This window comes from Pleurodeles waltl, chromosome 8 (assembly GCF_031143425.1).
Source record: "Pleurodeles waltl isolate 20211129_DDA chromosome 8, aPleWal1.hap1.20221129, whole genome shotgun sequence".
Taxonomy (NCBI): domain Eukaryota; kingdom Metazoa; phylum Chordata; class Amphibia; order Caudata; family Salamandridae; genus Pleurodeles; species Pleurodeles waltl.
Window position 1 is genome coordinate 1,000,227,780 of NC_090447.1, and position 144,179 is coordinate 1,000,371,958.

A 144,179-nucleotide genomic window follows, 5' to 3' on the forward strand; every position below is an offset into this window, starting at 1 on the left:
GTGAGACAGAGATACTCAGGATATCCCTAAATTAGTGCCAAAACACCATTGTTGGTGGCGCCATGTCGTATTTGGTCTCTTGCTCCTAAGCAAGACTGCTGATTTAGGGAGGACAGTACTTTTGTTTGTGGGCAACTAAGTCACTCCTACAAGTTGCAACTGTCAGCCCAAACCTCCTGGCTCACAAGCAGTACCTCACCAAAACTCAGAAAGCAAAGGTGAATTCAGGCAGCCATATGAATGGACTCTAGATTAGACCTCTCAGGGAAGTGGTGGTAGAACGGAAGTACCTTTTTCTCTCATTAGCAACAAGTTTCATACATGCAAAGGTGATGAAGAAGATGCCGGAGAGTTTTCTATATATTAATTGAAAAGACTGCAATCTGCGATAAAATGCATGTGCTGCAATGATTAGGATAATGATCAGTAACAGAAGCAGAATTGTGAAGATGAGAATTGTGAATGTAAAAAACCCCACCATCCAACAATAAACATGAGATATAAAATTCCTAACCAAGAAAACCTGATCTCTACCCTAAAGAGTATTAGGTGTGATAAACCTAATTTGCCAGTACTTTGTCCATGAGAAGTGCCTCCCAACCCTTGTTACCTTTGAATGAGGTCTCTAGGTCAGATTCCGTGGAGACACAAAGCCTGAGTTCTGCAGCAAGGTGACATGCAGCATAGATGGCATCTGGAATGACCTTGTCTGTGGGAGGTGTATTTATACAGATCATGTAGTACCCCTGAAGCAGGTATGTTCCTAAACAACTGATAATGTGGCAGACTTGTTGTCGACAATTGCATAAACAATCCCTAACAAGTGCGCATGATGTTCCCATCACACACAAGTGGGAAAGTGACATGATGACAATACCTACGTGTATAACTGATAGTGACGCCGATAATGATGCCTTCTCAGAATGGCACTGATAATGAAAATCAAAACGTTTCTTATAATGTCTTATAATGGCGATAGCTAAAAGAAATAATAAAATAAATGAAATAAAACAGAGCATTCTAAGTAAGGAAAAGGTCACTAGTTGATGGGGACACAGACCTGCATGCCAAAAGCTAAACTAACTCCTGTGTCCCAAAAAGAAACTAAAATGGATTCACCACAAGGGACATTCAATCAGTGACCCAGCGCATTACCCGTATTGGGCAGATCTTGACGAGTCATGGTCAAGGCACCTGACTCCCATCGTAGCAAATGCTGAGCCTCATCCTCTCCTCATCCTCTCCTCAAAAGGCTTCCAAACATTCAAAAATCCGTTCCTCGAATCATGTTCCTGCAAAACAACAAGAGTAGCGTGTCCCTGGCCGCCTCCCGGGGGTCGCAGACCTGAAACTTCTTGAATACGAGGAGAGGGGGCTGCTGGGAGGGGTAGGGATTATGTAAGTGACCTTCACAGCCCCATGCGACGCGCAGGGATACACTCACTGCCGCGTCTGATCTGTTGGTCAGATCACACAAGGCCTCCCACACACTGTCTGGGGCAGCAATAGGCCTGATCCCAGTCATTGGCTCAGCAAAATCATACAGGTGTTATGGAGCACCTCTCTCACCCCCTCCAGCATTCCAATTAAACACCACCACATGGAGATCTAGGGAAACGCCCAGCAACCCAAAAAAAGAAGCCAAAAAGGAAGCCCCAAATTAAGTTTCCAGAAAAGAGGTGTAGACAAAAACACCTAATTCCATTAGGGAGAACTTCATTGCATGCCACGTGCAGGGACTAGAGGGGCATATACGTGTCCTCGGAGCACGTTGCAAACATCCTCAACCCCCAAATTGTGACACGCCCTCTTCTTTTCACATTGCTCCACACACATATGGGTCAACAGGTTGTACCTGCATCAATAAAACACACATGCGAACACATGTTTCGGAAGATAACTAAGGAATAACCCCATGAAGATGTCTCCATAGAAACACTTTCCACTGCCAAGGTGAGAGGAGAGGACCAGATGACCCACAAAAAAAAAAAGGAGACCCATGATTTAAAACACTCTCTAAAATAGTTGCCCCAACAGGAGCCAGCTCTGAAATAAATACACAGGACATATGTAAGAAGAAAGGAGCAGGAATCTTCTGAGATTAAAAGATGATGTAAGTTTTTGTAGGCTAACCTATAACCCACAGCTCTTATCCAATAGGTCTGTGACAAAACCACAAGAGCATCATCTTATGAAAGGGCCGTCACCTCCTCAGCAACAACTTCCAGAACCCTGACAAGACCAAGGCGTGCAAAGACAGAGACTGCAGACTGTTTTTAGACTGGTTTTTATGGACATTCTACTACAAACTCTCTTACCCAAGTAAGACACCCCTGGTACCACAGTGCTTGACCAGGGCAAAAGACATCCCAGATCACCAGAAGACTGCAGCTATTCTCCAAAAAGCCATCCCAAGACTTGGAAAATTCTAAAAATCATGTATCATTATAATAACCTTGTACAACTTCATTTTTTTGTGGGCATGGCCGCATCCATCCATAGCCAGAAATCTGCCTACTCACACGGAGCCTACCTCGATAGTGTTTCAACACTTTTGTCTGTTCGCTGATACCACACACTGTAGGTGCTGATAGGCTTTATATATCCCAGGAGGTAGCCCCAGAGAAAGCAAAATGTCTCATCCACCTGTACCTTTGTAAAATCAGGGCCAAGATACATACCAGTAGGGTAGAACGTCACAGAATAGTAGTAGACATCACTCGATATGAGACTAATTCCACCACACTGTACCTATATACTCAGCCTAGTGACATTCAAACCAAGCTAGACAGGATGCATAGGTGGGGAATTTCAGGGGAAGATAATGTTTGGCCCTGAGACTTTGTAGAAGAGAGGTTTTTGGAAGTAGAAAAACCCCTGCACCAGTGCACAAACACGTCCATTCCTGTCTCCATCTGTGGTCTCAGGGTGGCCCCTAGCATGTCTGGGACAGCCTTCTTTAACCCCTTCTGTGCCGCGGACGTAGTGGTTACGTCCCGCGGCACAGTGCTGCTGTGCCGAGGACGTAACCACTACGTCCTCGGCACACAGCCCAGAGGGAGCGCTCTCGCTCCCTCTGTGTGCTTCCCCCCACCCCCCCAAAGTCAGGGATGGAAGGGGAAGCCCTTCCCCTTCCACCCCCGACCCCCCCACCCCCCCATAATGACGTCAGCGCGCGATCGCGCGCTGACTTCATTATGGGGATTTCGCCGCACAGGAAGCCATTTGCTTCCTGTGCGGCGAACGGAGAAGAGGTGAGTTCCTCTTCCCGGTTGGTGGGGGGTTTGGGCTAAAGAGGCACCGGGGGAAAGGAAAGGCTTTTCCTTTCCCCCGGTGTCTCTTTGAGCATTCCTGCTGCCCGATCGCATTGCGATCGGGCAGCAGGAATGGCCACTAGACACTAGGGATTTTTTTTTTTTTTTGTACTTTCTGTTTCTTGTTGGCGGGGAGCGGCCCCTTGGGCAAGGGTCGCTCCCCTTGTGGGGGCAATTTGTTACGGCCATTTCTGCCCCCCTTGGGGGCAGATTGGCCTACTTTTTAGGCGGATCTGCCCCCAAGGGGGGCAGAAACCACTGGATCACCAGGGATTTTTATTTTCTGTGCATTTATGTTGGGGGGGGGGTGCCCCCTTGGGCAAGGGGCGCCCCCCCAAGGGGGCAGAGAACTGTTGGCCTTTTCTGCCCCCCTTGGGGGCAGATCGGCCTATTTTTTTTAGGTCCATCTGCCCCCAAGGGGGGCAGAAGCCACTTAGGCACCAGGGATTGTGTGTGTAGTGAATGGGGGGGCGCCCCCTTGGGCAAGGGTCGCTCCCCTGTGGGGGGCATGTCCTTTAGGGCCATTTCTGCCCCCCTTGAGGGCAGATTGGCTACTTTTTAGCCAGATCTGCCCCCAAGGGGGGCAGAAAACACTAGATCACCAGGGTTTTTTATTTTTATGTGTATTTATGTGGGGGGGGTGCCCCCTTGGGCAAGGGGCGCCCCCCCAAGGGGGCAGAGAACTGTTGGCCTTTTCTGCCCCCCTTGGGGGCAGATCGGCCTATTTTTTTTAGGTCCATCTGCCCCCAAGGGGGGCAGAAGCCACTTAGGCACCAGGGATTGTGTGTGTAGTGAATGGGGGGGCGCCCCCTTGGGCAAGGGTCGCTCCCCTGTGGGGGGCATGTCCTTTAGGGCCATTTCTGCCCCCCTTGAGGGCAGATTGGCTACTTTTTAGCCAGATCTGCCCCCAAGGGGGGCAGAAAACACTAGATCACCAGGGTTTTTTATTTTTATGTGTATTTATGTGGGGGGGGGTGCCCCCTTGGGCAAGGGGCGCCCCCCCCAAGGGGGCAGAGAACTGTTGGCCTTTTCTACCCCCCTTGGGGGCAAATCGGCCTATTTTTTTTAGGTCCATCTGCCCCCAAGGGGGGCAGAAGCCACTTAGGCACCAGGGATTGTGTGTGTAGTGGATGGGGGGGCGCCCCCTTGGGCAAGGGTCGCTCCCCTTTGGGGGGCATGTCTTTTAGGGCCATTTCTGCCCCCCTTGAGGGCAGATCAGCCTATTATTTTTAGGCTGATCTGCCCCCAAGGGGGGCAGAAACCACTAGAACGCCAGGGATGTTTTTTTATGTGTTTATTTCTGTGGGGGGGCGTCTCCTTGGGCACGGGGCGCCCCCCCAAGGGGGGCATTGACCTGTTGGCCATTTCTGCCCCCCCTGGGGGCAGATGGGCCTATTTTTCTAGACCCACCTGCCCCCAAGGGGGGCAGAAGCCACGTAGACACCAGGGATAGTGTGTGTGTGTGTGTGTGTTAGTGGATGGGGGGGGGGTTTGGGCAAGGGTCGCCCCCCACTTTGGGGGCACATGTACCCAGGCCATTTCTGCACCCCTGGGAGACAGATCAGCCTATTATTTTTAGGCTGATCTGCCCCCAAGGGGGGCAGAAACCACTAGAACGCCAGGGATGTTTTTTTATGTGTTTATTTTTGTGGGGGGGCGTCCCCTTGGGCACGGGGCGCCCCCCCAAGGGGGGCATTGACCTGTTGGCCATTTCTGCCCCCCCTGGGGGCAGATGGGCCTATTTTTCTAGACCCACCTGCCCCCAAGGGGGGCAGAAGCCACGTAGACACCAGGGATAGTGTGTGTGTGTGTGTGTGTTAGTGGATGGGGGGGGGGCTTGGGCAAGGGTCGCCCCCCACTTTGGGGGCACATGTACCCAGGCCATTTCTGCACCCCTTGGAGACAGATCAGCCTATTATTTTTAGGCTGATCTGCCCCCAAGGGGGGCAGAAACCACTAGAACGCCAGGGATTTTTTTTTATGTGTTTATTTTTGTGTGGGGGCGTCCCCTTGTGCACGGGCGCCCCCCCAAGGGGGGCATTGACCTGTTGGCCATTTCTGCCCCCCCTGGGGGCAGATGGGCCTATTTTTCTAGAACCACCTGCCCCCAAGGGGGCAGAAGCCACTTAGGCACCAGGGATAGTGTTGTGTGTGTTTTTTTTGTTTGAGGGCTGTCCCCTTTGGCAAGGGTCGCTCTCCATGGGGACACAGTACTAAAGGTATTTTTTGGCTTCCTTGGGGCAGACAGGCCTATTTCTTTAGTAGGCCCATCTGCCCCTATGGCAGAATCCACTTAGGCACCAATTTCTAAAATGTTTGATGGTGGGGTGTTTGTCAACTGAAGAAGTCTTTGCATTTGTGATAAAAAATGTTTTCCTCCTTTTTGTTCTAGTTCAAAGCTTTTGCTTTATTTGCTGTGGCTCCTTGCGGTTTTGGCGGTGGTTGACCTGCAGTTTGCACAGTTGCATGTTTTAGGTAAGTAAAAACAATTTACTCCAAAGGAGTATTGTTGCCATGCATGAATGACATGTTTGTAGGGGGTGTACTAAATGCAGGATTGTGTGTGAAATTGTCCTTAGGTTTGTGCACAATGATATTTGTTTTGTCTTATTTCTAATTTGCCTTTCTTTCTTTCTTTTTAGTGGGATATCATTGGTGATTGCTGTGTAGTTGCTGGTGAATCAAGCTTTTTCAGGCAAGTGAGCGGTATAGTTTTTGAGTTTGTAACTCTTACTAACAAAGCTACACTTTGTTACTTGTCTTACACAGTGCTGGTTGTTGGTGGTGAATTTGTCCAGTTAATTTTAGCAGGAGAGATCATGGCTAGCCGCAGGATGACCGCTCAGCAGGTGGTTGGTATGCTTTTTGAGTCACAGTCTGATCATGACTATGAGACGGACTCTGCATCTGAGGCAGAGGAGGAAGTCAGAGATTCTGGCAGTGATGTTTCTGTTGGAGGGGAATCTTCTGATGATGAAGCCACACTCAGTGCAGATGAAGGTTCTGTTTTAGAGGAGGACATTGATGTGCCAATAGTGCAGCAACCTGGGGCTGAAAGGTTTCCCGTTAGAAGACCTGATGTCTGGGTTGCCCCAAACATGGAGCAGCCAGAGTTGCCTGCCTTTACTGGTCTCCCGGGGTGTAACGCCAATACAGAGAACTTTATGCCTATCAATTTCTTTGAGTTATTCATGGATGATGTGTTTTTGGAAGAGATTGTTGAGCAGACTAATTTGTATGCGGAGCAGCATTTGAGGGACAACGCTGCTAGACTTAGGCCACACTCTAGAGCTGCCCAGTGGATTCCCACAAATTTGGAGGAGCTAAAAAAGTTTTTGGGTTTGACTTTTTTGATGGGGTTGATAAGGAAGCCGTCACTGGCTTCTTATTGGTCTACTAGTCCCTTGATGGCAACAGCTATATTTCCAGCTACCATGAGTCGTAATCGGTATTTGCTTCTTCTTAGGATGCTGCATTTTGTTGACAATGCATTAGCCTTGCCACGAGATCACCCAGATTCTGACCGTCTTTTTAAGATTAGGCCTGTCCTTGATCATTTTGTAGATCGGTTTTCGGAGGTCTATGTTCCAGGCAAAGAGATAAGTGTGGACGAGTCTTTGGTCCTCTTCAAGGGTCGTTTGGTTTTTAGGCAGTACATTCCTAGCAAAAGGGCACGATATGGAATTAAATTGTATATGCTGTCTGAAAGTAGGACAGGATATGTGTATAGTTTCCGTGTGTACACTGGTAGGGATTCCAATATTGACCCCCCTGGTTGTCCTCCCACTTTTGGAGTTACTGAGAAAATAGTGTGGGATCTTGGTAGACGACTGTTCAACAAAGGTCACCATTTGTATGTAGATAACTTCTACACTGGTGTGCAGTTGTTCAAGGAATTGTTTAGAGTGGACACAGTTGCTTGTGGCACAATCCGTTCTAACCGGAAAGGCTATCCAAGGGAGCTTGTCTGTAAAAAACTTGAGAGGGGACAGTGCTGTGCCTTGCGGAACGAGGAGCTGCTAGCTTTGAAATTTTCAGACAAGAGGGATGTCTACATGCTAAGTACCATCCATGATGAGAGTACTTCCCCTGTGACTGTTTGGGGCCAGGTTGCTGAAGTGCGCAAACCTGTGTGCATTTTAGATTATAATAAGCACATGGGAGGTGTAGATAGAGTTGACCAGAGGTTGGAACCTTATACTGCTATTCGTAAGTCTTATGTTTGGTATAAGAAGTTAGCACTTCACCTCTTCCACTTAGCAACCTTCAATGCTTTTATTGTGTTTACGGATAGGTCTCCAGACTCAAAGATGACATTTGTGAAATTTCAGGAGTCAGTGATAGAGAGCCTTATTGTGGTGGAACAGGCCAGAGTTCCTAGAGAAGCAGTGGTGGAGGATGTGGCTAGATTGAAAGATCGCCACTTTGCTGAGCACATTCCTCCCACACCCAAAAAAGACTTTCCAGCTAAGAAATGTAGAGTGTGTTTTCGAAGAGGTATCCGGAGGGAGTCTCGAATGTACTGCCCAGATTGTCCTTCAAAGCCTGGGCTGTGTGTCGGTGCTTGTTTTAAGAATTACCACACCCAGAAGAATTTCTGGGAACAACCATGAGTGTAAACTCATGTCTGTTTTGTATTTTCATGTGTTTAGTTTCATGGTTAGCATTTCTGTCATGTTGTTAGTTAGAGCTTTTGTGTTTGTTGTTTTGTAATTCTTTCTACTTAGTTAGGGGTTCCTCTGTTTAAAAAAAAAAAAATATATATGATGCCATTGTGTGTGGAGTGGGGCTTGGCTGAGACTGTACATATTGACTTGATGTTGGCTACTGCAACACACTGCCAGCCAAACACCAGTCCACACACTCCCATCAGCTGGTGTGATTGTTGTATCAGGCATGTGGGCGTATGTAAGTGATGGGCCCTTGAGTGGCGCTGTCTGTCGATGTGAGTGTTGTAATGTGCTGGGCCCGTGGCTGGCGGTGTGAATGGCCTTGTGTGTGTCATGTATGAAAGTTGTGTGAATGGACTGTAAAGCGGTTGGTGCCTTGTCGCGGCTTTACAGCTCACGAGCTGTGAGTCATTGGTTCAGTTTTTTGCCTTTCAGTTACTAACAGTGCTTTTCATTTTTGTGAAAGCTCTTGTTAGTAAAATTTGATCCACTGAACCATCACTCACCCTCGTGCCAAATCCAACCAGTATGTGTGGTAAAAATGACCAAACCTGCTCCGCTGTAATCAGGCGTCGCAGCACACCTATGACACGCTAGGTGCCTCAGGTGGGACCCCGATGATGAAGCATGCCACCAACTTGGTTGGCGGGTGAGGGGTCTTTTTCACATAACCTAAGTGTGTTTCTTTTCAAAATTTTAGTGTTTGGCACATCACGGACGTATGTGGGCACATCAAAACGATATATTACAAAACTACCTGTGTTTGGGGGGGGAGAGGGCACCTATGTTTTTGGTCCTGTGTGCGGCCTTCATCTAGGGAAACCTACCAAACCCAGACATTTTTTAAAACTAGACACCCCAAGGAGTCTAGGGAGGAGTGGCTTGCGTGGATCCCCCAACATTTTCTTACCCAGACTCCTCTGTAAACCTCAAAATGTGCTTAAAAAAAGCATATTTTCCTGACTTTTCTTCGTACGATCACCACTCCAGCACAAAATTCCTACTCCCCAGTGTTCCCCTCAGTCTCCCAAATAAAATGACACCTCACGTATGTGGGTCCCCAAAGCAGAGTCAGTCTAAAGATGTATAAAAGAATATGTCCTTATAAACTCGCAGTACTATCCCCTGTATCTCTACAAGTTTTGGGCCTTATTCTGTTGGAGGCACCTGGCCCACCCACACAACTGAGGTATCATTTTTATCGGGAGACTTGGGGGAACGCTGGGTGGAAGGAAATTTGTGGCTCCACTCAGATTCCAGAACTTTCTGTCACCGAAATGTGTGAAAAATGCGTTTTTTTAGCCAATATTTGAGGTTTGGAAAGGATTCTGGGTAACAGAACCTGGTCAGAGCCCCTCAAGTCACCCCATCTTGGATTCCCCTAGGTCTCTAGTTTTCAGAAATGCACAGGTTTGGTAGGTTTCCCTAGGTGCCGGCTGAGCTAGAGGCCAAAATCTACAGGTAGTCACTTCGCAAAAAACACCTCTGTTTTCTTCCAAAATTTTGGTGGTGTCCACGTTGCGCTTTGGGGCGTTTCCTGTCGCGGGCGCTAGGCCTACCCACACAAGTGAGGTATAATTTTTATCGGGAGACGTGGGGGAACGCTGGGTGGAAGGAAATTTGTGGCCCCTCTCAGATTCCAGAACTTTCTGCCACAGAAATGTGAGGAACATGTGTTTTTTTAGCCAAATTTTGAGGTTTGCAAAGGATTCTGGGTAACAGAACCTGGTCCGAGCCACACAAATCACCCCATCTTGGATTCCCCTAGGTCTCTAGTTTTCAGAAATGCACAGGTTTGGTAGGTTTCCCTAGGTGGCGGCTGAGCTACAGGCCAAAATCTACAGGTAGGCACTTTGCTAAAAACAGGTCTGTTTTCTGTGATGTGTCCACGTTGCGCTTTGGGGCGTTTCCTGTCGCGGGCGCTAGGCCTACCCACACAAGTGAGGTATCATTTTTATCGGGAGACATGGGGGAACGCTGGGTGGAAGGAAATTTGTGGCTCCACTCAGATTCCAGAACTTTCTGTCACCGAAATGTGTGAAAAATGCGTTTTTTTAGCCAATATTTGAGGTTTGGAAAGGATTCTGGGTAACAGAACCTGGTCAGAGCCCCTCAAGTCACCCCATCTTGGATTCCCCTAGGTCTCTAGTTTTCAGAAATGCACAGGTTTGGTAGGTTTCCCTAGGTGCCGGCTGAGCTAGAGGCCAAAATCTACAGGTAGTCACTTCGCAAAAAACACCTCTGTTTTCTTCCAAAATTTTGGTGGTGTCCACGTTGCGCTTTGGGGCGTTTCCTGTCGCGGGCGCTAGGCCTACCCACACAAGTGAGGTATAATTTTTATCGGGAGATGTGGGGGAACGCTGGGTGGAAGGAAATTTGTGGCCCCTCTCAGATTCCAGAACTTTCTGCCACAGAAATGTGAGGAACATGTGTTTTTTTAGCCAAATTTTGAGGTTTGCAAAGGATTCTGGGTAACAGAACCTGGTCCGAGCCACACAAATCACCCCATCTTGGATTCCCCTAGGTCTCTAGTTTTCAGAAATGCACAGGTTTGGTAGGTTTCCCTAGGTGGCGGCTGAGCTACAGGCCAAAATCTACAGGTAGGCACTTTGCTAAAAACAGGTCTGTTTTCTGTGATGTGTCCACGTTGCGCTTTGGGGCGTTTCCTGTCGCGGGCGCTAGGCCTACCCACACAAGTGAGGTATCATTTTTATCGGGAGACATGGGGGAACGCTGGGTGGAAGGAAATTTGTGGCTCCTCTCAGATTCCAGAACTTTCTGCCACAGAAATGTGAGGAACATGTGTTTTTTTAGCCAATTTTTGAGCTTTGCAAAGGATTCTGGGTAACAGAACCTGGTCCGAGCCCCGCCAGTCACCCCTCCTTGGATTCCCCTAGGTCTCTAGTTTTCAGAAATGTACAGGTTTGGTAGGTTTCCCTAGGTGCCGGCTGAGCTAGAGGCCAAAATCTACAGGTAGTCACTTCGCAAAAAACACCTCTGTTTTCTTCCAAAATTTTGGTGGTGTCCACGTTGCGCTTTGGGGCGTTTCCTGTCGCGGGCGCTAGGCCTACCCACGCAAGTGAGGTATCATTTTTATCGGGAGACTTGGGGGAACGCTGGGTGGAAGGAAATTTGTGGCTCCTCCCAGATTCCAGAACTTTCTGCCACAGAAATGTGAGGAACATGTGTTTTTTTAGCCAATTTTTGAGCTTTGCAAAGGATTCTGGGTAACAGAACCTGGTCCGAGCCCCGCCAGTCACCCCTCCTTGGATTCCCCTAGGTCTCTAGTTTTCAGAAATGCACAGGTTTGGTAGGTTTCCCTAGGTGGCGGCTGAGCTAGAGGCCAAAATCTACAGGTAGGCACTTTGCTAAAAACAGGTCTTTTTTCTGTGATGTGTCCATGTTGCGCTTTGGGGCGTTTCCTGTCGCGGGCGCTAGGCCTACCCACACAAGTGAGGTATCATTTTTATCGGGAGACGTGGGGAAACGCTGGGTGGAAGGAAATTTGTGGCTCCTCTCGGATTCCAGAACTTTCTGCCACAGAAATGTGAGGAACATGTGTTTTTTTAGCCAATTTTTGAGCTTTGCAAAGGATTCTGGGTAACAGAACCTGGTCCGAGCCCCGCCAGTCACCCCTCCTTGGATTCCCCTAGGTCTCTAGTTTTCAGAAATGTACAGGTTTGGTAGGTTTCCCTAGGTGCCGGCTGAGCTAGAGGCCAAAATCTACAGGTAGTCACTTCGCAAAAAACACCTCTGTTTTCTTCCAAAATTTTGGTGGTGTCCACGTTGCGCTTTGGGGCGTTTCCTGTCGCGGGCGCTAGGCCTACCCACGCAAGTGAGGTATCATTTTTATCGGGAGACTTGGGGGAACGCTGGGTGGAAGGAAATTTGTGGCTCCTCCCAGATTCCAGAACTTTCTGCCACAGAAATGTGAGGAACATGTGTTTTTTTAGCCAATTTTTGAGCTTTGCAAAGGATTCTGGGTAACAGAACCTGGTCCGAGCCCCGCCAGTCACCCCTCCTTGGATTCCCCTAGGTCTCTAGTTTTCAGAAATGCACAGGTTTGGTAGGTTTCCCTAGGTGGCGGCTGAGCTAGAGGCCAAAATCTACAGGTTGGCACTTTGCTAAAAACAGGTCTGTTTTCTGTGATGTGTCCACGTTGCGCTTTGGGGCGTTTCCTGTCGCGGGCGCTAGGCCTACCCACACAAGTGAGGTATCATTTTTATCGGGAGACGTGGGGGAACGCTGGGTGGAAGGAAATTTGTGGCTCCTCTCGGATTCCAGAACTTTCTGCCACAGAAATGTGAGGAACATGTGTTTTTTTAGCCAATTTTTGAGCTTTGCAAAGGATTCTGGGTAACAGAACCTATTCCGAGCCCCGCCAGTCACCCCTCCTTGGATTCCCCTAGGTCTCTAGTTTTCAGAAATGTACAGGTTTGGTAGGTTTCCCTAGGTGCCGGCTGAGCTAGAGGCCAAAATCTACAGGTAGTCACTTCGCAAAAAACACCTCTGTTTTCTTCCAAAATTTTGGTGGTGTCCACATTGCGCTTTGGGGCGTTTCCTGTCGCGGGCGCTAGGCCTACCCACGCAAGTGAGGTATCATTTTTATCGGGAGACTTGGGGGAACGCTGGGTGGTAGGAAATTTGTGGCTCCTCCCAGATTCCAGAACTTTCTGCCACAGAAATGTGAGGAACATGTGTTTTTTTAGCCAATTTTTGAGCTTTGCAAAGGATTCTGGGTAACAGAACCTGGTCCGAGCCCCGCCAGTCACCCCTCCTTGGATTCCCCTAGGTCTCTAGTTTTCAGAAATGCACAGGTTTGGTAGGTTTCCCTAGGTGGCGGCTGAGCTAGAGGCCAAAATCTACAGGTAGGCACTTTGCTAAAAACAGGTCTGTTTTCTGTGATGTGTCCACGTTGCGCTTTGGGGCGTTTCCTGTCGCGGGCGCTAGGCCTACCCACACAAGTGAGGTATCATTTTTATCGGGAGACATGGGGGAACGCTGGGTGGAAGGAAATTTGTGGCTCCTCTCGGATTCCAGAACTTTCTGCCACAGAAATGTGAGGAACATGTGTTTTTTTAGCCAATTTTTGAGCTTTGCAAAGGATTCTGGGTAACAGAACCTGGTCCGAGCCCCGCCAGTCACCCCTCCTTGGATTCCCCTAGGTCTCTAGTTTTCAGAAATGCACAGGTTTGGTAGGTTTCCCTAGGTGGCGGCTGAGCTAGAGGCCAAAATCTACAGATAGGCACTTTGCTAAAAACAGGTCTTTTTTCTGTGATGTGTCCATGTTGCGCTTTGGGGCGTTTCCTGTCGCGGGCGCTAGGCCTACCCACACAAGTGAGGTATCATTTTTATCGGGAGACGTGGGGGAACGCTGGGTGGAAGGAAATTTGTGGCTCCTCTCAGATTCCAGAACTTTCTGCCACAGAAATGTGAGGAACATGTGTTTTTTTAGCCAATTTTTGAGCTTTGCAAAGGATTCTGGGTAACAGAACCTGGTCCGAGCCCCGCCAGTCACCCCTCCTTGGATTCCCCTAGGTCTCTAGTTTTCAGAAATGTACAGGTTTGGTAGGTTTCCCTAGGTGCCGGCTGAGCTAGAGGCCAAAATCTACAGGTAGTCACTTCGCAAAAAACACCTCTGTTTTCTTCCAAAATTTTGGTGGTGTCCACGTTGCGCTTTGGGGCGTTTCCTGTCGCGGGCGCTAGGCCTACCCACGCAAGTGAGGTATCATTTTTATCGGGAGACTTGGGGGAACGCTGGGTGGAAGGAAATTTGTGGCTCCTCCCAGATTCCAGAACTTTCTGCCACAGAAATGTGAGGAACATGTGTTTTTTTAGCCAATTTTTGAGCTTTGCAAAGGATTCTGGGTAACAGAACCTGGTCCGAGCCCCGCCAGTCACCCCTCCTTGGATTCCCCTAGGTCTCTAGTTTTCAGAAATGCACAGGTTTGGTAGGTTTCCCTAGGTGGCGGCTGAGCTAGAGGCCAAAATCTACAGGTAGGCACTTTGCTAAAAACAGGTCTGTTTTCTGTGATGTGTCCACGTTGCGCTTTGGGGCGTTTCCTGTCGCGGGCGCTAGGCCTACCCACACAAGTGAGGTATCATTTTTATCGGGAGATGTGGGGGAACGCTGGGTGGAAGGACATTTGTGGCTCCTCTCAGATTCCAGCACTTTCTGCCACAGAAATATGAGGAACATGTGTTTTTTTAGCCAATTTTTGAGCTTTGCAAAGGATTCTGGGTAACAGAACCTGGTCCGAGCCCCGCCAGTCACCCCTCCTTGGATTCCCCTAGGTCTCTAGTTTTCAGAAATGTACAGGTTTGGTAGGTTTCCCTTGGTGCCGGCTGAGCTAGAGGCCAAAATCTACAGGTAGTCACTTCGCAAAAAACACCTCTGTTTTCTTCCAAAATTTTGGTGGTGTCCACGTTGCGCTTTGGGGCGTTTCCTGTCGCGGGCGCTAGGCCTACCCACACAAGTGAGGTATCATTTTTATCGGGAGACGTGGGGGAACGCTGGGTGGAAGGAAATTTGTGGCTCCTCTCAGATTCCAGAACTTTCTGCCACAGAAATGTGAGGAACATGTGTTTTTTTAGCCAATTTTTGAGCTTTGCAAAGGATTCTGGGTAACAGAACCTGGTCCGAGCCACACAAATCACCCCATCTTGGATTCCCCTAGGTCTCTAGTTTTCAGAAATGCACAGGTTTGGTAGGTTTCCCTAGGTGGCGGCTGAGCTAGAGGCCAAAATCTACAGGTAGGCACTTTGCTAAAAACAGGTCTGTTTTCTGTGATGTGTCCACGTTGCACTTTGGGGCGTTTCCTGTCGCGGGCGCTAGGCCTACCCACACAAGTGAGGTATCATTTTTATCGGGAGACGTGGGGGAACGCTGGGTGGAAGGACATTTGTGGCTCCTCTCAGATTCCAGCACTTTCTGCCACAGAAATGTGAGGAACATGTGTTTTTTTAGCCAATTTTTGAGCTTTGCAAAGGATTCTGGGTAACAGAACCTGGTCCGAGCCACACAAATCACCCCATCTTGGATTCCCCTAGGTCTCTAGTTTTCAGAAATGCACAGGTTTGGTAGGTTTCCCTAGGTGGCGGCTGAGCTAGAGGCCAAAATCTACAGGTAGGCACTTTGCTAAAAACAGGTCTGTTTTCTGTGATGTGTCCACATTGCGCTTTGGGGTGTTTCCTGTTGCGGGCGCTAGGCCTACCCACACAAGTGAGGTATCATTTTTATCGGGAGACGTGGGGGAACGCTGGGTGGAAGGAAATTTGTGGCTCCTCTCAGATTCCAGAACTTTCTGCCACAGAAATGTGAGGAACATGTGTTTTTTTAGCCAAATTTTGAGGTGTGCAAAGGATTCTGGGTAACAGAACCTGGTCCGAGCCACACAAATCACCCCATCTTGGATTCCCACAGGTCTCTAGTTTTCAGAAATGCACAGGTTTGGTAGGTTTCCCTAGGTGGCGGCTGAGCTAGAGGCCAAAATCTACAGGTAGGCACTTTGCTAAAAACAGGTCTGTTTTCTGTGATGTGTCCACGTTGCGCTTTGGGGCGTTTCCTGTCGCGGGCGCTAGGCCTACCCACACAAGTGAGGTATCATTTTTATCGGGAGACTTGGGGGAACATAGAATAGCAAAACAAGTGTTATTGCCCCTTGTCTTTCTCTACATTTTTCCCTTCCAAATGTAAGACAGTGTGTAAAAAAGACGTCTATTTGAGAAATGCCCTGTAATTCACATGCTAGTATGGGCACCCCGGAATTCAGAGATGTGCAAATAACCACTGCTTCTCAACACCTTATCTTGTGCCCATTTTGGAAATACAAAGGTTTTCTTGATAGCTATTTTTTACTCTTTATATTTCAGCAAATGAATTGCTGTATACCCGGCATAGAATGAAAACCCACTGCAGGGTGCAGGTCATTTATTGGCTCTGGGTACCTAGAGTTCTTGATGAACCTACAAGCCCTATATATCCCCACAACTAGAAGAGTCCAGCAGACGTAACGGTATATTGCTTTCGAAAATCTGACATTGCAGGAAAAAGTTACAGAGTAAAACTTAGAGAAAAATTGATGTTTTTTTCACCTCAATTTCAATATTTTTCTTTTTCAGTTGCTATTTTCTGTAGGAAACCCTTGTAGGATCTACACAAATTACCCCTTGCTGAATTCAGAATTTTGTCTACTTTTCAGAAATGTTGCGGTTTATGGGATCCAGCGTTGGTTTCATGCCCATTTCTGTCACTGACTGGAAGGAGGCTGAAAGCACAAAAAATCGTAAAAATGGGGTATGTCCCAGTAAAATGCCAAAATTGGGTTGAAAAATTGGGTTTTCTGATTCAAGTCTGCCTGTTCCTGAAAGCTGGGAAGCTGGTGATTTTATCACCGCGAACCCTTTGTTGATGCCCTTTTCAGGGAAAAAACCACAAGCCTTCTTCTGCAGCCCATTTTTCCAATTTTTTTTAAAAAAATGAAATTTTCACTGTTTTTTGGCTAATTTCTTGGCCTCCTTCTGGGGAACCCACAAAGTCTGGGTACCTCTAGAATCCCTAGGATGTTGGAAAAAAAGGACGCAAATTTGACATGGGTAGCTTATGTGAACAAAAAGTTATGAGGGCCTAAGCGCGAACTGCTCCAAATAGCCAAAAAAAGGCTCGGCACAGGAGGGGGAAAAGGCCTGGCAGCGAAGGGGTTAACATCAATTGGACCCCAGAGGTGAAGTTCCTGTGTAGGGCCATCTACCTCAATGACCCAAGGGGAAATGAGTATCATGGGGGAGGGTTATATGCCAGCATAGATACCCCATGCCATGAAATCTGGGACACTGAAATAGATAGGTACACGTGGTTGCAAGGAAAGGGGCAACCTCTAATTGTATGGAAACTTATACCGTATTCATTATGTTTCAGAGGCAAAGAGATGATCACTTTCAGCTCAAATTTTGAAGCAATACTGCACGTACCAGACATGCACAGGGGCACCTCCACGCTGACAGATTACTACTGGTAGTACAGAGAACTTGCTTACTGTCAGCTTGTCCACAGATGGCGGGGCCTCTGCTCCCTTGTGACTGTGCACACCCTGATCCTGGTCTTCCCTGGAGAAGACCTGTCTGAGTATTTCCAACATCTGCTACAGAAGAAAACAACTCTGTTGCATCAGGCTCGAAAGAAAAGAACTGCTGATTATGTTGGTTGGGCTCAGTTCAAGGACATTCCGGAAGAATTCAGACAGTTCGCTGACACTCAAGTAAACACGGAGGGTCCATACCCTTCTTCACACTACAGGCAAAATTGAACGGACGCTGGTTGCAGATAGCCTAGGGGGGAAATGTTAAAGATGATTAACAGTACTGAGCTCAGCCTAAACGCTATGAGTGAAGAATTGAGACCCATCCGCCTCATGGTGATTCAACATTGGTATGTGTTGGACCTGATGACTGCAATGGAGGGTGCGGTATGCACCAAGGTTGGTGCATGCTGTTGCACATTTATACCTGGTAACGACTTAGACAAAGGCACACTGACTTTCGCCATCCATGAACTGCATCATCTGCAAGGCGACATGAAGAAGGAGGGAGATGCCCTAAGCAAGACTGGTTGTTTGAATGGTTGTCCTCGCTCCCCCGATGGGTGGTCAGACTGTGCATATTATTGCTGCTGATTCTCATTTCTGTGCTATTTCTGTGTTGTTTCCTACAAATGGGGGTTTCCCACTGTAAAAACACAGTCCTCAAATTGGGTAGAGTTCAGGTAGGTAGGAAAAGGGTAGTAGACTCAACAGAAACACATCAAACCTCGAATAATGTGACTGCTCGAAATATGGGGTGTATAAAGTTGTTGCAAATTCAACTAGAGGGAGGAATGTTGATATGCATAAAACAATGTCATTGTACGCCATGATGATGAATTTGCTTTGCTATTGTCAGTGCCACCCAACATGACCTCCCAGTCAACCCTGCGACCCAGGCCTGAAGCAACTGATTGACAGATCACAGGTGGGGTGACACATAGCACATAGACAAATGCCACAAACAGGAAAGACTCAGATTGATACCTCAGATAGGCAGCAACTCCACAAAGGTCCTAGGAAATTAGTCCCCAAATAAAACACATTTGTCCAGAGTGCTACGCATTCCTAAAATACTATTTAGTTAGATGCCAAGTGAGGTTAGAAACACACAGTCAATCAAAACACAGCACACACATCATACACAGTGATCATGCGCTCACAATGCCAGACATCTGGGCATGCTACCTACTGGTCCACACTATGTCCACATAAGGTTGAGACCCCCACTGCACACTTTATCAGATGGTCAGATTTATGGCCTTGTGACTAGGCCCAAATTCCTTTTTTCAAAGAATGTACTCATTCATTTTATTGCACCTCAAGACAATGTATAAAAATACACTCAAAACTGTAACTTTGAGAGACAGTCATCAGACCCCGGCTCTGTACTGCGCTCTCCCAGCCATTGTTTTTAATTAAACAGACTGTTTCTGCTGCGCCAGATGCCTCTTGTCTTTCATTTATTTAAGGTAAATGCCCCTCAGTGACATCACTGATTGCTTCATTCAAAATACTGCTCCTCATATTACTCTATAAACTGTTAGATCATTTTAGAAAACAAAATAGTATTAAAGGACCCACTAACATCTACAGTACAGATTGTCTATATGTACATGGGTACATGTACGAAATCAAAATGCTGTAGTACGGGAGGCAAGCCTAGTCCAGTAAGGTAAAATGTATATGGGTGTCTATGGTGCTCAGCTTAACCACTAGTAAAGTTTTCAGTGCAAACAGTACTTCATTTAAGAAGCAGAGACTGAAACCAACTAGTGCAAATTGCAGATGTGCATTAATAGGTTGAGCTTAAATCAAAGCTGTGTTCCCAAAAAATGTGAGAAAAACTAAAGCCTGTCATTATGATACATGATTCATCTGTGGATTTCTGTGCACATGCTGTCATTAAAGAGTTGTGTGGTAATGCTGTAGTAGATAGGTAGAATGTAGGAATGTAGAACGTAGAGACTAGATAAGTAGGAGAATGTAGAAACGTAGAATGCATAGTTTAGGAATGTAGAATGCGGTTTGTAGGGAAACGGGAATCGTATGAGGAGTGTGGATGCCGTTGCTCCTTGTAAGTGCGATCTTACACAATAAATCATACAGAGAACTTACTGTGGTGCACATCCTCATTTCAACATGTTATCATTTAGAACTATCAACAATTTCTATATAAACTGGAGGTTTATAAGGTGCTGATATTCATTTCCAGAAGTTTAAAGAAACTCCTGAAACATTATACATTGTTGAAGAATATATAATTTATGAGGAGGGAAGCTGGCTGAGACTGCTGGGACCTTGAGGCTCCCCCGTGGTCCCTTAGATCAATAGCAGAGAAATATGCACTCGCTTCTATAACGTACAAATCATGCAAGTGTATTTTCTCTGCAGTTTCTCCTTGGAAAGTTATCTGATGAAGACGTTCGAGGAACAATCACATTGGCAAAGTTACGTACACACAAGGAAACACATTACCTCAGCATTCTTTATGCAGCTGTTGTGTAGGAAATGCACTATACATTTACCCAATGAGATAGCACTTAATAATTAGACTTTAGAAAGTACTCCAGTTGGATAGACATTCTAGAGAAAACTCTGGCCTCTTCTTGAAATAAATATACAGGGCAGAATTCATGCAGGCACGATGCTCATTTCACAAAAAGTAAACCTCAACACGAAGCATTTACAGATATAAACAAAGCAGGTGCTCAAGTTGAAGCTCCACTCCTGTAGAGTACTAATCAACATAACTTTGTGTGCATGGCCAAGGCAAAGCCAGTGTGTTTTTTCTGCATCTCCATCATTAAAAGTTATCCGTAAACTTTGAAGGAGGTGTTTGCATCCTTGCTTTTTTTTAGCGCAATATCTCATGTAGTGATTGTGACGAGTAGGTTCTCATCTGCTGCCAAGACAAAATATTGCGTTATCCTTTTTCTGAGGAAGAGGGACAGCTTACGAAAAGGACCCCCCCAAGCATGTTTTTCACCGATTTCGGAAATGCGTTATTGATGAGCATGGATCTGGGATGAAAAAAGGGAGCATATGGGATGAAAAAAGGGAGCATATGTATTGCAATGTAGCCATCACTTGTTAATACCTGCTTTATATATGATTCAGGTAGAAAATGACTTGCAGGAACAGACTCAACTTCATCTTGAATTGGGAACTCCAAGTAGTAATCCTTGGAGAGACCACCATCTTGGAAAGACCACCTGATAAGGCTTTGCCATGCCCCTTCCTTTCAACATGTAAAGTTGACAAGGCATGCAAAGAAGAAACCTATGTTTGATATCCGGTTTCTAATACAGATCTCTACAGCCCAACTGCGCAGTTCATCGTCAACTCTCCATGCAAGTCAGGGAGCAACCCTCAATGTGCCCCCCACTGTGGAGCACCAGCGAGGTCTATGCTACCAGAATACCCAGCTACTCTCTAAGCAGGGAGTCCAGACATACGCTACCTAACAGCACAATAAGAACATCATCTTCTTCTTAGCACTTGCAACCTCAGATGTGCTCCCCGCATGGATAAAGAAGCAAAGAAGAAAGAAAAGAGTATACCTTTCTAAGTGAATAAATGAAGGCATCAGCCATAAGAAGAATATATGCTAAGATTTCCAGGAAGTTTTGGATCAATAAGCCATGAAAAAATAAAAACAAGACTAAGGCTCTACAGACAATGTTCAGCTGACTCCACTTCCACTCACATCCCATATGTACTCATCCTCAATAGCTATATCTTACAACAGCTCAATCGAACACACATAGCAGGTAATAGCTGTCTCTATCGATAACTGTGTCCTTTCACCAGGTTGGATATAGTCACCAATATCTCATTTAAAATCATACACTACCATTTCTCTCCTCATGCAAACAAATTGGCATCCTGTCCCAGAGATATTGGCCATGTGAATTGTATAAAGCCTTTGTCAACAATGTCTTCAAGCTCCTGACCACCATATCACAAACATGTTCTAGCAACAGTTACTGCATGACTTCAAACTTCAAGAAGGAATCACTAAAACCAAAAAGTCTCTTCACCTCATCACTTCTTCCCCTCCAATATCTCATGACAATACAATAGGACTGGATAATCATGCAATCACTGCCACAATTCACCATGCTCCACAGAAAGCTTAAATCAAATTGTGATCATACACCGCACATAGCACCCTGTCAACCTAGCATTCTATTATCCCATCCCAGCCCAAAACAGATGTCCCGCCATCCTCCAAGTCAATCTGGGAAACATGTATCATCAGAATTAAAATCCAGTAACCCCAAATCATGCCCTACAGTAAAAGTACCAACTACATAATAACAAAATGCCACTCCACAGATATGAAAAACTCTTGCCACATTAAATTTGGGCACCAAATTCATACCAATGATTCATAAAGAGAAGCAAAATAATCTGGGTTACAGTTGTCTCCTAACAGCATGTGAGTGCTCAAGCAGTAGAAAATAAGTTCAGACCTCTTTCAGATGTATGGCACTAAATTCCCCCTACAGAAAAGCCATACAACAAATACATTCTTACTGAACAAAATTTAGGAAAATTCACATTTATAATGAACAAAACCAAACACCTAATCCACATCTCACCACACAGCACATGTAAATGGATCTCATTGGAAACTCTGACACCAAACAATCTTACTGACATCCTCTGTTTGCTAAAACAACAACCTATAAGGATCACATTATGCCTTTGTAACTATTTAGGAAAATTATAGGCTATATCTGTCTACTTATTCTATCAACTTTCCGTGGTACCGCGATAGGGAGAGCCCCATCATCCCTCAAAACCATCTAATTCTTTCCAGAATTCAAGAACACTACATGAACTTCTGTTTAATCACACTGTTCCAAATTGAATCATGAGTCATTTCAGTAGATATGGAAAGCAATGACAGCATGCTACTGGATAAAGGGTGAGTTTGTCATAATATTGAGTGACAAAATATCATCCTTTCAAAATATAGAGTGGAGAAAATCTACTACCATAATATCATGAAGGTGAGTATACACAGGTAAATTTGGATTTATTACTCTGAACTTCACAGCTACAAATCATGAAGATATATATAGATGTGGAATTGAGAATAGTAAATCTATACTTACCTATATATACTTATATTCTGACATTATGGCAGTAGATACCCTTTTGGGCATAATGATATTTAAAGCTTGATATTGCGGTAGAACAGTGGCCAAAGGGCCTGTTCTTGCTAGGATATGCAGTTGGCAATAAAGAGGTAAGCATGGCCATTCTATCACAGGATGACATTTTTTAATCTGTTATATTTTTTTCATCAAGCAGTCAAATTAATTGAGGATAGAGATGGACCTGCAAATGGTATATGTTCTTTTGAACAGCAATCCTTCTGGAAGACTGAGTTGAATGAAGTCATCTCACTGGTAAGCACTGAGAACTTTCTGCCTTCAGTAGATATGTCTGATGCTTATTGAAACATTTCTTTACATATCCTGAGTTAGCCACATAAGCAGGTCATTTTGTTGATAGTGCTACATCAACATTCTCATTTCTATGTCTGCCCCTTGGAATTTCAAAGGTGTGTGCTCAGGTGGGTGGCACTCTTTCTTCTAAGTTCTAGAAGTTCATAATGTCCAGGTAGTGTCTGCATACATCATGGCATGTTAGGGAGCAGCTTAATAGCATTTTCATTGATGGCATTTGTAATGTGACAAATTGGACTACACCACAAACATATTTGTGCAGCACTGAAGACCTCTTGAGGCGGTAATTACTTAAACGCATTTGGTTTCGCTGCACTGGAGGGAGGTTGTGGTTGAGCCCTGTTGATGTATGATAATAATAAAGAGAGACGTTGCAGTTTTTTCGCCCCTTATCAGGTTTCTCACTGGTCAGGGGCCTTGAAGGTCACTGTTTCTAGAAAGTGAAAATGGGAAAAAAGCAGGATGAGGTACTAATGGCCATGTTACTTATCTTAATGTTTGTTACTTGGAGCCCAGCATAATATAATATTAGTCTTATACTTCACTCATCCTGAAACATAGATCAGTGAGAGGATGAAGTATTTCTTCTATTTTCAGTTAAGTTTAGTGGTATGTCTGCGGGCATGACCTCACACTCAGACTCTTAGTAATATGTAAGGACAAATATCACGTGTTCAATTATGCCACCTTTTGGCCCATTGTGGGTTTTCACTTTGATTTTATCTTCTCTGACCTAACCTTTTCAATGCCACTTGTGGACTTAACTAACATTTTTCATTATTTCCAATACTCCACCCTGTTGAACTCATTGTTTTGGGGGGGAGGTCTCCCAATATGTATTTTTCACTTTAAAATGATAAAATCTCCTCTTTCCAATGGAGAGACAAATGTTTGTTCACTATGGTTCGATAGTTTTGACCACATGCTAAGTCACCTGCACTCATCTGAGAAGGGCCTACTGTTTTGATCAGTAAAATCTGATTTAATATAACTATACCTATGATGTTTCCCCTCCCCCTGAGTGTATGGCATACTAATTCATGTGCTCATGAGTGACATTCTAGCTTATACAGGATGGTGTGTTCCCCAAGATGGTCAGTCTCTTCTGATGCCGACTAGCAACTGCAGGTAGAATTCTCTAGTATTTTCAGTGAATTACTCTGGAAAATCCTCTTGTTGTTTTGTAGCTGGATGGCTTGGGTCTCCAGTTAACATCTACCCAGTCCTTATCAGTTCCTTTCAGCTTGTCCTCCAGCTTTGAATAAAAAGCCTAGGATGCAGCCTGCAAAAGTGATCACTACTCTGGTTGGCTAAAGGCATTAATTTTTATCAAAGAATGGTTCATGATTGTCCCCTCAGGTCATGCCAGTGTGCATCAGTTTGAATAAGAACTGGCTGCTTAAATCCAGTGCCTTGAGGAATTTCCCATCTGCTTTGTTGAGAAGATTAAAAGGTAGAAGCCTCTTTACCTCACCCCTTAATATTGCAGTATGACTGTAGAAAATTGGTTACTGGTTAAGAAGGATGGAACCCTTCTCAAGCAGCAACCACAATTTCTATCAGAGTGAAGTCACAAGCAACCCCAAATTAACCTGTGCTCAACCCTCTGGTAGTTTGGCACAAAGGCAGTAAGGGTTAACTTAGAAGGCATGTGTAAAGTATATATAGATTATTACAAACAATAATGAAGTGAAAATGCAGCTCAAGTAAACGTTCTCAATAATTTAGAAAAAGAGTAACATTTAATAAATTATTTGACACCAAAACAAAAAGAATTGAATCAGTAGAACTGGAGATATGCAGTTTTAAAGATGTAAGTGAAATTAGTGTCTAAAAGCAGAAAGAGCCAACTGTGGACATCTCACCACGCAGGACCAGGACAAGTTCAGGCCAAATGAGATGGAGCGGGGACCAGATACAGGGACCATGTTAGGCCTACTGAACAAAGTACCTTAAATCCTGGTGCGGAGCATTATGAGATCCCGTGTTTAGGATGCTTTGGACAGTAGGGGTCCCATCATGCTGTGGGGTTGTGATGTGGAGTCCTGCATTGCCATCAAGGGTGATATCAATGGGGGGGTTTGTGATGCGAAGTCCTGTGCCGAGGATGCATGGCACAGCAATGGATCTAAGGAGCTGTGTGCTCAATGTGATGTTCTGTGTTGTTGTCAAAGAGGCTGTTGACAGGGGCTTGCAATGTAGAGTCCGGCATTGAGGATGTGACGTGCAGAGGCACTTACGAAAAGCTGCAGACTGTGATGTTATGTTGGGGACGTCTTGTGCAACAGTGGTTTCGATGCAGAGCTGCGAGGATATGCGTCATACTGCCCAAAGGACCCCAGCTGGATTGGCAGAGCACCTTAAGGTCCAGTTCCATGGGTCCAGGACTTGTGTGGCAACACTTGGGAGATAGCACTCACTGTAGAGAGGGTTCACATGCTGGATTCAAGGTGGTTGGAGGCATTTCTGTTCATGAGACTCTGATCGATCAGGAGGCCAGCCAACTAGCCCTTGGAGTCACTCTGGTGGTCCAGGGCTCAAGCTGCAGGTCCAGTCCTTCTTACTCAGGCAAAAGGGCAGCAAGGCAGCAGAGTAGCAATCCTTCTTACAGCAGAGCAGCACAGCAGTCCTTCTGAATCCTCCACAGGTCCAGAGGTGTACTGAAGAGTTGCATCTGAGGGTCCAATATGTAGACTTTGTGCCTGATTTAAAGTAGGAAAAGGTTCTTGAGGTCCCCCGAGATCTGCTTGGAATTTTCTGCCTCCCTGTCCTGGCTGCTGCTTCTCAGGGGCCACAAAAGTCTAGTGGCAAACCCTCTGTGAGTGTGCTCAGGCAGAGGCTTTGTGATGTGCAAGTGTGGTAGGTGATAGCTCCTCCTCCATATCAAATCAGAGATGGCCCATCCTGGCAACACCTATTCTCTCTTTGTCTCACTGTCTGGGAGCAATACACAAAGACCAACTTTTACCTATACCTAATCACATGCCCCATGATAGATGCTGCAGGCACCAAATGGCTGGGCCAAAACACAAACTTTCTACTAGTGGCATTTTCAGAATTGTGACTTAAAATCTGACATTTCCATTAAAAAACATTTTATAATACAATTCTTTATACACCATACTCTACATTCCACTTTGCTGCCAATTGAAAATTAGCACTTATTAAATGTAATAAGGTAACCAAATGTTATCTTATGGGAGAGGTAAGCTTTGCAGTAGTGAAAACAAATGTAAGAGTGTTTCACTACTAGGACGTGTAAAACTTAAAGTACCTATCCAATGTTTTAAATACACTGCACTCTGCCCTCTGGGCTGCTTAGGACCTACCGTAGGGTGACTTATTTCTATTAAAAGGGATGTTTAGGTCTGGCTAAAGGTTTATTTTGCCAGATCAAAATGGCAATTTAATACAGCACACCCAGGCAGCAATGGCAGGCCTGAGATATGCTGTAAAAGGCTATTGAAGTAGATGGCACAATAAGTGCTGGAGGCTCACTAGTAGCTTTTCATTTACATGCCTGGGTACATGCAGTACCACTGTACCACAAGCTTACAAGTAAATTAAATGTTGCAATATGGTATAAGCCAATGTTACCATGTTTAAAGGAGAGAGCACACTGACTTTAGCACTGGTTAGCAGTGCTAAAGTACACAAAGTTAGCAGAAACAGGAAGACAGAAAGCAAACGTTTGGGGGAAATCTATGCTATGGATGTCAGGTCTAACAATGACAAGACATGGAAAAAAAGCTATGGTCAGTTGAATCTCCTTAAAGAAGTCACCACTGCAGAACTGAATAAAACCATTACAACTAAATAGTCTTCATAATTCATTGAGGCCATTGTCGCAATGTTTCTTAATTAAATTGGCCACAAACTTAACTCCATATTTATATGTTGACGCTAGACTAGTCTAACGTCAAAATATTGGAGTTAAAGTCATTTGTTGGAAGCGTGGACCCACCTTATGCCAATGAGATGCTGCTTGGGCCTTCCCATCCAAAAAATTACTGTAAGGCCCTAGAGCCTTATTCATCCTCCCGTGCAAAAATGTTGCACGGGAGGGTGGCGGGCCTAAATAATGGTGCCAAGCCTGTTTAGTGCCATTATTTAACATCTGGGTCAGGGCAGGCGTTAAGGGACCTGTGGACTAATTTCCATGGTCAAAGACCATGGAAAGAGCCCACAGGTGCCCTCCCCAAGCCACAGGAACACCCCCAACCACTTCAGAGGGACACCACAGGATGAAGGACCCCATCCCAGGTAAGTATAGGTAAGTAGAGGTAAGTATTTTTTTTTTAAGTGCCTTAGGGGACCCTGAAATGGGCCACCCTACATGGCACTGGGTGCAATGGCCATGCCCAGGGGACCCATGCCCCCTGTGCTGGCCATTGGGGTGTTGGGCATAACTCCTGTCTTTTCTAAGACAGGAGTCATGTGGTATGGATGGTTTTGCATCAAGAAATGATGCTAGGCTGGTTAGAGTCATCTTTTTTTTACGCTACCCAACCTAACGTCATTTTTTGGTGCAAACCCCCTTCTCCCATACAACCACCCCCACCCAGCTAACGTAAAACAAATTTACGCTAGCCCACTCTTTGCTCCTGATTGCGCCATTCCATTAATATGGTGCCCGGCTGGCATCCTGGAATGGCGCAAGCCGGCGCTATACTTTTTCATGCAAAACTGCGCAAAGGCAGTTTTGCGTCAAAAAGTATAATCCTGGGCCTAAAGGTTTTGATGAGCCTGATGGGGTTGTTGATTCAAGAAGTTGGGCATGTGTGCTCTCTTCGGTCAGACTAGAGAAAGGCAAGTCTGCTGTAGTGCTAGAGGTGCAAGTGGACTCTGAAGATAAGGCCTCTGTTTATTTCCGGGGGGCTGGATTTCCCAAGACCAGAGGGAGTTTGTCATTGGTGCCAATTGTTTTCAAGGACAATACATTTGTGTTTTTGCATGGGGCACAGGTTGTAGTCTTGACTCTATCAATAAGCGTGCAAAGTATTTCGAGCAGAGAGCTTAGTTTGTCAATCAGCGGAGAGCACAAGCAGGATTGGTCCACCCCTGCCCACCCACGAATATTTTTCAAGAGCTTAATCTAAGACCTAAGTCCACTAAGGCTGAGGCAATAGATTGAGTTCAGTCTATCGAAAGCTCCATCTTTTGTGTTTGCCATAAAAGAGACTTGGTAATTGTGTCTTGCTTAATACTGATGGAGGGCAGAGAGGCCAAAGAGAGGATGTTGGGGTCCTGTTTAGGGAGAGACTGATGCTCCTGATTGTGTAGGACCGAAGGACCTGCGATTGTGCTAATTTCTAAATACTAGAGTTTGTGCCAGTGATGCTTCAATGTGGGCTTCATTCTGGGCTTCCAGTGTTGCAAGGAAGCAGTCTGATTTCCTGGTTTTTGGTCCAATATACTTTCCAGCCTAGACTTTTTTATGGGAGATTGAGTAGAATTGACCTCTAGTGTGTGTTTTAATTGCTCAATTTCCAGTGGCATTGGCTGGAACAAAGGGGCAGTCACACTGCAGTGTATTTGTGCAGTCACCATGACCACGCACAACCGCTGTTTGCTAGACGGGACTATGTCTATGTCCGGCTGATTCAGGGGGTAATTGTCCCTCTTCACTGCTGTTGTCTCCAGGGCGTTTCCCTGGAAACCAGGTAGAGGGTCGGATAGAAGGATCCCCTCACTGCACTGGATCTCCCCTTGTAGCTTTGGACAGGAGCTTGATCTACAGGGTTTTTGCCCTGTAACCAGTGGCCCTTCGAGACATTCACTGCACGAGGACACTGATGGCTTGTTAGACTCCCATGAGCCCAGTCAGGTGGGCGAGTAAGGATCCTTATTGGGGGCCTTGTGGAAATATTAATTGATATATTCCTTGTGATGGCGTTTGGGCACCTTGGGCCAGGTTCTTTTTAAGGCGTACACTAGGCAGCCCCTGGGATTTCTTTGTAGACGTTGATAGAGCCATGGAAGTGCCTCCTTGACTGTACTCCTCTATACCTTGTTTCCTTAACTTATTAAGTGAACTAAGGCTGTGTTCCTTACTAGGTATGCTAAAGCCCAACTCAAACTCAATCTTCTGAGAGGGTAGTGCCAGGGGTGGAGTCATCTGCAGAGTCATTAGCTTTTTTTCCAGGGATGGACTTTCCTTTTGGGCATGATGCCAAGACTTTAAGTGGATACTTGATTGCAACACCCTTGGAATGCTTGGAAAACTGTTCTATGCGTCTTTAATTGAGTTTTGTGGGAGACGAATAGATAGCGTTGCCTTACCTCCCAATCGGCAAACTGCCCTGCGGGTCACTGATAAAGATGAGGGAAGAGGCACAAGCATTCTACTCACAGAGGCACTTCCCAGTGTGTCCCACACTGGATGGTTGTTGCAGGAGAGCTCAGGCACAATGAAGGTGAGGCTAGTTGTAGTGGTGGGAGGCAGAATGATAATGGTAGATGTGGTATTGAAATCTGCTGTGATTGCTCACTTTAGGAGGCCAGTTGAAATGCGGAGCAAAATGGCAGTCTATTCTCCTGAAAGCTCCTGATATCCTCCTATGTGCCACCTTTATGCCTACTTGGCTCCTTAGCTCACCCGTATGAAAGCGGCTAAACACTGTTCACCTTAAAAGTTACCCGCTTTAGCAGAGCTTTCTTAAGCTTTTTCCTCGGTTGCCACCTACAACCTCCAGTGCCCTCTTGAGACCTCCTGCGATAAGACCAGCACTGGGAGGGCTATAGGGCAGGGCTAACAGTGTGGTTGGGCAAAGCGATAGCCTGCTATTCGCTGCTTCCCCACTGTTACCAATATCCTACAAGTGAGCTTCGAGTAGGCTTTGAGTGAGCCAAATTACAATGATGACAGCAATGACAGTGACTGGTTCTGTAGAAAGTATCAGTGGCAAGTAGCGGCTGCACACAAGGCTGAAGTGAAGCAAAAGTCTGAGGATGATAGGGGGTAATAATTAATGCAGAGTCAATGCAGAGAATAAATAAATCTGGTATTTAAATCTTGTAAGATCTGATTCTGTGTTAAGCAGGGCAAGGCGGTGAGCTGAGTTGAGCCAAGAGGGGAGAGGAAAAGAGTAGAGAAAGGAGAACTCTTACCCCTCTAAGGTCACTCTGGCATAATTCTGGCATTTTCAGCCACCATCGTTATTCAAGCTGCCATCGGACACAGGCCCACTCCAAAAGGGCCCCTCCAAAAGCGCTTTGGGACACTTCAGGGCTTTTCAACGGTAGAACAGGCGTCTTTGCAGGCACCTGTCTAATGCCAGCTGCCTCTGTGCAACGCTAGGCACCTTAGGAAATGTGTAAAGTATTTGTACCAACACACACAGTAACACCGTGAAAACACCACAAAAGTGACACAATGTCAGTTTAGAAAAATAGCCAATATTTATCTAAATCAAACAAGACCAAAACAACACCAGCGGGTTGGAGACTGCATTGTGTGAGGAGAGGCACAGCCCTTTCAGGTGTGTCAGCACTTCCCTCCCCACTCTAGCCCAGGAGACTCATCAGGATATGAAGGCTACACCCCAGCTACCTTTGTGTCACTGTCTAGTGGTAATTCACAACAGTCTGACTCTGACATGGAATACACAAGCAGGCAGAGATACAGAATGGCTAAGCAAGAAAATTCCTCCTTTCTAAAAGTGGCATTTTCAAACTGACAATCTTAAAACCAACTTTACCAAAAGGTATATTTTAAATTGTGAGTCCAGAGACCCCAAACTCCATAACTGCATCTGCTCCCAATGGGAAACTGACTTAACAGATATTTAAAGGCAGTCTCCGTGTTAACCTATGAAAGATAGACATTGCAACAGTAAAAAACGAATTTGGCAGTATTTCACTGTCAGGACATATAAAACACATCAGTACATGTCCTACCTTTCACATACTCTGCACCCTGCCCATGGGGCTACCTAGGCCTACTTTAGGGGTGCCTTACATGTACAAAAAAGGATGGTTTGGGCCTGGCAAGAGGGTACACTTGCCAGGTTGGACTGGAAGTGCAGGACTGCACACACAGACACTGCAGTGGCAGGTCTGAGTCAGGTTTACAGGATTACTCATGTGGTTCGTACAATCAGTGCTGCAGGCCTACTAGTAGCATTTGATTTACAGGCCCTGGGCACCTATACTGCACTTTACTAGGGGCTTACTGTGAGAAAGTAGCCTCTTTTTAGCATGGTTACCCCCACTTTTGGCCTGTTTGTGAGTGTGTGTCAGTGTGTTTTTACTGTGTCACTGGGATCCTGCTAGCCAGGACCCCAGTGCTCATAGATGAAAACCTATATGTCAGTGTGTTTTGCCTGTCTCACTGGGATCCTGCTAGTCAGGATCCCAGTGCTCATAGTTTGTGGCCTAATGTGTATGCCTGTGTAGTGCCTAACTGTGTCACTGAGGCTCTGCTAACCAGAACCTCAGTGCTTATCCTCTCTCTGCTTTTAAATTTGTCACTGTAGGCCAGTGACTTCATTTACCAATTACCCCCTTATAAGTCCCTAGTATATGGTACCTAGGTACCTAGGACATTGGGGTTCCAGGAGATCCATATGGGCTGCAGCATTTCTTTTGGCACCCATAAGGAGCTCAGACAAACCCTTACACAGGACTGCCACTGCAGCCTGCGTAAAATAGTACACACTATTTCACAACCATTTTCACTGCACTTAAGTAACTCATAAGTCACCTAAATGCCTAACCTTCACTTGCTGAAGGTTAGGTGCAAAGTTCCTAAGTGTGAGGGCACCCTTGCACTAGCAAAGGTACCCCCACATAGTTCAGGGCCATTTCCCTGGACTTTGAGAGTGTGGGGACACCATTACACGCGTGCACTACATATAGGTCAATATCTATATGTAGCTTCACAATGGTAACTCCGAATATGGACATGTAACATGTCTAAGATCATGGAATTGTCCCCTCATTCCAAATCTGGTATTGGGGAGCCAATTCCATGCATCCTGGGGGCTCCACCATGGACCCCCAGTACTGCCAAACCAGCTCTCTAAGGCTTGCACTGCAGCTACAGCTGCTGCCACCTGACAGGCAGGGTTCTGCCCTCCTGGGGTCTGGGCAGCCCAGTCCCAGGAAGGCAGAACAAAGCATTTCCTCTGAAAGCAGGGTATTACACTCTCTCCCTTTGGAAACAGATGTTTCAGGCTGGGGAAGGGTAGCCTCCCACAGCCTCTGGAAATGCTTTGAAGGGCACAGATGATGCCCTCCTTGCATAAACCAGTCTACACTGGTTCAGAGACCCTTTCTCCCCTGCTCTGGTGGGAAACTGGACAAAGGAAAGGGGAGTGACCACCCCCCTGTCCATCACCACCCCATGGGTGGTGCCCAGAGCTCTTCCAGTGTGTACCAGACTTCAGCCATCTTGCTTTGCAAGGTGTTGGGGCACTCTGGAGGGCTCTGAGTGGCAGTGCCAGCAGGTGACGTCAGAGACCCCTCCTGATAGGTCCATACCTGATAAGGTAGCCAATCCCCCTCTCAGGGCTATTTAGAGTCTTTCCTGTGGGTTCTCTTCAGAATCTGCTTGCAAGCTTCCATCAGGAATCCTCTGCAACAACTTCAGACTCTTCTGACCTCGGATCAACCGCAGCCTGCTCCAAGAAATGTTGTAACTGCAACAAAGTGTCTACAAGAGACACTTTTCTTCAGCAACCTCAAGTCCAAGTCAGCAACTGCAACAGTTTCCATGGTGTGCACACTCGGGTGACTCCCTGTCTTCATCCTGCACCAGAACAACCAAAGAAATCTCCAGTGGAGTGACAGAGTCACTCCCCTGCTTCAAGCAGGCACCTTCCAAGATGACAACCAGTACACCTAAGGACACAGAGGGTGGACATCATCAACATAGACTGTCCTGAGGTCCTGCTGATGCAATTTGGAGGAGGTAAGACCTTGCCTTCCCCGAGAACGACGGTACCCCTGTGTACTGTGTCTTCTTCACCTCTGCCTCTGTGCACTCTTTGCAACATTCCTTCGTGCAAAGCCTGGCCCAGGTCCCCAGACCTCCACCCTGTGATGCTCAAGTCGCTGAGTTGTTCTCCGGTGGCGTGGGACCTTTGTGCTGCATCAACGGCGTTTTGCACCCCCTTTGAACCCAGATCCTGTGGCTTCTGGGGGTGCTGGCAGGTATCCTGAGAGCTCTCTAAAGTGCTGAGAGCCCCCTCTTCCTCCTCACACAGAGGTGAGGCCCCCTGGCCCCTCCTGGGGCCATCCAGTGCCATTTCGATGCAAAATGTAGTTTTGTCATAGCCAAGGATTGTTGGTTCCTTCCAACACAAAATCTCATCTGCAACGATCTTCACACCGTGGAACATCTCTTGCATCATGCAGGAACCTGCTGGCATCTTCCTAGGGTGCATTTCTGCAGTCTTAGACTAACCAGGGACTCTTATTTTGCACCCTCATCTGAGTTGGCAGGGGCTCCTGTCCTTCCTGGAACTTCTTTTGGCTTCTGGACTTGGTCCCCTTCCTTTGCACGTCTTCCGATCCAATAATCCAGCAGTTTTTCTTTGTAGACTTGGTTGGCGGCTGCAAAATCCCCAAAACAAGGTGTAGTGTGTCCTAAGGAAACTTGCAGTACCTGTTTTCTGGGCTCTGGGGTGGGGTAATTTACTGACCTTTACTGTATTCTTACTCTCCCAGCGATTCTGCACACAATACACTTGTCTAGGGGGGAATTTGTGATTCACATTCAACTTTTTTAGTATATGGGTTATGTTGCCCCAGACCTATTTTTTCCCATTGTATTCTATAGGATTTCCTACTGTTTGCATTGTTCTATGACTATTTACTTGTCTAATTTTGGTGTCTAGTGTTCATATTGTGTATAATACTTACCTCCAGAAGGAGTACTGTCTCTAAGATATTTTTGGCACTGTGTCACCCAAATAAATACCTTTATTTTTGGTGACACTGGGTATTGTCTTTACTTTGTATAAGTACTGTGTAACTATAAGTGGTATTGCATGAGCTTTGCATGTCTTCTAGCTCAGCCTAAGCTGCTCTGCTATAGCTACGTCCATGAGCCTAAGCTGCTAGAACACTATAGCATTCACTAACAAGGGTCAACTTGACCTGGTGTAAGGTGTAAGTACCAAAGGTACCCACCACAACCCAGGCCAGCTTCCTCCACTTACTAGTAAATCAGGTATGCCAATCAGGGATAAACCAATCACCAATACAATTCAGACAGAGAGCATATGCACTTTATCACCGGTTAGCAGTGGCAAAGTGCCCAGAGTCCTAAATTCAACAAAAACCGGTCAGAAAAAATAGAAGGAAGGAGGCAAAAGGTTTAGGGATGACCATGCAAAAAGGGCCAGGTGCAACACCGCCACAAAGTTTTCAGGAGCGCTTGGAGCCTTCGGAGCTTTTCCCTTTCAGAGCATTTTGGGCACATTGCAGGATTCGCAGGTTTCGCAGTCTTGCAGGCACAGTAACTGAGGGTTAGAGCCCTGCTATGATGCTCAGCCTGCTTGTCCTGCCTTCCTGATCAGCCTTGGCCCGCAACCTGCTCCTCAATCTGCTCCTCCAGCACCTCAGCGCCTCTAGCTCCTCCAGTCATGGACCACCTCACGTTTCTCATGTCTCTGCGTATGCGTTGAACCAAAAGGATTGTGGTTATCTTACAGTCACATCTTTTTTTTCCATCAAAGTGGCTGTGACCATAGAGGCAGGTGTCATATGAGGGGAGTAAAAAACACAGCCACAAAGAAAACTTTAAATGCGGTGAGCGAGGTAGAGGTGAGTTAACAGAGATGATGCCTCTGCACCTCACTCATTTGGCCCACCGAGATAAATGAGCCCCTTAGTGAGTTTTAAAGAATGATCACCAAATAGGCAAGATATTTATTGTGTGTGATTAGTGAGTCATTGTGCTTGGACGCAATCATAGACTACCACCTAAAGCGAGTGTTCAACCAACTTACTGATGAAAATGAAATGTATAAAGTGAGCCTCGCAGAGCCTTTTGCAGATTAATAGTAGTCTTGGTCCAAGGGCACCATTAATAAATGAAAACAGCAACTAAAGATTCTGCCTTTGATAGGACCTGAAAACAAGACCTGTCAGACTGCTATGAGAGTGAACTAAGGGCCATATGTACGAACACTTTTTCCCATAGACACGGAATGGGTAAAAACCTTTGCTACATCTGGCCCTAAATGTGGTGTAATTAATACAGAACATTAAGGGCCAGCTTTATACTTTTTGATGCAAAACTGCGGCAAGGCAGTTTTGCATCAAAAAGTTTAGCGCTGGCTAGCGCCATTTCCTAACGCCACCCAGGCATCATATTTAAACTTTGACGCTGGGTGGTGCTAAGAAGAGGTTAGAGCAACGGTACTCAAAGTACGGCCCGCGGGCCGCCAGCGGCCCCACGGACCTAGCTTGGCGGCCCGCGAGACGCACACCAAACGCCACATCATAATGGCAGCAGTATGTAAACATAGAGGAGGGCCGCGGGAGCATGCCCTCCTCTATGTTTACATACGGCGGCCATTGTTTATGGCGTTGCCCTGACGATCCTGGAAGCCAAAGCCCCATAAAAGTCAGCGCTTGCAGCTAACTTTTATGGGGCTTTGGTCGTCTGCTTCCTGTCACCGGCTCCACGTCTGCTGCCCGCCTGCCTGCCTGCTGTTCCACATTTGTGGCATCTTTACAGTGCTTTGAGTCAGGTAAGGCTCTTTGGTTATTTATTTATTTGTTTTTAATGTAATGTGTGTTACTGGGGTAGGCGTGAGAGCAGATTGCGCTGTGTGTGTGCGCTGTGTGTTACTGGGGTAGGGGTGAGAGCAGATGGCGCTGTGTGTGTGCGCGCTGTGTGTGTTACTGGGGTAGGGGTGAGAGCAGATGGCGCTGTGTGTGTGCGCGCTGTGTGTGTTACTGGGGTAGGGGTGAGAGCAGATGGCGCTGTGTGTGTGCGCTGTGTGTGTGTGTTACTGGGGTGGGGTGAGAGCAGATGGCGCTGTGTGCAGATGGCGCAGTGTGTGTTACTGGGGTAGGGGTGAGAGCAGATGGCGCTGTGTGTGTTACTGGGGTAGGGGTGAGAGCAGATGGCGCTGTGTGTGTTACTGGGGTAGGGGTGAGAGCAGATGGCGCTGTGTGTGTTACTGGGGTAGGGGTGGGAGCAGATGGCGCTGTGTGCAGATGGCGCAGTGTGTGTTACTGGGGTAGGGGTGAGAGCAGATGGCGCTGTGTGCAGATGGCGCAGTGTGTGTTACTGGGGTAGGGGTGAGAGCAGATGGCGCTGTATGTGTGCGCGCTGTGTGTGTTACTGGGGTAGGGGCATTGTTTTGAAAAAGGGGGTGGGGTGGTTGTTCCCCCTCTAAGCCCCGCCCCCTCTAAGCCCCGCCCCCCGCTGTCACTTCAGTGCGGCCCTCGGCCGCAAACCATACTGCAATTTTGGCCCCCGAGAAAAAGTTTGTGAGTACCCATGGGTTAGAGTCATTTTTTCTGATGCTAACCATTGCGCCTTGTCATAAGGCAAAGTTACGTTAACGCAGGAAAAATTACTCAAATCCGGTTTATGACATGCAAACACGTTGCAAAACAGATATGCAACATTGTTCCCCACAATAGCGTTAAAAAGCAACGCAAACAGAGCAAACAGTGCAAAGGAGCCCCAAAGCCAGGAGAGACCCCAGGGAGACCCCAGACAACCAGGAACCAGCCAGAAGGACACAGACAAGACCCAGGGGAGAGACAAGAAGAAGAGGAAGTGTCGCTTCAGCACAGAGGAGCATGAAATACTGGTGAGAGAGGTGACGGAGCATCAGCATCAACTCTTCCTCACCTCTAAATTGCCAATTGGGAGGAGAGAAGCAATTTGGCAACAGGCTGTGGAAAAGATTAACAGTGTGGCAGAGGTCAGGATAACTGTCACTGAGTGTAAGAAACGCTGGCATGACGGCAAGCGGAGGACAAAGGAAAAAATGGCAAGGAACAGGAAGGCAGCACTGCAGACCGAAGGTGGGAGTCCAGCACTGCAAGAGGACTTGGATGAGATGGAGGAGATGGTCGCAGCCATCATCCCGGACAAAATCTTCACTGGTATTGCAGGACAGCGCAGACTACCAGGAAACAACACATATGCAGGGTAAGTTGCATGGGGGACCAAAATGCCTAAATGTCAAGTTGAAGAAGGGGTAGGCACATACCTTCTGCACAATGCATATCAGCCCTGCAAATCAGGCACTGGAAAGCGCAAAGAGGTACGGCATGGGACTCCCTGCTCTGCCCATGCCAGGTGCATGGGCTGTGCATGGGCATCCAGGGGCACAGCACAACACAACACCAACAACCTTTGCATGGGGATACACCCCCATGCCAAGGCTGCTGAAAATGCTGAAGCAGACCAGGAGGGTAAGGTAGAACGTAAAACTGGTCTGGTATCACAGGACAGCTGGTATTGTCAGAATGTAAACTAGAGGACAATGCCCAGTTTCAGGCCATTGGCTCAAGCGGCATTCCTCATTGACAACATTTGCCACAACTACCTGTGCTGTGTGCACTGGTCAATTAGGAAATGCCAGTTAGGTGCCCATGGAACAAACACACTTGAAATGAGGGATCAGTATGACTACGTGATCAATCCCCATCAATCCCTATCCAAGTGCAACTCCTGTCAACTGGTCATGTCCATAGACTCAATAACCATCAGGCATTGTCACATACATAACGATGTACACAGCAGTAATCTCATACCCATACTGCCCATTCCTGGGTTTAACCCTGTGCCTGTGTCATAATAGCTGCAATGCCACCATGCAAAATCTCAGGTATCATAGTGCTATGACAACTGCATTGAGGGGGAGGACATATGTGTTTAGGATGGCAAACACACCCACACAGCCACAAGAGGAAATGAAACTCTGTCAGGTCCATCAGTGCAATGCAATGTAGCACACATACGCAAACATCAACATGAGAAACTTCCAATGGAAACACATGCATTCTCTCATGGAAATGCCATGCGTGGTGTGGTGCTAGGTCTCAGCACCGCATAGGCGTATGTGAAACATGATAGACTGGGACAGGGACATATTGTTATGTGTGGTGCTGTGGCATTGGCACACCAACAATCATTGCAAGGCCCCACAATGCAAATGGAAGCAGAGGGAGGGTTGATGAGGACAAGAAGGTGGCAAGCCTCAATTTGGGCAGAACCCACACATAGAAGGTGTGACGCAGACAATTGCCCAATCTGTCCACACTATGGGCCTGATTTTGACCCTGGCGGACGGCGGAGGCCGTCCGCCAAGGTACCGCCGCTGAATGACCGCACCGCGGTCAAAAGACCGCGGCGGCCATTTAGACATTTCCTCTGGGCCGGCGGGCGCTCTCCAAAAGAGCGCCCGCCGGCCCAGAGGAAATGCCCCTGCAACGAGGACGCCGGCTCAGAATTGAGCCGGTGTAGTTGCAGGGGTGCGACGGGTGCAGTTTGCACCCGTCGCGTATTTCACTGTCTGCTTAGCAGACACTGAAATACTTTGCGGGGCCCTCTTACGGGGGCCCCTGCCGTGCCCATGCCATTGGCATGGGCACGGCAGGGGCCCCCAGGGGCCCCGCGGCACCCCCTACCGCCATCCTGTTCCTGGCGGGCGAACCGCCAGGAACAGGATGGCGGTAGGGGGTGTCAGAATCCCCCATGGCGGCGCAGCAAGCTGCGCCACCATGGGGGATTCTAAGGGCAGCGGTAAACCGGCGGGAGACCGCCGGTTTGCCTCTTCTGACCGCGGCTGAACCGCCGCGGTCAGAATGCCCTGCAGGGCACCGCCGGCCTGTCGGCGGTGCTCCCGCCGACCCTGGCCCCGGCGGTCTTAGACCGCCGGGGTCAGAATCACCCCCTATATGTGACATACAGGTGGGGCATAGGGCTGAGAGACTGCAAACATTAATGACAGGAACAGTGCAGGGGAACCAAAATGACAATTTACCACCAATAGGAAGTCAGTGACGTCACATTACAACTGGCACAACACAGACACACTAATTGTACAATATCTCATTGCAGAGGACGATGGCTCTCCTGTGGATCTGCCTGTCCTGGGCTACCCTGATGACCTGGATGACCAGCTGACAACCATCAGCCAGGAAACGCCCCAAGATGTCCTGGGAACCCTCCAGACACCACCTCCAGTTGCAAGGAGGAGCATTCATGTAGCAGCCATCCCAGAGAACTCAATCACCACTCCAATAGTAGGACCTGCCAGCTCAAACACAGCTGAGGACTCTGATGACATAGGGACCCCCTTTTAGAGGACAGTAGTGGAGCTGGCCAAGGAGGTGCAGGTGGGGATGCAAACTTTGGCAGCCAGCCTTGAGGGGATGCTCATGTGCATGATGACATCCGCAGAACAGACAGCAGCCAAACAAGTCACAAAATCCCTACTGCATGGAGTAGTGTGTGAGGGACCTAACCACTGCCGTGAGGGAGTTGCCACAACACCTACCCCCCCAATCTTTCTGCTGCATGCATGGCAACAAGCAGGACTCCATGCACCGGGAACTGGCCTCCCTCAGGGCAGACATGGCTGCCTACCACAGGGATGTTGCTTGCATACTCAATAATCAGCAGCTCCTCCTTGCTGCAGTGATGCCATGTGTAGTTCTACAGATGGCAGCTGCCGGGAATTTGGTGTCCACTTCTCCAACCACTGAAGTGTGTGTGGCCCCCTCAAACCAACCACCACCACCATCAAAGGCAGAGGAGACCACACACATATCAGAGGATGAAGATGTGGAACAGATCATCTTCACCCGTAGGGGTACCCAGTGGCACCAGCCCATGCCAAACGGGCAGTGATTTCCCTTTGTCCTGTGCTTGACAACATGCCAGTGTTGCTACAGTTGGTGACATACACTCTTCACCAACACACTTTTCACTATAGGCTGCAATTGTCTCTTACTACTCTATTGGCAATTCATGTTCCCCTGCACTGAACGACACTTCACCTCAGCATGTCCAATGACATGTCCCTTAACCTTGCACTTGTGTTGCGTCACAATAGAATACTTTACACTTATGGGGTCTGTTAGAAATGGGGTTTCTGGTTGGCTAGGGTCTGCACCTCAGCCAGGCAGAACTTACCCACTTTAGTCAGTGCAAGGGAGTTACACGTCCAAGATAACCCCTGCTCACCCCCTTGGTAGCTTGGCACGAGCAGTCAGGCTTAACCCAGAGGCAATGTGTAAAGCGTTTGCACAACACACACAACACACGTGACGCAATATCCCCACCACAAAGGAAACACAACACCAGATTATATAAAAATATACTGTATTGTACACAAGGCAATTATCAGACCAAACATCACATATCAGTACTATCCTGCTACCTTAGCAGTTGTCAGAACGTTACACATTAGTTACCCTGCAACCTAGCAGTAGTCACACATAACACACAGGTTACTCAGTATTCTGCAACATAAGCAGTAGTCAGGAAAACACGTTATTACATCACAGCACTTGTCATGAGAATATCATAAAATGCCCATAGTAGGAACATTAGAAAACATATGGCAAGTTAGAAAAACATATTAGCAAGCATGTCCATAAAAGGAACATTTGCATACACATATGTAAAAACATCAAACGCAGGTAGGTAATATATGAATCAAACAAAAGTCTGTAGAAAGAACTTTGGATTGGAACTATATTGGTCCTTTAAACAGTACCTGGTTGGATGAAGGCACCTCCAGTGCCTAGAAGGCGAACAATGGGGCCCTCAGCGCTCCTATGTCCAAAACAGGGGCCTCCCTTATACTCTGGGGTCAGAGGAGGGCGACATGCACCTCCTCTCTTTTATAGACAGGCCCCTACGGGGACCGTGATTACTGGGGGCCCCCCAGGGCCTCAACCGGCCCTCATGAGGGGGGCCAAAGCCAGCAAAAACAACTTAGGGCAGGAGGGGGGCACCACGCACACCCTCCGGTTTAATGACAGGCCCCTCCTGGGACCCGCGATCTCTGGGGGCACCCCCAGGCCTCCACTGGCCCTTCCACCAAGGGGGGAAGCCCACAATAATGCCCGTTTTACCTAACAGCAGAAAAGGAGCATCCTGCTCCTAATGCAGAGGCCAGGGGGAAGGGGGCACTCGCCGCGCCTTCCCCTGGTCCTGCCGTGAAGCCACAAGAAGATCGGACCCCTCCTGGGGCCCGAGCAGACACTCGCCTGCACCCGATGTGGTGTGCGAGTGTTCTTCCAGCTTCCTGAGCCGCTGCGGTGATCTTATTTAAAGGGGCACAATGCAGCAAGGAGCCTATGAGCTCCCAAGGCTCCATAAGCACTCTGCAATAAGCGCTATGGCAGCCGCAACCACGGACAAGCACCCCTCATGAAGAAATGGATGCAGGGGTCAGGGGCCACAGCACCCTGCCCCTGGGGAGCAGAATCTTAAGACAAGGTCCTCAGGTGGAGGGCCCAGCTACAGGCCAGCACAAGGGAAAGACAGCAGGTGGCAAGTCCTTCACAGTGACCAGGCAGGTCACAGGTCAGCACAGCAGCAGCAGTCCATGGCGGTTCCTGGTGAGTCCTTTCAGCCTTTGGTGTCCAGTTCCAAGAGTCTCCAAATTGTGGGGAAAATGCCCCTGTACTTATAGTCAGTTCTTACAGTGTTTTACAATGGTAGGGAGAGGAGGTTCCAGCCAGTTACAACTGGTTCTGGGAGTGCCCCCTCTCTCCTTTCAGCACAGGCTCCAAACATCAGTGGGGGGTTAACTACCCTATTGTGTGAGGCCAGGGCACAGTCTTGCAGGTGTGCCCCGCCTCTCCCTTCTCTCAGCCCAGGAAGACTATTCAGTATGCAGATGCACCTCTGTGACACCTCCACCCTCCCTGTGTACAGGCTGTCTGAAAAGTATGCACAAAGCCCCAACTGTCACTCTGCCCAGATGTGGATTGGAGTCAAGCTGCAAAACACCAGAGTCATAAGCACAGATAAATGCGCACTTTCTAGAAGTGGCATTTCTGTGATAGTAATAAAAAACACACCCACACCAGTAAGCAGCATTTATTATCACCATAACAACCATACCAAACACGCCTACGCTACCTCTCATAAATCAGACAATACCCCTTACACATAAGGCAGGGCATTTCTAATGCAATCCTATGAGAAGGCAGCACTCACAGCAGTGAGACACCAGTTAGGCTGTTTGTCACTACCAGGACAGGCCACGCAACTTGGCACATGTCCTGCCTTTCTACATACATGGCACCCTGCCCATAGGGCTAGCTAGGGCGTACCCTAGGGGTGACTTACATGTAGTAAAAGGGGAGTTCTGGGCCTGGCAAGTAAGTTTAGATGCCAGGTCCCTGTGGCCGAAAACTGCGCACACAGGCCCTGCGCTAGCAGGCCTGAGACAGGTTTAAAAGTCTACTTCAGTGGGTGGCACAAGCAGCGCTGCAGGCCCACTAGTAGTATTTAATTTACAGGCCCTGGGTATAGAGATACCACTGTACAAGGGACTTATAGGTAAATTAAATATGCCAATTAGGTATAAGCCAATCATACCAACTTTAGATGGGAGAGCACCTGCACTTTAGCACTGGTCAGCAGTGATAAAGTGCTCAGAGTCCTAGAGCCAACAGCGAGAGGTCAGAAAAACCAGGAGGAAGGAGGCAAAAAGACTGGGGATGACCCACGTAAGGCAAAAAGTCCAACAGGGTCACAGACCTGAACTATGTAAATATTGCACTACAGCACTTTAAAATAAACAGTACCTACACAACCACTTTGTCTCTGTGTAATGTGACACATCTACTTTGCTGGAGATTTGTGATGCGTGTAACATGTGTATGGTCACAGAGTGTCAATACTATAGTGCAGAAGTAATGTGGGCAGATATCTACACACAAGATATCTACAAGATGAACGTCAATGCTAGCCACATCCCCTACAAGCAAATCACTGTGTATGTGACATTTGCTTTAAAACATACATGCCTCACCCCAACATACAGCAGGAATGGCTGTGTAAGAGTGCCCGGCCAATAACTTCAGCTGGGAGTACAAGTAACACACATTGGCTTGAAATTTGTATACTTGGCACTGATCAGTTTAGCAGTGTTGACATGAAATTCAGGCTGTAGGCAGATGTCCCACAGTGCCCAACATCATAACACTGGATCAAAACAATTACAGCTTAAAAGGCACACCTACCTGTCCAATATATGTGAGCCATAGTCACGTTGAGTGGTGGGTACAATGTATGGAAGATGCATTGAGATTTAGATTTGTTGTAGCTGCCAATGTGACAGCTCAGTTGGAAGTGGGAATTAACATGTCAAGAGAGGGATGTGGATGCAGGAGAGAATTCACAGGTCAACAGAGAATTGGCACTGTCCACTCATGCAAAGACCCTGAGCCCCAAGCATATGGCACATGCAATAAGGGAGTACCTACATTTTTAATAACTATGTAATGAACAGAACTTAAAACTATGTAACACACATATACTAACCTAATCTATACTAACTATACATTACCCACAACTGGCCCTAACTACCCTATGCTAAGCTTACCTATCACATTTAACAACACACTCTAAACATTTGCCCCCCACCCCCCTTATATGACGAGAGACATGCAGGACAACATATAATAACCTAAACATATACTACCTAATACTAAACAAACATATATATATATATATATATATATTTTTTTTTTTAAAAAAATACACCAAAACCCCCACCCACCCACTGACTAACATGTAATAATATGAAAAACCACCCCCAAACCTACTTATCCTATCAAACAACTACACTACTCTAACCTATCACTAAACCCCTTAAACCCACTACAAAACAGCACGAGGAATGAGGAGGGAGGGGACTGTACTAGGGGAGAGGGGAGGCAAGAGTTCACAGGTTGGCCCTCCTCAGTGTCTTTTTAATTGCTTTCAGTCTCTGTGTGTTTTTGTCCAAATCCTTCTGAATGCTGTCCAGCTTTTTTAGCACCTTCTTCATGTCCCTCTGGAGCTCCACAATTGCAGCCCTGTCCATTGCAGCAGGTGTGGTGGTCTGTGTTGCAGAGGTTGATGGTGCAGCAGGTGTGGTGGTCTGTGGTGCAGAGGTTGATGGTGGAACAGGTGGGGCAGATGTGATGGTGGTGGCTGTTGTACTGTGTGTATTTGTGGTGGTGGCTACATCCTTTGTGGCCAATGCTGGTCCCTCTTGGATGAAAGCCTGACATTCCCCTGTGGCTCGCTCTCTTTGATAGCATTGTGCCAATTTTCGGTACCCAGACTCCACATCCAAGATGTGTCGGTGTCGCACTGCCCGCTTCTGGAAAGCCCTGATTTCCACAACATCCATGTTGGCAGCTGTAAAAATGAGACAGGCAACCATCAGTGTCATCATTGTGTGAGGCATGTACAGATGATAATCTAACACTCTGCCTCGATTTGCAAATGAAGTCCAAATCACAGTCCAGATAATACAATATCCGTGATGAATGTAATGGCAACTTTGCCTACCCATCGTGTCTTTTACACCAAAGCAAAGCACAAGAAGAGTTGGACCAAATAAAGTGATCTGTGCATTGATGTAATGCAATGTGTCACAATGAAAAGGCAGCAACTACTTCACATGGGCCAGGCTGACTAATCTTTATCATCTGAGTCAACTTCAAAGCACACAAGACCAGTGACTTGTAGATGGAATTGGCAGAATGGTATGCAGTAGCGAATCATAAGGGGTCAGTGTTGTTTGGGACACATTGGGACACATGCATGCTTGAATGAGATGACTGACATCTACTGTACACATTTGTCAATGTGATACTCACCAACAGATCTTGCTCTCTGGCCACCAGGTCATCCGAGCGATGCTTCAGCTGGTGCTCATTCCTTTTCGTATGGTAGACTCTTTTGAGGTGGTAGAGCACCTTGCCCCAACCACAGCCGCTTCACCTCTGTGTGATACACCTGTATCACCCGCCCACTCAACTCCAGCATCAAGGGAAGGATGTGGCACACCAGCCACACAAAGCCCCCAAGCTCCTTTTCCCCCATGCGGATCAGCCTCGCTCTTCCCGACATGTCCCTGAACAACAAATCAAAACTGAGAATGTGTAAAAAAAAAAAAAAAGGAAAATAAATGAAAAAAAGGAAACTTATAGCCCAAACCTAAGAACCCCAACTAACCCAACTAATCTAACTCCCGGACAGACACCCGACAGTACAAATAATACAATCTGAAAGACACTGAACTACACAAAATCACATACACAGGTACAATAAACGAATAGAATTCACAAGAGAGACACCACAAGATACAAGAAACGTAATAGAGACACCAGCAACACCGAGACACAGCCACACAGTCAAGAAATAGCACAGACTGTAGAGTGAAAGTGAAAGCACACCGACTGTACCATGCCTGTAAACAGGATTTCCTATTACATCACTTCCTGTCCCCTTTGCAGCCTGTTTTCTGACATGCGTGTATTTTTTGACACATAGGATGTTTGCGTGAATATTTTCAATGCATAACCTACATGTGCAGCAAAATACCACGCATTACCTGTAGACTCCAATTTTTATTGGATATCCGCATGTGTGTGGTGTGCAGGTGGAATTCACGCTAAGGGCCCATGTATGGTTAGTTTGCGTTTGCGTGATTTTTCAATGCATTTGTGTCAAAATTTTTGACTTAATCTGTGATTATGTGATTTTCTAATATTTAACATGCATGCACCCTGTATCAACATGAAGATAGGATGGTATGGCCTGCAGTGTGTGTAGTATAGTGGTTGGCCACATGTGGTAGAGCATGCAACTGTGTGTTCCGAGTGTGAATGATCTGTAACAACAATATGTGTGTTTCTGAAGGAACGGCATGCAAAACATTGGACGTCATTCAAGTATATGAATATGTTCCAATGGGTATCTACATCTGTTGGCAATCAGTGATCTACAACAGTCATGATATGTGTTTGTAATATGTGTTGACTCATGTGATGTGTGTAGTTGTTTGACTTTGGGGACATTACATTTCACACGATAAACAAGACTCAGGGATGATTGAGTATGGTTGATGAGTGCTATGTAGGATATGTTACCCCTCACATGTCATTAATTGTTGGTTACGACTTCATGGTGACTTGTGTGTGAACTACACAAATGCCTGACATGTGTACATGTTTGGTACGTACTGTGTCTTAATTCCACCCATAAAATGTTTGGTACATGTCAGTTTGACACATTACAATTACCTATGTTACTTGTGTTTCTGTGGTGGTCCTGCTGCCCTGGCTGCATGTGTTCACATATTTTCAGATGTGCATTCCACAGAAGTGTCCAGTTCAAGTGTGTGAGTATATGTACTCTGTGTCAGGATCGGGCTACATGGTGTCACGGTTTCGGGGGAGTCTAGTCAGGACTCTGTTAGGGGGACCCCTTGAGTTCACAGAGTATCTCCCAAGGAGGAAGCAGAAGAGCAGCTAAAGGCATACAAGGGGAAAGGCCAGCTATGGTAAGGCAGAGAAAACAGAAATGTGAAGGCAGAGCAACCTTAGTGTGAACAAATATGGAACAGGTCAGTGATGGACAAACACGCTGGGGCTATCACTAAGGTTGTACCCAGAGTAGGGCTCAGAGCTTTCCACAGCAGCAGGGAACGTCAATGCCTCTGTGCAGATTAATCTTACAGATAGTCACCACACAAGCCCCATAGAAATGAGGCAGCAGAAGTGATTCTGTGTCTGTACCCTTAGGGCACAAACAAGGATTGTACTTACATACACAAGACTAGCCCTTTGGGGTCCGGCTGGAGACACAGTGGCAATTCCTGGAATACAACCATAGCACACTTCCACTGTTAGGCACTAAAGACTACATGCAACACTAGACAAAGGGTAGGGGCTGGATTTGCCTCCTGGAAACCAGGTGACAAACCAAGTACAAAGGAAAACACTTCTACACAGGTGAGGACTGATAGGACACTTACAAGACACGATAACCCAAGAGGAAACAGAAAGCCAAGGAACCGACTAGGAGGAAAAGCTAGGAACAGGGAGCAGGCGCAGGCTGATGCAAAGGCTGGAAAAGGTCCGGGAAACACAAAGCAGGCTCTGGCAGAAACAAACATGAATAAAGCCTAGAAACAGGGAGCAGACTCTAACTGGAACAAGCAGGAACAGGACTGGGTAAACAGAGGGCAGGTTCAGGCTGAATCAGGACTGTAACACAGTCCAACAAGGGGTCTGGAACACAAAGGAATTGTATTCCAATGCACGATGAGGAGCTTCAGGGAATGGCAGTTTATAAGCAGTTCCAGGCAGCAGCAAGGCCAGGGCAGAGTCACCTGGCTAGGCTGCACAAGAGAGGTCACAGGTGTGTGCAGCTTCAGTCTCTCACTAGTCCTGGATGAGAGAATCCAGTATAAAGGGACAACCAGACTTTTCCCATAGGAAGCAATGGACAGAAGATTACAGGTTTTACTGACTACCAGGCAGTGCATTATGGGACCTGCAGTCCTTGCAAGCTTATGTAGTTCTTCTATAGCATGCCATATGGAAAATGGAAGCAAACAGGAGTCAGAAAGGAACTCTGGGCGAGTGTTAATGATGATTCCCGGGGTGCAGATAGTCCGTTTAGAGTGCCTCCTCGAGATGGGAGGGCAGAGACGTAACACATGGCAGTGGCAGGACTTATTTCCAGGGATGGACTGCACAGCGCATGTGTAGTGAACAATGCTTGTCAGACCTGGGACACTCATGCTGTCCATTTTCACAAATGATGCACCCCTTGTCTGTCACACAAGCTCCTTGCAGAGATTGCAAAGTCACACTTACTAATGTCAGGAGTCTGTTCATACATTCCTGTTCCCACTGATATTTCACATACACTGCCTCATGTATGGAACACTTATATACCTTATGATTGGAGATGTCATAGTTGTGTGTCATGTGCTACAGTAGACCATGTTGGGAACGTGGATGTGAGTCCTATGCTGTGGTCCACTGATTTTGTCCTTCATATGTGAAATTCAAGAGATGAGTATTTTTTATATGTGTGAGGCTTGCTGTACAATCATCTGCTTCACATGTGATGTTGGATCAGAAGTAGTAAGATTTGGCTTTGTAACATGCTCCCTGAGGTAATACTCACATTCCTAAGGAACATGTGATGGAGAATGGAGAAACCGGAGCAGGATTGTGTGATCAAGTAAGGTGTTTATTTACATATCTTAACAAGGTGTGTAGAGTGACTCTATTGAGTGAAAAAGCTTTGTACAGTTTGCTGTCTGTGGCGCGTTCCGGCAACTGTGTTCTGCTGTTCCCCCTCTTTTTCCCTGCCACCGTCCTTCTCCTCCTCTTCCTTCTTAGGCAGTTCTTGCTCTGGCTCATAAAGCAGGATGTTCCTCCTCACACAAATGTTGTGCAGGATAGCACAGGTAGGTATCATTTTACACACAATGTTTGGGGCATATAGGAGGCTGCCTCCTGTGATGTTCAGGCACCTGAATCTGGACTTCAGGATGCCAAATGTCCTTTCCACAATGGTGTGTGTCCTCCGATGTGCCTAATTATAGGTACGCTCTGCTGCTCTGCTTGGGTTGGGGAAGGGGGTCATGATCCATGGCTGGATCCCGTAACCCTGATCCGCTGCAAAAGATAATAGGAGTGAGTATTTTGTTAGTGCTTGCAACAGGAATGTTATGTAGCATGGCAGTTGATGTCTTGTGTCATCTGTGACTCATATGTGTTTGTGGTATTGTGTGAGATCATGGGCTTCTGTGAGGTTTTTTCTGCTGTGGGTTGTTTGACTTGACAACTTGTGTTTGGCTCATTGACCTGGGATCTATGATTTTTTTCCAAACTGTTGGTCAGTATGTATGTACCATGCATTGTGTAGTGTCCATCATATTTTAGTGTGCTTTCACTGGAGGAGAAATGAACAATAGATTCCGATGTGGTGGTAACATGGTTGCACTACCTGGCCTGGACATCCCATCCATTTAGACATATGTCATTACAGATGAAATGCAACAGTGAGGCCATTTGATTTGGCTAGGTGACAATGCACAACACATCTCCGTAAGTTGGCAGCACTGAGGTGTTCAGTATTGACAATGCACAACTGTCCCATGTGCGACTTGGTTCTAGGCAAAACTTTGTTGTTCCCTCTGCCAGTAGCTCATGTGTAACCGTGCACCTACACTACCAAACTTGCTCCAGGGAACCTGGCTAACTGCCTTGTGGAGGTGGATGTATCTATGCAGGAAGGGCCATCTCCCTGTACATATGCTATTTTGATGGACAATTGGCTCTTTCAGTGTGGGCAGCAGGGTGCAGTTTGCATTCGTGCCACATTAATATGTGTTCATAGCACAGTCCACTTCCTCATAGCAACCTGGCAACAGCACCCCAGGAGGGATGTATGATGTTGGTATTGCCTCAGTAATTTCGTGTCACCTACATGTGAGTCAGCATCATCATGCTATGTGTCTCATGGTGTTAGACCTGCTGCAACACACATTGCACACCCCTTCCACGCTACATACTGCTTGGGAGGGCGTCCGATTGACTATGTGGCATAATGTAATTGTAAATGGTTCATCTTCCAAGTTGTACTTCCAGTGCAGGCCATGTCATTGTCACTGTGGGCTTTGACATTGGTCCCTTGTTGCTCTAGAGTGGCAGATAATGTTTGTGGCAGCCGTCATTTGTCCAGAGGTGTGTATCCCACTGTGTCAAGGTGTACAACATAACTAACAGTGTCACACCTCAGTGTCATCCTGCTCACGTGTCAATGTAGTGATGTATGTTTTGTGTGTCGAACAGGGTTGTTGTGCTGTCTGTATATTGCTAGGTTTATTGACTTACCGAGAAGAAGGACATTGCCATATTGTCCGTCCTGGAAGTGCTGATTGATCCTGCTGTGGTGGAATATGAATGAATCATAGACGCTCCCAGGATACTTGGCCAAGATGTTAGTGAACAATCCCTGGTGGTCAACTATGGCCTGCACATTGATGGAATGCACGTGATTTCTGTTCTGGAATAGGTGCTCTGTTACTGCAGGTGGGATGATCTGGACATGGGTGCAGTCAATTGTACCAAGCACATGCGGGAAGCAATTGATTTGGTAGAAGCCCTGTTTTATCTCCTGCTGCTTCTGCTGGGTGTTGAGGAAGCTGATGTGGCGGGGTGTGAGGGAGATTATGGCATCTAACACCTTGGGCAGGAAGGCTGAGAATGAGGGCTGTGATACCCCAGCGACTAGGGCACCTGTTGTCTGGAAGGAGCCACTTGTCAACATATGCTGGACAGCTAGCAGCTTGGTCACCGGTGGTGTAGTGTGTGGTGTCTGCAGGTTAGCTGGTAGTTGTGGCTCAATATGGAGCAGCAGCTGCTGTATGGCTTGCCAGTTCAATCGATACCTCCGGATGATGTCCTGTTCTCTGAGGCCACAGAGTGTTGTCCTGTTCCTGAAGACCCTCTCTTGCCTTCTGCGTTGCCTTTGTGGGCCGCGTTGGGGTGGTGGTGGCTGCTGCCGTTTGTTCTGTGCTCGTCATCATCTTGCAAGCTGGATCAGTAGCACCTCCATATTGTCCTGTTGGTCTGTGATGTTGCTTGTGTATGTTTTCCTTAAGTAGTGGTGTGTTTGCCTCATTTTAACGCCTGCCCTGACCCAGGCGTACAATTTTGACGCAAATCGAGTTTAGCATCATTATTCGAGTCCGCCTCCCACCCGTGTGTCATTTTTGCCCTGTTGGATAAATATGGCGCTAGGGTGTTTGAGTCATTTTTTGAGTGGGAACGCCTACGTTGTATCTCATTGATGCAAGGCGGTTTCACGCATCCTTAAAATGACGTTAACTCCATATTTTTTATGCTACACAGGTCTAGCGTCAAAAAATAAAAATGGAGTTAAGTTTGTGCTGGATTTGCTTGAAAAAAATGACGCAAATCCGGAGCAAACCGAGTATAAATATGGGCCTAAGTATTACCAACATTAAAGCCCCTACCCCTTCCACGTATATCAAACCTATGTTTATGTATTGGATTGTGTAATATGTAAGAGCAACCAAGCACTATGAAGTGGCTGCAAAGCAATATGTTTACACTTTTGCCACCCATAAAGACGTCTGGCTAGTTTTGATCCCAGACAGCGCTGTAAAATTCCAGTGTGACAATCGCCAAACTAGGCTGTTGGGTTACTCCTGAAATTCATGAGTAAAGCAGCACTATTTTATACACCGGCTTTGCGAATCAGACTCAGAGATATTTGCGGTCAAGGAAATGCAAAGTTTTTAGATAATTGATTTTCAAGATATTTTAGTAAGATTGTTTGTTTTTCCATTTAATACAAATCAGCCAAGTAATTCTGAAGTATAGGAATACTCCAACTCTTACTGTACTTTACATTTTATTTGAAGAAATGTGGGTATTTGATTTATAGAGGATGCAATCCAAAACATACATGGTGTGTGAGTACGGGTGACTTATTTTTGTTCATTGGCACAAAGACTTTGCGATGATGTGTTGTCTGGTTTCCCATGGAAACCGTTTTCTACAGCAGGAGATATAGAAAACCTTCGAATATCAGAAAAGCATAGATTGCTGGTGAAATGCGACCTGAGCTGAAAATTTGCTTTCTTGCCTTCGGCACCTGACCCTGCGACCTTGTGTTTCCCTGAACTCGTACCCATGGGCCTTCATTTCATGTTTCACCCTCGACAGCCCCCAGCACAGCGCAACTGGAGCAGACCCTCCCATTAGCTGCATGCAGCCAGGGTATCCATGACAACCATGTCTCCCACCCCAGGGAGAAGGCAGTGGAACTGAAAGGCTTCTTTCTGTTTCTGCGGCTCGGCGCGAGGACGGCCTCGCGGTTTCCTTAGCAGCACTAGATTATCCTGCCCTCCCTTTATCATTCCCCTCTTTCCCCTTATGCGCTTTCACGGGTCTTGGAATCTCTAGCACCATTTCCAGAGACTGAAAGCCTCTTTTTGATTCACTTCCATGAATTCATTAGCTTAAATCTAAATTATTTTTGAGGTGAGAAGGGGGTTTGGCTGAGTTGATAGTAATGCGTTAAGTATCGGTCGAGCAGAAACCAAAAAAATGACAAACTAACTGGCAACTTTTATGCACTTGAACTCTCATAAAACAATCAAATACATCTGTTTTATAGCGCCATAAAATGTAGCATAAAGGAACTATACTTGATTATATCTAATTGGGTTTTTACGTGACAGAAATATAAACGGAGGGGCAGACTGTGTGTGCCAGAGCAGACTGAACTAGGCCTCTCTATAAATATGTATATATTCCTATATAAATGGCTATCTATATATAACGTTCCTGTGGTAGGCAGTTTGCAAGTGAGTCAGTTTTACATGATCGTTTGCACTGACTAACCGTTTGCACTGACCAACAGAAGTAAAATCTAGTTTTTGAAATGATCAGGAGTTGAATATTTTAATTTAAGAACCGAGAGTTCCAAGGGCGGTGCAAAACTACAGAGACCATAACATCGATCACACCTAGAAGCTTTGCAGTCCTTCCCCACTTGTGTGCCGCAGCCAACTAGAACAAGCATTTGCAATGCAATAGGTCTCGCGTTTGTGAGAGTTTGAGCTATTGGCGTTGTAAATGACAATGTCTTTTACCCATGGGTTTTGGTTTGGAGTGGAATGGATGTATGTGATGTGGAGTGGAATTATGTGGGTTGGATTGGAATTGTTAGTTGTGGAATTGTACAGGGTGGAATTGTGTGGTGTGGAGTGGATTTGTGTAATGGAATTATGTGGCAGGGTGTGCCATGGAATTTTGTGAATCGTAATTATATGGTGTTGAGTGTACGGGAATTATGTGGAGTAGGATTGTCTGTCATGGAGTGTAACTATGTGGAATGGCGTTTTGTATTGTGGCGTGGAGTGGTATGTAGTGGAGCTTAATTATGTGTCGTGCTGTTGAACTTTGTGGCATGATGTGGAGTTCTGTGGTGTGGATTTGATGTATGTGGTGTGTTTTGTAATTATGTTGTTGAGTTGAATTATGTGGTTTATTGTCGAATTATGTGGTGTGCCTGTGTGAATGCAGAGTAAACAGTTGCTTGTGTGAGAGGAGAGTGAGATGAGTGCAAGGTGATAGGTGTATTGAGAGAGCATGGAGATAGGTTTGTCTGTGTGAGTGCAGGTGAATGCAGGGTGAGAGGAGAACCTGTGTGAATGCCGGAGGAAAAGTGTGACTGTGTGAATGCATGGTGAGAGGTGTGCCTGGGTGAGTGCATGGTGAGCAGTGTGCAAGGTGAGAGGTGTGCCTGTGTGCCTGCAGGGAGAGAGATGAGCCTGTGTGCCTGCAGGGAGAGAGGTGCGCCCTTGTGCTTGCAGGGAGAGAGGTGAACCCATGCGACTGCAGGGAGAGAGGTGAGCCCATGCACCTGCAAGGAGAGAAGTGAGCCCATGCATCTACAGGGAGAGAGGTGAGCTCATGTGTCTGCAGGGAAAGAAGTGAGTCCATACTCTTACAGGGAGAGAGGTGACCCATGCCCCTGCAGGGAGAGAGGTGAGCCCCTGTGAGTGCAGGACAAGAAGTGTGCTTGGGTATATGCAATGTGAGAGGTGCGCTTGTTTGTAGAGTGTGAGCAGTGTGCCTTTTAGTGCAGAGGGCGCCTATTTTCAATTATGAGATATTGTCCAGTTTGAGGGCAAGGTTATGTTGTATACATATATATATGTTATATGTATGTTCTATATTATGTGCATTTGTATAGCATGCAATTCATGGAGGAGTGAATTCTGGCCTTGAGATGAATGCCTTTGTGAGTACAGAGTGAGAGGTGAGCCCTTGTGAGCTCATGGGAGGTGAGCCCATGTCAGTATAGGGGGGGGGCAATGTGCCTGTTTGAGTCCAAAGGTGAGCCTGTGTGGTTGCAGTGTGCAGCACAATAAAGCCAGGCCTACTGGCATTGCCAATTCCTGTTTATTTTTTAAAGCCTCAGTATGTTTTAAATCCAATAAGGTAAGTGATACACCCACCAATGGTATTATGCAATAATGCAGTGTGTCTCCAAGACCAGAATAGTTAGTCACACACCCACACCACGAAAAGTGTTGCTCATTCCTCAGAGCACACTCTTTACTTCATCTACAGTATTTCATTGGAGTCCAAGAACAATCTGCTCTTCGCTACCGTTCTAACTTTTGTACAATCATAAGGATCTTCTTGTTTACTGAGTGCTTAGCAAACGTTGCTTTGAGAAGGGACAAAACCCTTTTTCCTCCTATGCCTAGCAGTAACACACTCACTAGTCATTTCTAATGCAACATTCATTATATTGTAAAATTAGTTTTCATTTTTTTTCAGTTTCAGGCACGCATTTAGTTTTCCTTTAAATTCAACGTTTACTTTTGTTAATATACACTGAATTAAGCATTAGGCCTTTGCCGTAAGTTAACATGAATGGCGTTCACCTGTTTCCATACAGCTAATTACTAGCTGGCGATTGGAGGTATCACTTTCCACTTCCACACCTACTTATTATTAACCGAGTCTTGGAGGTAAAACTTTCCTTGCTATTTCCTGGCGAGGTCTCCAGTTTTCGCTCTGCCAGCCTCAACTGCAACAAAGACTAACGCTTCAGATGAAAGCACTGTATCCAGCAAATCCTGCAATTCACACCTCGCCCAACATGGATTTTAGAGAGGATGGGGTCTCCCGCAAGATTAAATATGGTGCTTAGGGTAAATAAGCTCACCTTAATTAGGGAGGCGGGAAAGGGAGAGGAGATGTACGAAGATATTGATATGCAAACATAAGCACCCTGAAAACATGCAAATGACACTCAAATTCTAAATGAAAACTAGGTGCCTATGAAAACTGAGGGAATCTCCCACAAACAAAACACAAAACATGAGATTGCTCTGCAACTAAAATCATCGAATAGGCCAGAAATATAAGAATGACAAGTGAGCTTTCCAACACCTTGTATAGTACTAAGTTAAATTAATTAAATTAAATTAATGATGAATTAAATTCGGTGCTTGATTAGCAGATAATGGAATGGTATTAAAGCTGTAATAATGTTAACAAAGCCTAAATAGGGCACCTCCAAAGGTGCCCGAAAGACACATTACAGCACACGTCTGGGCAATGATGTGGTCAGAGAGCATTAAAATGAACTGCAGCTTGGCCAGCTTTGGGAACTCCTGCTCTTCAGCGGAGACCGACAGAGAGAAGACAGCTCTGCCACCATGATACAGCTGGCAGAAGGAGGAGGCGAAAATGGGTTGATTTGGACCAGCACATCACCCGTACAAAGTCACCCTAAGACGCCATATTGGGATGCGCCATCTATGTTAACGGCTCGCAAACTTAATACTCCGGCAGCAAGACAAAACAAGCAATGGCGAATTAAATGAGAAGGTCTTGTCATGATGCTAATGATGTCACCACACATTACCTGCAGCCTCCTTCTTAAACTGGGGTAGTATTCTTTAAAAACTGTAACAATAGCGGTTTTCTCTGGGTACTGGCAGCGCACACCTGGAAATAAATGTAAATAGTTGTGGTCATACTTCTGTTTGCATAGCGGAGTGTTGGGTCAGCTCGACCTTAAAAAGCAGGAGGCCTGCATGGAGCACCTGGTATTGGATGGCGGGGGCCAAGTTTCCCCACAACTACCAGTGCCTAAAATGACCTTTTACTTTTCCTTCAGTGTCAGCTGATGTGCATATGATTGATCCATGCCTATTATGCCACAGGGATTGCTTAACTTGTAAAAAAAAAAAAAAAAAAAAAAAAAAAGTGAAGGGGAACAAAGGGCCAGATGTACATAGATGCAATTTTACATTTCCTAAGTAGCGACTTCATAGAGTTTGCAAAATGCTATGTACCAAGATACCGATTTCCTAATAGCGATTCCTACGAAGTAGGAATCGCCATTAGGAATTTGCAAATAAGAAATCCCATGTCATTTGTGACAATGGGACAGTTTTCATTTCCCAAACAATGATTTCCTATTAGGAAATCGCTATTTTGGAAATGAAAAACCAATGATGGCTATGGGCAAAAGGCCCCTGGAAATGCACCCCAAAAATAGAGATGCACATGTGGAGCACACATGTTCAAGAGGCATGAGTGTGCTCTATTGCATTTTGAAAAAAAAGCAATGTGGGGTGCTTTTTTTAAATGGCACATGGTTACCATCGACTTTGAAGTCTATGGTAATTGCATTTCCTAAATGCCCAATTCGCATTTAGGAAATACTTTGTACATTGCTATTTGCTATTTTCTATTTAGAGGATCGAAAATTGTGATTTCTACTGGGTAGAAATTGCAAGTAATTTCCTCAATGGCTTTGTACATCTGAAAAGCCATTTTGCATTTCTTAAAGTCCCGAACCAAGCTACCTCTGGATAATGAGCCCTAACTAGGGCAAAACTGATACTGGTTTGCTTTTGTTCTGGTTCAGAAAGAACCTGACCTACCCATTCAGGATGGGCTGTTCCCGTTGGAGCAGGGTCTAGACTGATTTGCATATGGCTGGGTCCAAACTTAGGTGGCATGGTGTGCAAAATAACAAGTGACTGGGATGTAGCCCAGAGTAATTGCCAAGTGACTGAGTTTAATTCAGCATTTCATCCATCTCTTTCTTGTATGCCCTACAAGCCCAGCACACGTTTGAGCCTTTTTCAAGATGGCGCCATAATAAGATGCGGACTCGGCAGATGAGTGCCGTTTTTCTCCTGACGCTAAGAATGGTATTAGGACCATATACAACATGATGTTCTGCGCAAAATTAATATTATAATGCCTTGAGAAAGCCCTAGGTGAACACACCTTAGAGGGTGAAACACGTGTCGGCTGTGTTCGGTCTGCAATTCTCAAGTTTCTTCCAAGATTAAATATCACCGAATAAATTAATAAATATTTCAAAATACAATCTATGGACTAAATGATCATTTGACTGCTGAAAAGATTGCATTATGTAATACTATCTTCATAGCATTATTTAAGTGGGTCCTCAATCTCAATATTCACGGACTTTTGTTCTTTGAGAGGAATCTCGTCCATACCCCTTTTTGAGTTCCCACCACCAAATCCTCAAATCCTTATCGGGCATTTACACAGGAAGGAAATTTGGACCTTCACTTTCTATGGTAAAATTACATGTTTGGAAGTAGTTGTTCTTCCTTTGACACAGCATTGTGCTTAGCAGTTCAGGCAGGGGTGGCCCCTTCGCTATGACGGAGGAGCATCGTCCTACTGAAGAAAAGCTGAAAAATAAAGGAATAATAAAAGTATTTTATTATATCTTTATTTTTCTGCCTTCGTAGGGCGAGACGGGGCCAGCCTCCTCCACGTCACGTGGAGGAGGAGTGGTGTGTGCGCTTCTAAGTGTGCATGTCAGTTTGTCCGTCCTTCCGAGGCCAGCCAAACTGACACGTGCACTTAGAAACTCTCCACCCTGCTGTAAAATACAGCCGGGTGGAGGCCAAGCACAGTGCCCCACACCCTCCCTGGGTGGCATTTCTGTCCACTCAGGCCAATTGCAGCATTTCTTTCATGCTGTGTAGCATAGAAGAAGCGTCATGATTGTTTGGGGAGAGACGAGGCAGCTGGAGCAGAGTGACGCATCATGGAGGGGCAGGTCCTTTTTTTAAATGTACCTGCCTCCCCCCTTCTTTTCCCCTGCTCCGCACGCTAACCTTCTCCCCCTCACTCCTTCGTGGTAGCAGTCGCGATGGAGTTCAGGCTGGACAGATCCCTCTGAGGAAGGCGAAGCCATTTTGATATGGTTGGTCCTTATGTGTTATGGTGCATTAGTGCTAAAATGATGGCCAGGAATTCTCCTGGAGGACATTCAAATTGTTTTGTTCGATTTAAGCATTTCCAGACATAATTTTTTGCTGCTTAATCTTCTCAGTGGACACCAAGGTGCACCCCTCTGTTGTCAAATCGAGAACATAGTACGTCTGTTCCTGACTGCAAACAGAGCACTGACTTTCCACTGCCCGTCAAGATACCCACGAGCGCCCAAGATTAAACTAGCTTTGTGCAGATACTGTTACATATGGCTTTTGTATGTTAGCTGCCATTTTCAATACCTGGATTAAAAAAGAGTTTCAGTTAACAGTTTGATTTTCACGCATCGCAGTATTTGAATGGCATTTTCCTTTCAGACTTTGACACACAGAGAGCAGCGAGCCTTTTAGCGGGTGTGCACAGAATTAGTAAACAGAACGGATGCATCCAGCTTGCAGTCATGGCCTCAAACTGATAAACCTGTGTGCCGTGTCAAAGCTGGCACACTGCCCTGAAACGTCTAGGTGACATGCTAGCAAGATAAAGACGAGGGTGACATTATGCAAAGCCCCTTTAGATAACCCTGACAGTCGGGTACGCGTATTGTCTCGTTCCCTGATCACAGACCTTTGCCCTACAGCCCCCTCTCACCTCTTTCATGGGCTACGTATATTTAAATGCTAGTGGAAATAGCTGCACCATTGCACCAGGGAGGCACAATAAATGTTCAGCATATCACAGTTTTTAGAAGTACCTTGTTCAATGTCTGTGCTTTAAGCAGACAGCATGGTTCCCTTCTGATATCCTTGCCACATAGAGGTCACGATTTCGAATCCTAACAGGAGCAACTCAACCTTTCATCTTTCGGAGTTTGATGAATTCAGATATTTAAAGTACCAAGAAACACCAACACTAAGATTTTAAGCACTATATAAAAGAACGGTTTTAGATTTGTCCTAATGTTTGCAAGTCCACTAATTCATGTTGACGACTCATTATTTTCGGACAGTGTGCAGTCTTTTGATTAATCAAGAGTAGTGATTTTACATGAGTTACCAACATTCAATAAACGTTTCTACGTATCTGAAATGTATGCCAATTGCTCACATTTTTGGTACATTCCTCCAGGCCTCATATATGTTCCACCGTTCGCTGATATAAACAGTTTTGATTTCTCTGACACTAACACAAAATTTAATTAAGCTATTGTTTGTCACTGGTAACTACTCTCCATTACCACTCTCTTAGGTGGTAAGAGTAAAAGTGTTATGGAGCATGAATGTTAAATCTATCTGAATGGAATGTTGTGCCACCCGATAACTAGTTTAGGAGATAAGCCCCAAACTGGGTGCAGGAAAGAGAGCCAATTTCAGTAGTCCAGGGTACTACGATTTTTGGGGACATTGCTATGTGCTTTGTCGCCAACAATAATGCTAAGTCTACAAACACACATTTCAATTTGAAGTGTTATTAGACCGGAGCAGAAGACCTTTAAACAGTGAATTCAGTTTTCTCCCGTGTTTGTGGCTGTCGGCCAGTACTGTCCCTGTATGGGGCAATCCTATAGCATATGAAACAAGCATTTGTAATGCAATAGGTCTCGCATTTGTAAGAGTTTGAGCTATTGGTAGTGTATTGGTTAAGTTGACTTTTTTTACATATAAATTGATCTCCTTTGTGTTTAATTTTGTCCTTTCCTGCTATATAATTCCAGTGGCTTTACATATAATTTAAGCATTTATTCTATCTTCAGCAAAATATGATAATGTTGCTATTTTTCATTCTAATTGAAACTGGTATGCTACTGAAAATAGAATTCCACTTTAACCACTCTATTATTAGAGTTGATGGCTGGCTAAGATATATATATATATTTTTAAAGGACAGAATACAGCTATGGAGGAGTGAGGAGAGAAAAACTAGAAGGTTCCCTAAAATTTTAAGAGTGTTTTAAAGTTATAGTGTTACAAGGATGTTATATTATCTTGAATTATGGTTATAATTGTAATAAGGGTAGATTATTAAAATATATACACTTATTATGTAAGTTGTTTAAAAACCTTTAGTAGAAATAAAAAGAGAGAGAGAAATAGAGGAAGATATAGAAAGAAAGAGATAAAGAGAGAAGGAATGAGAGAGAAATAGTAATAGAAAGAAGGGCAATAGAGACAGCACATACAGCAAATATGTCCTGCACGGAGAGACAAAATAAATAATATGACTACCTGGTAGTCATACAGAGCGCTCCAATACCACTGTTCAAGTTCGACTATATTGAACATATATGCACCATGTCCTCCATAAGCATCAGCGTCAATGAGAGAGACAAAATAAAGAAAGAAAGAAGTTCGCTCGCAGTCAAACATATCAGCAATCGTGTAATTATCCATGTAGCAGGGTCGGTCCCAAAGGCGGTAAGCAAACCGCCCAAGGCGGGACAAACATAAAACATTTGCCAACAACATCCAGGGATTTTGAAAAGGCAAGCCCACGAACGAATCAAAGTGAGGGGCGTGATGTGGGCGTAGTTAAACCCCAGAGATACATAACAACACCTCAGAAAGCAGCGCTTTCGCACTGCTACGCTCGACCTAAAAAGGAGCTCCCTTTAGGTTGCTATTCAGAGTAGAGAAAGCAACGAGAGGAGGGGAGCGGTGGGTAGGACAGTCCCAGCTGCAACAAAATAGAATGTCCAAGCAGTAAGAAACACATGGGAAAGCTACAGCAAGAGTGGGAGCAAACAACAACCATGACAGTGGCAAGCAGCAACAAAGGAGGTAACGGCCAAAAAAACACTGGTGCAAGGGATAATTGCAACAAACATGAAGGCTAGTGGTAAGGGCAACAAAAATATGTTTGTTGTAATATAAACATTAAGCAACGAAAATAAACACACTAACAGCGAGCAGAAAACAAATGCTGTCTCTCACCAGCAATCTTGCAAACAAAAAACACATGCTTTTGCAATAACACATTGTATTCATGGCCAACAGGGGTGTAGGATAAACAAAACCAGTCAGGGGAGAGTATGTTTCTGCAAGGTACTGTGTGTTGGCGTCGGTTGCCATCTGCTCTGGGTGGCTCTGTGCTGGGATGTAGAGGGTTAAAGTATGCTTTGGTACCAAAGGCTGGCCAGAGCACCGTAGGCAAACAGTAACACACGCAGCAGCTGATTAAAACAAGCAAAATGAGCTGTCCAAGACATTTAGTGCAAAGATACACAATAAGCCAGAGTACGTAATTTACACAGGTGCTGGGCTATTTTTGCATTAACGTTTCCCCAAAACACCAATGGAAAAAGTACATTTGTAAGGAACGATGAGTGTAAAAGTTGGATTAATATTGTTTTACAGAAATTAGAAAACACGAAGGCCACTCGTCACATATAGGAAGTTTTGTTTTAAGACGTTTTGTAATGGAATAGCTTGTGCAGTTCACCCACTTCCTCCTCATGGACAGGAATTCAAGCGAGGTTTGCCCGAGCACTTCACAGGGGTGCCAATCTTGATAGAGCACTACAAGGGGAGCCAGAGTTCTCAGTGGACACCCCGGCATAGACAAAGGGGTGGAGGAGGCAGCCGCAGCCCGAGGAGGGGAGGAAAAAGTGAGTGCCAGGGAAAGAAATAGCGCACCGTCTGTGAAGGGGGCACCACACTGAGACAGGAAAACACTTGTTCAATTCAAAAATAAGTTTCTGAACATACAGCAAACTAGCACAAGCAATGCAGCAAGAGCCAAAGCTGAACACAGGAAACCATAACAGAGCAATCCAGGAAACAAGGAAAACAAACATTTGGAATGCAATAGTCTTGTGTTTGCTCGAGTTAGAGCTCATAACGTTGTAAATTACTGACTGGACTTTTATTGCCACACAGACTGAAAACAACAAAAGGAAGAGAGGAGGGTGAGCTGGCCCTGGAAAAGCCCCCTTCTGCTGTTGGTTTATGTTTACAGAGGGAGCTGGTGGGGAGGAGGGACAGAACAAGCACCCACACTGTTGAGGTGAAACAGGCAAATGCCCCAAAACAATCCCTTACAGAAGAGATAAACAGGACATAGCGGAATTACACAGTAATTTGTGCTGCTCCCAAAGTGAAAAAAGGCAGGACAAAGGGGCAAACTGACCACTAGCTAGCAAGGATTTTCGAAGGACACTGCAACTAACAAATCAGAACCCTGAAACTCACTCTATTGTATACTTTAGTATACAGCAGGCCGAACGCTTACGCTCAACCTAAAAAGCATTAAAGAAGCCAATAGGTCTAGGGTTGTTCTCAAGCCATTTGGCAATATTTGTCTTGTCATGGTTTTCGGAAACCTTTGTTGTTTGGGAAGCTATCTGGTGCTTGCCAGTCTGAAAAAACAGAGACTGAAGGCACATGTTTTTTTGGTCTCAAAAAAGGTACACATTACCATAGCATTCCTTGGTACCGAAGGGAATTACTCTTTGTGTGAATGTGCTACTTGTGAGAGGGCAGCATGCTATAACTCATAAAGAAGTCAGCCAAAGGCTGAAGTGGGATAATGCATTTCCCCTTGATGCATGCTCAAGTAGGGCTGGAAAACAATGTGAATGACAAAACCAGAGACAAATAGATGACGTGTGGCTTAAAACCCCTATAAGTAATTATGTCACGTGTATAATTTTAGGAAAATCAAACGGCCTTGTCTAGCACAGAACTAAAAAAGCTAAAATGGTAGATCGTTCTGCCATTGGCTGCCATCCTCTTGAAAGAAAGAAAGAAAGAAAGAAAGAAAGAAAGAAAGAAAGAAAGAAAGAAAGAAAGAAAGAATGAAAGAAAGAAATGAAGAAAGAAGCAAGAAAAGAAAGAATGAAGGGTTGGAATGAAAGAAAGCAAGAAAGAAGGAAACAAAGAAAGGATAGAAAGAACAAAAGAAGGAAGGTTAGAAAAGAAAGAAAGGGATGAAGAAAAGAAGGGAAAATAAGGAAAAATAAGGATGGAAAAATAGAAGAATAGAAAGAAAGAAAAAAGAAACAATGAAGGGAAGAAAGAAAAAGGGACAGAAAGAAGGAGAAAAAATGGATAGAAAGATGGAAAGAAAAACACGAAGAAGAAAGGAAGGAAGTAGCATGAAAGAAGGAAAGAAAGAAGGCGAGAAAGAAAGAAGGGTAGAAAGATGGAAACAATAAGAAAAGAAAGCAGGAAAGAACGCATGAAAGAAGGTATTTTAAAAAGAATGGAATGAAAGTAAGAAGAAATGAAAGAAGGAACGGAACCAAGAGAGAAGTAAGGAATGAAAGAAGAATAGAAAGAAAGGATGAAGAAAGGAAAGAAAGAAGTAAGGAAATAAAAAAGGAAAGACAAAACAAAAAAGGAAAGAAAGAGGGGATGGAAGCAAGGAAGAAAGAATAAGGAAGCAAGAAAGAAGGAAAGAAATTAAACAAAGAAAGGATGAAATAAAGAAATATACAAGTGTTCTACATTAAACATTATAATTGCTGGTTTCTTCCTATGAAAAGTTTAATAAAGAAACATTAGTCAAATTGAGCACTGAATGAATGTATTCTGAAGAATTGCCTGCTTGTGAATACATATGTATGTTATTGAAGCTTTCTGTCTGAGTTGATAACTTAATACAGAAAGCAAAAGAAGATAATACAGAACAGTTTCAGATGGACACAAAGGCCCTCATTACAACCCTAGCGGTCGGTGTTAAAGTGGCGGCAATAGCACAAACAGTCCGGCGGAAAAAAAATTGAATCATGACCATGGCGGAAACCGCCAACATAGACAGCCACTTTAACACTCTGACTGCCACGGCGGTAGCAACAAACACCGCAGCTGTAACCGCCAACAGACAGGCGGAAGACAAAGTACTGCCCACCCTATCATGAGAGGCCTATCCGCCACCTTTTCCGGGGCGGAACCAACACAAACAAAAACACGGCAGAAACAGTACACAGAAGGGAAAACACTCACCTCTCCACGCCCCACGAGGAACCAGGACACCATGGAGCCCGAATTTAAGATACTGCCGATGCTCGTCTTCCTTCTCTTCTATCAGGAGCACCAAAGACGGCGGCGACGACCACAGTTAGTACTGCACCTACAAGACAGAGGAGGGGGGAGGCAAAAGAGAGTGACACACACATACAACACGCAACACCCCCACCCCACCCTCACCCACAACACCATACACACAAATACATGCAGCAACATTACATATACACTCCCCCACCCCCTGGAAGAACGAAAGGACAAAAGCAAATGATTAGAACGAATGTAATCATGTGACATCTCATTATCAAAGTTCAAAATCCAGTAAATACAATTATGTACACCAACTACATAAGTCTGCATAGTGCACCAATCATTGTCCGTGGACCACTGGGCCCAAAATGCATGGGCGAAGCTCACACTAGATACCTGACTGGAAACAGAGAGAACACTGCAGGGGCATCAGATCGAAAAGAAACAGGCACCTCAGGGGGAGGGGGATAGGGGCATCTCAGCCAACTGAACGCACAACACCACTGCTGCACAAGGGGGCTCCATGCCCATTGCTGTATCCTGGGGAGTGCAAAGCCACAGTCTCTCAAGTCTCTCCAGTGGGTGGTTTGCCCACTGCTTTATCCTAGGGAATGCAAAGCCACAGTCTCTCAAGTCTCTCCAGTGGGTGGTTTGCCCACTGCTTTATCCTGGGGAGTGCAAAGCCACAGTCTCTCAAGTCTCTCCAGTGGGTGGTTTGCCCACTGCTGCATCAAGGGGAGTGCAAAGCCACAGTCTCTTAAGTCTCTCCAGTGGGTGGTTTGCCCACTGCTTTATCCTGGGGAGTGCAAAGCCACAGTCACTCAAGTCTTTCCAGTGGGTGGTTTGCCCACTGCTTTATCCTGGGGAGTGCAAAGCCACAGTCTATCAAGTCTCTCCAGTGGGTGGTTTGCCCACTGCTTTATCCTGGAGAGTGCAAAGCCACAGTCTCTCAAGTGGATAACAGTCTCCACTGGTTCTGGAGGGGGCCTGGTGCCCAGAGTGCTTCATCCTGCCAAGGACTGAGGTTGTGGATGTATCTCTCCACAGGTTCTGGAGGGGGCCTGGTGCCCAGAGTGCTTCATCCTGCCTAGGACTGAGGTAGTGAATGTGATACTCCACTGGTTCTGGAGGGGGCCTGGGGCCCAGAGTGCTTTATCCTGCCAAGGACTGAGGTAGTGGATGTATCTCTCCACTGGTTCTTGAGGGGGCATGGTGCCCAGAGTGCTCCACGTGCAGTGTGGCTGGTACAATTCACTCACCTGGGTGTGCGTGGCACGACATTGGCGAGGTACAGGTAGCAGGATATGCCATGGAGGCAGCAACATACCCCACACTGCTGCGGCTTTGCATTTCACTTGCAGGTGCCAACAGTGATGACAGTAATGCTTCATGGAAGCTGCCCAGGGTCCTGGAACTCCCCTCCAGCCTGGGACGACTGACCACTGGGGATGGTAGGCATGTCAGCTGTGGTGCCACTGTCTGAGGACGTCGCGGGGCCGCTGGCAGTGCTTGCAGTGGTGTTTGTGGCGGCGGGCCTCGCAGCGGTGTCTGTGGTGGCATTGTTGGTGGCGGGGTCTGTGGCGGCGGGGCTGGCGGCGGTGTATGGGTCCGCACCTGCTGAGGGAGAAAGCAGGATGTCTCCTGCAGCCTCGGACGGCTGCCCACCGGGGAAGAGGCTGGGGACTGCCACAGCGGCTGTAGACGTGCCGGAGGCGGTGCAGGTGGCGGTGCAGGTGGCAGTGCAGCTCGTGGTGTTCGCCACCGTACAGGTTTGCATGGACGTGGACAGAAGGTGTCACACTGGTCCTCCAGTGGGTGCCCCCATGCCCTCTCCTGACCTGCCCTTCTGTTTTTGGCCCTTCCCCACCTTTGATGGTGGCTCAGTTGTCTTGCCACTATCCCCTTTCGTTTTCGCTGAGCCCTTGGTGGCTGGTAGTTTCAGCTTCTCCCTCCGGGATGTGGGCACCTTTTTTACCTTGGCAGGTGGCGGAATGTCCTTGCCTTCACTACGTGGCACACTGGCAGCCCTGATGGGTGGCGCACTCCATGGCCCGCAGTTGCTGGCACCACAGTGCCTGGGGATGTGGTGGCTGAGGTGCTGGGCTGGGACCTGGAAAGCCTGGCCCTAGGGAAAGGACGGGGGGAGGTGTAGGGAAGAGGTCAATGTTAGCCAGGAAACATTTTTTAGACACACTGGGACGGGTAGATGGAGGGGGTTTGGGAGTGGAGGAAGAGGTAGTGGTTGTAGGAGGTGTACGTCTGCTGAATTTGGGTGAAGGTGCATGGGCTGGAGGCTGTTGTGAGGTGGATGGCTGTTGGGTGGGTGTGTTCCTGCGTTTGTGTACTTTGGGAGGAGGGCTCACAGACACACTGGTAGAGAACACTGGGGATGTGTGAATGGTAGTGGGGGTGGTGTTTGCATGTGAGTGGTGTGTGGTGATGGGCGTGCTGGTGATGGAGGTAGTGACTGAGGATAAAGTGCATGCAGGTGTGAGTGAAGATGAGACTAGGAGGGAGGAGGGAGACCTGGAGGAGCGGACACAGTGGAGGAAGTCTATGTTGGTATGTGTGCATGGGTATGGTGCTTGTGTGAGTGCCTGTGGGATGTGTGGTGCTTATGTTTGCCTGAGCCACTCTTGTGTGTTGATGTGTGTGCATGCTGGTCTGATTGTGTGCTTGGGATAGGCTGAGGTACAGGGGATTGGGTCTGGGTGGAGGAGGTTGGAGGGGGGAGGCTGAATACAGGGACAATGGCTGCCATCAGTGCTGAGGCCAGAGCCTGAAATGCTCTCTGTTGGGCTGCCTGGCTAGAATGAATGCCCTCCAGGTATGCCTTTGTTTGTTGCAAATGCCTCTCAACACCCTGGATGGCATTCACAATGGTAGACTGCCCAATAGTGAGGGATCTCAGGAGGTCAATAGCCTCCTCACTGAGGCCAGCAGGGCTGACTGGGGCAGGGCCTTAGGTGCCTGGGGCGAAGGAGATGCCCACCCTCCTGGGTGAGCGGGCACGGGACAAACGCTGAGGGGCCGCTGGGAGGGCAGTGCTGGTGGGGAGGTGGCGGCTGTAGCTGTTGATGCAGTGGGCACAGAGGGGCCCGCCACCGCAAGGGCGCTCCCATCAGAGGAGGAGTCGATGTCGCTGGTCTCTGCTCCTGTCCCCATCGTGGAGCTCCCCTCGCCCTCCGTCGGTCTGGTGGCTTCAGACTCCGTTGCTTCACCCTCCAAGGCCAAGTGGGATGCGGCTCCCTCCTGCTCCAGTGCCAATGCTCCTCCGCCTGATGATGCTATTGCACACAAAAACTGGGAGACCACAAAAAGGGGGGGGGGGAGACAGAAGAAAGACATGTTCAGTGCATGCAACACCACTACCGTTGGCGGACACAACAGACAGTGAGCAGCCCTCTGCACTATGCCATGCACCTATAATTTCTAGATTGTTCACATGCCCATGGGGTACGAGGCCTAATCCCAATTGCTGCACACCTGGAAGTCACAGGAGCCTGACTAGGTGTAGATGGCTCTTACCAGTAGTGGGGTTGGGGTGCCACATAGCCTGCCTCACAAGGGACCTTGCCTACCAAGATCGCCCTGGCCTAGGGGATCCCACTGCCCACCTCCCCCGCCCAGACACCTCGTAATGTGCGCAGAGTCAGCTGAATGAGAGTGCACTCACCCCCTTGTGGCTGCTGTGATGCCCTCAAGCACCCATCCAACTCCGGATAGGCCACCGCCAGGATCCAGAACATCAGGGGGGTCATGGTGCGACGGGCACCCCTTCCACGTTGGGAGGCCATCCCCAGCTGGGCCTCCGCCGTCTTCTTGCTCCAGCGGTGCAGGTCCTCCCATCTTTTACGGCAGTGGGCGCTCCGTCTGTGGTAGACCCCCAGGGTCTGGACGTCTTTGGCGATGGTACGCCAAATAGCCTTCTTCTGGTGGGCGCTGACCTAGAGGAATGGTACAGGGGGAAAGGACATTACTCACCCAGCCAGACCGTCATACTCATTGCCCACCAGTTCCCACCCATGCCATGACGCACATGCACTCACCATCCGCACATGTAGGCCTCAGCCTCCCCCCCCCCCATGTTTCTTCCAGCCACACCACTCAAAGCAGGCATTGCCCATTCAGCATGCTCACAGTGTACTCACCTGTTTGTCCGGAGGACCGTACAGTTGCGTGTACTGGGGGAGGACCCCATCCACTTGTTTCTCCAACTCCTCCGGAGTGAAGGCAGGGGCCCTTTCCCCAGACACTCTAGCCATCGTCGCTTCCAGACACAGGTCACAGCAGCACTTGCAGTGTAGGTCCTCTCCTGTTGAAGGTCAGGTATCAAGTGAGTGAACAGACAGAAAATGTTGGTCACATCCGCGGCGGTGCGTACCGTCACCACCGGCGTACATCGTCATTGGCTCCTCGGACCAATAGGGCCCAATGATAACCAATGCTGAATTGCGCCACGGTCTTTCACCGCGACGGTGTACAATGCCTGCGCAGTTACCTCATATCCCCTTGTCCCACTTTACAGGTCAGGCAGCCGCCATTTCAGGGGGCCACATGGCATTAATAATAACTGCGTCACACCTATCTAGGCCTGGAATACACACAGTTACAGGCACATTGCGGATTGATAACTTTTCAGCAAATAACATTTTGTAATACCTCAGTGTTGGCTGACTCTCTGCTCGCTGTTCTCCTCCATAGGGCACGTCTGCTGGGGCAGGTGATGAGATGGCGGCGTCCTCCGGTGTACAGACCCCTGCTGGACCTGTCGACAATGGAAGAGAGACACATCATAGTCACATACAGAATTGATCGAGCAACAATCCAGGAACTGTGTGCCCAGTTGGAGCCAGACCTGATGTCAGCTATCTGCCATCTCACAAGAATACCCCCTCTAGTGTAGGTCCTGTCAGTACTCCATTTCCTGGCAAGTGGTTCCTTTCAAACAACAGTGGCCATTGCATCAGGGTTGTCCCAGCCAACGTTCTCTAACGTGTTGTCCAGAGTGTTGTCTGCCCTGCTGAAACACATGCGCAGCTACATCGTGTTCCCTCAGGTGGAGGATTTGCCCACAGTGAAAGGTGACTTCTATGCCCTGGGACATATCCCCAACATCATTGGTGCCATTGATGGGACACATGTGGCATTAGTACCCCCACGCAGGAGTGAACATGTGTACAGAAACCAGAAGAGCTACCATTCGATGAATGGGCAGACCAGTACATCTCCCATGTGAATGGCAAGTTTCCTGGCTCAGTGCATGACGCTTACATTTTGAGGAATAGCAGCATCCCTTATGTGATGGGGCAACTCCAGAGGCACTGTGTGTGGCTAATAGGTGAGGCCAAGGACCCAGTACAGTGTGAATAGGTGTCTGAGTCTGGGGTTGTCCCTAAGGCTTAGTGTGTGTCTAACAGTTGTTCCTCGATATTTGCAGGTGACTCTGGTTACCCCAACCTGTCATGGCTACTGACACCAGTGAGGAATCCCAGAACAAGGGCAGAGGAACGCCACAATGAGGAACATGGACGAACTAGGAGGGTGATCAAACGCACCTTCGGCCTCCTGAAGGACAGATTCCGGTACCTCCATATGACATATGGTTCCCTATACTACTCACTAAAGAAGGTGTGCCAGATCATCGTGGCCTGCTGTATGCTGCACAACCTGGCTTTGTGACGGCAGGTGCCTTTTCTGCAGGAGGATGGGCCAGATGGTGGCCTTGTGGCAGCTGTGGAGCCTGTGGACAGCGAAGAAGAGGAAAGAGGAAGCAGAAGAAGAGGATATCGACAACCGAAACAACATAATCATGCAATACTTCCAGTGAGACACAGGTAAGAAGATGTCACTGCCTGCCACATCTCATACTATTGTTGGAGCTAGCATAAGTCTGTCATTTTCACTCAGTATATGGACCCTGACTTCTCACTTTGCCTTTCCATTTCACAGATCTGGGTCCCACTTTGTGCCCTCTGTTATGTTTCCTCCTGGCCTATAGCTGTGTTACATTGGTATGTGCACAAGTAAATTGACATTGCTATATTCCATGGATATTGCAATTACACATTTGTGAAAGCACAGACTGACTCCAGATTTTTTTGTGATTGAAGAGTGTTTATTTCTGTGCTAATAAGTGGAGGGGGTTGTAAAATAGGCTGGGCGGATGGTGGAGGAATGTCCATGGCACAGTCCAGTCTATTTGTTTCACAGGTGCATTGTCCTAAGGCGCATAGGAAGTGGTTCAATGGCAGTTTAAGGATGGACAGGGTGACAAAGTGGGACAGAAGGGTGACATTCAGGGGGGTCTCATTTCCTGGCAGGGGTCTTGGAAATGTTTTCTGTCTTATTCCTGGATCTCAGGGACCATTTGCGGGGTGGTTCTCCATCTGCAAGGGGTGGGGTGTTGTCTTCCTGTGGCGGTGCCTCCTGTCCACTAGCGCCGGCGGAGGTGGAGGGCTGTTCATCATCCAGGCTAGTGTCAGCGGCCCCTTGTTGTGCCACTGTGTCCCTCCTGCTGTTGACAAGGTCTTGCAGCACCCCTGCAATGGTGACCAGGGTGTTGTTAATGGACTTCAAGTCCTCCCTGATCCCAAGGTAGTGTTCCTCCTGCAGCCACTGGGTCTCCTGAAACTTGACCAGTACCGTTGCCATTGTATCCTGGGAATGATGGTAAGCTCCCATGATGTTGCCTCGTGGAGAGTGGGTTCCTTGGGCCTGCCCTCCCCCTGTCGCACAGCAGTCCTCCCAGCTTCCCTGTTGTCCTGTGCCTCTGTCCCCTGAACCGGGCCCTGGGGCGCTGCCACTGCCCCAGGTCCCTGATCGTCCTGTGTTAGTGGGGTTGCCTGGGTTCCATGTAGTGGTGGACACACTGCTGATTGACGTGTCCTGGGGACAGAGGGATGGGCCTGCTGGGTGGGTGCTGTGCTGGTGTTTCCTGAGGGGGGAGGCTCTGTGGTGGCTTGTGACTGTGTCAGGGGAACCGACTGTCCCGAGGTCCCTGATGGGCCAGGCTGGTCATCTTGATCCAGGCGTGCAGAGCTGCTGTCATTACTGTGGGTCTCTTCTGTTTGGGGACTGGATATGTTTGGCACCTTCTGTCCAGTGACGTTAGGTAGGGGTCCTGTAGGGGTGTAAAAGCATAATTATTGCATCTGTGTGTGCCATCATGTGCAATGGGTGAGTGGCCCTCTACTCCAGTGCTTGCATTCTTGGCTTGGTACTTGTGTGATAGTTGGTTTGTGGTCTGTGTGGGTATCTGTACTGGACATGCTTTGGTGATGGGTGTCCATGCATTGGTGTTACATGCAGGGCTTGTTTTTGGGATGTGTGGGTTGCGTTGGTGGGGTATCTGTGGGTTGTTGGGGTGATGGGTGTGAGGGTAAGGATGGGGTATATGATGGCATGCAGGTAGGGTGGGGGATAAAGTAGTAAAGATTTGACTTACCAGAGTCCAGTCTTCCTGCTACTACTGCGAGGCCCTCAAGATGCAGTATTGCCAAGACTTTCTCCTCCCATGTTGTTAGTTGTGGGGGAGGGGGTGGGGGTCCACCGCCAGTCCTCTGTACTGCAATCTGGTGTCTGGAGACCACGGAACGCACCTTCCCCCGTAGGTCGTTCCACCTATTCCTGATGTCATCCTCTGTTCTTGGATGCTGTCCCACTGCATTGACTCTGTCGACAATTCTCCGCCATAGCTCCATCTTCCTTGCAATGGAGGTGTGCTGCACCTGTGATCCGAATAGCTGTGGCTCTACCCGGACGATTTCCTCCACCATGACCCTGAGCTCCTCCTCAGAGAACCTGGGGTGTTGTTGAGGTGCCATGATGTGGTGTGGGTGATGTGTGAGGTGGTGTGTGTTGTGATGTGTGAGGGGATGTGTTGGTGTGTGTTGTTTGAGGTGCGTGGATGTTGTGTAAGTGATGGTGTTGTGTGTCTGTGGATGCAGCTGTTGTTTAAGGTAGTGTATCTCTCTGGTTGTAAGGGTTTGTGGGTAATGTGGGTGTGTGTTTTATAGTGTTGTGGGTGTGTAGGAGTGGTGTGTGTATGTGTATCAGGTGTGTGTATTTCGATTTGTGCAATGTGGTGGTGTTTTGTATATGTGTGTGTATTTTGAGTGCGCGGTGTGTACCGCCAATGCATTACCGCGTTGAAAGACAGCCACGTTGATTCATGGGTCGTGACAGTGTGGGCGTATTCTTGTTGGCGTGACGGTGTGGATTTTGTTATCGCCAGTTTATCACTGACCTTTGGTGTGGCGGACTTGTGTGGGTGCCTGTATTGTGGCGGATTCCGAGCTGTGGGTCGTAATACCTGTAGCGGAATTCCACAGCCGCAGCGGTATGTTGGCGGTCTTCTGCACGGCGGTAAGTGGGATTTACCGCCAGGGTTATAATGAGGGCCAATATGTTATGCTGTGAAATACCAGCAGCTAGATAAACAAATACATTTACAACAGCAAAATCAGGACACAGGAACTGATAATCACGGAGTGTGGCCTGTGCTCAGATGTGGAGTGAATAATTCTGCTTAAACGTCAGGCTGTAAGCACAAAATCAACACTAAAGTACTTATAAAATAAAAACAGAAACACTGCCACTGAAGGGAACTACCTTGTGTGCCAATGTATACTCCTTGTGAGATAGCAAGATGCAGTCACACAAAGTGAAGTTAACCAGCGGCCTATGTGGGCTGACCCATTGCCCCATGCTGTAGTGGGCAGAAGCAAAATGTAAATGACAAAACAACAGACCAACGGTAGAAGAGCGTTGGCTGAAAGTCCGTTTAAGTATGCATATTATACATATACATTTTGTAAAGTCAAAAAGTCTTGGCTAATGCTAGCTCTAAAAATTAAACACAAACTGTGTAACTTCAAGGACTGTGGTTCACTGTGATTAGAAGTATGTGGTGAAACCTTTTAGGTGTTAAGTAAAGTTGCTGTAATATATGTGAGATTGTATCAGTTTGAACCAAGTGTTCGTAGAGAGCCTAGCAGGAAAACCAAGAGCTAGGGATCAGTCCATTTTGCTTAAATCTCCCATTCACATGTCAATATATTGGTCTTTTTCTTTGATTAGTTCTTGAATACAATTGTGTGATCACTTGTATTGTCTCTCATGCAGTAAAAAGCAGTTGTATCTTACCACAGCAGTTCTCAGATTAGTCGGGCTGCCCTCACAAAGGGACTGTACATTAAAAAAAACATGGATAGCAGACATTGAGTATTTGCTAAAACAATCAAATGTGTGATGGGATGTTTATTCATATAGATTTTGCACCTTGGTGGTAGAAACGGGGAGTTTTCCACACCAGCTTTTGTACATGTGAGGTATTGCTTCCAGGATTGCCTGGCTGTCCATAACAGTCTAATGTGCTTACGCTGTTAGTCAATGTTATCCAACAGGGCAATTAGAGCCAATAAACCACAAATTGTTCAACAATAGTTGCTTAACAGCTCTGAACCTGGGGCCAGATGTAGCAAAGGGTTTTTCCCATTCTGTGTCAATGGGAAAATGTGTTCGTACATATGGCCCCTGGTCACTTGAACGACCTAGCCATCCATTGTAATCTTGCCATCAATTTGCATGACTCAAAGTCCAGAGAACCTGACTTCCTTTGTTAAACGTGACTGTATCTTTTGCAGTGCTACTTTACAACAGCACCCACACCAGATCAAATTTACTAATGCTGAGTTAAGAGCTTTGAAGAGCTTTGAGAGATTTATGATGAGTAAATGCACAAGGAAAGACAGGAAGCATAGCAGCTTTGCAATTTTAGAAAGCACAACCCTTCCAAAATTGATAAGGACATTTTCTCTCAGAACATGATGGATTCCAGGATTGATGTCAGTTTCTTAGCAACATTCCTCTCTACCACTTTAGAGTCTGTATGACAGACCTGCACACCCAGGTACATAAGCATCATTCTCTCCCACCTAAGTTAAAAAACAGGTGGATCCATCATAGGAGAAAATGTCAATGGTTTGAGTGGGAACAGGCAAAATTTGTCCCTGTTTATCCACAAACCTGATAGTATACCAAAGGGCTTTAGGGGTGACAAGGGTGGCTTGAGGCCCATATTAACGTTTCGGAGATAAATATATAAAAATATCTGCATACAACAATATTACATGTGTTCAGCCCTCTGGAATATTTTCCTGTGAACTCATCCCCTATGACCAGTCACCCCAAAAGGGTATATCACTAAAGTGCATAGGAGAGGTGACATGGGACATCCCTGTCAGATACCCGCTGCACCTGCCATGCTTCAAATGTGATTCACCTGTTTTAATCTGTGCTGTGGGTTCAACAAAATGTAGACTGATACAGGCTTGTATGGATGTACCACAGCCCATCTTCTCTCAAAATAGGAACGAGAAATCTCAGTTCATCTTTTTAAAAGCATTTTCCAGGTCAATCAGGACTACTGCAGGTACACATTTGTTTAGGTTTGGTTTACATAGCAAATGAAATACCCTTCTGATCGTTTGGAGGGTAGCTCTCTTGGACACAAAAGCAGAGTGGTCAGTGTTAGAAATTGGGTTTTTGCTTGGCAGTCAGGTTACCCCCCCTTGTCCAAGCAAGTACCCTCTCTCTAGTCAGGGTAAAAGAGAATCACCCTCAGCTAACCCCCGCTCACCCTCTTGGTAGCTTGGCACGAGCAGGCAGGCTTAACTTCAGAGTGCTAGGTGTAAAGTATTTGTACCAACAAACACAGTAACTTAATGAAAACACTACAAAAAGACACAACACAGGTTTAAAAAAATAGAAAATATTTATCTAAACAAAACAAGACCAAAACGACAAAAATCCACCCTACACAAGTCAAGTTATTAATTAAAATGCAAAAGGAGTTCTCATGTTCTTGTAAACACAACACTAATGCTGTTAGCGTGAAAATGTACCTGAGTCGCGTCAAAATAACCCGCACTGTCGAGTGTGTGTCGAAAAAGGTAAGTGGTGCGTGGATTTCTCACCCGCAAGCAAGGTCGTGCGTCGTTTCTCCTTCTCCGGTGCGATCGGAGTGCGTCGTTTCTTTCCCGGCAGGAGAGAGATGGGTCGATCAGGACAAAACACCTTGAGTCCTGGCAGGCTTGCATTGTTTTTCCACGCCCAGCGATTTTGCGTAGTTGCAGCCTCCGTAATAGATGCCAAGCATCATTTCTCCAGGCGCGTGTGTTAATTTCCCAGCCGCGCTGTGTCGATTTCAGCCGCGGAGCCGGTGGCACGTCCTTTCTTTACCCGCTCTCGGAGGTTGCGTCAGAAATTTCCCCGCATGGTGATCTGTGCGTGGATTTCCAACCTTGGTCCATCAGCTTCACCTGTCAAGGCCCCAGGAACTGGTTAGGGCACCACTTTGCAGAGCAGGAGTCTCAGCAGAGGCTCCAGGTGCTGGCAGAGAGAAGTCTCTGCTGTCCCTGAGAATTCAACAACAGGAGGCAAGCTCAGTTTTAAGCCCTTGGAGGGTTCTTCACAAGCAGGAAGGCACACAAAGTCCAGTCTTTGTCCTCTTGTACAGGCAGACGCAGCAACTGCAGGATAGCTCCACAAAGCACAGTCACAGGCAGGGCAGCTCTTCTCCCTCAGCTCTTCTCCAGGCAGAGGTTCCTCTTAGTTTCCAGAAGTGATCTAAAGTCTATGGTTTTGGGTGCCCTTCTTATACCCATTTTGCCCTTTGAAGTAGGCCTACTTCAAAGGAAAGTCTCTCTTGTTTGTGAAATTCTGCCTTGCCCAGGTCAGCCCCAGACACACACCAGGGGGTTGGAGACTGCATTGTGTGGGGGCAGGCACAGCCCTTTCAGGTGTGAGTGACCACTCCTCTCCTCCCTCCTAGCACAGATGGTTCATCAGGATATGCAGGCTACACCCCAGCTCCCTTTGTGTCACTGTCTAGAGAGAGTTGCAACCAGCCCAACTGTCAAACTGACCCAGACAGGGAATCCACAAACAGGCAGAGCCACAGAATGGTTTAAGTAAGAAAACGCTCACTTTCTAACAGTGGCTTTTTTAAACACACAATCTCAAAATCAACTTTACTAAAAGATGTATTTTTAAATTGTGAGCTCAGAGACCCCAAACTCCACATGTCAATCGGCTCCCAAAGGGAGTCTACACTTTAATCATATTTAAAGACAGCCCCCATGTTAGTCTATGAGAGGGGTAGGTCTTGCAACAGTGAAACACACATTTAGCAGTATTTCACTGTTACAATGTATAAAACACTTTAGTATATGTCCTACCTTAAACATACACTGCACCCTGCCCATAGGACTACCTAGGGCCTACATTAGGAGTGTCTTACATGTAAGAAAAGGGAAGGGTTAGGCCTAGCAAGTAGGTACACTTGCCGAGTCGAATTGGCAGTTTAAAACTGCACCCACAGACACTGCAGGGACATGATTACAGGGCTACGAATGTGGGTGGCACAACCATTGCTGCAGGCCCACTAGAAGCATTTGATTTACAGACCCTGTGCACCTCTAGTGCACTGTACTAGGGACTTACCAGTAAATCAAATATGCCAATCATTGATGAACCAATTACATACACATTTTGTATAGGAGCACTTGCACTTTAACACTGGTTAGCAGTGGTAAAGTGCCCAGAGTAACAAATCAGCAAACATCAACAACCTGGGAAACAGAGGCAAAAAGTTAAGGGAGACCACGCCAAGGATGAAAAGTCTAACGGTTAGGATATATCACGTTTGGTCATGTGCATTTTCCCATTTGCCAGGATTATTCCAACCTGCAGTTGATATTAAGCATAAATAAAGTGTGATAGAAGACCATTTCTTTGGATCCTGCTGTGTTTTATATTTAAACCATCTCTATTGCATCCTTTGTAGTGGGTTGGAGACAAACCATTTTTTATGGAGTTGTACAATTCAAGCAAAGGAAGCATCAGTAAGCCCTGATATCAAGCATAAAACTGGGCTACAAGGCCATCACTGCCTAGAGTTGCCCCATTAGGCAAGGTTTTTTATGCTGGACATAATTCTGTCATTGTCAAGTCTAGGCCTGAGATCACATCGATTTTCGTATGTGTGCACCATGGAAATACTGCCAACTCTGCACTGTTGAGTTTGAAGTGTGTCAGTATAAAACTGCTGGTAATAAGCAGTCAGTGTGATGCCATGTGTCCCTTTAGAAAGCAGCCCCCCTCTGGTGGGCTTACCATCAGAATGGCTAGTGTAATACTTAGCAAGGAGGATGCCCCAGTTAGTCTTGGGAGGAGTGGAGAGGTTACCCTAATGTCCCTGGGTGACAAGAAAATAGTGCCTACGATTCACATGCCTGGCAATACTAAAATGTATAGGCAGTTACTCACTGTCAATAGGCAGAGGGGTATTTGGACAAAATATAGAGTTGTAAATATCGTATGACAAAATGTAGGAAAACATATTGTGACCCAAAAATATCGTTGTCAGGAATATCTTTTTTTGTTTAGTAAATTTTATTGTTTTTAAGAATATTGTTTTTAATATCGTTTTCAGTAATATAGTTGTAAAAAATATATATATATATATATCATTATAGTCCCAAGGCTGCCCTACCAGGCACCACCCAAAAACTTAGTTTGTGTATGGACTACTGTGGCCTCAAATCTGTTACTAAGACTGATGGCCATACTATCCCCAGAGCTGATGAGCTCATTTATTGGTTGTGGGCTACCAAGTTCCTCAGTACCTTTGACTTGATGTTTGGGTATTGGCAGATGGCTGTGATTGAGAGGGCCAAGGAGAAGTTGGTATTCTTCACCTCAAAAGACCACTTCAGGTTTGGCATTTGGACTAAAAATGCCCATGCCCCTTTCCAAAGGTTGGTCAAACTAGCTAGACTAGAAAACATCTGTACCACCTACCTGCTTGACATTACTGTTTTCAGCTCCAGCTGGGATCACCAGCTGTACCACCTCCAGGAATTGCTTCAGGCCCTGCAACATGCAGGCCTGACTACCAAGGCCAGTAAGTGCCAGATAGGGCATGGGCCAGTGGTATACTTGGGCCATTTGATCAGGGAGTCAGTGGTCAGCCTCTTCAGCTCAAATTACAGACCATTATGGTGTGCAAGAAAGCTTTTTATTCAGTGAAGGACACCATGTGTAAAGCACCAGTGCTCAAGACACCATCCTTCTTAAATGAATTGTTAGCTCCAACAGATGCTTTAGAGCATGGTAAAGAGACATGTATTGTCACAGCTAAATGAATGGTTGGACCAACCTGTAACTTTCATCAGCTGGAGGCTACTTCCCAGGAAACAAAATTGGAATACATTAGAGAGTGGAGAATTTGCAGTAGTCTAGGCACTGATGAAGTTGAGACCATACTTGTTTTGGACTCACTTCCAGGTTCAGACAAACCACAGACCCCTCAGATGGTTGATTCAAATGTAGGGTGAGATCCAAAACTGTTTAGGTGGTCCATATCGCTACAGGGAATGAGCTTTATGGTGGAGCAGCACCCTGGGTCTGTTGCTGTTGGTCTTTTCTGGTATTTCTTCTTTAGTGATGGGAACTCCAAGGAATGTAAATAGTTCTCCTTGTTTTGTGCTGGGGCGGGGGCGGATGTTGGAAATGACCATCTTTTGTGTGGTGTTCGCCCAGATTTTTTCCTTGTTTAGGTGAACCTGTTTCTGCTGGCCGTAAGACTTGGCACACTATACCCCTGCTAACCAGTGATAAAGTGCTTGAGCTCTCCTCTATAAACATGTCAGAATTGGCCTGTCCTTAGTTGGCACATTTAATTTTGTGTAGTTGAACTGTTGCTCTAGGCAAGACTGCTGGGTTAGGGATGACAGCACTTTTGTTTGTAGGTGACTAGAACAATCCTACAACAAGTTGCAGCTGTCGGCCCAACCCGCTCTGCTCACGAGCTGTACCTCACCAAAAGCAAAATGATAAAAGGTGATTTGTGGCAGCCTTTACCCATGGACTCAAGAGTGCAACATCTCAGGGGAGTCGTGGTTAAACAGAGATTACCCTTTTCTCACATGAGCAATAAGTCTCATTCACACACAGGCAATGAAGGAGATGCAGTAAAGTTTTCAATAGGTTTTATTAACCAGACCTCAATCTACTGTAAATTGCATGGGCTGGAATAATTAGGATAATGAACAATGCAAGAAACAGAATTGTGAAAACGAGAGTCGTGAATATAAAGACCCCCACCATCTTGCAACAACATAAGAGGTGAAATACTTGTGAAATAGACCATAATACCCTAGCATGATAAGTCTAATCTCTAACCTGAAGAGAGCTAGGTGTGTTAAACCTAATCTGCCAGAACCATGTCCATGAGAAGAGCCCCCCAACCCTCATTACCCTAGAATGAGGTCTCTAGATCAGACTCCGTGGGGACCCAAAGGTTGGGTCTGCATCAAGGCAACGTGTAGCATAGGTAGAGTTGATGGCATCTGGTAGTAATCCCTCTGTTAACCCTGTCTGCATGAGATGTATTTATACAGATCTTGTAGGACCCCTGACGCATGTATGTTCCCAAACAATAGATAAGAATGCATGCTTGGGGAGGCAACTATATAAACAATTCCCTGAAAAGGTACATTATGCTACTGTCACACATAAGTGGGAAAGTACATGATGTGAATACCTACGTATCTCATTTGACGCTGATAGTGACACCTTCACAGAGTGGCACTGATAATGTGAAATCAAAACATCTTCCTAACTATACAGATGGCAGCCATCTTGGAGGAAATAAGTACATAAATGAGCTAAAAGAGAGCAGGCTAAGTAGGTTAAAAGTCACTAGTTGATGGGACACAGGCCTGCAAGTCAGAAGGCTAAGCTATTCCTGATTTCCAAAAAAACTAAATAGGATCCACTACAGTTTACTTATACGTACCTAGTATATTGTACCAGAGGTAGCCATGGTCTGTAAATTAAATTGCACTTGTGGGCTGCAGCACACATTGGCCACCCATTCAAGTAGCACTATAAAACATGTCTCAAGGCCCTCCACTGCAGCCTGGGTGTGCAATTCTAAACTGCATTTTGACCTGACAAAACAAATCCATTGCCAGACCTAAATCTTCCTTTATAAAGCTTATAGGTCACCTCTAAGGTAGGCCGTAAATGCCCAGAGGGCAGAGTGCAAGACATTCAAAAAGTAGGTCATGTATATTCTAGATTTTACTTACTCTGACAGTAGAAAACCTCCAAACTTGTTTTTCACTATAGCAAGGCTGGCTCTCCCAAAGGATATCACTGGGTTACACTATTACAATTATTAGGTGCTAAGTTCAGTTTGGAAAAAGTTAGGAAACTGTTTCAAGGACTCATTTCAATAGTGATTTAAAACCAAACTCAATGATCAAGTTGGATTTTACATTGGTATTGTAGAAATTACATTTTTAGAAAGTTGTCATTTTCCTGCCAAAAACTGAAAACCTTTACTGCCAGTGTCCAGCTGTCACCTGACCTCTGATGCCACCAGACAGTGGATAAAGGATTCTGGGTTTGGGGTTGGGGGCTACTTCTTTGACAGGATGGCCTGGGGGGTTGTGCCCAGCCCTTTCTTGAGTTTCAAATGATACCTACCTTGTCACTGGCAGATTAACCTCACACCTAGGCCTGTCTTCCCTTTGTGTTTCTAGCCAGGCTAGCACCAAACCCATTTAGAGGAGAAGGACTACCCAGAGCTGGTTTAGGTGGTGAGCAAAGGCTTGCCCTCCACTCACAGGCTGTTGCATAAGATTGGACCCCACACACTGCTCTTCTGAGCAGCCTGGACTTGGGAAGAATCTAAAGAAGGACTGCCCAGCTGTCTGAAGAACCTGGAGGAAGACTGGACCTTCTAGCCTTGAACCCAGGACCCCAGACATGACTCCAAGGGTCAATTGGCTAACCTCCAGCTTGAGCTACAGCGATACAACAAGCTTCCAGAGGCCTCTCTTCCTACAACTGCCTGAGTGATCAGTTCCAACTGGACCTGCCCTTGAGCCTGCTGCTGGCCTCTGTTGGAATGAGTTCTAACCCTCAAGTGATGCTCCCCAGTTCTTGGACACTTGACTGGGGTTAGAGTGTACTCCTCCTGCCCCCACATTGCAGGAAGTGGGACGTAGGTATGTTTGGCCAACTTTCTGCAGAGAGAACAAATAGAGTTTGTGTTGGACCTGGCCATTGTGGCAGGTTCATCCCCTGCCTTTTTGCCTCTTTCCTCCTATTTTTTCTGACCTCTCAGTGTTGGCTCTATGACTCTGAGCACTGCTGATCAGTGCTAAAGTGCAGGTGCTCTCCCATCTAAAGTTGATATGGTTGTCTTATATCTAATTGGCATATTTAATTTACCTGTAAGTCCCTTGTACAGTGGTACCTCTATACCCAGGGCCTGTAAATTAAATGCTACTAGTGGGCCTGCAGCGCTGCATGCGCCACCCACTGAAGTAGCCTTTCAAACCTGTCTCAGGCCTTCTAGCGCAAGACCTGTGTGTGCAGTTATCTGCCACAAAGACCTGGCATCTAAATTTACTTGCCAGACCCAGAACTCCCCTTTCACTACATGTAAGTTACCCCTAATATAGGCCCTAGTTAGCCCTATGGGCAGGGTGCAATGTATGTAGAAGGCAGGACATGTGCCGGGTTGGTTGGCCTGTCCTAATAGTGACAAACAGCCTAACTTGGTGTCTCACTGCTGTGAGTGCTGTCTTCTCATAGGATTGTATTAGAAATGCCCTACTTTATATGTAGGGGGTACTGTCTGATTTATGAGGGTTATCATAGGTATGGTTGTAATGGTAGTAAGAAATGCTGCTTACTGGTGTAAGTGGATTTTGTATTACTATTACAGAAATGCCACTTCTAGAAAGTGAGCATTTCTCTGTGCCTATGACTCTGGTGTTTTGCAGCTTGATTCCAATCCACGTCTGGGCAGAGTAACAGTTGGGCTTTGTGCATACTTTTCACACAGCCTGTACACAGGGAGGGTGGAGGTGTCACAGAGGTGCATCTGTATACTGAATAGTCTTCCTGGGGCTGAGAGAAAGGAGAGGCGGGGCACACCTACATTTGTAAAGTTTGTGCCCTGGCCTCACACAGTAGGGTCGTTTACCCCCAACTGATGTTTGGAGCCTGTGCTAGAGGTTCGAGGGGGCACTCCCAGAACCAGTTGTAACTGGTAGGAACCTCCTCTCCCCTTCCTTTGTAACACACTGTAAAATTGAGTATAAGTATAGGGGAGTTGTCCCCACAATTTGGAGACACTTTGGAACTTACTTGAAACTGGACACAGAGTGCTGGAGGAACTCACCTGGAACCGCCATGGACTGCTGCTGCTGTGTTGACCTGTGACCTGCAGGGGCACTAGAAGAGACTGGCATCTGCCTGCATCCCCCTTGCACTGGCCTGCTGCTGGGCCCTACCCCCTGTGCTCCTTTACCTCTGACTGTTGTCCCCCAGGGGCAGGGTGCCGTGGCCCCTGACCTCTGCAACTGCCAAAGCACATGAGGAGTGATTCTCCTCCATCACATAGCGCCTGGAGAGCACTTGATTTGCGGGTCACAAGGCATCCTGAGAGTGCCTTGTGTTGTAGAGGAATAGCATCTCGAGGAGCGCTGTCTATTAAAATTAATGGTGCTTGAGAGTGCCTTGTCGCCTTGGGATAAATCACTGCTGCGATCCTGGGCTCATGGGAGGGCCCTGACACTTTGAAAAGCGCATCATTGTGCTCTGTTTCACCGCCGCAACCAGAGCTCTCGAATTATCCGAGCGTGTCGGAGACGAGCTGATTCTGTGCCCCCGGGTACGAGGAAAACCCAAAGAAAGGATCTCAGAGCAAGCGTGCTTCTATCGGTGCCCCCAGGACGAGGTTCGCTCAGAGGACTGCCCCCAGGGCACTAGTAGGCCCAGACTTAGGCCTATTCGCCGATGTGACCTGGCCGGGAGAAGGAACACTCGCGCACCAGATCGGGTGCGGGGAGTGCTCCGTGACCGCCCCAAGAGGAAGGAAGACCCCATCCGAGGTCTCCCTCGGATCCCAGGGCCACCCGGACAGCAGGATGCGGAGGAGGTAGGGAAGGACCCCTCCTACCCCGGTCGCTGCCATATGAGCATGAGGCTCCAGTGATCCTTTGGGCACGGAGCCTTATGAAGGGCTGGCGGGGTGAAAGCCTCATCGGAGGTTCCCCGTGCAGCTGGGCTGATTTTCCTTGGGCATTATTGTGGCCCCCTGTGTGGAAGGGCCAGTGGAGGCCTTTGGGGGGCTCCTAGCGATCGTGGGCCCCAGGAGGGGCCCGTTATAAACCAGAGGGGCTGCGTGGCGCCCCTCCTTCCCTAATTGTTTGGCTGACTTTGACCCCACCTTGGTTGAGGCCCGGGGGTCCCCAGAGATCGCAGGCCCGAGGATGGGCCCGTCATAAATCCAGAGGGGGTGCGTGTCGCCTCCCTCTTACCCCAAATCACCAGAGGGCCCCGTTTTGTGCAGTGGAGCACGGGGCCCCTTTTGATCTTTTCCTGGCACTCGAGGTGCCCTCATCATAAAACCAGGTACTGTTAAAGGACAATATATAGGTCATAGGTTCTTTATATAGACATTATTGATTTATATGTTGCCTACCTATTTTTATAATGCTTTATATATATATATGCTAATGTTCCTTTTATGTGCATGACATGCTAATATGTTTTCCTGACTTGCCATAAGTTTTATAATGTCCCTAGTATGGGCGTTTATGATATTTCTATGACAAGTGCATTGGTGTAGTAACGTGATTCCTGACTACTGCTTATTTTGCAGAATACTAAGTAACCTGTGAGTTATATGTGACTACTGCTAGTTTTGCAGAGTAACTAATGTGTAACGTTCTTCTAAGGTAGCAGGATATTACTGATATGTGGTATTTGGTCTAATAATTGTGTTGTGTACAAAACAGTATATTTTCTTATAACTTGGTGTGGTGTTTCCTTTGTGGTGGGGATAGTGTGTCACATGTGTTGTGTGTGTTATGCAAACGGTTTACACATTGCCTCTGGGATAAGCCTGACTGCTCGTGCCAAGCTAACAAGGGGGTGAGTAGGGGTTATCTTAGACGTGTAACTCCCTTGCCCTGACTAGAGTGGGTGGGTTCTGCCTGGCTTAGGTACATACCTCAGCCAACCAGAAACCCCATTTCTAACAGTTTGGGATCAACCTCAAAGCTTCAGTTGTCAAAACACCGATCAGCCTTAGCTTGCTGGTTTCCCCCCCTGAAAGTGATCAGACTTCCAGAAAAGTTTCTAAGTTCAAAAATGGAGGGCTTCACCAAGATCGACGCTGAATAGCATCCAGTTTTCATTGAGGCCTTCTTGGGTACACACTGGAAATTCACCTGCTCTGACTTTCCTGCCTTCGTTGATGACCCCCACCTTGACTGCACTCTTCAACCACTTGCCATCATCGAGCCCTGCTTCAGATGCAACCTGCCCCACTGGTGACTCTTCGACAACTACTTTTTCTCTAGAAATGTTTCTAAGTCAGAAGGTAAATATTTCACCAGGGCAAACCTGTTCCCTGTACCTGGCCTGAACTCCATCGCAGTCAGCCTTAACCTTTAACTTTGGCCCGGTTTATGTCGTTTTGGCTTCATTTTATTTATTGAAACATTCTCTATCTTTCTAAATTGGCTTGAGATTGTTTATGTGTTGTGTTTTCACTTTATTTCTGCTTGAGGACTGTGTAAGTACTGTAAGTTAAGCCTGACTGCTTTGTGCAACGTTAACAAGGGGTTAAGCGTAGATTATTTAGAACACTTTGTGGTTCACCCTGACAAGGATTGTGATTATTATTTAAAGTGGATTCTCCTTTGCTTCAACTAATACGCCGCTTTTGTACATTAAGCAACTGTCCAACTTTTTTTATTGGACCAGCGCCCCTAATGCAAGGCAGCTGGGCTTTCAGACTGACAGACTCACTAATGACATAAGAACATTGTGGGACAAGGTAGACATGTTCGAGGGAGCCATTTAGATTTCTGTGCTGTGCTCGACAACTCATCCTTGATTAGCAGACATTTAGACATTGAAATTTACAGAACCACTTTGGGTTACTTTGCTTCTTTTATAGACAACAGCTCTAAATCCCTTATGCTCTCCTCTTTTTGGTCCTCAAGCATCCCAGTAATGTTAAGCCCACATTGATCCTGATCAAAGTTTTCAGCTGTCATGCCTTATATTATGCAAGTGACATGCAGGTTTTCAACCGGCTAGAAAGATGTCCACAGCTCTACAACAAAAACAAGAACATTTGCTGGTCAACCAACATTGGATGTGCCCCAAGTTCCTCAAACTGTACACAAACAAAACACAAGGTTTTACTTCTAGGTAAAAATAAACTCAGTTGAAAAACATTTTGTGGTTTATGAATATGGTGACCTGACGGTCCACATAATACACTGAAATCTCTGTGTGGGATTTTACATGGAGAATTAACAATTAACAAGCAGTTAATGTAAGATTTAAGTACATTCTTGCAAACGTTGTACTCATTAACAGACGTGTCCCACTTTTTTCCTACTGAATCCCATGTGATATTTATCACTTCTAGTGTTTGTCTAGATTAGACAATTAGACTACTGCATCTCTTTGTAACTGGGTTTCCCATCTTACCAACTGGCAACAGTGAACTAGCGGCAACGTCTAGCAGCTCACCAGTGGCATGCCAGTAATTTGAGCATGCAGAAGACGGGGGGACCATACACACGTAGATACTCACCAATCTACATGCACACTCACTTACATCCTTTTTACAAGCATGCACACATACATTCACCACTCACAAGCACATGCACACACCCATTCACAGCATGCATGAACTAATACACATGAATTCATACATACACAAACACACAAGCTTGCATGCACCAAACATTTAAAAAAACGAAAGTCTTACATGGCCTCAGCTGTGCTCTCCGATGGGGGGAGAGAACCTCTGAGGTTGTTGGAGGGTTGGGACTGCTGCCTCCTCTCACTGGGGTCAGCCAATGAGAGGAGGCAGCAGTCCCTTGCTCATCACATGGTGGGATGGAGTAATTGAGAGTTGCTGACCTCATCCCACTCTGTGGTGAGGTGTCACTGCTTGTCACACGGCCCGGGGACTTCAGGGATTAAAAATGAAGTACTCATGTATGAGTCTATATGAGACATGCCCCCTCCTAATGAAGGGGTGGAACTCAATGCCACTTGCTGGACTGAAGAGGTCATGTCCACAGGGCTGTGAAATCTTCAGCTGACAAAGTTCAGCTCAGGCACCCAGGTGCCTGTGCATTTAGGGCATGTATAATGCTTGGCTACCTGCCCTGAACATAAAGAGTGTCTGTCAAGCTGGCCTTTCTTCAGCCTGACAGACACTCTTTCTGTCTACAAAAAGGTGGGAGGATGAGGAACCTCTCCCCTTAAAGATGGTCTGGGCCTGCAACTTACAATATTTTCAGGGTGAAAATGTTTGGATCATGTCTCAGCCTCCCGGTAAAATAATAACTGGCTGATGTGGAGCAGAAAGTAAAGGCCCTTGTGCCTGTTCCAATTTATATGTTAGAGGATTATGATTTTGTGAGCTATCCTCAGCTTTACCATCTGCAAAGGGCATTACCTTTAGGAAGCTTTTTGTTCCCCCTGCAAAGAAAGATTTAGTGAGAATGCTTTGGAGGACAATGTTTTTTGGTTTTTGGTCCCATAGCTACAGCATGAACTTCTATTGACCGTATCCAAAATCAGTAATCACTTGGCCTTTAGAAAAGGGCAATTATTTCTTCTTAGATAGAACTGGCAACTGTCTCTTGCATTTATGAACTGCCCTCATGGTTGTTTTAGTACCAAGAGGCCATTGTGTGGTGTTAGTTATGTTATATAAATAGTCAAATGAAATCAATCAGCCCACCTCAGGTTTTAGAGAATGATGTATCTGAGCAGGGGGTTCACCAAATGTTATAGTCAGAATGACAAAAAAAAGAACACTTACCAAGGAACCTTTACAATAGATCCATGGAGAGGCCTGTGATGTATAGAAGGGAATACAGTCAAGAAATACCAGAGTCTTATTAGCAGTCATGCTATTGCTAGACTTGTTTTGTTCTTGAATAGGAATTTCCTTTGGGTAAATGTTGTAGACAGGCAAATCTGTATCTTACTATCTACCATGAATAATGTTCATCACTGGGGAGAATTATGGCCCTCAATACGACTTTGGCGGTCCTCCATGAAGACCGCCAAAGCCACGGGCACCAGGAGACTGACAGTGCTGCCGGTCTCCTGCCCACCATATCACAGACACTGCCGGATTTCTGCCACACAAATGCAGCAGTAGTCATGCTGGAGGGTGAGGCGCTCTGGCGGTTCTACCACTGGCCCCGCCCCACCAGAAGGATACCGCCCGCTGTATTATGCCCCATAATATGGCCTGGCGGCGTCCTGCTGGCGGGGTGCTGCCGGCGGTGGAAGCGCCCCTTCCCTGCCGGACAACCTTCTCCTTGGGTCAGGTAAGGTGATAGTCCGACGGGGTGGGGTGGGAGGGTGGGGGGTACTGTGTGTGCATGTATGAGTGTGTGGAGTCTGCGTATGTGCATGAATGTATGAATGCATGGTTGTAGGTGTGTCTGAATGTTGAAGTGAGTGCGTGTCTGCATGTAAGTGTGTATGCGTGTGAGTATGTGTGTTTGGATGGGTGTCATTATGCATACTTGAATGCGTGTGTGGATGTAGTTGTGAATGCGTGTATGAATGTAGTTGTGAATGCGTGTGTGAATGTAGTTGTGAATGCATGTATGAATGTAGTTGTGAATGCGTGTATGAATATAGTTGTGAATGCGTGCATGAATGTAGTTGTGTATGCATGTACGAATGTAGTTGTGAATGCATATATGGTTGCGTGTGAGTGTATGCATTTATGAAAAGTGTTGTCGAGTAGGTGTATGCGTGGTGCGTGTCGGTGTCTTTGTGCATGTATGTGGGGAGGTGGGGTGGAGGGTTGGGGCGATGTGGCTGGAGGGGGCAGGGGAGGGGGCGATGTGTCTGAATGGGGGAGGGGAGGGGGACGATGTGGCTGAAGGGGAGGTAGGGGGTCTGGTGCTTGCTGGGGGTGGAGCCATCTACTGGTGACAGGGAAGGAATTCCTTGTCACTGGTAGCCTTTCCTCCATGGTTTTGTGCCAGTGCTACTGCAGTGGAAACCATGTCGGAAGGCCCGCTCCTAATACCGCCGGCGGTCTTCTGTGGACCACCGGGTTGGAGATGATCACCTCCGGCCCGGCGGTTCCGACCGGCATGGCTGTATGAGTGGAGATGTGGCGGGTTGGTGTAGTCTGAAAAATATCAGGCTGTTGTTGGACCTCCGCTGCCAGAATTTGTTTATAAGTCAAACTGATGCCCATCTGTAATTGGCCTCTTCGTAGATAGTCAAGAAAAACATTAGTAGAACAATCAATGTCTTCCCCCTTCAGAGCCATTACAAAATGCCACATTTGCTGGTAGCAGAAGAAACCCAAATGAGGAAGAGAGAATCGCTCGGGTAATGTCTCAAAGGAGAGAAAGCAATCACCCTTATAAAAAGAAACCAGTGTAGATAAGCAGGATGCCAATTAATGAAACTTCATGCAGGAAAATTGGGATTGTAACCTAAATTAGAATATACATTGAATAATGTGATCTGCGTTTTCAGAGAGTCCCAGATAGAGTCGAAGACCCTCATTGTCTTGAATCGCGTACGATCGAAATAGACAGTGTCAATGATGCCAGTATGTGGGATGATATCTGCTCCCTAAGGGAGATACTCCAGGAACAGACGTCCTAGCCCCCAGGGTGCACACCCCAATACTTTGACTAATTGGGATATGAACGCCACAAGAAAATATACTCGTAGATCAGGTAATGAGAGTCCACCCGCGACTCGTGGCCTCTGCAGCACTCGTATATTAGCCCTAGTTTTATTTTTACCCCCAGATGAATTTTTGCCAAACAGCCTCAACCTGTGTAAAAAAGACTGTAGGCAGATACAGGGGTATACACCAGATAAGATATTAGTAGCGAGGGAGGATGATCATTTTAATTAGATTGCAGTGTTTGACTAAGCTGATGTGTAAACAAAGCCACTTACTAAATATTTCAAGAGTTCTTCTGGAGAGTGCATGGAAGATGAGCTTGAATACTTCCTCCATTATCAGGGAGACTTTGGCCCCCAAGTATGTCACCGATTCGACCCATCATCCCTAGAGTGAGCAGTATTAGCTAAATTTGGGGTCTTGTCAAGGTTGAGTTTGTACCCAGAAATAGCCACATATTCGCTAGACACTTTTTCAAAAGCTGCTAGAGAATACTTGGGGCAGAGGTCAAGATAGTAAGACGATTAGCGTAGGCAAGCTCTTTAAGCTCGAGTTGATGAATCTGCAGCAGAGAGATGTCCCTCGAACTCTTCAAGGCTTGTATGTAAGGATCGATGTAAAGCACAAAGTGCATCAGGCCTCAGACGGCCACCTGGAGGTAGTCCTGTGGCAAGAAATTAGTGGGCTAAAACCAAAGTGCATTTATTCCCAATTTTTGGTTGAATGTAAACAGCGATTGGATGCAGGGGATCTTTGGGAAAGCAATCCCCCCCTATTCCTTGTTTAAATCAGAGATTAAAAGGCTTATTTGACTGTACTCTTATCACTCAGACCGTTCTCTTCTTGTCCTTCGGAAGCATGCCTGGGCAGTAATTGGTTCTTTTAAGCCAGGTATGTCCTCCAGTTTTTTCTCTTGCACATACGGGTTTTGGTTGAAAAAGGCCTTTTTGGCCCTAAGGATGGGTGATTGTTTTTTTTTTTTAAATACCTATCCCAATGACAGCTACCCCCTGGGGACAGCGTGACATGTAGAGGCTGCAGCAATGCGGATGAAACCACTGATCATGTGGATTGCCTGTGTCCAGCTTTATTAAAGGAGCGTAGACTTTTGCTCTGGAGTAAATGGAATGAATTGGGAATCCGCTCCTGTGGACAGGCAATTATCCAGTCTCTGGACCCAGGCAATCCAATGTTAAATGTATTATTGACCAAATTTATTAAAATTGCACGATCTAAATTTAATGGCACTGTGAGCAATGAACACGTTTAGTTGGAATCCTTCCACGCTCTTGCCATTTTGTCCGTTATTGGTTAGGAAGGGGTACTCTAACAGTATATGTTGATGTTTAGTGCAATTATTATTTTATGCACCATGCACTTTAGGGCTGTGCCTATGTACATTGCCTTGTGTTTTATGTGGGGCTCTGGGTTGGGTGGTTTGTCTTGTAATATGTTGCATGCACAATTTATGGTGTGCTTTTAGCTTGAACTCAGTTTTGAGGGTACTTATTTTCGATTGTCATTAATTGTTTTTTGCTTTGCTTATTTGTATTGGATTTTATTATCTGTACAATAAATTATTTTACATATCTCTGTTTCTTGGAGTGGGATATCAGGCCATCATGTGCTGATCCTTGAGTTCCTCCAGGAGAGATTTCATGTAGGCTTGAAAAAGACTTTGGTAAAAAATATCTGGCTCCAAGCAGGGCCTTCAAAGAATCATGTGATTGTGGGGATTGACTGGTGACTGACAAAGAAAGATCAGGCTTTTGACATGTTTCGAAGTTACAGTCTACTGTGAAGTCCCTGTCCCCAACATAGAGTTTCACTTTGCTGTTGGCCCACATCAAGAACTTTCATGTACCCTCTCCTGGAGGGATCCTTAAAGTTTCAAGTGCTGAAGTATTTCTTTAGATGGCCTTGAATTCAATTAACTTTCTGGGTGAACTTATGTTGAAGACTACTGACCAGTTCCAACAGACATCTTCTGTGCTCAGGGTTTATATTCTCGTCCATCCATATGAAGTAGGAGATCATACTTCTGTTTATTTTTTTTCACTACACCTATTGGCGAACAATTCAGGCTTCATCTGTTATAAGTGGCTGTTGCAGTTGCCAATTGTGTTGACTATTAAGCACTCTGCTAGTGTGACAATATTTGTGACAATTTTGAAATGGTTGGGAATGATCCTAAATCTTCAGTGATTCAGGGGAATACGACCATGATATTATTACTCCAATAGCGAGGCAAATTGATTTTGGGATAGTGCAGAGCAGATCTACAAGTGAGCTAGCTATTTCCAAGACAAAGACAAGGGTGTCTTCTGTAGAGAAGCTACATGTTCCTATCCCTAGACATTTGTATATCTCTGCTTGTGGGATATGGGGTGCATGAGTGCTTTATAGTATGACTGCGGTGTGCAGTACCCTACTGTTGATGCCATTAGCCTCATATAACGTTTTACTTTGGTATTGCTTTTCCATTAAAATTGGATGTGTTTCATGCAGTTGCCAGTCTTGTCTGTATATCCCTGTTGCAGTAAAGATCAGGGGAAGGGAAAAGTGGATGGTCCTGCAGGTATACTTAACAGTACTCCTCAATATTGTGGTATGAGGGCAGGGTCCCTCCTCATGGTCATTCTTAATGCAGAGTGGTTATAAAATGCAAATTCATATTTTACTTTTTGTAATGGTTAGTTATTGGGTCACCAGCCTAATCAGGTAAACACACCTCCTAAACGTAAGGACTGGCTAGAGGAAGTAAGTGTCAGAATTCTGAAGATTGCTGGTGATTAATCTGAGCAGTTTGTAATCGAAATTCCTTTCTAAATTAGGTTATTCTGATGCAGATGGTGTTGAGGTGCATTCAAACTACTAGAACTTTGTGTGTAGCACTTCACTAAATGTATGTTTGCCCTAGAGTCTCCTAAACCTCTAGTCCGATTAAATGTCTTAAAGTATAAAAAACTGCAGGTTAATGTGAAAATAGTTTACGTTTTATGGGCCAAATAATTACTTCATCAAAGTACCATGCAAGAGGGAGCCATTAACAGTTGTCTTGCAGTCTTCCTGATAGCTTGAACGTCTCTTGTCAGTGGAAGGAGCAGAGAATTCTTTTCAAGTTTTAATGTTTCTCCAGCTGAGGCTGTGGTTTGTGACTGAGCATATATTGAAGCGGATTAACAGTTTAAGGGTACATTTTTTAAGCATCAAGGTAGTAATGTTCAATGGAAAATTTTATCTAATTGGCTGTCTAATCCTTCCTGTGTTTGTATCCATTTGTTATATTGCATTTTTAGGGCTTTGAAATGATTTAACATATTGTGATCTACATTATTCAATTTCTAGAATGTACCCCATATGGTAAAATGCATTGGCCAGTCTAAAAGCAAGGACAGTGTCCTTCTAGACACTGAACTATAGCTTTGTAATGATTCTTGAGTTCCTCCAGGAGAGATTTCATGTAGGCTTGAAAAGTACTTTGGTAAAAATATCTGGCTCCAATGTATGCATGCTTTTTACCCAATTTATTAAAGGAATCTAATTTTAGATACTGAGGTGATTATTACAGTATGGCACAGGAAAAAAGCCATTTTATCGCTGCCTTAGCATCAAAATAAGTTATGCTGTGGTGGCGCTAAGGTGGCTCTAGGGGCTCTTAAATATGACTGTAGTTTTTGGGATGTCGTTAAGTTCAAGGTCATTCCCACAGTGGAATATTCACTCAACCCTCCAGCTGAAGGTGGTTTACTACTTGTACAGAAACCTGTGTGAGTTAATTCACTTACAAGTGCAGAAAAATCTTTTCTGAACTACAAAACTCGTTTACATTTGTAAATGAAGATGTCGGCATGTGTAAGTTTAAGTTAAATCTGTGGCGGAGGGTTTTTATGCACATGTATATTTACACATGTATGACAGGCCTATTTACTTCACACACACACACACACTCACACACACACATATATAGTGGTTGCCACTAGGTAGTTATAGTCAGGTCTGCTTTTCCAAAATTGTTTTTTTTTTTTTGCTTTGGCACTGTTTGACAAATCTCCATGAAATTGTCTAAAAAAGAATTTACCCTTTGACTAGTTTCTGCATGGAAAGTTTCAGGGTGACCTGCCGAGTGGGGGCCTAGAAAAAAGGGGGTCCCAAAATACAAAATCCCCTGCATTTTGCATTGACTTTTTTAGGCAGGGCTACAGCAAAACCTGCTGAATGGAAGTACACCAAATTCGCAGGAAGCTAGATCTTGATTGACAGATTGTGCTTTTTGTGATTTGATGTAAATCTGTTAGTAGTTTTGTGAAATTAAGGTTGAAACATAATTGTATTTTTTGGCAGTTGGGTTCGTAAGAGTCTCCAAGACTCTGGTGGAGTGTGGCAATTTAAAAACTTAGGCGGTCATTACAACATTGGCGGTAAAAGCCACGTACCACCATGCAGAAGACCGCAAACACACCTCTGCGGCCGCGGAAAACCGCCACAGCTATTATGACCCACAGCACGGAATCCGCCAAAATTCAGACACCCACACAAGTCCGCCACACCAAAGGTCCGTGATAAACTGGTGAAAACAAAACCTCCACCGTCACGCCAACAGAAATACGCCCACCCTATCACGACACACGAATCCACACACATATACAAAACACAGCCACATTGGACAATTCGAAATACACACACCTGATACACATACACACACCACTCCCACACACCCAATACTATATAAAACACACACCAACATCACCCACAAACCCTTACGACAACAATTCACGAATGAAAGCCAGAGAGAGACACCACCATCAACAATACAAGCATCCACAGGCACACAACACTATCACCCACATAACTTCCACGCACCGTACACTACACACCACTACATTTCAGCACACTTATCACCCCACGCACCACCCCACACATCACCCACACCGCTCCATGGCACGGCAACAACACCCCAGGTTCTCGGAGGAGGAGCTCAGGGTCATGGTGGAGGAAATCGTCTGGGTAGAGCCACAGCATTTCGGATCACAGGTGCAGCACACCTCAATTGCAAGGAAGATGGAGCTATGGCGAAGAATAGTGGACAGGGTCAACGCAGTGGGACAGCACCCAAGATATCGAGAGGACATCAGGAAGAAGTGGAACGACCTATGGGGGAAGGTGCATTCTGTGGTCTCAAGACACCACCTGGCGGTTCAGTGGACTGGCGGCGGACCCCCACCTCCTCCCCCACAACTAACAACATGGGAGGAGCAGGTCTTGGCGATTCTGCATCCTGAGGGCCTCGCAGCAGTAGGTGGAGGAATGGACTCTGGTAAGTCAAATCTTAACTATTACATCCCCCACCCTACCTGCATGCCAGCACATACCCCCACCCTCACCCCCATAACTCCAACTCCTCACAAATGTCCCAACATCACAAACCACACATCCTAACCCCAAGCCCTGCATGCAACAACAAAGCATGGACACCCATCACTAAAGCATGGCCCCTGCACATACCCATACACCCCCCTAAACTATCATCACACAAGGTCCCACACAGGAATGCAAGGACTGGGGTACACGGTCACCCACCCATTGCACACCATGCCACACACAGATGTAATAACCATCCTTTTATACCCCTGCAGGACCCCTACCCACCGTCACCGAACAGGAGGGTCCACACATGTCCACTCCACCAACAGAAGAGGCCCACAGTGATGACAGCACCTCTGTCCAACTGGATCTAGAAGACCAGCCTGGCCCATCGGGGATCTCAGGACAGTCGGTTCCCCACACCCAGTCACAGGCCACCACAGAGCTTCCCCCCTCTGGAAACACCAGCACAGCACCCACCCAGCGGGCCCATACCTCCGTCCCCAGGACACGTCAATCAGCAGTGTGTCCACCACTACAGGGAACCCAGGCTAACCCACCACCCCAACAGGGACCTGGGGGCAGGGGTAGTGGGCACACGGTCCAGGGGACGGAGGCCCAGGAACACAGGGGAACTGGGAGAGCTGCTGTGCGACAGGGGGCGGACAGGCCAGGGAACCCACTCTCCAGGAGGCCCTCTCCTCCATCATGGGAGCCTACCACCACTCCCAGGAGACAATGGCAATGGTACTGGCCAAGTTTCAGGAGACCCAACGCCTGCAGGAGGAACAGTATATGGGCTTCAGGGAGGAACTCAGAACCATCAGTTCCACCCTGGGCACCATCGTAGGGGTGCTGAAGGAAGTACTCAACACCAGGAGGGACACTGTGGCACTACAAGGGGCCCCTGACACTAGCCTGGACGATGAACTGCCCACCACCTCCGCCGGCGCTAGTGGACTGGAGGCACCGCCACAGGACCACTACACCAGCACCCCACCCCCTGCAGAGGGAGAACCACATCACTAACAGTCCCTGAGATCCAGGAACAAGACAGAGAACGATGCCAAGACCCCCGCCAAGAAATGAGACCACCCTGATTGTCATCCTACTGTCCCACTTTGTCACCCTGTCCATCCTTAAACTGCCCCAGCTCCACTTCCTATGCCCATTTGGGCAATGCACCTGTGAGACTAATAGACTGGACTCTGCCATGGACATTCCTCCGCCATCACCCCTCACCATTTTGCTACCCCTCCAAATTTGAGCACTAAAATAAACACCCTTAAAGCACAAAACAATCTGGACTCAGTCTGTGATTTCGGAATACTGTATTAGTAATAACTGTGGCAAAAAGCTCTTTCATTTGTAATGTCAACATACCTATGTCACACAGCTCTAGTCCATGAGGAATCAAAGCAGATGTCACACTGTGGGACCCACATCTGTGAAATCGTAAGGGAAAGTGACAACTCAGTGACCATACACTGGGTGAAAACGACAGACAGTAGAGAGGCAGTAGTGTTTAAGTACATGTAGTAGGCAGGTTTGTATTCTTACCTGTGTTTCACTGGAAATATTGCTGGATCACTGAGTACCTGTTCTCCATGTCTTCTTCCTCTGCTTCCTCGTCTTCACTGTCCACAGGCTCCACAGCTGCAGCAACACTGCCATCTGGACCATCCTCCTGCAGAAAAGGCACCTGTCGTCGCAAAGCTAAGTTGTGAAGCATACAGCAGACCACGATGATCTGGCACACCTTCTTTGGTGAGTAGAATAGGGATCCACCTGTCATATGGAAGCACCTGAGCCTGGCCTTCAGGAGGCCGAAGGTCCGCTCGATCACCCTCCTAGTTCGCCCATGGGCATCATTGTAGCGTTCCTCTGCCCTTGTCCTGGGATTCCTCACTGGGGTCAATAGCCATGACAGGTTGGGGTAACCAGAGTAATCTGCAAATGGCGAGGGACAACTGTTAGACACACACTAACCTGTAGGGATATCCCCAGAACCAGACAACCATTCCCACTGACTAGCTTCCAGGTGCTCACCTAATAGCCACACACGGTGCCTCTGGAGTTGACCCATCACATAAGGAATGCTGCTACTCCGCAGGGAACTGAGCCAGGGAACATGGCATTCACATGGGAGATGTACTGGTCTGCCAAACATACCATCTGTACATTCATGAAATGATAACTCTTCCGGTTTCTGTACACATGTTCACTACTGCGGGGGGTACCAAAGCCACATGTGTCCCATCAATGGCACCTATGACGTTGGGGATATGTCCCAGGGCATATAAGTCACCTTTCACTGTAGGCAAATCCTCCACCTGAGGGAAAACGATGTAGGTCTGCATGTGTTTCAGCAGGGCAGACAACACTCTGGATAACACGTTGGAAAACATAGTCTGGGACATCCCTGATGCGATGGCCACTGTAGTTTGAAATCACCCACTTGCAAGGAAATGGAGCACTGACAGCACCTGACCTTGAGGGGGGATTCCTGTGGGATGGCGGATAGCTGACATCAGGTCTGGCTCCAAATGGGTACACAGTTCCTGGATTGTGGCACGGTCAAGCCTGTATGTGATTATCACATGTCTTTCCTCCATTGTCAACAGGTCCACCAACGGTCGGTACACTGGAGGATGCCGCCATCTCCTCACATGTCCCAGCGGACGGTGCCTATGAAGGACAACAGCGAGCACAGAGTCAAACAACTCAGAGGTACGTACCCACAGCTTACACAGAACACAAATCATAATCTAAAAAGTGGCCTGTATGTGTGTTGAGTCTAGGCCTAGGTAGGTGTAACACAGTTGAAAATGAAGCCATGTGGGCCCCTGAAATGGCGGCTGCCTGACCTGTAAAGTGGGACAATGGGATGTGAGGTAACTGCGCTGACGTTGTACACCGTCGCGGTAGGCGGTCGAAGACCGCGGCGCAATGCTGCATTGGTTAACATTGGACCCTATGGGTCCCAGGAGCCAATGCCGATGTACGCCGGCTGTGACGGTACGCACCGCCGCGGACGTGACCGCCATTTTCTATCTGTTCAATCACTCGATACCTGATCTTTGACAGGGGAGGACCTACACAGCAAGTGCTGCTGTGACCTCGGTCTGGAAGAGACAATGGCTCGAGTATCTGGGGAAAGGGCCCCTGCCTTCACATCTGAGGAGTTGGAGAAACTCTTGGATGGGGTCCTCCCCCAGTACACGCTACTCTACAGTCCTCCAGACAAACAGGTAAGTACACTGGGAGCATGCTGTATGGGATATGCCTGTGTGGAGAGGGGTGGATGTAAGAAGGAAGGGGGAGAGTGCGGCGTACATGAAACGACGGTGAGTGCATGTGCGACATGGCAAGGGTAGGGATGGGGGCCAATCACTTTAACGGTGCAGTTGGTAATAACTTTGTCTTCCCCCTGTACAATTCATGTAGGTCAGCGCCCACCAGAAAAAATATATTTGGCGTGCCATCGCCAAGGACGTCCGGACCCTGGGGGTCTACCACAGACGGAACACCCACTGCCGGAAAAGATGGGAGGACATTCACTGCTGGAGCAAGGGGACGGCGGAGGCTCAGCTGGGGATGGCCTCCCAATGTTGGAGGGGTGCCCGTCGCACCATGACCCCCCTGATGTTCAGGATCCTGGCGGTGAGGTACCCGGAGTTGGATGGGCGCTTGAGGGCATCACAGCAGACACAAGGGGGTGATTACACTTTCATTCTGCTGATTTTGCGCGCAGTGGAGGTGTCTGGGTGGGGGAGGTGGGCTGTGGGTTTCCCTATGCCAGGGCGAGTTCCGTAGGCAAGGTCCCACCGTAAGGCAGGCCATGTGGCACCCCACCGCACCTCTGTAGAGTGCCAAGTACACCTAGTCATGCCCCTGTGTCATCCATGTGTGCAGATGTCGTCCATAGCCTAGTAGGCCATATCCCAGGAATTGAACAATGGAGCCCAAGAGCTCGGCGTAGTGCAGGGGACTTCTGTGTCTGTCGTGTCCGCCAACGGTAGCGGAATGCATGCACTCAACATGTCTTTCTTCTGTCGTTCCCCCCTTTTTTGTGGTCTCCCTGTTCTTGTGTGCATTAGCATCATCAGTCGGAGGCACCGGAGAACGAGGGGGCTGCATCCCACATGGCCATGGATGGCCACACTATGGAATCGGACTTCACCAGTGGGACGGAGGGCGAGGGGAGCTTCACGGCGGGAACAGGAGCTGAGACCAGTGACACGGACTCGTCCTCTGATGGGAGCTCCCTTGTAGTGGTGGCAACATCTGTGCCCCCCCATCTACAGGTACAGCCGCCACCCCCCTTTCCAGCACCCCCCTCCCAGCAGCCCCTCAGCCTTTGCCCTGTTCCCGCTCACCCGGGAAGGTGGGCATCACCTTCGCCCAAGTCACCTCAGGCCCTGCCCCAGTCACCCCTGCTGCCCTCAGTGAGGAGGCCATTGACTTCCTCAGGTCCCTCACTGTTGGGCAGTCTACCATTTTGAATGCCATCCAGGGTGTAGAGAGGCAGTTGAAACAAACTAATGCATTCCTGGAGGGCATTCAATCTGGTCAGGCGGCCCTTCAGCGAACTTTTCAGACTCTGGCCTCAGCACTGATGGCAGCCATTGTCCCTGTCTCTAGCCTCCCCCCTCCAACTTCCTCCACCCAGACCCAATCCCCTGTACCCCAGCCTATCACAAGCACACCTACAGACCAGCATGCACACACGTCAACACACAAGGGAAGCTCAGACAAACATAAGCACCACACATCCCACAGGCACTCACGCAAGCATCACACACATGCAGACACACCAACATCCACTGCCTCCACTGTGTCCCCCTCCTCCTCGTCTCCCTCCTCCCTCCCAGTCTCGTCTACACTCACACTTGCATGCACTACCTCTACAGCCACTACTACCATCACCAGCACACCCACCAGCACACCCCGCTCACGTGCAGTCACCACCCCCACTACCATTCACACGTCCCCTGTGTCCTCTCCCAGTGTGTCTGTGACGCCCCCTCCCAAGATACACAAATGCAGGCACCCACCCACCCAACAGCCATCCACCTCACGACAGCCTCCAGCGCGTGCACCTTCACCCAAAGTCAGCAAACGAACACCTCCTACAACCACAACCTCTTCCTCCACTCCCAAACCCCCTCCAGCTACCCGTCCTAGTGTCTCCCAAAAAACTTTTCCTGTCCAACCTTGACCTCTTTCCCACACCTCCCCCACCACGTCCGTCTCCTAGGTCCCGATCTAGCACCTCAGCCACAACTTCTCCGGGACCAGTGGTGCCTGTAGTCACCAGAATCTGGAGTGCACCGGCCACCAGGGCAGCCAGGACAGGAGAGGGGGAAGACTCCAGCCACCAAAGCGGCTGCCAGGGGTACAGGTGGGAGTGTGGAGCCAGCTGCGACACCTTCCAAGGTGGGGAAGGGGCACAAGAAACTGAGCAAGTCTGGGAAGAACAGCACAGCGGAGAAGACCGCCATCATCCCCGCTGCCCAGGAGGCCACTGCCACCAGCCCAGCTGCCCAGGAGCCCACCACCACCAGCTCTGCTGCCCAGGAGCCCACCGCCAGCACCAGCCCAGCTGCTCAGGAGGCCACCGCCAGCACCAGCCCAGCTTCCCAGGAGGCCACCAGCACCAGCCCAGCTTCCCAGGAGGCCACCGCCAGCACCAGCCCAGCTGCCCAGGAGGCCACTGCCAACACCAGCCTAGCTGCCCAGGAGGCCGCCAGCACCAGCCCAGCTGCCCAGGAGGCCACCGCCACCAGCCCTGCTGCCCAGTAGGCCACCGCCATCACCAGCCCAGCTGCCCAGGAGGCCACCGCCAGCACCAGCCTAGCTGCCCAGGAGGCCGCCAGCACCAGCCCAGCTGCCCAGGAGGCCGCCGCCACCAGCCCTGTTGTCCAGGAGGCCACCGCCAGCACCAGCCCCACTGGGACAGAGAGGACCGCCAGCACAAGCCCCGCTGGGCCATGAAGGACCGCCAGCGAAAGCCCCGCTGGGACAGAGAGGACCGCCAGCACAAGCCCCGCTGGGCCATGAGGGACCGTCAGCAGCTGAGTCACTGCACAGGAGACCACCGCTCCAAGCACCGCTGAACAGGGCACCGCCGTCTCAAGCACCGCTGAACAAGGCACCGCCGCTCCAAGCACCGCTGAACAGGGCACCGGCGTCTCAAGCACCACTGAACAGGGCATCGTTGCTCCAAGCACCGCTGAACAGGGCACCGCCGTCTCAAGCACCGCTGAAGAGGAAACCGCCGTCTCAAGCACCGCTGAACAGGGCACCGCCGTCTCAAGCACCGCTGAACAGGGCACCGCCGTCGCAAGCAACGCTGGCCCATGAGCGGCAAGGGCACTGACGCTACTGAGTCCATCACGGGCATAATGAAGCACTCTGGGCACCATGCCCCCTCCAGAACCAGTGGAGACTGTCATCCACTACCTCTGTCCTTAGCAGGATGAAGCACTCTGGTCACCATGCCCCCTCCAGAACCAGTGGAGACTGTTATCCACTTGAGAGACTGTGGCTTTGCACTCCCCAGGATGGAACAGTGGGCAACCCACCCACTTGTTAGACTTGAGAAACTGTGACTTTGCACTCCCCAGGATAGTACAGTGGGCAACCCACCCACTGTAGAGACTTGAGAGACTGTGGCTTTGCACTCCCCAGGATGGAACAGAGGGCAACCCACCCACTGTAGAGACTTGAGAGACTGTGGCTTTGCACTCCCGAGGATTGAACAGTGGGCAAACCACCCACTGTAGAAACTTGAGGGACTGTGGCTTTGCACTCCCCAGGATGGACCAGTGGGCATGTGGCCCCCTCGTGGACTCAACCGGCTGAGGTGCCCCCCCTTCCCTCCCCCTGAGGTGCCTGTTTTGTTGCTCTCTGATGCCCCTGCAGTGTTCATGGTCGGGGATCTTGTGTGGGCCTCGCCCATACCGTTTGGGCTCAGTGTTCTACGGACTTAATTGGAGCACTTCTTGGACTACTATGCTTGGTATATATTTTGTATATGGTGTATATATATATTTTTGCCTACTTGATTTTAATATATTACAATGGTTACACTCATTTTCTATTGTCTTTACATTCTTCTGGGGGGTTTGGGGGGTGTAACTGTGATGTATCAATATGTATTGGTGTGTGTGTTGTAGTGGGTGAGGGTGGGGGTGGGGGTGTTGCGTGTGTGTGTCCCTATTTTTTCCCTCCCCCCCCTCCCCTGTGTCGTAGGTGCAGTACTCACCGTGGTCTTTGCCGCCGGCGTTCGAGCTCCTGGTAGAGGAGCAGGAAGACAATCGCAGGGAGAATGTGGAGTTCCGGGTCCATGGTGTCCTAGTTCCTCGTGGGGTGTGTAAGGTGAGCATTTTCCCTTTGAAATCTTGTTTCCGCCGTGTTTTTATCCGCGGTGAATCCGCCCCGGAAAAGGTGGCGGATTTGCCTGTTGTGATACTGTGGGCGGTACTTTGTCTTCCGCTTGTCTATTGGCGGTGACCGCCGCGCTGTTTGTTTGTACCGCCGTGGCAGTCGGAGTGTTAAAGTGGTTGTCTTTGTTGGCAGTTTACGCCACGGTCGTAATTGCTAAATTTTTACCGCTGGCCTGTTGGCGGTCTTACTGCCGCTTTAACACCGACCGCCAGGGTTGTAATGACCACCTTCGTGTTCTGATTGTCCCGGGAAGCTTTATTTCTCTTGGGCCATCTTGTGTGTGAGTCAGACTCCCGTGAGATCAATTGCTCTGGCTACCAGAAACTTGAGAAAAATGTTAATGGCAGCCATTACAGGACTCAGGGACTAAGGGCCAGATGTAGGATGCCGTTTGCATGGTGCAAACTGCGAAAATCGCAGTTTGCGCCATGCAAACAGCCTTCTGAGATGCACATTCACAATTTGCGAGTTGATACCGACTCGCAAATTGTGAATGCGAGTCGCAAATAGGAAGAGATGTTCCCTTCCTATTTGCGACTCGCATTGCTATGCTAAATTGCTTTGTGACCGCGAATGCGGTCGCAAAGCAATTCGCAGTTACCACCAGTGTCACACTCGTGGTAACACATTCGCAAAAGGGAAGGGGTCCCCATGGGACCCCTTCCCCTTTGTGAATGTGGGCGAAAAGGTTTTTTCAGAGCAGGCAGTGGTCCAATGGACCACTGCCTACACTGAAAAAATGAAACCAAATGGTTTCGTTATTTTTTTTATTTTGCAACTCATTTTCCTTTAAGGAAAACGGGCTGCAAAATAAAATAAAAAACTGCTTTATTGAAAAAGCAGTCACAGACATGGAGGTCTGCTGACTTCAGCAGGCCACCATCCCTGTGAGTGCAGGGACTCGCTATGGGGTCGCAAAATGCGACCCACCTCATTAATATTTATATGGGTGGGTCTTTGCGACCCCATAGCGAGTTGCAGACGGTGTCTGAGACACTGTTCTGCATCAGGATTTGCGATTCTGAAATTGCGAGTCGCACCGACTCGCAATTTCAGAATCGCAAATTCTGATCTTGCTACATCTGGCCCTTAGTCCCCTGTCCTGAAGTATTGAAAAAAAAGACCTATGGGGTGTGTGGGGATACCCTGACCCCCGAGGCCCAATGGGGCGGGCCCAGAGGGAACCCCTCGGGCTAAAAAATATAAAAATAGCAAAGCAATCCCATTAGACCATTGTGTGGGAAAAAAACCAAAAGGGCGACCGGGCCTCATTTATTTATTATAAGCCTCGGGGAGCCTACTCCAGGGGCCAAACATTTTTATGGGAAGGGAGGACATGCACCCACTCCCCAAGCCCCTGACCCCCTAGCTGATCTTATTATTTATGGGAAGGGGGCCATGCACCCACCCTCGCTGTGCCTCAAGAGGCCCTAGGGAGCCCACACCCGTGGACGATTCCTTTAAGAGAGGGGGAGCCCACCCCAATGGCTGACTCAGAAGCTATGTCCCAAGGTCCCACCTTGGGACATAGTGGTATCAATGCCCACAGCAGCACAGGCAGGGAAACCTGTGTTTGCTGTCGCTTGTTAGGAGCATTTTTAAATCTCCCACCAAAGGGGCGTAAACACCAAGTCTGCTCCCAGGTGGCTGAAGCTTCAAAAATGCTCTAGCCACATGAATCAACATTATTAGGTACTCCCTATGGGCGGTGCCTGTTGGAGCTCCCCTCGCGGCTCCCAACAAGGATATGGTGGGTACCCTGGGTGGGCACCAGGGCACCCACCTTTTGTTGAGCTGGGCCTCAGAGAATGGGGTGCCCAAGGCCAAAATCAGCCAGGGAAGGGGAAGCCGCATCCATCTCTCCCCCAGTGTAGCCAGCCCTTGGGGTGGGGTCCCCGTAGCCTAAAATGCCTCAGGGATGGGAACCGCATGCTCGCTTTCCCTATAAACAATGCCATGCCCCGGGGGGCTGGGTCCCTGGGGCTGAAATCGGTCTGGAGAGGGGGCTGGATGCCCCCTCCCAAAGCAGGCATGCTGGACCCTGATGATATGGCTTATAGGGCCACAATTGGCCTAAGGAGGGCCCCCCTTTTTTATTTAAAGAAAAGAAACAGCCCTAGAGAAAGGGGTTAGAAGGCCAGATCCTATGGTCAACCCCCTCCACTGTGGAGGTCATGGATGTGGGGGTGTTGGCTGCAGGGCCTGGCTGCGTGGTTTTGCATTTACATATGCAACTAAGTATTACCTTACGTTTTAAAAAAACCTAGAAATTCACTAAAAGAACTAAGGTTAAAGCAATGTTAGAATTAGGTGTGATAAAAATATCTGTTTTTTAAATAACTTAGAAATTCACTGAAGAAAACAAAGGCTAAAGTAATGTTATAGTTAATAGAATTTCTCAGTGTCAACATTAACGTTTTGAACTGAAAAAACACAGAAATCCATCAGTTATAGCTAGCAGCACTAACTATAACTTGTGCTCCCCACCATGCACTGCTTATGACCTAACTCATGGCATGTTCTTTGACTACGCTTACGACATCAATGATAGCATCTCAAATTACACCATTAATGATATCTCTGATGATATCCCTGATTACATCATCCAAAGTTTGTTTTCCTGCAAATCACTGTATAAATTGCTATGGCATTACACAATAATTGTATTATTAACACTCAATCACAGATATATGAGAAACTCTAATTGAGTACGGTGTTCAATCTGTATACAACAGTTCAGAGAAAGCCAAAATAGTGAAGGTCAATACCAAATTAAATGCCCTACTATGGACAGCTTTTATGTGTATCAAACCCCTGACATACCCCAAACCTACATTAAGAAATGAAGTTGTTATCAGTAGATAACTGAGTACCGTAAATAGTGTTTACTCTATGGAGAGAGTTCATTATGTACTGCACTGTTTTCAAACAGTGAAACTCTCATGAGAAATACACTGAACAAATGTGTTCCCTCCAAGATAATAGATAGCCGACCAAGAGTGCGGTTCCTTGAGAACAGAACAGGTTCTGTTGAGATTTTAGATTTTAACAAAGAACAGTCTAAACCTGTGATGCATTTTATTACATTCAACATTAATCTGAAATATTGGAACATTTTCCCATGTGCATCACTCTCTGAAAAACAAGACACCAGTATATGTTTCATGCTTATTTTCATTCCGTCAATTCCACTCTCACACAACTTCACACTATAAACCTATTCATAAAGAAGTAAGTTCCGGATTAGTTTAGCAAGTTTTGAAATTCTAATGCAGGTTAGGTGGACAGGAAGAGTAAAATAATATAACTAGTTTTCACTATTACATGTTATTCAATCATGTTTTCTACTAAAATCTCTAACAATGTCCCCCCTTTGATAGTTTGAAATCATCACAAATGTATTCACAAACTTATTTGTGAGAGTTCACTTTCATCTTCTTTATTAGTATGCGTTTTCCTTTTCAAATGTTTGCTTTCTTTCAATCTCTTATATTCCTCCTTCACTCTGTCACTCAACTGAAAATCTTTCTTCATTCTTTTATTCATGTCTCTAGTTCTTTCTTTATCAGTATCACTTATTGCAATGTAAATTGCTAATGTAAATAGGAAGCAAGCTACTTCTCTTAACACAGGAATTAATATTGTTTTGAGAGTTCCTCCTCCTATTGCCTTAAGCCAACTAGATACTGCGGTGAATCCTTTTGCAAAGCTTTGAACAATACTTGTGGTTTCTAAAGACTCAAGATACAGCTTTATAAAAGAAATATTCTTTGCATACTCTTCAATTTTTCTACTCTCGTCACGAATATTTGTACAATCATTTTCAATTATTCAGCACATTTTAGACGCCACCTTTTTTGGCTAATAACATATCTAATGCACAGCGGTTCTGCAAAACCATAGATCTAACTGCTACAAGCTCAGTGTTTTCTACTAATAAAGCTCCAGAGGTACAAGTTGCTAATCTATCAACTACTGTTGAGAGTTTTCAAATTTTCTGATCATTCAAGACTACTCCTACAGCAAGTATGATTGCTCCAAATATGTGTCCCACTAACTGTATCACTTCATTTAAACTTTGAGTATATTTTTAGTGTGCTGGTGTCATTGTTAATTCATCTAAGCTCTGTATGTGATACATCTTTGAAAAGAGTAAATCTAAATAACAAATACCATCCCAATGAGCCATCAATCTAAAATATACATTCTCTCCACAAATAAAGTATACACCAGGTATTGTATGGTCATCTCCTTGCAGAATTTGTAATGTTTCTCCAGAAAATTAAAAAACATGCTCACAATAACTTTTGCCCACTAGTGTCTTTCTTCCATCCCTTCCTCTCTTGAATACATATACTTTCTCTTTGTGCCTTTTATCTAATTTAAGCTTTGGTACAGACATTTTCATTCTAAATTCATCCCCTTCTTTTCTCCATACATTCTTCTGAACATTCTCTTTCTCATACGCACTTTTTACAAATTGCTTATTTCTTTCTTCTACCATTAAAATAAGTTTTTTCTTGCAAATTTATTAAGCAAGTTAAACTTTTCTCATGTGCTTTGTCCTACTGTTTACAGGAAGAAATTGTCTAAAGTAATGCCATGCAGTATCCAGTTCCTTAGTCTGTGGGTGTAAGTTAATACTTTTCATTAGAGGAAACTTAGAAAATACCATGTCAAAGTTTCAGTAATAGTTTTCAAAATGTCATTGCTTATATACTAGAGTAGGAAATATACTACAGGAAATATCTTAAGAAAGTGGAATATGATGATAAGAAGGCTGTTCATTTGCAGAGGATGACATGTATGCACAAATATAACAGTGCTTAACTTCAATTGCTTTAGTGTATTCTCAAATTAATATAGAGCATATATTGAATAATCTTCATTCATAAAGTCTACAAATTATACCTTCAGTTCATCTTCATCTATACCTGGTTTAAGTGTTGCATTTACTTATTCTAATACAGTGTTCCCTGTGTAAGGTGTAAAACATATAACTAATAGTATTGCTATTCCTACTAAAACTGTAAGTGTCAGTATAGTGCCTAAAAATATTTTGCACCTAGCTCTATTGGCATTACACATGTTGTCTGTTAAATCAGATCTACTTCCAATAAGTCATTTTTGACTGCAAATTACATCTTGTTGAAGTTGAACAATATCTTCTTCAGGTTAGTTTTACTTCTTTTTGAAATAGTATTTTTCTTTTTGATGTTTTTTCTTTATTTTTTTCTTTTAGTCTTTTAATCTTGTTAATGATAATATCTTAGTATAGTCAATCTTTAACCCTACTCCATGTTCTTCTAATATGTTTTTCCTACTCTTCAGCTGCTCCCTTAGACCTCGGTACTCTTCGTATCTTCTTTTTTCAATCCGTTTTTTTAGTCTTTTTATTATATTACCAGTTCAGTAAAATCTTCAGTTATTCATTTTTCACTTCTCACAATTTGCAAGTCAGTAGCTTTTATATAGATGAGGGATTTCAAGGAGGCTATGGCAGGTCTTCATTCTAATCAAATAGATCAGAAATTGAAATGTTCAGAATTTGGCTCAAATAATATGTCCTTTTAGGTGATGAATATCTTCGACAAGGTACTCTAGATCTTTTTGATCTTCTGAGTGTGTTTTGTTCTTCTTCCGTATCACTTATACCACTAGACTCTGCTTCTTCTCTGATTGTCGGTGGTATTGATTCACCCGACACACTCAATCGTGATTTCTCTCTACTGTTTACTTTTGGTTATCTTTCATTATGCTTATTAGTTCTTGTCTCTGTTCCAGAACTTCTTCCTTCTCCTAGACCATTAAAACTTTCTGCTTGTTCCAAAACAGTTCCAGAAGTCTTTTTATTAGTTTGTGTTATCAGTTCTTCTCCAGTGCCACTCTGTGAGATGTCCAGCAGTTGGACCTCTTTAACTGTCAGAGATTCTTTACCCTTCATCTCTTCTTGCTGTCTCTGATCATAGTCTTTCTTCTCTTGAGTTTGTTCACGTACAACATGTGGTGGTCAGTACACTAGTGTTCCTGGTTCTGGCTCATAGAACACTGTTTCTTTATAAGGATCCTCGATCTCTGAATATGTGATGCATGCACCCGTTTTGGAATTCCAGCACATTTACCTGCTACGTTTGTGATCAGAATCACTTGATGGGGCCTTTCAACCGTGGCTCTAGACAGAACTTTCTCACATGCTTCTTGACTAAAACCCACCAGGACTAAGGTTATGGCACTGCTTCTGATCTGGATTTACGATAACAGCTTCAACCTGTAGAGAGACAGACAGTACCACATCAGCTAATCCCTTACAGTTATCGAGTACCATGCCATCTGTAATATTCACAAGTGCATTTGCCTGAACTGCAGGCAATCTCATTGCTCCGCCCATAAGAATTTCATAGGTACTAAACCAGTTTTTCTGTCAGGTTTACTTTGTAGACTCATCAACACTAGAGATAAAGCATCAGGGCATTTCAGAGAAGTAGAAGCACAAACATTTGATTTAATGATTTCATTCATGTTTTCTACTATGCCTAAAGCTTCTAGACGATAACTGCAATGGAGTTTCTGTTCAACTTGTAATCCTGCACATAACATTTTTATACTCTCACTGTTACAGTAACTTTGCTACAGTAACACTATAATTTCTTCTTGTTGGATAAGCTTCTACCCATCTAGAGAAGAAGCAGAAAACTACCAAAACATACCTCAGCCCATTGCAAATCAACATTCCAATTAAATCCATTTGCATCCTGTTGAAAGGACCTCCTGACACAATGTAATGTGTTTGTTTGCCTACATTAATTTGCTAACATGTTACAGCAGAATTTCTTGAAGGTACGGATCATAGCATCCCTACCTTGGAGGGTTCGGCCATAGAAATGTCTATTCATTGGACATAGTAGACTGTCTGGCAATAATGGTCTTCCATCCATTGAACCCCAAACATTGTACTCATTTATCCCACGCCCTGCTATGATCCAACCCTGTTTTTCTAGCTCTAGTGCATTTTCTTGCATTCGTCTAAATTCATCCCAAATGTTAGCCATTCTAAGTATCATGGAAAATACTTTTTCTCCTGGATTTTCATTTGTAAATGAGCTGTTAAGTGAGCAAGGCACATTTGTACAATAGCGTACCACTTTATCAGCATACCTGTTGCCAACTGTGACATAACCATTGTCACTCCTGTGTGCTGCACACCTTACAACAGCAATTTCAGTGGGGAGTTGTAGAGCTGCTCAAAGGTTTCTGACCTGTTCCTCATTTCTGATGGTGACCAGAAGAGGTCATAAACTCAATTGCTCAAAATTGTGGACAACCCAAACCCATATTGATATCTGTAAATATAGTCACTCTCATTTGTGCTATCAAGCTGTAATCTCTGGTAAGGGCAATTAGTTCTGCAACTTGCACTGAAGAAACTCCTTGAAACCATGAAGCTTCTATTACTTCTTGAATTGTGCAGACTAAATAAGCTGCTCTGAATGAACCTTCATTTGTTCTCAAACATGAGCCATCAACAAGTAGGATTTAATCTGGACCTATTAAAGGCTCATCTTTTATGTCTGATGTTAGTTTGGTGCACAATCAGACTCTTCTCCTTCATCAATGGGCAACAACATGCTAGGATTCAGTACTTGCCATCTTTCAGCACATTGCTTCCCGCAAAATCTGCTGCTCATAACAGGTTAGTCTTGAGTTAGTAAGGTGTTGAGGTTTAGTTCTAGTAATCAATACCTCGACTAAGAGAGGGACCATGACAATTAGAGAATATCCCCTCACAATTCTCTCACATTTTTTGAGGCTTACACTCGCATCAGCTACTGCTTTAAGGCAAACAGGCAAAATGGCGGCTACTGGATCAAGAGTTATGGAGAAATATGCTACAGGCCTTTTGACATCTTCTTGAATGTGGGTTAGCACTGAGAGAGAGCAGCCCTCTCTTTCACTGCAAAGCAACCTGAAATCTCTTGTGTAATCTGGCATTCCAAGTGCAGGGGCATGACAGAGACTTTCTCCCAGCTCTAAGAATGCTTTCTTTGCCTCATGGAACCGGATCTAGTACATCTTTGTATGTCAACCTCAGCAAAGGTTTTTGTCACCAAGGGCAAGTTGTTTTCCACTGTCTACAGTAACTAACCATTACCCAAATCATCCCGACCTCTCTGCGTTTCAGGTGGACTCATTTTCTTGATAGCTGCATCTCTTTCTTTTGATACATTTCTTGTTCTTGTTCCTTTTTCAATTATATCTCCCAAGTACTGGACTTCTTTCTGACAATACTGCAGTTTGTTTGGTGACACTTTGGCCCTGATTATGACTTTGGCTGTCTTGGGACTGCGATGTCAGTGGCAGCAGTTGTACCGCCAATGGGCTGACCAACAGAATACCGCCAATACGCCTCCAGTACCGCCAGTGCGGTTAGGCCACCGTGGACGGCGGTAGGCACCTTCAGACCATCGGGGAGCAAATATCTGCTGGACATAGTATGAGGTTGCACACCGCCAGAGTTTCTGCTGCAGGCACACCGCCACCAAAACCCTGGTGGAAATGAATGTTATAAAAGGACACTCACCTTCTGGAACACAGAGCTATCCGGAACCACCATGGAGCCTGAACTCAAAGTCTTCCCACTGCTGCTGCTCCTACAAGGACTCCAGAACCAGCGACGGCCACTAAGACAACACCCGTAAGAACACATCTAGCACACACTGGAGGGAAAGGCATTAGTACACACTCACATATAACACACACAGACAGCACGCCATGCAGTGGGCACACATACATGTACCACCACATCCATACGAACACATACATGCACCTGCACATACATACATGCACACACATACTACATACAAGCACACCCGAACTACACACACCACGGGCAACACACGTGACATACACACACCGAACCGCCACTGTCAAACACATTCAAACATAACACCACCAACTCATACAACTATATCACAACCGCAAATACACATATGCTTCGCCAAACACCCTCGCTGCACATCTCCACATCACAACACATACATATGACACGTAACAACACCACACAACCAACCCACACCAACACACACCCACGCAATGAATGTGTAGTCATACCACACCGACACCACACGCAACGCATAGAACATAGCCAACATCACACACAAACGCACATACAACAACCACACAATGGCAAACAACACATACACGACATATCACACCACTAACAATACATAATACAGCTACACACATGCATGTGACTACACAATGAGATCACACACACAATTCATACTCATACAGCTAGACTGATAACAGGGCCCCACATACACGTGCAGTCCAGGCACAAAGCTTGCACAACCAACACTCACACATCTCACACACACAAACTGAGGATCACAAACACAGATCCCACGTGGATAAAGAAAGGTAGGACAAGTTGATTTCGGTGGATGCCAACATTCAGTTGGCCCAGATGTATTGATGAATATAAAAGTACCATAAATAAACTATGTACAGGAAAGCCCATACGGCAGTCCATAGTCTGTTGTGCCAAAGGCACTATTTGCACCTCAAATTGCCTGAACTTGAATCCTGGCAGCAAAATGACCTCCAAATGGTAGGGGCATCAAGGGGACATGCAGGCACCCCAGTGACAGGGGAGCTTTGGAGGGGTAGGTTGGGTTTGGGAGGGGGTCCTTGGGTTTGGGTTTGGGCTTGGGAGGGGGCCCCTGGGCTTTGGATCTGGCCCTGGGAGGTGGGCCCTTGGCTTTGAGGGGGGGAGGATGTCTTTGGAGTGGCACTAGCAGGGAGGCAGGGGAGGATTCTGAAGCAGAAGGGCTGGACTGTGGGAGGGACACAGAGGGATCCGGGGTCTCATGGGTGGGAGAGGGAAAGGGAACAGGGAAAACTCACATAGAAAGCATTTTTAGGCACAAAGGGGCAGTCATGGGAAAATGTTTTGGGAGTGGAGGGAGTGGGAATGGTGGTAAGATGTGTCTTTGTGGGTGGCTTGAATGCAGGTGTTTGCATGGAATGCCTGTGTGTGCTTGGTGTCTGTTAGGTGGGTGGGTGTGTTTGGGTATTTAGGTATCTTGGGAGGGGGTGGGAGGAGGTGCTGGGAGATGCCATTCTGGATGGGTGACTGTCTGTTGGGGTGGTGTCTGCGGGTAAGGTAGATGTGCTGCATGTGGGGGTGTGGGTGGTTGTGGTGAGTGCCGACGTGGTGACTGGGGTTGTCTCAGGGTCTGATAATGTGGTGACTATGGGACTTGTGGCTGGATCAGTAAATGATGAGTTGCTGCCTGCAGGAGTGTCAGGCGTAGTGTCTGTGAAGGAGTGGGTGGTGTGAGAATCTGTGCAGGGAGTGGATGTTGTTGTGTTTGCAGGTAGGTGTTGTCTGTGTGCATGCTGGATGGTTTGTCAGTGCCAAAGTGCCTGGTGAGGTGGATGCATGCCTATGTGAATGTGTGCTCTGGACAGGAGTGGTGAGAGGGGTTTGGGATTGGGAAGAGGTAGGTGGAGGGGTGCGAAACACAAAGGGACAATGGCTGCCACCAGTGAGGAGGCCAGATCCTGAAGAGATCTCTGGAGGCCAGCAAGGCCACTGTGAATACCTTCCAGGAACACATTGCTCTGTTGGACGTGAGCTGCCAGTTCCTGGATGGCATTCACAATGGGTGACTGATCCACGGAGATGGACCTCAGAAGGTCAATAGCCTCCTCACTGAGGGCAGCAGGGCTGAATGGGGCTGGGGCAGGGGTGCAACTAGGTGGAGAGTTACAGGGAGGGCGGTGGTGGTAAGGGATGGCAGACAGAGATGGGGCTCGGGTGGTCCCAGATGGGTCCGCCACCACCAGGGAGTGTCCATAGCTAGACATGTACATCTGTCACAAGAAATATCATGGCTAGGCAATCTCATTAGCCAAGTAACATTACCCACATCATGTCATTACATGTCTCTACTATCCACACCTGGCTGCCAAACCTTACACCAACACCAATACCTAAGTAGGACACCACTACTGGACACATCCCCATGATGCCAACCTTTCCCCTCTGAAGATGGCATAGCATGCCCTGGATGCACTATCAATACCATGCCTGATTACACATCCCATGTCACCATACCCCTAACACTATTTGGATGTGCAGATGACACCACAATACACTGCAGTCCCCTCCAGTGACAACAGCTGATTAGTCAATGCCCACTGTCTAATGTCCATTACAATAAAGACAACTCCAAACACTGAGCATACAACACCTACCTTTCCTTAGACATGGCTACCCACTCAGTATAGTGAGGCCATCATGGAGGACAACTCAGTATTGGACAATACCAGTCAGACACCCAAACACTTTATATCGGATGTGTCATGCAATACCCAAACCACTCACAGTCTTCCACTACCTAATAGCCAACCAAAGCTGGAAGAGTCATGGGCTGACAGACGTGCCCCCAACTATCCATGTAGACATGATGTAGGCAGTCAGTCAGCAATGCAGCAGAGGACAAGTTAGGGGTATATTATATATGCCATATGCACACCATTGTGACACTTCTGGGATATCCCTGGGCACTTACCATGACCAGTATCTATCCCATAGATTGGACAGACGCATGCTCACACGCATAGCCCTCAGGAATGCAAGTACTCTGCAGTCAGACATCAGCAAATCTCCATGTATCAGTGTCCCAGATTGCCTACCTACACATACCCTACAGTCTGCAGATCACCTATATATAGCTAGTCAACTCTCAGACCTGTGCTGCTCTCCCATGAAGGGCAGTGCAGTAGTGAAACTGTAATGCCAGACCTACAATCTATCAATACCAGTTACAGTACATGATTGACATAGTGCCAGGAATGGAAGGTGAGTCGCACAGTTGCATATACGGTTTGGCTAAACACATGGGAGTGGATTGACACCTCTGAGCCACTGATGCAGATGACTGGAGCTGGTCATACACAATGCATTGGGTACCACTGACACTCACATACATCATAGGGCCAGAATGGAATCACACATGTGCCCAAGTCATTTGGCCATCTACACATGACAGACTTGGAGACGTATGGAAGAGGAAGCTTAATTTCCACTGTCAGTAGAGCATTGGCACACAGCTAGACAAAATATTCTGCAAGGTTGCCAATTGGCCATGTTCAAAAGTTGAAGCACATGTAGCATTAACTGCAATGCCACTTTGCCTACACTTAAGCACCTAATCCCAATGAATGCCAGCCAAGTCCAAGGATACAGTCAGCACTCACCCCCTTGTGGCTGCTGTTCTGCACTCAAACGCCCATCCATCTCAGGGTAGGCCACCGCCAAAATGCGAGCCATTTGGGGGTCAGGGTCCAACGGGTACCTCGCCCTCATTGGGAGGACATCCCCAGCTGGGCCTCTGCAGTCTTCCGGGCCCAGCATCGCAGATCCTCCCACCTCTTCCTGCAATGGGTGCTCCACTGGCTATTGACCCCAGGGTCCACACTTGCTTAGCGATGGCATGCCAAATCCCTTTCTTTTGATAGACGTTGACCTGCATCGGTGACACAGACAGAAGAAGAAAGTTATGTAGATTGGCAGCATACCAACAGCACTTGACTTTAAACACCAGACCCATCAAATGCCCACACATACCCATCCTCACTGTTCACACACCTAAACTCCATGCCCCCTGCATGCATGTTTGCCCTGACTGGCACACAGATGACATTCACCCTCCCACACACACCAATCCCACATTACCTTGGCATTGGGTCACCTGCTCCTCTGGGGCCCCATAGAGCTGTCCATACATGAGTAGGACCCCTTCAACCAACTTCTCCAGTTCTTCTTGGGTGAAGACGGGGGCCTCATGTCCTGCAGGACGTGACATGATGGCTCCCAGAGACAGTACTCAGCAACTCATGTAGTGGAGGTCTTGCTTGCATGAATATCAAGAGTCAAGTGAGGTAGGCTGTAGAAAATGGCGGTCATGACTGCTGCGTACCAGACCATCACCACCGGTGGTTATTGCCATTGGCCCCAGTCTCCCATAGGCAGCAATGTTACCCAATGAGAAGTTGCACAGCAGTTTCAACCGCCTACCTCCGTGACAATTTATGCTGGCAGAATGTGGTCAATACCACCTGTCCAGTAATGAAGGTCAGACGACTGCCATTTTGGGCACATTTCATGGCATGTTGAAGTAAAATAAGTGCATCTTACACCTCATACAACTGATTGCGGGGTGGGCCCAATGGTGCCATCATGTTTTGGCACATACATGTGGGATGCATGCAACAGTGACCCTATGTGGCTGGTTGGGTGATTTCCTGAAACTCCTCGCCTGGGTGATGGTGTGTCCGTTTCCGTATATGGCATATCTACATACATGCTCAGAGCAGGTCAGGTCAGTGTACCACATATGGAACATTAGAGATGTGATGTATGTCAGATACTATTGATCAGGGGCAACAATGTGCTTCTAGGGAGACACATGCCACTTCAGCATTGCCACTATAGTATGTGCTAGCAGTGTGTGCCATGTGGACCTTGTTAGGTGTGTGCAATTCAGATGTGTCCTGCTAACATGTGTGGTGTGCATATCACATTGTGCATTATCTCCTCTCCATTCTAGGTACACTGTCCTGAGGAGAATGAGACATGCACCAGTGTACCGTCCGCTAGTGGACCTTGCATCCCTGGAGGAGAGGCACATCATTCGGACCTATTGTCTGAATCGTCAGACCATCATGGAACTATGTACCCAGTTGGAGCCTGATCTCTTACCGGTCATACGTAATCCCTACACCATCCCTCTCACAGTTCAAGTCCTATCAGTGCTACACTTTCTTGCAACAGGCTCCTTTCAGATTACAGTGGGCTTGGCAGCAGGGATGTCACAGCCCATGTTCAGTCTTGTGTTGAAGGATGTACCGTGTGCTTTATTGAAACACCAGGACAGCTACATCAGGTTCCCCCACCGAGGGGATTTGGCCTATGTGAAGTCAGACTTCTGTGATATGGGTCCCATCCCTCATGTGATGGGAGGCATAGATGGCATCCATATAGCCTTGTCCCTCCCAGTGCCAATGAACAGGTGTACAGTATAGGACCCTGAAAAACTACCACTCTATCAATTTTCAGGTGGTGTGTCTGGCAGACGAGTACATTTCACAAGTGACAGCCAAGAATCTTGGATTTGTGCATGACTCCTTCATTCTGAGGCACAACTACAGAGAGAGAGGGCATGGCTCATAGGTATGTCAGCATTTGTAACCATTTCCCTGTCATGGCATCTGTCATCATAATGTTTCCTATGTCTGTACCTATTCTGTAACAGGTCCCACCTTTGTGCACACTGGTGACTCTGGCTACTCTAACCTTCCCTGGCTGTTGACACCAGTGAGATACACTACGACACAAGGGGAGCACTGTTTCAATGAAGCCCACAGCAGGATGAAGCATGTGATAGAAAGGACCTTTGGGCTCCTAAAGGTCAGATTTAGGTATCTACATGTCTCTGGAGGTGCCCTCCTCTATAGTCCCCAAAAGGTACGCCAGAACATAGTGGCCTGCTGCATTTTCCACAATCTAGCCCTGCGACATCAGATACCCTTCCTAGCTGAGGAGGCGGAGGCTGCTGGACCAGTGGCAGGTGATGCTGACATAGAAAGTGATGAGAAGTCATATGATGATGGTGCAGCTGACACAAGGGCTGAACTCATCAATCAGTACTTCCAGTGACATACAGGTATGTTGTCTGTGTATTTGCATGTTTTTTATTTTATTTTAGCTTAGTATCAATGCTCCTCCTGATTTGGAATATAAGAGGTGGTATGAAGTGTCCCTATCCATGTGTGTGTGTTGTAAGAGGTGATTGAATGCATGTAAGGTGCAGAGTTAAACTGTTTCCTCTCTCACATGTGCATTCTGTGCAAGTTGAAAGAATCACATCTCCTATCGACGGGCCTGCATTGTGCTATGTGTCCTATATTCTCCGTGTTCTGATGGTGTACCAGCTACTGACTTGCACTGTTCATCTTTTCTCCTCCTATCTATTGCTTGTGGCATTCATGTTCACTATCCTCTTGTTACTGTGCACAGGGTGGAGTTAGGTACATGAGAGGTGCCATCTACTGTGTTTTGTGCTATATTACCTGCAGGTGGTGATGCAGAAGTGTCATTTGTTGTGCAGTGTTTACTTGCCAAATTCACTGAACATGTTGTCTATGGGCTACATATGTGCTATGGCACCATGCCTACTTATGGTAATCTGTGTCATGGTCTCATAACAGGTTTCTTGAGTGGATTTCTTCTGGCGTGTGGCAAGACTAGTAACTCCCTTACATCAGCCTTGGTACATATCTGTTGTGCTGTGTCTGCTACAGAGAATGCCTCTCTGTTGTTGTGACTCATTACACTTTGACATTTTGTTACACATACCTTCGTTGCTATTCAAATAAAGGCACTTATGCAGTAGGTGTGATCTATGGTGTTTATTGTGCTCAATGTGTCAAACAGGTGATGAGTGGGGTCATGGTAGTTGAAACCCAGGGAGTAGATGACACAGCACTAGGTAGCACAGGTCCAGTGTCCATGGGCCATAGGAAAATGGAGTTTAGACATTGAACAGTCAAGAGGGTGTCTCAGTGGCACACAAGGGAGAGTCACCAGGTGAAGGTACCTTCCTGGAAGTGGGTTTGGTCTTGGCATCTGCTCCAGCTGGATGTCTGGTTGGATGACCACATTTACGCTGGGGGGGGGGTTGTTCCGCTACAGAGGGTGGGGTGCCTGAGGCCTGTGCCTCCTCTGGCAGGGCCTCCATTCCACTAGCAGCCACAGATGTTGAGGGCTCAGATGTTGGATGGCTAGTGGAAGGGGCCTGCTAGTGGGTGGAGGAGGCACGCGGGGTGGTGTTAATGTCCCTGAGCACCCATGCAATGGAGGCCAATGTGGGATTGTGGTACTTCCACTGGTTTTCCCCCAAGATGGATATGATCTGGCCCATCCTGTCCTGGGATAGTTATATGCTCCCAGGGCTTGGGAGATGGGTGCCTGATCAGTTGTCTCCCTTGGCCCACAGGCCCCCTCCCACGCCTGCTGGCCCCATGTGCCCGTGCCCCTGGCATGGTGTGCCCACTCCCAGTTTCACCTGGCCTTTCATTGTCTTGGTTGTTAGGAGCCAACTCAGGGTCCTGTACTGTGGGGCACACAACTGATTGATGAATCCTTGGGGCACAAGTTTGGGGACGAAGGGTTGGCTGAGCTGTTGATGCCACAGAGGGGTGGTTAGATGTGGGCAGGGTGAGGCAGAGAGTGGTGAACTGACCAAGGGTCCCAGATGGACCAGGTAGGTCATTTGTGTCCGAACATCCAGCGGTGTTGTCCTCACTGGGGCCTTCATCCTGGGGCAGACTGGCAGTCTCTGGTAGGCTCTCCGTTGTTGCTGTGGCCGCAGTACCTGTGGATGGAGTGAGAGAGAGTTATATATTGTAGTTGTGCATTGTCTGTTAGTCTGATGCATACGGTGGCTTAGCTTGATTCCCAGCAATGGCATTGACAGGTGCAGCACTGCTGACCCAGTTTGTGGATTGTAGTTTGTTATATGTGTACTATGCTCTTTGGGGGTTCTTTGTAAGGGGCTTGGTCACTTGCAATCGGTGGGTGGGTTGTGTTCCTGTGTGCTGGTTCACATGAGAGGTTTGCCCTGTTATCTGGTGGGCATTGTGACTTGGTATATTTGAGTGGGAATGGCTGTACATTGCAGCATGGTGTCCAAATGGGAGGTGGGTATGTGTGTGTGCAAGTTTGTTTGTCCAGTTTGTGGCCGTTGTGCATTGGGTGTACCTCCTTACTTTCAGGTCCAGGATTGGTCCATTTCATGGTAGTGGGACTGAATTAGTGGCCCTTAGGATTGGTGACAGTGCCGTAGCAGTGTTTGGACTAGTGCATCATTGAGTTGTGCCATTGCATTGCTGTTATTGCCATATATTGGTCCTCAGTCGCAGCATGCAGTTGCTGTAGCTAGTACAATAGTCATACATGCAAGAGGTGTGATGTGACGTGCACAATGCAGATTTTGTGGTGGATGGGCTGATGTATTATGAGAGTGGTAGTGCGTGTTACTGGCAGTGCTATCCGTGCACTTGGTAGGGAGTGTGTGGGCATTGGGGTTGGTGGTAGTATGGCATGCAGGAGGGGGGCATTAGGTGAGTAGATGGGAGGTGTGGTGGGGGATGGAGCGTATAAGGTAGTAATTGGGTGGTGAGGAAGCATACTTGACAGGACAAATTAGTGGCAGGGAAGTGTTAGTTACTCACCAGAGTCCAGTCCGTTAGGTATTCCAGTCAGGCCCTCAGGATGCAGTGTGTCAAAGACCCTCTCCTCCCACGATGTGACCTCTGGGGGAGGAGGTGGGGACCCACCACTGGTCTTGAGTACCGCCAGCTGGCGCCTGGAGGCCATGGAATGCACCTTCCTCCGTAGGTCATTCCTCCTATTCCTGATGTCCTTCCTTGTGCGTGGATGGCTGCCCACTGAGTTGACCTTGTCGACTATTCTCTGCCATAACTCAATTTTCCTGGCTATAGATGACTGCTGAACCTGTGCTCCAAATAGCTGTGGCTCTACTCTGAGGATTTCGTCCACCATGACCCCCAACTGCTGGTCAGTGAAGCATGGGTGTTTCTGCTGTGACATGGTGATTGTGTAGTGGGTGGGGGTGAGTATTGTGTGTGTGGGGTACAGTGTAGGGTGCTAGGTGGGATGGGGGTGTTTGGTTGTGAGTGGTGTAGGGCTGTGGTGTATTTGTGTAGCTGTAATGTGTAGGTGTGTGATGTGTGGTGAGTGTGAAATGTGTGAGTGCCTATGGTGTACAAGTGCAAAATCGGTAGTTTGTGTGTCCTTGCTGTGAATGAATGTTGTCTTGGTCCCAAAGGACTGTGGGTTGTATGGGGTGTCAGATATAGTGCAGTCAGTAGGTGTGCCTGGTGTGTGTATGTGTGTCAGGTGTGGGGTATTCTAACTGTCCAATATGGTGTTAAGTTCTGGCTGATGTGAGTTTCTGACTGCTGCAGTTCAGACCACGAATGGTTTACCACCATGGAATGTCCACTGTGGTGATTTGTGGGTCATAATCTGGTGGGCGGAATGTTGTCGGTGTGGTGGTGCTGGTGGTCTAACCAGCTGTTTCCTGCCCTCCAGTGTCCTGGCGGTGTCATATTTGTGGCTTTTTTTTGGCAATCTTCATTGTGGACTCGGGCGGATTACCTCCAACACTGCCAGTCTTATGTCGCCCGCTATTGCGGCAGTCTTGCAGAAAGGCTGTCAAACTCGTCATGACTACCTTTGTGGCCAATCTACCAAATGATTCAACAATGCAATGGTGTCAACTTTGTAAGAATCTTTTTTTTTTAATGCGACTAATAAATATTCTACGTATTGTACCAAGACTGAACTTCAGGGAAAACTCAATGTTTTCAGGTTCTTTTTCAAAATGTAATTAAAAATTGAGGGACTCTCAGTGTACCCTTGTTGGACACAACACCACACATGCTAATACGTTCTCTCAGAAACATGAAGGAGAACAGATACTACCTGTCTTTGTGTAATGAAATTGAGAAGAAAGCCCAGCAGATAATAATCACAGAAAACCATTCAGCTATGCATGGAATTTAATAAAGTATGGTGACTGGATTCAGTACCACAGGACAACATGGGATTGGCAATGTCATGCGCCTTTCTTAAATCCTGCACTATCCTGAATTTCCCTTTTGGTCTTCGTAATCCCATGATTGATTTAATGGATGGACTCCCAATTATTTCCCTCAAGATGCCCTTTTCCAATTATTGTAGGCATTATTCCTTCAATCACTTCAGGGGTTATGTGATAAGCCGATATTCTAGGGAAAACTGCATCTGGTTTTACATTTATTTTGACTGGTCCAACTCCTTTGATTAGTCTAATGTAATTTCCTGTGAAATCACATACTTATGGATTCACTTTCTCAATTAAGTCTGCAGGTAAACCTTTTGTTGTTAACACTGAATAGATCCCTACCATCTTTTTCTGAACAATTTTAAAATCGACATCCTCATCATGAGTCTTAAACTCTACTGCTTGTGGTGGACAATAAACGGTGCAATTTAACTTGCACAGTTAATCATTCCCTAACAGGACTTGAATTGCACACCACAAATTGATGCTTTTCAAATGGTCCTATTTTTACAGGTACCTCTTTTGAAATTAAGTTAGTCATTTGTCTATTTGTAACTCATACAACTTGAAGCTCTTTTCCCGAGAGGGGCAAGTCTAGTACTAACACTGCTCTCACAGTGGAATGGGTAGCTCCTGTGTCAATCAGAAATTATACTTGGTGGCTTTGGGAATTTGGGTGGTTGGTTGACTGGGATATAAGTCCTGGTAAAGCAACTGCACAATCCCTTGCAGGGGGGACCACAAAAAAGTCACTAATTTAACCTGTGCTTAACCCTGAGTTGCTTGGCACAAAGAGCGGTAAGGCTACACTTAAAGGCAAAATGTTAAGTGTTTATGCACTACACAAACAGCAATGCATTGAAAACACAACACAATAAAAATATCCCAAACCAAATTGAAGAAAAGTTGAATACATTATTTGACACCCAAACCATCAAAATCTGATTAGTAGAAACGGAGTTACGGAGTTATGATTTTTAAAATGTTTAAGGCTCAAAATAACAAGTCCTTGGTTTGGGAAAATGACCAACTGGGCACCTTTAGCACCACAACCAAGGGTCCAGGAGTGGATGGAGACCACCTCTGCTTTAGGAATTACAGTATATTTAATATAATAAGGAATCTCCAATGTAATCCTATGGGAAAGGTAGGCATCACAGTAGTGAAAAACTAATTTGTGAGTGTTGGACCTGGCCATTGTGGCAGGTTCATCCCCTGACTTTTTCCCTCCTTCCTCCTATTTTTTCTGACCTCTCGCTGTTGGCTCTAGGAATTTGAGCACTTTATCACTGCTGATCAGTGCTAAAGTGCAGGTGCTCTCCCTTCTAAAGTTGGTATGATTGGCTTATACCTAAATGGCATATTTAATTTACCTGTAAGTCCCTTGTACAGTGGTATCTCTATAACCAGGGTCTGTAAATTAAATGCTACTAGTGGGCCTGCAGAGCTGCTTGCGCCACCCACTGAAGTAGCCTTTCAAACCTGTCTCAGGCCTGCTAGCGCAGGGCCTGTGTGTGCAGAACTCCCCTTTTCCTACATGTAAGTCACCCCTAAGGTAGGCCCTAGCTAGCCCTATGGGCAGGGTGCTACGTGTGTAGAAGGCAGAACAGGTGCCAGGTTACGTGGCCTGTCCTGGTAGCGACAAACAGCCTAACTTGGTGTCTCACTGCTGTGAGTGCTGCCTTCTCATAGGATTGCATTAGAAATGCCTTGCCTTAAATGTAGGGGGTATTGTCTAATTTATGAGGGGTAGCGTAGGCATGTTTGGAATAATTGTAATGGTGGTAAGAAATATTGCTTACTGGTGTAGGTGTATTTGTTACTGCTATCATAGAAATGCCACTTCTAGAAAGTAAGCATTTCTCTGTGCTTATTACTCTGGTGTTTTGCAGCTTGACTCCAATCCACGTCTGGGCAGAGTGACAGTTGGGCTTTGTGCATACTTTTCAGACAGCCTGTACACAGGGAGGGTGTAGGTGTCACAGAGGTGCATCTGCATACTGAATAGTCTTCCTGGGCTGAGAGAAAGGAGAGGCGGGGCACACCTACATTTGTAAAGTTTGTGCCCTGGCCTCACACAATAGGGTAATTCACCCCCAACTGATGTTTAGAGCCTGTGCTCGAGGACAGAGGGTCCACACCTAGAACCAGTTGTAACTGGTTGGAACCTCCTCTCCACTTCCTTTGAAACACACTGTAAAAATGAGAATAAGTACAGGGGAGTTTTCCCCACAATTTGGTGACATTTTGGAACTTACCTGGAAATGGACACAGACTGCTGGAGGGACTCACCAGGAACCGCCATGGACTGCTGCTGCTGTGCTGACCTGTGACCTGCTTGGTCACCTAGAGGAACTGTCGTTGGCCTGCATCACCCTTGTGCTGGCCTGCTGCTGGACTCTGCCCCATGCGCTCCATTATTCCTTGTCCCCCAGGGGCAGGGTGCCGTGGCCTCAGACCCCTGCAATTGCTGAGATCAAGGAGTGCTTCTGCCTTCACCTTATAGTGTCTGGAAGGTGCTTTTGCGAAGGTGGTGTGAGCGCTAGGAGGAGCGCTCTGCTGTAACTAACATTAAGCACCTTGAGAGCGCTTTCCTCACTTTGTGTATTTCAGCGCTTTGGAAAGCGCATTCTCGTGCCGCCATTTCACTGCCGCAATCCGGGCTCTCTAATTATCCGGGCGCGTCGGAGATGCGATGCTTCTGTGTCCCCAGGGCACCATCAAAAGAAGACAAGGAGTGAGCGTGTTCCTATCGTGCCCCCGGGGTGAAGCGCACTCCGAGGAGCGTCCCCGGGGCACAGGCAGGCACCTACTCTGGTGCCTGCCCTCTGTTACGGCCAGGGGGCCACTGCGTGCAGAAAGCAGCTGGGCGGTGGAAAGGAAGCCTCATCGGAGGCTCCCCCCATACTGCCGGTCTTCCTCCTGGGTCCTCAGTGATCGCAGGCCCCAGGAGGGGCCCGATCCTTGTCATTTGAATGGTGGGTGGGGTGGAACCCTCATCGGAGGCTCCCCGCACCGCCAGGCTGATTTTCCTTGGGCATTATTGTGGCCCCCCTGTGTGGAATGGCCATTGGAGGCCCAGGGGGCCCCTAGAGATTGTGGGCCCCAGGAGGGGCCGTTACTAACTAGAGGGGGTGCGTGGTGCCCACCTCGTTCCCCATTGTTTTGCTGGACTTTGGCCCCCCCCTTGTGAGGGCTGTTTGAGGCCCAAGGGGCCCCCATAGATCGCGGGCCCCAGGAGGGGCCCCGTCATAAATCGAGAGGGTGTGTGTGTTGCCCCCCTCTTCTCCCAAAACACCAGAGGGCCCGCGTTTTGCACAGTGGAGCGCCGGGGCCCCTCTTGATTATTCATGGCACTGGAGGTGCCTTCATCATAAAACCAGGTACTTTAAAAGGACAATATATATATCATAGGTTCTTTATATAGACATTATAGATTTATATGTTGCCTACCTATGTTTAGGATGTTTTATATATGTATGCAAATGTTCCTTTTATGAACATGACATGCCAATATATGTTTTCTTGACTTGCCATAACTTTTATAATGTTCCTAATATGGGCATTTATGATATTTCTATGACAAGTGCATTGGTGTAGTAATGTGATTCCTGACTACTGCTTATGTTGCAGAATAATAAGTAACCTATATGTTACATGTGACTACTGCTAGTTCTGCAGAGTAACTGTTGTGTAACGTTCTGACAACTGCTAAGGTAGCAGGATATTACTGACATGTTGTATTTGGTCTAATAATTGCGTTGTGTACAATGCAGTATATTATCATATAACTCAGTATTGTGTTTCCTTTGTGGTGGGGATAGTGTGTCACGTGTGTTGTGTGTGTTGTGCAAATGCTTTACACATTGCATCTGGGATAGGCCTGACTGCTCATGCCAGGCTACCAAGGGGGTGATCAGGGGTTATCTTGGACGTGTAACTCCCTTGCCCGGACTACAGTGGGTGGGTTCTGCCTGGCTTAGGTGCATACCCTAGCCAACCTGAAACCCCATTTCTAACAGTGAGTTTTTCACTAGTAGGGCATGTAAAACTTAAAAGTACATGTCCTACCTTTTAATTACACAGCACGCTGCCCTATGGGCTACCTAGGGCCTACCTTAGGGGTGACATATGTAATACAAGGGGAATTTAAGGCTTGGCAAGGGGTTTTAAGTGCCAAGTTGACAAGTTTTCAGGTTGCAATGGCAGGCCTGGGACATGTTTTAAAGCGCTACTGTTGGAAGCATGTGATGTTGCATTCAAATGAATGTCAGGAAACACGGAAAGAATCCAAGTTTCTTTATTTAATGAGAAACATACAAGTTACAAGTGAGCAATGCATCCCAACCTCTGTGCCTCTCTTCAGCCATCATCAATCTCCCCAACATTCTCTCAGACTCTCCCCAACAATCCAACCTACTAACATTCTAATGAGAGACATGGATATAACAGCTCTCCCTCCCTTTATGCAATTAAAAATGAAACACATCCATAAAAAAAAATAAACAAAATGAAAATACAAACACACACAATACAAAAAAAAAACAGGAAAAAAACAACTTCTTCACATCAGTTCATAGTCCTTGAGATACGAAGGGAACTTGACACTTCTGTTTGATCTTCTCAACGCTGAACTCTTTGTTGAAACATCAGTTTATTTTCTTGGATCTTCTCGAATCCGTGTCCCTCGTAAGATCATCAAAGTCATCCTTACGTATACCAACTTTATTCAGAACACTAGCATCACCACAAAACTTGACTACCCTATTTATGTTCCATATTCTATTATCATCTGTTTTTATGGCATTGGTAAAGAGTTTCACCACCTTCATTGGGAAAGACAGTTTCCTCGCATCCCCTTTTGTGAGCGGTTTCTTAATTAAAACCCAATCATCAACCTTAATCACTGTCTTCTTCACCGAGTTCGCTTTATCAAAATTAAATTAACTCTTCAGCATCCTCACATGCTCCTTATTCATCCAACTATCATCCACCACCACTCTACTTTTACTATCCAAGAGATCATTGACCCAATTTGGTTCCAACATTGTATTTCCATGCCTACCTCGGAAAAGAGCAAAAGGTGTTTGACCTGTAGATGAGTGTGGGTGTGTCTATACACGCATACTTTTTTCAATACTTCCTCCTTCCAATCCAAACGACTCCCCTTAGCAATAGAGATGGTTTCCTTAATTACACGATTGAACTGTTCTACCATACCATTGCTTTCGGGATGATATAAAGCACACAGCTTATGTTTAATTCCACACCCTCTCATAAAATCATTAATTTCTCTGGAAACTAACTGCACTCCATTATCTGTAAGTAGAGTAGAGGGTATGCCTTCCTTAATTATTAAGTCTTTCAAAAATTCTAACACCTTCCAAGTCTCAATGCTCTTAGTAAAACATACTTCAAGCCATCTTGAAAACATGTCAACAACTACAATCACATATTCCGTCATGTTCCCACCATAAATGGGTCCCAAAATGCAATGTCTTCCCATGGCCCCTTAGGTGTATCCCTAATCACCATGGGTTGCACCTTGGGTTTCATAGCTTTTTCACTAATAGCACACTGCACACAATCTCTCACCACTCTCTCAGTATGAGTATCCATGCCTGGCCACCAGTAAGAGGAACGCAATCTCTCTTTAGTCTTTGAAATGCCCATATGACTGCTATGTGCTTGGTTTATCAAGTGAATTCTCACATTTGAGGGAGGCACTAATCTTGTACCCCTCAGCAGCAGATCATGATCCACTGCTAGGTAAATGCTTACATTCCAAAATCCACTGCTCTCAATACTACCCTGATATTTGTTCTTCCAACCATCTTGTACCAACTTGATGACTTCTGCCAACACACTATCAGCCAAAGTTTCCTCACGCCATTTCATCTCTGGGATTATTTCAAAATCAACCTCACAAACACGATCAAAATACTCCAAATCATCGTCCAAACACTCTTCCACCTGAGTCTTAGATTCTGATGAAAGTAGCCTAGACAAAATATCAGCTGATACATTGTGTAAACCAGGAACATATTTCACAACAAAGTCATACTCTTGCAGCCCAACAATCCATTTAGTGATCCTACTAGATACCGCTTCAATACCTTTTGAACAAAAAAATTCACATAAAGGTTTGTGATCAGACCTTACAATAAATAAACCTCCCCACAAAAACTTCTTCAATTTCCTAATGGCCCAGAATACCGCAAGAGCCTCCCTCTCAATGACGGAATACTTTGTTTCAGCGCCCTTCAAACTCCTGGATATGAATGCAATAGTGTTTTCGGGATCAAAAACCTCCTTGTTGTAACACAGCTCCCAAACCCTTGCTACTGGCATCGGTAGTCAAAATAGATTGTAAATTTGGATTGAGGTTTTTTTAATGTAGGAGCTTTTGAGAGTGTTTTTTTCAAATCAATGAACTCTTTCTCACATTCTTCTTTCCATGCAAATTCCACTCCTTTCTTCAATAAACACCTCATGTTAAAACAAGAACTAGCAAAATGTCTGACAAACTTACTGTAATATTCAGCCATGCCTAAAAATCGCATTAGTTCTTCTTTAGAAATAGGAGATGATAAACATTGAATGGTATCAACTAGTTCTTTCTTGGGCATCACACCATCACCCATAATGGTGTGTCCTAAATAATCAATTGTACTAGCCCCAAACTTGCATTTTACAGCTTTAGTGGTCAAACCACATTCCGCAATTTTCCCTAGAACCTCTCTGAGCCTTATCTCATGTTCAATAGCATTTCTGCCATAAACCAATATGTCATCCTGATAAATACACACCCCACATATTCCTTTCAAAACACGTTCCATTATTCTTTGAAATACTGAGGCAACAGAAAACAAACCAAAAGGTAGCCATATAAACCTAACGGTACCAAACGGGGTAATGAAAGCTGTTAAGTTTCTGCAGGATTCATCTAATTTAATTTGGTGATAGGCCGAGGTGAGATCAATGGTAGAAAATACCTTAGCTCCAGATACCATGGAAAGTAATTCAGAGATATTCGGCAGGGGATACCTGTCAACCACAACGCACCTGTTGAGCTTACGAAGATCCACACATAACCTAATTTTCCCATTAGCTTTCTTAGCAATTACAATTGGAGCCAACCACTCTGTTCCTTCCACCTCTTCAATCACCCCCTGATCCTTAAACTTCTCTAACTCAGCCTGAAGATCACGCCTCACCGCAAAGGGGACACTGCGAACTTTACTGCACAAAGGAATAGAGCCAGGAACCAACTTAATTCTGTGCGAATATCCTTGCATACAACCAATTTTATCACTGAAGATTCCACTAAAATCATGATGAAGAAACGTCACTAAATCAGAGCTCACCATGGTATTCACCACCTCATCAACACATAGCTGCTCCTTTAGAATTATATGAGGAGTACTGTTAGGGTCAAGCATGACTCCCAAATCCTTTTGATGCCACCAACTTATTATACTGTCACCCTTTTTGAGACATAGATCTTGCCAGAGGTATAACGTTGACCATACTCAATCAAACCCAGAAAATAGCCATGTAACTCTATCAGTTCTTCACCATATGCAAACGGTCTGATATCTGGTTTCAATAACTGGATCCTCTCTTTGAGTTGTTCCTGATAAAACTGATTGGAAACTATAGTGATTTTGGCACCAGAATCAAAAAGCACGTTAGTCTTTTTTCCTTCCACCATAATGTAATCCAAAGGGCCCTTTACGCTATTGTCAGATATCTGTAAAACTATCTGACCACACTGAATCACTCTTATTCATGTGATCACCAATGGAATTCACAGTTTGCTTTGACTTTCGTTGGTTACACACAGAGGAGAAATGACCCTTTTTCTTGCAGAATAAACAAGAACTGTTAATCGCTGGACACGCCTTATCATTAGCAAAATGTCCTTCTTTACCACACCTGTAGCATCTTTTCTTTTTAATTGAGTTCTGAGAGATATCCATACCTATAACTTTTAGATTTGCCATCTTTTACTACAGAAACATCATTAGAATCATTCTTTCTCATAACTTCAACACATTTCAAGGAATGCTCAATCCTTTTTGCAAGATAAATTACTTCATCAAGATGGGGATCATCCAACAACCACAACTCATCAAGTACTTTGTCAATACTGCAACCTTCCATGAATTGATCACAAATTCTTTCATCTAAAGATTAACCAAATTTGCATGAGGAGGCCAAATGTCTGAAATACTGAGGCAACAGAAAACAAACCAAAAGGTAGCCGTATAAACCTAACGGTACCAAACGGTGTAATGAAAGCTGTTAAGTTTCTGCAGGATTCATCTAATTTAATTTGGTGATAGGCCGAGGTGAGATCAATGCTAGAAAATACCTTAGCTCCAGATACCATGGAAAGTAATTCAGAGATATTCGGCAGGGGATACCTGTCAACCACAACGCACTTGTTGAGCTTACGAAGATCCACACATAACCTAATTTTCCCATTAGCTTTCTTAGCAATTACAATTGGAGCCAACCACTCTGTTCCTTCCACCTCTTCAATCACCCCCTGATCCTTCAACTTCTTTAACTCAGCCTGAAGATCACGCCTCACCGCAAAGGGGACACTGCAAACTTTACTGCAGAAAGGAATAGAGCCAGGAACCAACTTAATTATGTGCGAATATCCTTGCATACAGCCAATTTTATCACTGAAGATTCCACTAAAATCATGATGAAGAGACGTCACTAAATCAGAGCTCACCATGGTTTTCACCACCTCATCAACACATAGCTGCTCCTTTAGAATTATATGAGGAGAACTGTTAGGGTCAAGCATGACTCCCAAATCCTTTTGATGCCACCAACTTATTATACTGTCACCCTTTTTGAGACATAGATCTTGCCAGAGGTATGACGTTGACCATACTCAATCAAACCCAGAAAATAGCCATGTAACTCTATCGGTTCTTCACCATATGCACACGGTCTGATATCTGGTTTCAATAACTGGATCCTCTCTTTGAGTTGTTCCTGATAAAACTGATTGGAAACTATAGTGATTTTGGCACCAGAATCAAAAAGCACGTTAGTCTTTTTTCCTTCCACCATAACGTAATCCAAAGGGCCCTTTACGCTATTGTCAGATATCTGTAAAACTATCTGACCACACTGAATCACTCTTATTCATGTGATCACCAATGGAATTCACAGTTCGCTTTGACTTTCGTTGGTTACACACAGACGAGAAATGACCCTTTTTCTTGCAGAATAAACAAGAACTGTTAATCGCTGGACACGCCTTATCATTAGCAGAATGTCCTTCTTTACCACACCTGTAGCATCTTTTCTTTTTAATTGAGTTCTGAGGGATATCCATACCTATAACATTTAGATTTGCCATCTTTTACTACAGAAACATCATTAGAATCATTCTTTCTCATAACTTCAACACATTTCAAGGAATGCTCAATCCTTTTGCAAGATAAATTACTTCATCAAGATGGGGATCATCCAACAACCACAACTCATCAAGTACTTTGTCAATACTGCAACCTTCCATGAATTGATCACAAATTCTTTCATCTAAAGATGAACCAAATTTGCATGAGGAGGCCAAACGTCTGAAATACTGAGGCAACAGAAAACAAACCAAAAGGTAGCCGTATAAACCTAACGGTACCAAACGGGGTAATGAAAGCTGTTAAGTTTCTGCAGGATTCATCTAATTTAATTTGGTGATAGGCCGAGGTGAGATCAATGGTAGAAAATACCTTAGCTCCAGATACCATGGAAAGTAATTCTGAGATATTCGGCAGGGGATACCTGTCAACAACAACGCACTTGTTAAGCATTAGAAGATCCACACATAACCTAATTTTCCCATTAGCTTTCTTAGCAATTACAATTGGAGCCAACCACTCTGTTCCTTCCACCTCTTCAATCACCCCCTGATCCTTCAACTTCTCTAACTCAGCCTGAAGATCACGCCTCACCGCAAAGGGGACACTGCGAACTTTACTGCAGAAAGGAATAGAGCCAAGAACCATCTTAATTCTGTGCGAATATCCTTGCATACAACCAATTTTATCACTGAAGATTCCACTAAAATCATGATGAAGAGACGTCACTAAATCAGAGCTCACCATGGTTTTCACCACCTCATCAACACATAGCTGCTCCTTTAGAATTATATGAGGAGAACTGTTAGGGTCAAGCATGACTCCCAAATCCTTTTGATGCCACCAACTTATTATACTGTCACCCTTTTTGAGACATAGATCTTGCCAGAGGTATAACGTTGACCATACTCAATCAAACCCAGAAAATAGCCATGTAACTCTATCAGTTCTTCACCATATGCAAACGGTCTGATATCTGGTTTCAATAACTGGATCCTCTCTTTGAGTTGTTCCTGATAAAACTGATTGGAAACTATAGTGATTTTGGCACCAGAATCAAAAAGCACGTTAGTCTTTTTTCCTTCCACCATAACGTAATCCAAAGGGCCCTTTACGCTATTGTCAGATATCTGTAAAACTATCTGACCACACTGAATCACTCTTATTCATGTGATCACCAATGGAATTCACAGTTTGCTTTGACTTTCGTTGGTTACACACAGAGGAGAAATGACCCTTTTTCTTGCAGAATAAACAAGAACTGTTAATCGCTGGACACGCCTTATCATTAGCAAAATGTCCTTCTTTACCACACCTGTAGCATCTTTTCTTTTTAATTGAGTTCTGAGAGATATCCATACCTATAACTTTTAGATCTGCCATCTTTTACTACAGAAACATCATTAGAATCATTCTTTCTCATAACTTCAACACATTTCAAGGAATGCTCAATCCTTTTTGCAAGATAAATTACTTCATCAAGATGGGGATCATCCAACAACCACAACTCATCAAGTACTTTGTCAATACTGCAACCTTCCATGAATTGATCACAAATTCTTTCATCTAAAGATGAACCAAATTTGCATGAGGAGGCCAAATGTCTGAAATACTGAGGCAACAGAAAACAAACCAAAAGGTAGCCGTATAAACCTAACGGTACCAAACGGGGTAATGAAAGCTGTTAAGTTTCTGCAGGATTCATCTAATTTAATTTGGTGATAGGCCGAGGTGAGATCAATGGTAGAAAATACCTTAGCTTCAGATACCATGGAAAGTAATTCAGAGATATTCGGCAGGGGATACCTGTGAACCACAACGCACTTGTTGAGCTTACGAAGATCCACACATAACCTAATTTTCCCATTAGCTTTCTTAGCAATTACAATTGGAGCCAACCACTCTGTTCCTTCCACCTCTTCAATCACCCCCTGATCCTTCAACTTCTCTAACTCAGCCTGAAGATCACGCCTCACCGCAAAGGGGACACTGCAAACTTTACTGCAGAAAGGAATAGAGCCAGGAACCAACTTAATTCTGTGCGAATATCCTTGCATACAGCCAATTTTATCACTGAAGATTCCACTAAAATCATGGTGAAGAGACGTCACTAAATCAGAGCTCACCATGGTTTTCACCACCTCATCAACACATAGCTGCTCCTTTAGAATTATATGAGGAGAACTGTTAGGGTCAAGCATGACTCCCAAATCCTTTTGATGCCACCAACTTATTATACTGTCACCCTTTTTGAGACATAGATCTTGCCAGAGGTATGACGTTGACCATACTCAATCAAACCCAGAAAATAGCCATGAAACTCTATCGGTTCTTCACCATATGCACACGGTCTGATATCTGGTTTCAATAACTGGATCCTCTCTTTGAGTTGTTCCTGATAAAACTGATTGGAAACTATAGTGATTTTGGCACCAGAATCAAAAAGCACGTTAGTCTTTTTTCCTTCCACCATAACGTAATCCAAAGGGCCCTTTACGCTATTGTCAGATATCTGTAAAACTATCTGACCACACTGAATCACTCTTATTCATGTGATCACCAATGGAATTCACAGTTTGCTTTGACTTTCGTTGGTTACACACAGACAAGAAATGACCCTTTTTCTTGCAGAATAAACAAGAACTGTTAATCGCTGGACACGCCTTATCATTAGCAAAATGTCCTTCTTTACCACACCTGTAGCATCTTTTCTTTTTAATTGAGTTCTGAGAGATATCCATACCTATAACTTTTAGATTTGCCATCTTTTACTACAGAAACATCATTAGAATCATTCTTTCTCATAACTTCAACACATTTCAAGGAATGCTCAATCCTTTTTGCAAGATAAATTAGTTCATCAAGATGGGGATCATCCAACAACCACAACTCATCAAGTACTTTGTCAATACTGCAACCTTCCATGAATTGATCACAAATTCTTTCATCTAAAGATGAACCAAATTTGCATGAGGAGGCCAAACGTCTCAAATCAGTAATGTAATTTTCAACAGTTTCACCTTCCATCTGTTATCTTTTACCAAAATAGTATCTCTCTAATATGGGGCTAACTTTTGGTAAATAATGTAAATCTAATTTTCTAATGCAGATTTCATACTCATTTAGATTAATTGCTACACTGTCAGGGATTTCAGGGAGATGATCAAAAACCTCTTGGCCTTCAGTACCCAAACAGAGTAGTAATAAAGCAGTTCTCCTTTCAGTATTTAATGAGGTTCCACAAACTCTGACGTACCTTTCAAAAACATTCTTCCATTTCCCCCACCTGATAGGAGGTTCCCCAGGGATGGAAAGAAAGAAAGGAGGAGAATCTACGTTCTGCATTACCAGTATTTACAATGAGAGATTAAAAAAAACACAATTATGATGGAGAAAAAGAGGGAAAAAAAACAACCAACAGAAACAAGAATAAAGCAAACAGTAAAGTTCCTCAAGTCTTTGCTAAAATGTGAAGGTGCGCACAAACGCAGTAGCACACAAATAACCAGGAAATGAATGCATGCCTGTCGCAGTAACGTCGACCACAACAGGCTGAGGAGAGAAGAAGAAAGCAGGTCCCACATGTTGCAGTAGTTAGTTTCAGAAATCCTTGCAAAGCCAAGATAACTCGCGATTATGAAAAGTGCAAAGTAATCTTGGGGACACCTGTCGATAACAAAAATATGAAAAGGCTACATCCTCAAAAAAGGTCATAAATGACTCCAATAAACATCAAAAGTGTAACGTCCTATAGGTCCACACGCTTGTGTTGTTATGTGAAAACACGGAAGCACGCAGTAGTTTCAAAAGCTCCTTTAATTTCCAAAGACACAGGAGCGTTGCTAAGTGATGATGACACGGCTACATTGAATGCTAGTGCTGAACTAAGGAAGCACGAGCTGTCTGTAGACATGCGTAGTTGCTTAGGAACAGGACGCTCTTGATGATGATATCCACGTAGGACGAGGTCACGCTGGACGCCGAAAGAAAGACGAGCTGTCTGTAGGCACAGGTGGTTGCCAAGGGAACAGGATGCTGGAGCCAGAGAAACGACAGATGCCGTTACTAGGAAACTTCAACGGTATATGAAGTTCAAGGATACTCCAATGAAAACGAAAAAAAAGAAAAAAAAAAAGGTGCTGATGCAAACTCACAGGGTCAGGGAGCAGAAGAAAGTATATAATTCCACTAGGAGTAAAGCTCGTCCTCGTAAAAACACAGAACAAAGTCAGGATGCTTCTCTCAGTAGCGTAAGTGAACCCCTCGTCGCCAGTGTTGCAAGCATGCGATGTTGAATCAAAATAAATGTCAGGAAACACAGAAAGAATCCAAGTTTCTTCATTTAATGAGAAACATACAAGTTACAAGGGAGCAAAGCATCCCAACCTCCACACCTCTCCTCAACCATCATCAATCTCCCCAACATTCTCTCAGAATCTCCCCAACAATCCAACCTACTAACATTCTAACAGACACATGGATATAACAGTTACTTAAGTAGGTGGCACGATAGGTGCTGTAGGCCCACTGCTAGCATTTATTTTACAGGCACTGGGTACATGGTATACCACTCTATAAGGGACTTTCATGTAAAATAAATACGTCAATCAGATAAATGCCAATCAAATCAATGCCAAAGAGCACAAATACTTTAGTTCTGGTTAGCAGTGGTTAAGTGCACAGAGTCCTAAGGCTAAGAAGGAGAAGGTCTTGCAGATCCTACATCCTGAAGGCGTGACAGGAATCCCTGGTGGAGTGGAAACTGGTAGGTTGAACTTAGCAATGCCTCACTGATCACAAATGGTGCTTTTGCCCTTAAGTTAGCTGTCCATGATGTGTCAACACACTTATCAAAACATACATAGCTAAACGTGATTCACCAAAATATCTTCTTTTATCCAAATTACTAGCATCACAGTTGTATCTCTCTTTTCAACAATGCTCAAAATGTTTTATCAGAATGTGCATTGTTCTCCATTGATCCTCCCTTGCATTTGCCAGGTTCCTTGCTTTATTTCAATGTATGTTAAAAACAGGTTACAAACTCCACCTATTTGCACATGAAGGAATAGTGTTTGTAAGAGTTTTTTTTATTCCACCTATTTACTACAGTCACACATGTTTGTACATATTGTAAATGTGTGTTCATTTTCACTGGAGATATTTAAATAGGTATGTTTAACTCACATCTTAGCAAGTATTATCAATGGTGTTTACAAATGACTACAACATGATGCCCTGTTTTTGTCTCTGTAAAAACAATGGTGCATGTGATGTTGCTCAACCTCCCTTTACTTCTATATATGCACATATGTCAAAGTGTTATGCATTTGTCATTCACCATTACATGCCATGTATGAAAATGTCATTTGTTGTGTTGATATAGTATGTTGTCAGCGTCTTTCACTCCATTGAATTGAAGCAATTGCTAAAATAATTCATAGTATGTTGAATCAAAGATTGCTGAATATAAGTAGTATTGATAGACAATTTATTTTGCAGTGTCCAGATGATGACCAATGCCATTTATTCCAAGACATTGTAGTATAGTATTATGTTTAGCCTGCTAGGCCCTGCTAGGTCTTGGAATGGTTTAGTTCTCATTTGCCCTCACAGTTGTGTTGGGTTGAATGTCTGGTGCATGTAATGTACACTTTCTAAATAACATTTTTCATTTCAGGGCATTTCTTCAACATTATTACTGAAGTTTGCATCTGTGTAAATTAACCTGCATGAGTAAAACACACAAAGGACTAATCATTCCATTAACCATAATTTCCACCTCTAGGTTGCTTCATTTGTAGCTGAAAACACATTTGAGCTACAAGCCAGACTTTTAATTTCATATGGTTTGTAATTCATATTAGGTCCAACACCCAGGGTCAGTGGATCATTGTCTGCAACTAAAGACACCTCCACTCCATACTGTGATTAAGCCTTCAGTGAAGACACCACTCCTGCAAGTCTGGATGATGTGAAGCTGCCTGGTCAATCTAGTCTGTCTGGGCAGACAGATAAAGTGGGTTTTACTCAGCCCACACCTACACCCCTAACTCCACCTGCAAGACACCTCAACTTCAGGATACCTCCACATCCTGTGTCCAAAAGAACATCACACCAATCGTGTACCCTCCAGGCCTGACAGCTGTGAAGCCAACACTACCACCTAAAGTTCTGCCAGGACCCAGTGGGATGGGGCAAACTGCCTCAAGGCAATAGGGGTCCTGAGAGGGAATCAGTGGGGACTCAAAGTGAGGCCACTGGGATAATTGTCACCCAGACCACAATCGACTGAGTCTTGGAAGCACTACAGCAATTCCAAGACGTGATGGCTCAGGTCCTTACTGAGCTCCAAGACATAAAGCAGATGCAGAGGGAGCACAATGTAGAGATGCAGAATCACAACTCCAATTTGTGCTCTCTGACTGTGGTGATGTTTGACATTTCTCATCATATTTGCATGGCCTTTCCTCTACCATCTACCCCTGTCTACCCACCCCAGTACGGGACATCCATCCGGACCAGCAGGAGAGGCAAGACGACCACTACCTCCAAGTGACGCCAAACTTAATTTCCTCCAGTGTGTCTACCATTCACTCGGTGGATGTGGAATATTTGAGGGACATTAACTTTTTTGTGGACAGTTGCATCTTGTATATTGGACTTCAAAGAATGTAAGCACATCATAAATAAATTCATCCACCATCTATTAATCTATTTTTGGTTAATTTGTTTCAATAAAATAAGATTAGTATTGTATTTATTGTAGTATCTCCTTTTTTATGTCTCCCTTCTATCATACTTTTTTTTAACAATATTAATCAATAAGTTTTAAACAAAAACAAGATATAACAATTAGGTTATGTGCTTCCCATTTCTTACAAACATTTCAAAACAATGACATCTCAATGTATTGGTGTCATGAATTTGTAAGTAACAATTCTTTGTCCAAATTTTAGATCATTTTTACAACCCATGTGTAACCCAAATAGTCTGTGCCATTTAGAATTTTATGCTCTGAGACCTTGACACCTTGGAAGAAGGGGAAATAATCCAAATAAACATATTGAATAGCCAAACTATTATTTATTCGTCATCAGCAGGAATCTGACATCCTGCCTCACAATAGGAATTTCACATCAATTACACCCATAGTCGAAATCATGTCAGTACTACATTTTTTGGCCAAAGTATCATTTCAGTACACTGTGCAGTATCTGGAGGGAATTCCCAACTACGTTTCAGCAAGTTGTCTCTGTATAAGATCTGTGCATCCAAAGTGTGTGTCTGTCTCCGTATCAACCCATGTTCCCTTTGTACTTTCCAACAGCAACATATGACTGAAAATGTCACAACTTTGAAATGTCCAAATGAAGATGATATGGTGAAGGATCCTAAAAAAGCATAACAAGGGAAAATTAATGATTTCACACAAAAAAATTGACTCAAAGGATAAGTTAGGAGTACATATATACTTTGCACAAGCAAAGATGATCTTTGTCAATAAACACAGTAGTCACTATATGGAACCTTTGATCATGAAACATCTTTGCCCTGAAATTTCCTGAGCTGGCCATTACTGATAAATTACCATCACAGACTGACATTTTAACTATGTTTCAAGTTGTTCGGACATCTGATGCTACAACATGTAAAGGTAAACTTACACTCAGGTGAAAAAGTTGTCATTAACATCTTGATGTATGTCAGTTCCTTCCTTTTCACCACTGTTATGTTTATTAGGCATTTTAACATCCTCAACTGGTGGCTTTTCAAGGTTTCCATCCTCTCCGATTATTGGGATGTTCCATTGCAGGACTATGTTGTGCAACATGTAGCAGACAACCGTGATTTGGTACACCTTATTGGGTGAGTAGAGGATGGCTCCACTGGTCTCATCCAGACAGCGCAATCTGGCCTTCAGGAGTCCAAAAGCCTGCTCCACTGGCCTCTTTTTTCATTGAAGCAGACTTCCCCTGGCGTTTTTGGATTCCTCAGCTGTACTAACAACCATGGTAGGTTAGGATAAGCTGAATTAATTATATGAAATTAAGAAATATATTGAACAAAAGTATCTAATCCCATTGTACATTTCTAAATTATGATTAAAGCAAATTATCCTCATTGTACTTACCAACAAGCCAGGCCCTCTCAAGTCCAGGTTGTGACATTTGCAGGGGTATGGTATTGTTCCATAGTACAGAGGAATCATGGGTTGACCCTGGGAAATGGGCACACACACTTGAGATGTACAAATTAGGTTATCAGAAAACTTGCACGTTTGATTGAATGAAAGTTCTTCCGATTGCAGTAGATTGGTTCACTGGCATGTGGTGGCTCCAAGGCAATACGTGAGCCATCAATTGATCCAACCACACGTGGTATGCCACCCACACCAGAAACATCTCCCTCTATATTGGCAAAATCCCGATGTTGTGGAAACTGGATGAAGGGGTTGATGTGTCTCATCTTTGAAGAAAGAAGAACTTCTTGTAGTACACCACTGAAAGTTGGTTGTAACCTGATTCCAGATACTGTCACAGTGTATTTGAAAGATCCAATGGCCACAAAATGAGGCACTGCCATGACATTCACTGCTGGTGTTATTGCTGTTGTATTCCTATTGTGAGGCAGAAGATCAGGCTCCCTCTGGTAACATAAATCCAGTATAGTTTGCCTATTCAAGCTGCATTTTTATGATGTCCCTTTCCTCCATGGTTGCAAGGTCAGGAAAAGGTCTGAAGACTTGAGCCTGCCAACGTCTACCCTTACCTGGGTTCATATGTCTGCAGTTAAGAAAAATAAAGTATCACTTAAAATGGTCCTACAATACTTTGATAATCAACACCCATCTCATGTCTTTGTAACAATACACATTTTTTTATCACATATGTGTACATATCATTTATTTGTTATTTTGCAACTGAGAGTAGCAATTTTTGACATGCAATTGTGTTCTTAATGTCTAGATGATAAATATGAAATGCATACTCTTCACATTCATTTTTTTGCTTTTAAATTCCGTCAACGGAAGTATAAAATACACCATGGCACTGTTGTAGTAAGACACAGTAATTCATTACGTTATAATGTGGCAAAATAACAAAAACTGTGTTGTACGTATTTTAGACTGGTGAACAAACTAGCAACCATTTTGAGTGGTGGTGACACACTTAACATTTAAAAGTACATTGGTTTATAACCTAAAATGGTGTCTGTCAGACCTTGCTGTTAGAACATTGGTAATCTGCTGGCCGTCGGCAGAAGTTGAATGCGTAGGAGGTGTAACACTCCAAGACGGACACAGCCATAGGCTACAGTGTGTGATGGCTATGCACGAAAGCCAATGGCTGTGTCCGTATCTGTTGCGGATCGCGTCTATTACGTACATGTACGTGGCTTTGGGAAAAAAAGCTCACTTGCTCCCTAACACTACAGCCATCCACACCCCTTCCACTTTTGCTGCTGTTCTCTTTCTCTGGGAGCCAGGATGCCGGGCAAAGCAGGTGACAGGCCCCTAACTTCTCAGCTGAGGAGTTGGAACTCTCCACCACAGAGGTCCTGTACCTGTACAGCCAGCTCTATGGGAACCCAGAGGAACAGGTACATCTTTGTTTGGAAAAAGTATTTCTAACTAACTTGTTTCTTCTTAAGACACAGGCTAATTTGTCCCTTGTAGTTCCTGAGTGAAGTGTTGTGATGTTGTGATTAGAATGTAGTTAACCAAAATAATTTGGCAGAAGGCATAATGAGGTTTATCAATTTTTTAAATGTCTTTAAATTGAAAAGAAAAGCCATCTGAAAGAATGAGGTGACTTTTTATTTTATTCACTGTCATATCAAGATTTCATGTTACAACCTGCATGCCCTTTACTTTCTGTGGCCAGTAGACACTGAACCATAAGTATAGGTGACAAATGTAGCCATATGTTGAAATGAGAGAATTGTCACATGCAAAAAAGAAACTTTAAAGATCTGGACTTGTCTGAATTTTACTTTTTCACTTTAAATATCTCAAGTTTTGAGAAATGACGAGCTGTATACTCCAGCCATGTCATGTTGCCACATTTGGGGAACGCCATATCCTGTGCTGGCCGAACATATGCCACTGGCTAACAATCAGCCATACAAATATGTCCCCTTCTTGCACACACACCTGGTCATACATCACCGAAAAACCATGCTCTCACTGACATATATGGCAGCTCTTCCATATTGCCCTTAGTGATTGTATGTTGTTCAAACCATAGTATCTGACTTTTATAAGATTAGGTATTAAGCCAATGTAGATATCCAAGGGGAAATGTGCAAATGTACAGGTTGTTTGGCTTTTAGTAGCTCACAATGATTTGGACTAATCAAAAGTGGGTCTCACTTCAGGAAAGGTTTCAATCCCCTGGCCTATAGTAATATTTGTGGCCTGGGTTAGTAACATGAGGCTCTAGACAATGTTGAGGGTACTCAACAGGTCACTACAAATCAGGATTTCCAAGGAACTTTGAAATGTTGGCAAATAATCTGAACTGACTGTTTTAGAAATACTTGTGAGAGATGCAATAAAATTGTGTCCAGCACTACAGACAAACAAAATCAATCAAAACATATTTTGCTTTCTTTATTCTCATCCATACAGGTCAACACCCATCAGAAGCGGGAAGTCTGGAAGGCCATCCCCAAGATGGTGCAGACCCAGCAGGATCTATAAGTGGTACTGTCTGCTTTGGAGGACACTGGACTCACAAGTGAACTGAAGTCCAGCTCGACCAGTCCTCCCAACGAGATGTGTTAGGTGTACTGATTCATGCTAAAGGTTGCCACTAGATTCCAGATCACAAGCCAAGAACTGTTTGGAGCAGACACATAGCTGCATAAGAAAGAAGAGGTACCTGCATTTTGTCTTTTTTATAAACAGGGACACATGTACTAACCAGGCCCCATTTGGGGATTGGGTCAGGTATGATGATCCATCACAAATGTGAGTAGGTAAAGTAGGCCCTGTTACGGGTGACATGGCACACAAAGCACTTATGATGTAATTGATGTTTCTGACTTCACATTGGTGAGTTGATATAATGACCGAACAATAATGAGCATGTAGTCCAAAAGGACTAGGAGTACAGTGGCAACATTCCTTATCCACATGTTATGAATATGTTTTCACTGCAAGATTCAAGTCAGTTCAGATTGGAATGAGGCCTTACTCCTTCACAAATGTGCATGCAAGTCAGTTTCAACCAACATGAATTCAGTATGCAAACTGTATTGATTGAAACAGACAGGGAAGTATCCACATTAGTGACAGAGTGACACGTACCTCAATCAACATTTAGGGGCCTTAATTATGTCCAGATCATAAATCAATGGTGGTGAGATATATGATACCTAAAGGGACTTCTACAGATGAAGGTTCCATCACATATATGTTTGAGTATCCCATTTTGAAAAGTCAATAACAAGCCCAAATCATAACTCATGTTGAAAATTTGGAAATGCATCAAGGTGTAATCTGTAGCATATTGTGAATTGCATGTGAATCTTAGATGTAAAGAACTATGTATGAATCAATGTATGTAATATTTACTGTGATATTGTGTAATTTTTTGCTAAAGTGAAAGACATCATATTTTGTAAAACATTTACACAATGGTAAAATTGACCTCAAATAACTTGAGCTATTTAGGAGTCAAATCTGAAAATGTTTTTTTCTCTGTACTGAAGTGGATTAGAAATATATCAAGGCCTATGTATTTAGCTATGCTGTAAAAGTTATTTGTCAATCCTACACCAAAACATCTTTCTAGATATCTTCAGAATCATAGGTATGTACATAGTGTGTGATACACTGCTAAGCTACTTCAGTACAGAATCCATATAATATTTTGCACATTTGAAATATACTTAAGTTACTTGAAGTAATTGTTACCATTGTGAAATAGGTTGACAAAAGAAACAGGCGTTCAGTTTATAGAAATATTGGTCCAAAGTTGCAGTATTTGTAGACACACATTAATTCATATTTTTCTTTTTGTGGATATAAATAATGCAGATTTGTGGCCTTGTAAACACACTGTACAAATGTATTATTTGGTTATGACATTTTGTGTGACATAATATCACTATTCTAAACAACAAAGCCCTAGCAATCAGAGGTGTGAAACAGCTCCTGCTGAGAAATTAAAATGGATGAGAGACAAGGTCATACATGATATAAGAGCTAGCATGGGCAGTTACAAAACAGTTTCTGAAAATGGTTTCAACAAATGGTTTCTACAAATGGTTTCTGAAAATGTTCCCTGCATGCATGAGATAATGATAATAAAGAACCCAAGTTTGAAAACCTTGAATTTGGTGAAATATGAAGACTTTGAAATGTTTTGTGATACAAGTTTATGATCAGTTCTATTTACACAGATACAATAGAACTGCTGTATCAGTCATTTCAGCATTATCTGGAGCAAGTGGAGGAGACATTGGCCATGTTTTCAGGGAAGCAGCTGGCCACATGGTGTTCGGATGCTGAGAACACGGGCACCGAGGGCCCCAGTGAACCAGTGGCACAGAGGGTGAGGGGACTGGCACTAGCTCATTGGCATCATATTGGAGGTCTCCACAGAAGACCAGTCCCAAGTTGTCACAGACCCTAATGCTGCAGTTCTACCTGCAACCTTGTCTGCCATCCAGAGACCCATCTCTACCCTCCCTCTCCCCCCGGTGGACAAATCCACCCTCCCTACAAGGGATGGTGTCTCCTTCTCAGCAGGCACCTTCCCCCAACCCCGGTGCCCCTGGCTGCTCAGAGTGAGGAGGCTATTGATCTCGTATGAAACATCTCTGTAGGCCTGACCACACTCCTGAATGTCATCCAGGGGCTTAGTTGCCAGAAGCAAGAAATGGAAACTTTCCTGAAAGGCATTCACAGTGCTGTGTTAGGCCTACAGAGTTCATTCCAGTATCAAGCCTCCTCATTAACTGCAGCATCCCAACCATCCCAACCTCGGGCCCTAACATCCTCCCCTTCCCAATCCCAATTCCTTTTCCCTAACCCCTTCCAAAGCACACTCACTCCTTTGTGTGCACCCACTCCAACACACACAAGCAGCACATCCACACATAAACACAAATACAGCAAGAAACACAGGCACACACACAAACAACATACAGGCGCCACACCCACCACCATTGCCACCACAAGCATACCCACAGACACCACTCCCACCACCAGGCCCCCATATACAACCACCACCAGCACACCCACGGATACCACACCTACCACCATTCCCAAATGTACAGCCATCACAACCACCAGCTCACCCACAGACACCACTTCCACAACCACACCCACATGCACCACCAGTACACCTGCAGACACCACACCCAAATGCACAGCCACCACAGGCATACCCACAGACACCACACCCATCACCACATCCACAAGCACCACATCCAAACCCAGTACCTCTAAAGCACACCCATCCAGACACACATATACATTAAACACAACATCCACTGGACACAAATGCCCACACTCACCCGAACAACATACACCCAGGAAAAAACACACACACAAATCTACATCACATGCACTAGACACACAGGCAGCTATACCCTCAACAGACACATGCACATCACCCACTGCCATTCCCTCTACTTCCCAAACCCTAATCCCTGCCAACCATCCTACCCATTTTACCAAAGAGGTTTTTTTAATTTGCCCTGGCCTTGACCCCTTCCACATCCCAAACCACCACTCTGAAATGTAAACCCACCCCTACACCCTAAGCCACCTCTCCCAAACCCACCCCTACCAAAATCAAACCCACCCCTCTCAAAACCAAGTCTACAACTCCCAATCCTAAACACCCCTCTCCCAATTAAAATCAATGAGGTGCCTGCTCTGTGCCCAATAGATTTCCCTTTCTTTGGTGGTTGTACTTGACAGTACATTTAGGAGGCAAGTTCAGGGCCTGAAGCCCACAAGTCCACTCCTGGACTCATTTGACAGTTTATTCATTTTTATTTTTATTTCACAGAGAGAAATGTCTCAGTGTATATTACAATTTAATTCATTTTCAGTACCTTTGTCCGCCAGCTGTTTTTGCCAATGGCGCCGTTGATGCAGGTGTAGAATCTTGGCAGTGACAGCGGTTCTTAAACAAACTTTTGTCTATGGATCTGCCAACATCTAAATGCAGCGGGTTGACCGCCAAGTCGGCGGGCAGGCACCTTAGTCATCTCCACAGGTGAAGGTGCATTTGTAACAAGTCACTCTGAACCACAATTTCAAAGAATGTATTTAAATCAACCCATAGCACCTTTGAGATCTTAACAAACCTCTCAAGTTATGTATACAACTGCATCAGACTTTCTTTGAACTTTGGAAAATTATTCGTAAATTAGGCAAGGTCTCCCTTACTCCAACGGACATGTACAGACTCTCCACCTGGTATCTCCCTTAAAGGATATGCTGCAATTGTTGCTATCTTTTCTGAATGTAATTTTTATTCCCTTTTCTCAAATGATCAACAAAGAAAGTGAGAAGAGAGAGCTTGCCTATCTTCCTACGTATTATCTAACAACATAAAAAGCAAGCACACTACCCACTAAGTTGCAGCTTCTATGCTCCCCTGACGTGAAAAAGTGAGAGAAGGGACTAGGTTTTATTAAACCCTCTTGTTTTTTTTTCACAGCAACCCTTTCAGCTTTTTAAAAAACTCCTCACCTACCAACCTATTTGGTGGCAAGCTTTATCACTTGGGTCCCACACAGACACATAGCTTGTCAGGGGTGTGCTACAATGACTGGTTACAGCAGAGCTGGAATCTTTTCAGTGAAAAGGTTAAGTTAAAATTGTCTAACTGATATCTTACCAGATTGGTATGCTTTAATTATGGTAAACATGGGCAAAAGTTAAAAACAGTGATGGATGTGTGTTGAGGAAACCATGACTTCTTACATCCATAATATGGGTCGACATGTTTCAGCCATGTTCTCTTAGCTGCCAAAGGTCACTATGGCTTTCACAGGACCAATTATTTTGCATGTGTGCTCAGACAAGTGATATCCACTCACAGTGCCACTTACTACCTTTTCCCCATTTGAGATTTTTTTGGTTGTTTGTTTTACTCCATTCAAGTCCTTCCTTA